Source organism: Ranitomeya variabilis, chromosome 2, assembly GCF_051348905.1.
Source record: "Ranitomeya variabilis isolate aRanVar5 chromosome 2, aRanVar5.hap1, whole genome shotgun sequence".
Classification (NCBI taxonomy): Eukaryota; Metazoa; Chordata; class Amphibia; order Anura; family Dendrobatidae; genus Ranitomeya; species Ranitomeya variabilis.
Window position 1 is genome coordinate 1,013,237,422 of NC_135233.1, and position 144,179 is coordinate 1,013,381,600.

Genomic DNA, 144,179 nt, shown 5'->3' on the forward strand with positions numbered 1-144,179 from the left:
CCCGGTGATTCTGACATTGTTTTGTCATGACATATTGCACTTCATGATAGTGATAAAATTTCTTTGATATTACCTGCGTTTATTTGTGAAAAAAATGGAAATTTGGTGAAAATTTGGAAAATTTCGCAATTTTCCAAATTTGAATCAGCACAATTTTGGAAATTTTTTTTGTTGTTGTTAGGGAGTTATAAGGGTTAAAAGTTGACCAGCAATTTCTCATTTTTACAACACCATTTTTTTTTAGGGACCACATCTCATTTGAAGTCATTTTGAGGGGTCTACATGATAGAAAATAACCAAGTGTGACACCATTCTAAAAACTGCACCCCTCAAGGTGCTCAAAACCACATTCAAGAAGTTTATTAACCCTTCAGGTGTTTCACAGGAATTTTTGGAATGTTTAAATAAAAATGAACATTTAACTTTTTTTCACAAAAAATTTACTTCAGCTCCAATTTGTTTTATTTTACCAAGGGTAACAGGAGAAAATGGACCCCAAAAGTTGTACAATTTGTCCTGAGTACGCCGTTACCCCATATGTGGGAGTAAACCACTGTTTGGGCGCATGGCAGAGCTCGGAAGCGAAGGAGTGCCATTTGACTTTTCAATGCAAAATTGACTGGAATTGAGATGGTACACCATGTTGCATTTGGAGAGCCCCTGATGTGCCTAAACATTGAAACCCCCCACAAGTGACACCATTTTGGAAAGTAGACCCCCTAAGGAACTTATTTAGATGTGTGGTGAGCACTTTGACCCATTAAGTGATTCACAGAAGTTTATAATGCAGAGCCGTAAAAATAAAAAATCATATTTTTTCACAAAAATGATTTTTCACCCCCAATTTTTTATTTTCCCAAGGGTAAGAGAAGAAATTGGACCCCAAAGATTGTTGTCCATTTTGTCCTCAGTACGCTGATACCCCATATGTGGGGGTAAACCACTGTTTGGGTACATGGCAGAGCTCGGAAGCGAAGGAGCGCCATTTGACTTTTCAATGCAAAATTGACTGGTATTGAGATGGGACACCATGTTGAGTTCGGAGAGCCACTAATGTGACTAAACATTGAAACCCCCACAAGTGACACCATTTTGGAAAGTAGACCCCCTATGGAACTTATCTAGATGTGTGGTGAGCACTTTGACCCATTAAGTGATTCACAGAAGTTTATAATGCAGAGCCGTAAAAATAAAAAATCATATTTTTTCACAAAAATGAACTTTTCGCCCCCAATTTGTTATTTTCCCAAGGGTAAGAGAAGAAATTGGACCCCAAAAATTGTTGCCAATTTGTCCTGAGTATGCTGATACCCCATATGTGGGGGGGAACTACCGTTTGAGCGCATGGCAGAGCTCGGAAGGGAAGGAGCGTCATTTGGAATGCAGACTTAGATGGATTTGTCTGCAGGCGTCACATTGCATTTGCAGAGCCCATAATCTACCTAAACAGTAGAAACCCCCCACAAGTGACCCCATATTGGAAACTAGACCCCCCAAAGAACTTATCTAGATGTATTGTGAGAACTTTGAACCCCCAAGTGTTTCACTACAGTTTATAACTCAGAGCCATGAAAATAAAAGTTATTTTTTTTCCACAAAAATTAGATTTTAGCCCCCAGTTTTGTATTTTCCCAAGGGTAACAGGAGAAATTAGACCCGAAATGTTGTTGTCCAATGTGTCCTGAGTACGCTGATACCCCATATGTTGGGGTAAACCCCTGTTTGGCCACACTTGGGAGAGCTCCGAAGGGAAGGAGCACTGTTTTACTTTTTCAACACAGAATTGGCTGGAATTGAGATCGGACACCATGTCACGTCTGGAGAGCCCCTGATGTGCCTAAACAGTGAAAAAAAACCAATTATAACTGAAACCTTAATCCAAACACATCCCTAACCCTAATCTCAAAGGTAACCCTAACCACACCCCTAACCCTGACACACCCCTAACTCTAATCCCAACCCTAATCCCAACCGTAAATGTAATCCAAACCCTAACCCTAACTTTAGCCCCAACCCTAGCTCTAACCCCAGATCTAACTCTAACCCTAACCCAAGCCCTAACCCTAGCCCTAACCCTAACCCTAGCCCTTACCCTAACCCTAGCCCTAACCTTAGCCCTAACCCTAGCCCTAACCCTAGCCCTAACTTTAGCCCTAACCCTAACTCTAGCCCTAGACCTAACCCTAACCCTAGCCCTAACCCTAACCCTAGCCCTAACCCTAGCCCTAACCCTAGCTCTAACCCTAACCCTAATGGGAAAATGGAAATAAATACATTTTTTTAAATTTTTTAATTTTTCGCTAACTAAGGGGGTGATGAAGGGGGGTTTGATTTACTTTTAGAGCGGGTTTTTTAGCAGATTTTTATGATTGGCAGCCGTCACACACTGAAAGACGCTTTTTATTGCAAAAAATATTTTTTGCGTTACCTCATTTTGAGAGCTATAATTTTTCCATATTTTGGTCCACAGAGTCATGTGAGGCCTTGCTTTTTGCGGGACGAGTTGACGTTTTTATTTGTAACATTTTCGGGCACGTGACATTTTTTGATCGCTTTTTATTCCGATTTTTGTGAGGCAGAATTACCAAAAACCAGCTATTCATGATTTTCTTTTGGGGGAGGCGTTTATACCGTTCCGCGTTTGGTAAAATGGATAAAGCAGTTTTATTCTTCGGGTCAGTACGATTACAGCGATACCTCATCTATATCTTTTTTTATGTTTTGGTGCTTTTAAACAATATATTTTACGATATATTTAACGATTCTATTTTATAGAAAAAAAAATATTTTTGCATTGCTTTATTCTGAGGGCTATAACATTTTTATTTTTTCTTTGATGATGCTGTATGGTGGCTCTTTTTTTGCGGGACAAGATGACGTTTTCAGTGGTACCATGGTTATTTATATCCGTCTTTTTGATCACGTGTTATTCCACTTTTTATTTGGCAGTATGATAATAAAGCGTTGTTTTTTGCCTTGTTATTTTTTTTTTTCTACGGTGTTCACTGAAGGGGTTAACTAGTGGGACAGTTTTATAGGTCGGGTCGCTACACCCGCGGCGATTTTAAATATGTGTACTTTTATTGTTTTTTTTATTATTTAGATAATGAAATGTTTTTATAGGAACAATATATATATATATTTTTTTACACTATGACATTGCCCCAGGGGGGGTCATGATGTTATAGTGTAAGATCGCCGATCTGACACTTTGCTGTGCACTGTGTCAGATCGGCGATCTGATGTGCACAGCTCCTGGAGACTTCCCGGCACCTGCTCTGAGCAGGCGCAGTGAAGCCACCTCCCTGCAGGACCCGGATGCCGCGGCCATCTTGGATCCAGACCTGCTGCAGGGAGGAGGAGGTAAGAGACCCTCGGAGCAACGCGATTACATCGCGTTGCTCCGGGGGTCTCAGGGAAGCCCGCAGGGAGCCCTGTTGTGAAATTGGATTGTGGGCTCCCCCGGTGGCCACTTGTGGAATTGAACTTGTGTGCATCATCCCCTCTGTTCACCTGCTCCTATCAGGACGTGGGAGTCGCTATATAACCTTGCTCCTCTGTCAGTTTCTTGCCGGTCAACAATGTAATCAGAAGCCTTCTGTGCTTGTTCCTGCTACTAGACAACTCCCAGCTAAGTTGGACTTTTGTCCTTGTGTGTTTTTGCATTTTGTTCCTGTTCACAGCTGCTGTTTCGTTACTGTGTCTGGAAAGCTCTTGTGATCGGAAATTGCCACTCTGGTGTTATGAGTTAATGCTAGAGTCTTAAAGGAATTTCTGGATGGTGTTTTGATAGGGTTTTCTGCTGACCATGAAAGTGTCCTTTCTGTCTTCCTGCTATCTAGAAAGCGGACCTCGATTTTGCTAAACCTATTTTCATACTACGTTTGTCATTTCATCTAAAATCACCGCCAATATATGTGGGGGCCTCTGTCTGCCTTTTGGGAAAATTTCTCTAGAGGTGAGCCAGGACTGTCTTTTCCTCTGCTAGGATTAGGTAGTTCTCCGGCTGGCGCTGGGCATCTAGGGTTAAAAAACGTAGGCATGCTACCCGGCCACTTCTAGTTGTGCGGCAGGTTTAGTTCATGGTCAGTATAGTTTCCATCTTCCAAGAGCTAGTTCTCATATATGCTGGGCTATGTTCTCTCGCCATTGAGAATCATGACAGTTTGACCGGCCCAAAAAAGGGTTAAATTACTGGCTGAGACAGGAGAGAAAAAAGAAGTCTGCTACAATTTTTTTTTTTTTTTTTTCCTCTAGTTCTGAGTGTGCTCTTAATTGAATCACTTGCTAGTCTGCCTATACTGCAGCCTTCCTCTCTTTCTCTCCTTCTAATCCTTGAATGGCTCTGTGTTCACCTGTTTCAAATGGATCTTCAGAGTGTAGCTACAGGTTTGAATAATCTCGCCACAAAGGTACAAAATTTGCAAGATTTTGTTGTTCATGCACCTATGTCTGAGCCTAGAATTCCTTTGCCTGAATTCTTCTCGGGGAATAGATCTCACTTTCAAAATTTTAAAAATAATTGCAAATTGTTTTTGTCCCTGAAGTCTCGCTCTGCCGGAGACCCTGCACAGCAGGTCAGGATTGTAATTTCCTTGCTCCGGGGCGACCCTCAAGACTGGGCTTTTGCATTGGCACCAGGGGATCCTGCGTTGCTCAATGTGGATGCGTTTTTTCTGGCCTTGGGGTTGCTTTATGAGGAACCTCATTTAGAGCTTCAGGCGGAAAAGGCCTTGATGTCCTTGTCTCAGGGGCAAGATGAAGCTGAAATATACTGCCAAAAATTCCGCAAATGGTCTGTGCTTACTCAGTGGAATGAGTGCGCCCTGGCGGCAATTTTCAGAGAAGGTCTCTCTGATGCCATTAAGGATGTTATGGTGGGGTTCCCTGTGCCTGCGAGTCTGAATGAGTCCATGACGATGGCTATTCAGATCGATAGGCGTCTGCGGGAGCGCAAACCTGTGCACCATTTGGCGGTGTCTACTGAGAAAACGCCAGAAAATATGCAATGTGATAGAATTCTGTCCAGAAGCGAGCGGCAGAATTTTAGACGAAAAAATGGGTTGTGCTTCTATTGTGGTGATTCAACTCATGTTATATCAGCATGCTTTAAGCGTACTAAGAAGCCTGACAAGTCTGTTTCAATTAGCACTTTACAGTCTAAGTTTATTCTATCTGTGACCCTGATTTGTTCTTTGTCATCTATTACCGCGGACGCCTATGTCGACTCTGGCGCTGCTTTGAGTCTTATGGATTGGTCCTTTGCCAAACGCTGTGGGTATGATTTGGAGCCACTGGAGGCTCTGATACCTCTGAAAGGGATTGACTCCACCCCATTGGCTAGTAATAAACCACAATACTGGACACAAGTGACTATGCGTGTTAATCCGGATCACCAGGAGGTTATTCGCTTTCTGGTGCTGTATAATCTACATGATGTTTTGGTGCTGGGATTGCCATGGCTGCAATCTCATAACCCAGTCCTCGACTGGAGAGCTATGTCTGTGTTAAGCTGGGGATGTAAAGGAACTCATGGGGACGTACCTTTGGTTTCCATTTCATCATCTATTCCCTCTGAGATTCCTGAATTCTTGTCTGACTTTCGTGACGTTTTTGAAGAACCCAAGGTTGGTTCACTACCTCCGCACCGGGAGTGCGATTGTGCCATAGACTTGATTCCGGGTAGTAAATACCCTAAGGGTCGTTTATTTAATCTGTCTGTGCCTGAACACGCTGCTATGCGAGAATATATAAAGGAGTCCTTGGAAAAGGGACATATTCGTCCTTCGTCATCTCCCTTAGGAGCCGTTTTTTTCTTTGTGTCTAAGAAAGACGGCTCTTTGAGGCCGTGTATTGATTATCGACTTTTGAATAAAATCACGGTTAAATATCAATATCCGTTACCACTGCTTACTGATTTGTTTGCTCGTATAAAGGGGGCCAAGTGGTTCTCTAAGATTGATCTCCGTGGGGCGTATAATTTGGTGCGAATCAAGCAGGGGGATGAGTGGAAAACCGCATTTAATACGCCCGAGGGCCATTTTGAGTATTTGGTGATGCCTTTTGGTCTTTCAAATGCCCCTTCAGTCTTCCAGTCCTTTATGCATGACATTTTCCGCGATTATTTGGATAAATTTATGATTGTGTATCTGGATGATATTCTGATTTTTTCGGATGACTGGGACTCTCATGTCCAGCAGGTCAGGAGGGTTTTTCAGGTTTTGCGGTCTAATTCCTTGTGTGTGAAGGGTTCTAAGTGTGTTTTTGGGGTTCAAAAGATTTCTTTCTTGGGATACATTTTTTCCCCCTCTTCCATCGAGATGGATCCTGTCAAGGTTCAGGCTATTGGTGATTGGACGCAACCCTCTTCTCTTAAGAGTCTTCAGAAATTTTTGGGCTTTGCTAACTTTTATCGTCGATTTATTGCTGGTTTTTCTGATGTTGTAAAACCATTGACTGATTTGACTAAGAAGGGTGCTGATTAGTGTTGAGCGATACCGTCCGATACTTGAAAGTATCGGTATCGGAAAGTATCGGCCGATACCGTCACAGTATCGGAATCCAATCCGATACCGATACCCGATACCAATACAAGTCAATGGGACTCAAGTATCGGACGGTATCCCTGATGGTTCCCAGGGTCTGAAGGAGAGGAAACTCTCCTTCAGGCCCTGGGAACCATATAAATGTGTAAAAGAAAGAATTAAAATAAAAAATATCGCTATACTCACCTGTCCGACGCAGCCGGGACTTCAGCGAGGGAACCGGCAGCGTTGTTTGTTTAAAAATCGCGCTATTACTTGGTTACGTGAATTCCCGGCTTGTGATTGGTCAGGTCGGCCATGTTGCCGGGACGCGGACCAATCACAGCAAGCCGTGACGAAATTACGTCACGGCTTGCTGTGATTGGTCCGCGTCCCGGCAATATGGCCGCCCTGACCAATCACAAGCCGGGACGTCACGGGAGGCTGGACACGCGCTCATTTTAAAATGGGCGCGTGTCCAGCCTTCCGTGACGTCACGGCTTGTGATTGGTTGCGCCGCGATCAACCAATCACAAGCCGGGAGGCTGGACGCGCTAATTTTGAAATGGGCGCGTGTCCAGCCTCCCGTGACGTCACGGCTTGTGATTGGTTGCGCCGCGATCAACCAATCACAAGCCGGGAGGCTGGACGCGCTAATTTTGAAATGGGCGCGTGTCCAGCCTCCCGTGACGTCACGGCTTGTGATTGGTTGCGCCGCGATCAACCAATCACAAGCCGGGAGGCTGGACGCGCTAATTTTGAAATGGGCGCGTGTCCAGCCTCCCGTGACGTCACGGCTTGTGATTGGTTGCGCCGCGATCAACCAATCACAAGCCGGGAGGCTGGACGCGCTCATTTTGAAATGGGCGCGTGTCCAGCCTCCCGGCTTGTGATTGGTTGACCGCGACGCAACCAATCACAAGCCGTGACGTCACGGGAGGCTGGACACGCGCCCTTTTTAAAATGAGCGCGTTTCCAGCCTCCCGTGACGTCACGGCTTGTGATTGGTTAATGGCGGCCATGTTGCCGGGATGCGGACCAATCACAGCAAGCCGTGACGTATTTTCGTCACGGCTTGCTGTGATTGGTCCGCGGCCCGGCAACATGGCCGCCCTGACCAATCACAAGCCGGGACTTCGCGTAACCATGTAAAAGCGGGAATTTTAAACAAACAACGCTGCCGGTTCCTGCGCTGAGGTCCCGGCTGCGTCGGACAGGTGAGTATAGCGATATTTTTTATTTTAATTCTCTATTTTACACATTTTAACATTAATGTTGTTCCGATACCCGATACCCGATACCACAAGAGTATCGGAATCCCGGTATCGGAATTCCGATACAGCAAGTATCGGCCGATACCCGATACTTGCAGCATCGGAATGCTCAACACTAGTGCTGATGTTGCTGATTGGTCCCCTGATGCTGTGGAGGCCTTTCGGGAGCTCAAGCGCCGCTTTCCTTCCGCCCCAGTGTTGCGTCAGCCTGATGTTGCTCTTCCTTTTCAGGTTGAGGTCGACGCTTCTGAAATCGGAGCTGGGGCGGTGTTGTCGCAGAGAAGTTCCGACTGCTCCGTGATGAGACCTTGTGCTTTTTTTTCCCGTAAATTTTCGCCCGCCGAGCGGAATTATGATATTGGGAATCGGGAGCTTTTGGCCATGAAGTGGGCTTTTGAGGAGTGGCGTCACTGGCTTGAGGGGGCCAGACATCAGGTGGTGGTATTGACTGACCACAAAAATTTAATTTACCTTGAGTCTGCCAGGCGCCTGAATCCTAGACAGGCGCGCTGGTCGTTGTTTTTCTCTCGGTTTAATTTTGTGGTGTCGTACCTACCGGGTTCTAAGAATGTTAAGGCGGATGCCCTTTCTAGGAGTTTTGAGCCTGACTCCCCTGGTAATTCTGAGCCCACAGGTATCCTTAAAGATGGAGTGATATTGTCTGCCGTTTCTCCAGACCTGCGGCGGGCCTTGCAGGAGTTTCAGGCGGATAGACCTGATCGTTGCCCACCTGGTAGACTGTTTGTTCCTGATGATTGGACCAGTAGAGTCATCTCTGAGGTTCATTCTTCTGCGTTGGCAGGTCATCCTGGAATCTTTGGTACCAGGGATTTGGTGGCAAGGTCCTTCTGGTGGCCTTCCCTGTCACGAGATGTGCGAGGCTTTGTGCAGTCTTGTGACGTTTGTGCTCGGGCCAAGCCTTGTTGTTCTCGGGCTAGTGGATTGTTGTTGCCCTTGCCTATCCCGAAGAGGCCTTGGACGCACATCTCGATGGATTTTATTTCGGATCTGCCTGTTTCTCAGAAGATGTCTGTCATCTGGGTGGTGTGTGACCGTTTCTCTAAGATGGTCCATCTGGTTCCCTTGCCTAAGTTGCCTTCTTCTTCCGAGTTGGTTCCTCTGTTTTTTCAAAATGTTGTTCGTTTGCATGGTATTCCTGAGAATATCGTTTCTGACAGAGGGACCCAATTCGTGTCTAGATTTTGGCGGGCATTCTGTGCTAGGATGGGCATAGATTTGTCTTTTTCATCTGCTTTCCATCCTCAGACTAATGGCCAGACCGAGCGGACTAATCAGACCTTGGAGACATATTTGAGGTGTTTTGTGTCTGCGGATCAGGATGATTGGGTTGCTTTTTTGCCTTTGGCGGAGTTCGCCCTCAATAATCGGGCCAGCTCTGCCACCTTGGTGTCCCCGTTTTTCTGTAATTTGGGGTTTCATCCTCGATTTTCCTCCGGTCAAGTGGAATCTTCGGATTGTCCTGGAGTGGATGCTGTGGTGGAGAGGTTGCATCAGATTTGGGGGCAGGTGGTGGACAATTTGAAGTTGTCCCAGGAGAAGACTCAGCTTTTTGCCAACCGCCGTCGTCGTGTTGGTCCTCGGCTTTGTGTTGGGGACTTGGTGTGGTTGTCTTCTCGTTTTGTCCCTATGAGGGTTTCTTCTCCTAAGTTTAAGCCTCGGTTCATCGGCCCGTACAAGATATTGGAGATTCTTAACCCTGTGTCCTTCCGTTTGGACCTCCCTGCATCCTTTTCGATTCATAATGTTTTTCATCGGTCATTGTTGCGCAGGTATGAGGTACCGGTTGTGCCTTCCGTTGAGCCTCCTGCTCCGGTGTTGGTTGAGGGTGAGTTGGAGTACGTTGTGGAAAAGATCTTGGACTCTCGTGTTTCCAGACGGAGACTCCAGTATCTGGTCAAATGGAAGGGATACGGTCAGGAGGATAATTCTTGGGTCACTGCCTCTGATGTTCATGCCTCCGATCTTGTCCGTGCCTTTCATAGGGCTCATCCTGATCGCCCTGGTGGTTCTGGTGAGGGTTCGGTGCCCCCTCCTTGAGGGGGGGTACTGTTGTGAAATTGGATTGTGGGCTCCCCCGGTGGCCACTTGTGGTATTGAACTTGTGTGCATCATCCCCTCTGTTCACCTGCTCCTATCAGGACGTGGGAGTCGCTATATAACCTTGCTCCTCTGTCAGTTTCTTGCCGGTCAACAATGTAATCAGAAGCCTTCTGTGCTTGTTCCTGCTACTAGACAACTCCCAGCTAAGTTGGACTTTTGTCCTTGTGTGTTTTTGCATTTTGTTCCTGTTCACAGCTGCTGTTTCGTTACTGTGTCTGGAAAGCTCTTGTGATCGGAAATTGCCACTCTGGTGTTATGAGTTAATGCTAGAGTCTTAAAGGAATTTCTGGATGGTGTTTTGATAGGGTTTTCTGCTGACCATGAAAGTGTCCTTTCTGTCTTCCTGCTATCTAGAAAGCGGACCTCGATTTTGCTAAACCTATTTTCATACTACGTTTGTCATTTCATCTAAAATCACCGCCAATATATGTGGGGGCCTCTGTCTGCCTTTTGGGAAAATTTCTCTAGAGGTGAGCCAGGACTGTCTTTTCCTCTGCTAGGATTAGGTAGTTCTCCGGCTGGCGCTGGGCATCTAGGGTTAAAAAACGTAGGCATGCTACCCGGCCACTTCTAGTTGTGCGGCAGGTTTAGTTCATGGTCAGTATAGTTTCCATCTTCCAAGAGCTAGTTCTCATATATGCTGGGCTATGTTCTCTCGCCATTGAGAATCATGACAGAGCCCCCTCCCTGCGCGATGCTTCCCTATACCGCCAGAAAACTGTGATCATGTTTGATCGCAGTGTGACGGGGTTAATGTGGCGGGGGCGGTCGGTGATCACTCCTGGCACATAGTGCCGGATGTCAACTGCGATAGTCAACTGACACCCAGCCGCGATCGGCCGCGCTCCCCCGTGAACGCGGCCGATCGTGCTGGACGTACTATCCCATCGGTGGTCATACAGGCCCACCCCACCTCGACGGGATAGTACGTCCGATGTCAGAAAGGGGTTAAGGTAGCAACTAGGAGTTTTAAAAAGTGGTACATGCACCCTGCAGCTCTATTCAAAACTATAGCACTGCTTAAGATATCAAAGTCCAGAGTTCAGCTATGGTCCATATCATTAATATCACAGAATTGCATTGAGCATCAGAGCACATGCACAACCTGCCATTCCATTTATCTCCTTCTGGACATGATCTTACAACCAGAAAAAAACCAAGGCGTTCCCCACTTAATTTCTGCTATAAGAAAATGGAGCGCCCCCACTGCCGCAGGGCCGAGGGGTACCCGGTAACGGGCCTCTCTGTCTCAGTTGTGGGGTTGTCACGGTGGTTAGACCCGGCCCGTGACCCTGCTGAGGGGCGTCCAATGAAGGTGGAGAATGATGCTGTTGTGGTGTGGTGCCGGTCGCAGTAAATAACAAGGACACCAGGTTGCAGTCTCTTTACCTCTTTACTGAAGGTTTGGAGGTACTCAATCCAGAGCACTGTTAACAGGGCTGGCTGAGACCGGCCGGTCCAACGGCACATCCGGAGTTCCCTTTGCATGTGGGAATCAGTGTCTACCTTCTAGCGCCTGTGTGTTGTAGTCCTTCCTTGCTGAGCACCCCAGGATAGTCCTCACAGCTGATTCTGTCTGTCTCTGAAGTTCGTTCTCTCCGTCCCCCAGATGATATGGATAGGACGCACCCGTATGACGGGGTAGGCCTGGAGTTCTTCCGGGTCTCTAGAGTCGCCCCTCTCCCACAGCTGCCTCCGTTGTCTGCTTAGGTGTTTAAGTGAGACAGCCAACCTATAATTGGCTGTCCTGCCGTGGTTTGAAGTAATGCTTAAAGTCTCTTACTTTCTCGGCGTTCCGGCCACCAACTGTTTGTGCCTCAGAAGGATGTTGCCTCGATCTTACAGCATGACTCCTTCTGGTCCTATCGCCTCTTTGCTGTATTCCCGTTTTCTCACTTTTTGTCCTTTCTTAGGAATCTGTCAGGATCCCATCCCTGACAGGTCCTCTCTCTAGCTCTTCCCAGGTACTTCTCCCTGTCTTCCTGTCCAACCCCCAGTTTTACCAGAGTGTGAGGAGTGGCCTACTAGATAGAACCACTCCCCCTGGTGGCCGGAGTGTGAAGTGTAGTGTGAGTGTTACCTGGTCAGGTGAACTCCTTTAGTGCAATCAGAAGTAACATCACTCCACCTGGTGGCAGAGCGACATTACTGCAACGACCAGGACTCTGGGGCGCTGCAAAAACATCAAAATAATTCCTATACAGGCATTATTGATTCTTAAAAGTCCCATGCATACTGTTATGCATAATAATTCTGCGCTGATCACTATCAAAAACACAATGTAAACTTTTACTTTAGAGCTGAGTGTGTGTACCAGAGCCGAGTGAGTGTATAGCAGAACCGAGTGTGTGTATATGTGGCAGATCTGATAGACAGTATGTAGTGAGGAGAGCCAAACTTGCGGTCTCTCTTGCGGGTCTGGGCCGGAACTGTCAGGACTGTCACCACCAGTGTTTCAGGGGGAAGAGATTCAGACCAGAGCAGTTCAGGACACTTGACTGATGGGGGCGGGTCTGACATAAATAGCTGTCTGAGCGGGAAGACGGGACATTCGGCGGGGAACGAGCCTGTGAGTAGTGAGACGGACCCACGCCAGCTAGCTATCCCTGTATCCCTTGGCTGGCTATACTGCCGACACATATTACCCCGAGCTCAGAGAGACATCAGCACCGTGTAGTGACCAGGATAGAGTGCATACCTTTGCTCCGCTCACCACCGCGGAGGCACTGCTTAGTCCCATCCTTGTGGTGCCTGCTAAGGACCGGCCTGTGCCTGTGGCTGTGTCTGCTGGACTGTGTGCTTCAGCTGCGACCTTGTCTATGGAACTTTCCGTTTCTCCCACTGTGCCGCCAACCATAATCTCTACCCCACCATGTGCCCAGATCAGGAGATCACGCGCCGAAGAACCTGGAGGATTTGTCGTTGCCAGAAGACAGTGCATCGCCCTTCTGCGGGACCAGATCGGAGACATCTCACGTCACCTGTGGCTCCGCCAAGGGATCTTCCAGTCACCTTCCTCCAGTGCACAGAGACTGATAAGTTAACCTATTACTTTCTTTTGCATTTGATTTTCTCCCACCCTCAAGTTCACATCCGTTACTCCCCTGCTTGTACCATTACTGTTTATATATATATATATATATATATATATATATATATGAATAACCTGTTAACCCTTGCTCTGCCTCCTGTGTGTCACTGCATCCTAGGTACCTGATAGCATACTACATGTATACAGAGCAGTGTGTGTGTGGATGAGTAACAATGCTGTGAATGTATATCAGAGTGTGTATATAGCGGAGCTGAGTGTTTGTGGGCGAACTGTGTGAATGCGTAGCAGACCTGATGATTGTATAGCAGAGCTAAATATGCGAAATATGTGTGTGTAATAGCTGAGTGATTGTATAGCAGAACTGAGTGAGTGTATACCAGAGATGAGTATGTGTGTAGCAGAGCTGAGTAAGCATATAGAAGAGCTGTTTGTGTATGTCTGTATATGTGTGTTAGAGCTGAGTCAGTGTATAGCAGAGCCTAGTATGTGATATGCAAGTTTGTGTGACAATAGTGTGTGTGGCAGAGCTGAGTGAGTGTATAGCAGAGTGACGTGTGCTGTCACAGCAGGCACAGAACCGTCCCAGGCCTTCTCAGAGCCGTTGCACCCACCTAGCGTGAAAAGGCCTTAGTTTTTAGCAGTGGTGAAAAGATGTAACAAAAACCAGATGGTGGATGGTGAAGGGAGAAGAGAGGCAGTTAGCTGTAAAGTGAGTATAAATACATTTTTGTTTTGTTGGGAAAATCTGCATAAAGTTTAATTTTACCCGATCCTCTTAAGTTCAAAGTTTTATTCTTTTATCGATATCAGGTGCAAATGGTGAGAAAATAAAGGAAATATATGTGGTTTTCATAAATTTAAGTTTTTCTTCACCTTTCCATGGCACAATTATTTAAATATATTTGACACATTTTTTCCCATGGGTGTAGGTATAGTAACAGCTATTTGGATTGGCAGTCGATTTTTTAATGATTTTTTTTTTCTTGCTTTTTTTGTATTTATTTTTCATTCATTTTGCATATTGTCTCCCTAACCTTTAGCCTTTCTGGCGGCATTTCAACATTTAAATAACTTTTTTTTCAATCTGATTTTCCCTTCAACTAGGGTCATAATAAAAGCTCTAGTTACAGAAGAAATTCATCCTTATGGCTGCATAACAGAGCTGCCTGATTCTCAGAGGACTCAGCATCTCCCACTACCGTATATACTCGAGTATAAGCCGAGATTTTCAGCCCAAATTTTTGGGCTGAAAGTGCCCTCTCGGCTTATACTCGAGTCATGATCGGTGGTGGGGTCGGCGGGGGAGCACTGTCATATACTCACCTAGTCCCGGCGTTCCTGTCGCTCCCCCTGCCTGTCACACTGTCTTCGGTGCCGCAGCCTCTTCCCCTGAGCGGTCACGTGGGACCGCTCATTAGAGAAATGAATAGGCTGCTCCACCTCCCATAGGGGCGGAGCCGCCTATTCATTTCTCTAATGAAGCGGTGCCGGTGACCGCTGACAGAGGAAGAGGCTGCGGCACCGAAGACAGGCAGGGGGAAGGAGCGGGACGCCGGGAGCAGGTAAGTATGACATATTCACCTCTCCTCGTTCCACACGCCGGGCGTCGCGCCATCTTCCCGGCGTCTCTCCGCTCTGACTGTTCAGGCAGAGGGCGCGATGACGCATATAGTGTGCGCGCCGCCCTCTGCCTGATCAGTCAGTGCAGAGAGACGCCGGGAAGATGGCGCCGAGGAGCTGCAAGCAAGACAGGTGAGTATGTTTTTTTTTTTTTTATTGCAGCAGCAGCAGCACAGCTATGGGGCAATAATGGACGGTGCAGAGCACTATATGGCACAGCTATGGGGCAACGGTGCAGAGCACTATATGGCACAGCTATGGGGCAATGGTGCAGAGCACTATATGGCACAGCTATGGGGCAATGGTGCAGAGCACTATATGGCACAGCTATGGGGCAATGGTGCAGAGCACTATATGGCACAGCTATGGGGCAACGGTGCAGAGCACTATATGGCACAGCTATGGGGCAACGGTGCAGAGCACTATATGGCACAGCTATGGGGCAACGGTGCAGAGCACTATATGGCACAGCTATGGGGCAATGGTGCAGAGCACTATATGGCACAGCTAAGGGGCAACGGTGCAGAGCACTATATGGCACAGCTATGGGGCAACGGTGCAGAGCATTATATGGCACAGCTATGGGGCAATGGTGCAGAGCACTATATGGCACAGCTATGGGGCAATGGTGCAGAGCACTATATGGCACAGCTATGGGGCAACGGTGCAGAGCACTATATGGCACAGCTATGGGGCAATGGTGCAGAGCACTATATGGCACAGCTATGGGGCAACGGTGCAGAGCATTGTATATATGGCACAGCTTTATGTGGAGTATCTATGGGGCAATGGTGCAGAGCATTGTATATATGGCACAGCTTTATGTGGAGCATCTATGGGGCCATAATGAACGGTATGGAGTATCTATTTTTAATTTTGAAATTCACCGGTACCTGCTGCATTTTCCACCCTAGGCTTATACTCGAGTCAATAAGTTTTCCCAATTTTTTGTGGCAAAATTAGGGGGGTCGGCTTATACTCGGGTCGGCTTATACTCGAGTATATACGGTACTTTCACACCCATTGATCACATGGATCTTGAGGAGCAAGCGCATAAAGGGCTTCCTATTACTGTATATGCAGTACTTGTGCAGTATTGTGTATACAGCAATCGGGAAGGCAAATATGGAAACAAACCATCACTGCCTACTTTATGAGGAGCCACAGTGTCTGACAGCTAGCTCCCCACTTCAGCCACTGCACAATTGCATCCTGCTGCTGTACTATGCAGTAACATTTTAGAAATATAAACAATTAACGTCCGGGCTGTTCCAAAAGTAGTCAAACAGACACATTTTGGTATCATTTTCACTGCTGCGTAAAATAAGCAATATGGTTATGAGTTTACCTTTTTCACATACTTTTTATTCTGTGTGCTCAGGTTTTCTTGTAATTATAAAAGTTTATTGATGGAATAATAGTTTATGATGTAGTTATAAGTGTACAATATTTTAACTGATGGTGGATGTCACAAAAGTCAGCAAAGTAAATGCAAAAAAGCAAGATATCTATATATATAATTGTCTAAGGGTCACTTCCGTCTGTCTTTCTGTCTGTCTGTCACGGATATTCATTGGTCGCGGCCTCTGTCTGTCATGGAAATCCAAGTCGCTGATTGGTCGTGGCAAAACAGCCACGACCAATCAGCGACGGGCACAGTCCGGCGGAAAAATGGCCGCTCCTTCCTCCCCGCAGTCAGTGCCCGGTCCGTACTCCCCTCCAGTCAGCGCTCACACAGGGTTAATGGCAGCGTTGACCGCGGTGTAACGCACGCATGAATAGTAAAAAGATCTAATGTTAAAAATAATAAAAACAATTAAAAATAGTTACATACTCACCCTCAGTTGGCACACCGGATCGAAGCGGCCGGTTACCGATGCTCCTCGCGACGCCCCGGTGACCGCTCCATGCATTGCGGTCTCGCGAGATGATGACGTGCGGTCTCACAAGACCGCTACGTCATCATCTCGCGAGACCGCAATGTACTCTTCAGACCGGAGCGCGCGAGGAGCATCGGTAACCAGCCGCTTCGATCCGGGTCCAACGGAGGGTGAGTATATAACTATTTTTTATTTTAACTCTTTTTTTTAACAGGGATATGGTGCATACTACGTGACTGGCCAATATACTATGTGACTGGGCAATATACTACGTGGCTCTGTGCTGTATACTACGTGTCTGTGCTGTATACTACGTGGCTCTGTGCTGTATACTATGTGGCTGGGCAATATACTATGTGGCTGGGCAATATACTATGTGGCTGAGCAATATACTATGTGGCTGGGCAATATACTATGTGGCTGGGCAATATAATATGTGGCTGGGCAATATACTATGTGGCTGAGAAATATACTATGTGGCTGGGCAATATACTATGTGGCTGGGCAATATACTTTGTGGTTGGGCAATATACTATGTGGCTGTGCAATATACTATTTGGTTGGGCAATATACTGCATGGCTGGGCAATATACTACGTGGGCTGTGCAATATACTACGTGGACATGCATATTCTAGAATTCCCGATGCGTTAGAATCAGGCCACCATCTAGTGTATTTAAATAAAGGGAGTTATCATCTTTTGCCAATCTCTAATCTCGGTAGACGTTTTATTCAAGATCAGCGATAATATAAAAACGCACATAACAAAGATTAGTGTTTACTTTCCTTTACTGATATAAACTTTTTTTAAATTTACTATTCTTTCTTTTATTACTTTAATCTATTATAAAGTACTTTTTATATGGCAGTCTCGCCCTCCCTAGGAGACAGTTTTTTTAAAACTTCTTTATAAGTGGAAGGGCAATATTGCTTGTAGAGATGTTCTACCAAGGTGTTGCTTCCAACCACCATGGATATTCTTTCTTTATTCATATAGTTCCAGAGATGAAGAGCATATGAATCTTTAAAGGATGGCAAATTTTTCCAAACCTCAAAGTACCTTCTCCAAGATGGATAATAAATGGGATAGAAACGTTCTGCATGAAAGTAAGAGACATTTTCACATTTAACATGATCTACAGATGTGAACTTGGGAACACAATGCTTCTTCACAACACGCGTGAAAAGTCCAGGTCCTTGATGTCCCCATGCATTGCCTCTATAATGCTGTACAAAGTTTTCCATAAGCTCCCATGTCAGTTTGTGATGTGGAGAAAGACCAAAAACACTACTGCTGGTAACTTGTGAGTTTTCTGCAGCTAGAAAATTGTCTTCAAGAACGGGCTGAATGGAAATTACATCAGTATCCATGTAAATGCCTCCATATTTCCACATCACAGCCAATCTGCCAGCGTTTGATTTATTATTTGTCCAGTAGATTTCTTTCTTTGGGTCTATCTAAGCATACAAAAATAATAATAACAGAATTATATAAACATTTTTATTTCAAATTAATTATTTAAAAGAACATTTTTTTACTTTAGAGCAAGTTCACAGGTGACCTAGCAATAACTTGCTCTGTGGAAACAGTAATTTTAGTTTACTTTGAGACACTATAGATGTAATTTGTCATCATCACAATATGTTATTTTTTTTGCTAAAAGCATAGAATCCGACATGCACAGTCGCTTTAGGGAGCAATATTTTCAGAAACTGTACCTATTAGGATGATAGTTAAAAAGGACATTTCAAACAATTTTTTGATATATTAGCAATCAAAATATTTGGCACATAATGAGTTACATTTTTTCAGTCAAAGTGGGCGTTATCATATAATTTTGTCTGAGGGCGTTTACTCCTTTTTATTCTATGACATTGACCAATGAAAAGCAAGCAGCAACACAGCAGAAAAATAACAAGTCCCCACCATTGCTTAGAGCAGATTTCTCAGTGTGTGAGATATAGGAATATGTCCATGATCTCCTTGCACTAATATCCTGCATGATTAGAAATTGCTTGAGCACAGAACAGGTGACTAGCACATTTCAGATAAGCTCCCTTTGGGGGGAGGGGCAGCAAAGTTTAGTTTTTAACTGTGTTACATTATAAACACTACTATCAACTCTACTCCGTTCCTAGGATCTTCACCTCTGCTGAAGTGCTCTCGCCCAAATTGTGTCCATCCAATAACTTTCCCTGCACCCTGCACAGTGCGGAGAAATTCAGTTTTTCTCCATTCTAATATATGGGGACATCTATAGTTTCCTGCACAATCAGATTCTTAGAATTACCAATATGCAGGGCAAATCAATGAAACAATTCTGTGAAATGCCTTAATTTTTAGAAGCATTGGAAGTTCTAGAGGTTGAGACAAGAGATGACCCAACCTGCCAAGATTCGAATTGCCAAATCATGATTTTACATTGAAATTTGATCAGGAGTGACGTTATTTGCTACAAATAAAATGTTCATTAATGTGCTCTGAGGTTTCTCCAGACCTTAAAGCTAAACCTAAAATGTAAAATTAAAATAATAGCTCAGCAGTCACCTATACCAGGTCTTCTTTTCCCCATACCCTATCATGTTTATTCTCTTTGAACTATGCACACAGTTTTGGATCTCTCGTGTTTATTAGGTCTCATACATCACTGTGCACAGTGCCATCACTCAGGTGCTGGATGTCGTAACACCGTGACATCATAAAATGTGCTGTAATGGCGCAGTGTCCAGTGATGTCAGCTGCCTTAGTAAAGCCAGAAATCATGGTCTTGATTAATGAGGCTCTAAAAGATGAGCACAACGTTGAAAGAAAAAGAAGAGGCACATGGGTAATGGGACAGTTGAGTGGTGAGGTGAGTATTACTAATTTTTTTAACAGTTTGTCTAGCCTTAGTTTGCATTTTTGTAAACTCGTTCAAATAAATCCATTTTAATTGAGACTCAAATTATCATAAAATGGTGGCATTTTCTATCCTTTAAATGTATTCTCTTATTTATGTAGTGTCTTTGCTTTAACAAAAGTCACAATGCTCTGCTAAATCCATCGAACAAAGGATACCACCACACTACATGGATCCAATCGATTCCTACACAACGGGGTCTGCCATTATCCATTTGTGGCACCCCAGGAGTCTGGTTGCCACAGTGTCATTGCCTCCCTCACAGGTAGTAATGTTATGCCTGGAAGCAAGGAAGGGTCCCCTAACCAGGTGTCAGTAGGAGAGAAGTAGAGTAGAACCTGGGGAGTGGAGCTGTAATTAAACTTGCCCCAGAGCTGAGCGCTAGGAACTGGACAGCAGTGTCCATGGTTGTGTAGGTACTGAAGTCCCGGCAGCTAAATCTGGAAGGCAGGGGACTGCAGGTCTCCTGGCCCGATCTAATACCCGGTGGCACAACAGCATACCAGAGCTCAGAGCCGACACAAAGGAGCGGCACCTGTGATAGGCTCGAGCTGCCTGCCATATGGGCAACGGTTAGTTTTTAATAACAGAGAGAGACAGTTAGCAGCAGGAGGGTGAGCTGTTAGGCAGCAAGGAAAAAGGGAGGACATCACAGAAGGAAGGCCTCCGTACCTACCTGGCCAAGTGTATCCAAAAATTGCTTCCAGGCTGCCTGGCTTTCCATTATGATCTGTTACCAGTACCCCCGTCTGTACCATCAACCATCAAGTAAAGGAAAAGAAAACTACAGCCCTTGTGTCATTCAGTGATTGCTTGCGCCCCGAGTCCTGCACCACAAGGTACACAAAGCCTGACATAAATGGGACCGGTAGCCCTGGGGCCCACTCCACCTGTGGGGAGCAGAACCATCCGAGCTGCGTCACCATCAGCCCCAGCAGTCTCCTTTAGCAGCGTCGGCCATCTGTTGCCAAACACCACAGGTGGTGTCATGTTAAATCCCATATACATATTCCCCATTTTACGCAACAGCCAGGGCCACGGAGTGGGATCACAGCCCAATGACTTCCCCAAAGAACTGTCCAACCCGGTTCCGTGTACCCCATGGCCCTGGTGGGTGTGTCACATTGTCAGCCTTTTAAACTGGAGATACACTCAAAATATTCTTCCTATGAATTCTGTTGACATTTCTGACAGAGAACCTAAAAAGTAACAGTTATATATGAAATCATTTCCTAATGATTTTAAAAATATAGATGTATTTTAAAGATTTATTTTCATTGTCTTATAAAACTGGTGTATAAAAAACTATAAAAATAAAATCAAGTTCTGTGAACTTGAGTATTTTTTTTTATAAATAATGAGCAAGATATAACAAAATGCGTGCAAGTCAAAAGAGGCCTTTTGGAAAATGAAAGTAAGATGTGGCATTGGAAAAAGAAAGCAAATATTTTCCTTTTTCATTGTATGAATTTTGTTAAATCTCCTCCATTATTTAGCATATAAAAGTTCTTACCTTCTTAAACCAATCCTGAAATGGTGTGTCAGCAAACAATTCTTTTAACTTTAAAGGGAAAATGTAGATATTATTACAAAATGAGAGGGATGGGTAATGTTTCTGAGCTTTCTTCTCATCATCTTCAGTGACTATGTCTCCTAGTCCTTTCAGGAAGAAGACCACTGGTCTGTCCGGATACATTCGAGCTGCTGATTCAACAGAACATAAAACCAAGGATGGCTCATCCATTCTGTCGGTCGTTTCCATAAATAAGATATTTTTTCCTTGCTTAAGAACATCCCTTTCAAATACATATTTATAATTGAGTGTTTGGCTAATATTGTAGCTGATTGCATTTTTTCCTCTTGAAGAAAAAAATATCAAACTTTTGTGAATTAAGAAGTCAGGGATAAACATGTCTTTTTGTTTGATGGCTATTTTAGTTAAAAAACTGACAATTGCAATAGAAAGCACAAAAATGAGAATTCTTAGTAGTTTCAACATAGTTGTGATGTCCTGTGATATCTGTATAGGAAGAAAAAGTGACATAATTAGACTTAATTGAAAGGGTCCAACAGTTTATATAAGGATCTGAGATAATATTGGTCCACAAAGTTCCACCAAAGTCAACCTCAAATAGAGATGACTTAGAAGATCATCATTTTCCATTAGGGTTTCTTTCATATAGGTTGATAAAAGAAAACAAAACATTATGTCTCCCATGGATATCCTAAGGATAAAAAATTATTTTAAAATGTTTTTGAAATTGGATGTGTACATTTGCTGATTTTCTTTTTTAGTCCCAAGAAAACTAAGTCTGAAACAGTGAGTTGGTCAAACATTAACTAGTTATAGAACTAGTGATTTAGAAACCTACTGATTAGTGTTGAGCATTCCGATATCGCAAGTATCGGGTATCGGCCGATATTTGCGGTATCGGAATTCCGATACCGAGATCCGATACTTTTGTGATATCGGGAATCGGTATCGGGATCGATATTAATGTGTAAAATAAAGAATAAAAATAAAAAATATTGATATACTCACCTCTCCGACGCAGCCTGGACCTTACCGAAGTAACCGACAGCTTCCGTTCCTAAGAATGAGCGCTTGAAAGACCTTAGATGACGTCGCGGCTTGTGATTGGTCGCGTGGCGGTCACGTGACCGCTCACGCGACCAATCACAAGCCGCGACATCATCTAAGGTCTTTCAAGCGCTCATTCTTAGGAACGGAAGCTGCCGGTTAGATCGGTAAGGTCCAGGCTGCGTCTGAGAGGTGAGTATATCAATATTTTTTATTTTTATTCTTTATTTTACACATTAATATGGATCCCAGGGCCTGAAGGAGAGTTTCCTCTCCTTCAGACCCTGGGAACCATACAGGATACCTTCCGATACTTGGTGTCCCATTGACTTGTATTGGTATCGGTATCGGCGATATCCGATACTTTTCGGGTATCGGCCGATACTATCCGATACCGATACATTCAAGTATCAGACGGTATCGCTCAACACTACTACTGATCACAAGAATGTCAATTCTAAGTAAGGCTGATATTGAAACCTGATGAGAGTGGCACCATTTCTGAGTGCCAAATAACTTTCTAAAAACATAATTGTAATTTTACTTAATCTCTTTTTCTGTCTGTACATGGTTGTAAATGTTTATAATTCTATGTTCAAAATCTGCAGTCAATCAGGTTTAATTCTTATATCTTTGGTTAACTTAAAACTTGATGGATACAGCTATATACAGTATGGATCCAAGCACAGCATCTGTGGTACCAATTGAAGGAGAATTTATCACATTATGGCTTCTTTTATTGCATCAAAATGTCACTATTTATGACATTATATGCTATCATAGCTCAATATCTAGTGACTTTTCTCACTGTTCAAAAGTGTCAAAAGTGGCTCAGGATTAATGTGGACAATAACAGTCCAGAATGCATACTAATCCTCCTAAAGGCATACTGAAATGTACAAAATGTATTAAAATGCATGCACTTTCAAAATAAGTTACAATTTTAGTTCAGGAATGATGTACAGTACAGAACAAAAGTTTGAACACACCTTCTGATTTAAAGATTTTTCTGTATTTTCATGACTATGAAAATTGTACATTCACACTGAAGGCATCAAAACTATGAATTAACACATGTGGAATGATATACTTAAAGGGGTTGTCCACTACTTTCAATTATCCCCCCAATGTATCCCCCCGGGGCCCCTGACGAATTGTGTAAATACCTTGTGTTGCCTTTTTCGCCTGTGAGCGGCGCTATGCTGGTGGCTGAGTCCGGGTCACGTGACCCCCAGGCTGCAGCCACTGCTAATTTCCACCGACGTCACGTCAATTTCCAGACTCTGGAAATTGACGTGACGTCAGTAACAGGCGTGTCCCAGCCGCACAGTCAGCAGTCACTCAAGAGTGACTGGGCTGTGGGCAGGACTGTGCTGTGCTGGGGGCGGGCGGGGCTTTGCTGGGGGGCAGGCGGGGCTGTGCACTGCAGGTGTCTGGTGCTGGGATCTGCTTGCCGAGATGTGCTGCGGCGGCGGCTGATCCCGTGGCTGTGGCCAGTCCGTCGGCGGCCTGTCCCGCGGCGGCGGCTGGTCCCGCGGCGGCTGGTGCGTCGGCGGCCGGTCCCACTGTGGTGGCCGGTGCCGTGGCGGTGGCGGCGGCGGCGACCGGTGCGACGGCGGGGGTCTGCGTGGTGCTGAAGGTGGCTGTGCGGTGGTGGTGGCGGCGGTGTTGTCTCTGTGTGCAGGCATGTCTGATGGGACTACAAGTCCCATCGGGCTCTGCCTGCTACAGTGACAGTAAGTGACACATTAGCCAATGATGGGACAGTAGTAGTCCCATCATCTGGCTAATGTGTTGAATGTAAAAAAAAACAAAGAAAAAAAAACACATATACCATACATACATAGAACACATACAGAACATGCGACATGCGCCATGCGACAACATGCGACATGCGCCATGCGACAACATGCGCCATGCGATGACATGCGGCATGCGACGACATGCGCCATGCGACGACATGTACCATGCAACGACATGTGGCATGCGACGACATGCGCCATGCGACGACATGCTGCATGCGACGACATGCGCCATGCGACGACATGCGCCATGCGACGACATGCTGCATGCGACGACATGCGCCATGTGACGACATGCAGCATGCGACGACATGCGCCATGTGATGACATGCGCATACAGTACGTGTACATACATAGACATACAGTACATACATACATACAGACATACAGTACATATAACATAGAATATATACTCACCATCACTTGTCACTTTGATCCCCGAAACCATTGTCATCTGTAAAAAATATTAAAATAATAAACAAACAATATACTCCCTGATCCGCAGAAATCCAATTAAAACGAGTGTCCCTCGACGATCTCCCGTGGAGAGCAGGAGCATCTGCTGATGCAACCACTCTCCAGGGGCCCCAGGAACACAATGAGGGGAGGAAGGTATCCTTCCACAATGTATTCCCCACAATGTATTCCTACGCCCCTGTGAGAAAATAGTCCCTAGTCTCACTTTATGGCATGCTGTATGAGAAAGTTACCACACAGCCATAAAGTGAGACCAGTGAACTTTAGTAACCTCAGTGATGCACTGCAGGAGCCATTGTCTCCTGTCAGTGTGTCACTGAGGGTCCTATACAGCAGTGACATCACCCGATGTCACTGTTCTATAGGGGAGATCGTCGTGGGACACTTGCTATTAATTGGACTACGGCGGACAGGTAGTATACGGTTTATTAGTTTACGTTTTTTGCAGGCGCTGAAGTATGGTAAGTATGGTTAAATGAAGAATATTAAAATACTTTTTCCTAATGTGTGTGTGTTTTATTAACCCTTTTTTAGTATTGGATTAATAACGGATAGGCGTCTTATTGACGCCTCTCCGTTATTAACCCGGCTTAATGTCACCTTACAATAGCAAGGTGACATTAACCCCTTATTACCCCATATCCCACCGCTACACGGGAGTGGGAAGAGAGGGGCTAAGTGCCGGAATTGGCGCATCTTACAGATGCGCCATTTCTGGGGCGGCTGCGGACTGGTTTTTGTAGCCGGGGGGGACCAATATCCATGGCCCCTCTCTAGTCTATGAATATCAGCCCGCAGCTGTCTGCGTAGCCTTTCTGGCTATAAAATATAGGGGGACCCCACGTCATTTTTTTGGGGGGGATCCCCCTATTTTAATAGCCAGTAAAGGCTACGCAGACAGCTGCGGGCTGATATTCATAGCAGGCTACAAATATTGGCCCCCGGCCGTCGGCTTTCCCCCTCTGGCGCAGAAAATTGCGCGGGAGCCCACGCCATTTTATTCCATTTTTTATTAAATTAAACGCTCATTAAGGTCTGTTTCACACTTGCGTCGGCACGGGTCCATCGCTATGCGTCGGGCCGATGTACCGACGCACGTTGTGAAATTTGTGCACGTCGTGGGCAGCGGATGCAGTTTTTCAATGCATCCGCTGCCCATTCTGAAGTCCGAGGAGGAGGGGGCGGAGTTTTGGCCCCGCATGCGCGGTAGAAAATGTCAGACGCGACGGACGTGCCAACGGTCCGCCAAAACACGACGCATCCGTTGCACGATGGACGCGACGTGTGGCCATCCGTCGCGATCCTTCACTAATACACGTCTATGGGTAAAAAATGCATCCTGCGAGCACATTTGCACGATCCGTTTTTTTCCCAAAAAGACGGATTGCTAAAAACGCAAGTGTGAAAGTAGCCTTAGGCTGCTTTCACACTAGCATCGGTAAGGGTCCGTCGCGCTGCGTCGCTAATAAAAGTCTATGGAGAAAAAACGCATCCTGCAGACAACTTTGCAGGACGAGTTTTTTCTCCACAACGACGCATTGCGATGTGCAGTGCACGGCGCTAGTGTGAAAGAGGCCTTAGAAACATCGGCCTTTCTATTATATATCTATGGATATATCTATCTATAGATATATTTATAGATAGATATATCTATAGATACATAGATGTATCTATCCATATATTTGGGTGCTTTCACACATCAGGTTTTTGCAGTGAGGCACAATCCGGCAAGTTTTGAAAAAAACGGATCCATTTTTTTCTCATAGAGTTTCATCCGTTTTTTGCCGGATCCATCAAAAAAGCTGTTTCCGCCGGATGGAAAACACATACAGAGGAACGTTTTTTCTGTCCTGCGAAAAAACGCACAGCGACGGATCCGGCAAAAAAACGTATGAAACTGAGCTGTGAAATGATGAATCCGGCCTTGGAATCCATTTTTTCATGCATGTTTCCATTCAAATCATGCACATTTTCCGTTTATTTACTTATTTCCAAAAATGGCATTAAAACCGCGCATAAACCACACCAAAAAAAGCATCAAAACTGCACCAAAAACTGCATCAAAACTGCACCAAAAACTGCATCAAAACCTGGTGCAGTTTTGCAGTTTTGGTGCGGTTTTGATGCAGTTTTTGGTGCGGTTTTGATGCAGTTCTTGGTGTGGTTTTGGTGCAGCTTTTTCAGCAGCATGTGCACAACAAGTCTGCGGCTCCCATAGACTTACATTGGTTGTACACTACACTGCGGATTTGATGCAATTCAGTACGGCAAAAAACGCTGCGGATCTGCAATCAGATCCGCAACGTGTGCACACAGCCTTAGCATTTAGTGAACCTAGCCAAAAAGCCAAGCAAAAAACAAGTGTAAGATTGCACTTTTTTTGCACTTTCATCGCACTTTGAATTTTTTTCACATTTTCTGCTACACGACATGGTAAAACCAATGGTGTCGTTCAAAAGTAGAACTTGTCCCACAAAAGATAAGCCCCCACATGGCCATATTGACAGAAAAATTATGGCTCTGGAAAGAAGGGGAGCGATAAACGAAAACAAAAAAGCTCCAGGGGTGAAGGGGTTTAGAAACATGGATATGGACATATCTATGGAAATAGACATAGATATATCTGTATCTATCTATCTATCTATCTATCTATCTATCTATCTATCTATCTATCTATCTATCTGTGTGTAATGTAGTGTGGGTTGGACAAATGTAAAAGAGGAGGTTGGACAGAAATGACATCACAAATCTTTTTGAAGATAGAGGGGGGAGAGGAGGGAGGGATTGGGTTGTGTTTTGGAGTGGGTGTGGTAGGTTCGTGCTTAGTAGCAGTGCAATGGATCATGGAACTTGTAGTATTAGAGCACAATAACTCAGGAGAAAGGAAGTTGTCGATTTACCCCATGAGAGCTGAATCCAGCACTAAAGATGTGCTGCTACGGCATGATAAAAGGTAATATTGCTAAAATAAACACAGTAGATGTTTTCAGTGGCACATAATAGCAAGATTTATGAAAAAAAAAGGTTATAGTAGTGGACAACTTCTTTAACCAAAAAGTGTGAAACAACTGAAAATATGTCTTATATTCTAGGTTCTTCAAAGTAGCCACCTTTTGCTTTGATGACTGCTTTGCACACTCTTGGCATTCTCTTGATAAGCTTCAAGAGGTAGTCACCGGGAATGGTCTTCCAACAATCTTGAAGGAGTTCCCAGAGATGCTTAGTACTTGTTGGCCCTTTTGCCTTCACTCTGCTGTCCAGCTCACCCCAAACCATCTTGATTGGGTTCAGGTCTGGTGACTGTGGAGGCTGTTGTGAATTCTGCTTTTGGGTTCCCTCCGGTGGTAGTAGGTGGTAATGCAGTTGTCCCTGGGTTGCAGTCCTGGTCAGGTGTGTCTGCTGATTGCAGTTCTGACTGGGGTATTTAGGTGTGCAAGATTTATTAGTCCTTGCCAGTTGTCAATTGTTGTTGGGAGGTGTTGGACCTCTGCTTGGTTCCTCCTGCCTTTCTGCCAAATCAGCAAAGATAAGTGTCTGGTTTTTTTTTCTGTGGCACACATGCTGTGTGCTTCATAATTCAGTGCTATTCTTTGTGTTTTCTTGTCCAGCTTAGATTGTGTCAGTATTTTCTCAGTCTTGTTGGATTCTCTGGGGTTGCAGATATTCATTCCACGTCTTTAGTTAGATTGTGGTATTTTTTGTATTATCTGCGGTGGATATTTTTGGAAGGGATTTATTACTGACCGCCTAGCAATCTGTCCTATCCTTTCCTATTTAGCTAGAGTGGCCTCTTTTGCTAAATCCTGTTTTCTACCTACGTGTGTCTTTTCTTCTCCTACTCACAGTCATTATTTGTGGGGGGCTGCCTATCCTTTGGGGGTTTGCTCTGAGGCAAGGTAGTATTCCTATTTCCATCTATAGGGGTATTTAGTCCTCCGGCTGTGTCAAGGTGTCTAGGGTTTGTTAGGCACACCCCACGGCTACTTCTAGTTGCGGTGTTAGTTCAGGAATTGCTGTCAGTACAGGTTCCACCGACTCCAGAGAAAGTTTCATGCGTCTCCAAGGTCACCGGATCATAACAGGAGGCCATGTCATCTGGCGTAGCACCCCATCACTCTACTTCTTGGTCAAATAGCCCTTACACAGCCTGGAGGTGTTTTTGAGGTCATTGTCCTGTTGAAAAATAAACGATGGTCCAACTAAATGCAATCCGGATGGAATAGCATGCCACTGCAAGATGCTGTGGTAGCCATGCTAGTTCAGTATGCCTTAAATTTTGAATAAATCCCCAACAGTGTCACCAGCAAAGTACCCACCCCCACACTATCACACCTCCTCCTCCATGCTTCACAGTGGGAACCAGGCATGTAGAGTCCATCCGTTCACCTTTTCTGCGTTGCACAAAGACACGATGGTTGCAACCAAAGATCTCAAATTTTGACTCATCAGACCAAAGCACAGATTTCCACTGGTCTAATGTCCATTCCTTGCATTCTTTAGCACAAACAAGTCTCTTCTGCTTGTTTCCTGTCCTTAGCAGTGGCTTCCTAGCAGCTATTTTACCATGAAGGCCTGCTGCGCAAAGTCTTCTCTTAACAGTTGTTGTAGAGATGTGTCTGCTGCTAGAACTCTGTGTGGCATTGACCTGGTCTCTAATCTGAGCTGTTGTTAACCTGTGATTTCTGAGGGTGGTGACTCAGATAAACTTATCCTCAGAAGCAGAGGTGACTCTTGGTCTTCCTTTCCTGGGGCAGTCCTCATGTGAGCCAGTTTCTTTGTAGCGCTTGATGGTTTTTGCCACTGCACTTGGGGACACTTTCAAAGTTTACCCAATTTTTCGGACTGACTGACCTTCATTTCTTAAGTAATGATGGCCACTCGTTTTTCTTTACTTAGCTGCTTTTTTCTTGGCATAATACAAATTCTAACAGTCTATTCAGTAGGACTATCGGCTGTGTATCCACCGGACTTCAGCACAACACAATTGATGTCTCAACCCTATTTATAAGACAAGAAATCCCACTTATTAAACCTGACAGGGCACACCTGTGAAATTAAAACCATTCCCGGTGACTACCTCTTGGAGCACATCAAGAGAATGCCAAGAGTGTACAAAGCAGTCATCAAAGCAAAAGGTGGCTACTTTGAAGAATCTAGAATATAAGACATAATTTCAGTTGTTTCACACTTTTTTGTTAAGTATATAATTCCACATGTGTTAATTCATAGTTTTGATGCCTTTAGTGTGAATGTACAATTTTCATAGTCATGAAAATACAGAAAAATCTTTAAATGAGAAGGTGTGTCCAAACTTTTGGTCTGTACTGTATGAAAAGCCAATCTTAAAAATGTCTCCTATTTGAGCTGATATTAGTGATGAGCGATCTCTAAAATGCTCGGGTGCTCGTTGCTCGGGTCGAGCAAATTGGAATACTCGGGTACTCGCCCCGAGCAATGAGATCATTGTAAGTCTATGGGAAACCCAAGTATTTTTACCGCAATCCCACTGGGGTCCTTTCAAGGTCTAAAAACATCTGAAAATGATGGAAACACTGCTCAAATTACATGGGAACATCATGGGGATTGCCCCTGGAAGCATTTCTGACTCCAAGGTCACAGCTGTCAGAGCTGTTGTCAGAGTTTCAGGACATTATTACAGGTGCACCAAAAAACATACAAAAACTAAACCAAAATGGATTTTGCTATTTTGCTGGGAAATATGTTAAGGTACATCCTTTCCAGGGTAATGACTTGTATATAAGGCAAAATAATTAACCCCAGGCCAAAATGTTCCTCCACCACTTGGGCTATGTTCACACGAAGCGTTTTTGATGCATTTTTCAACTTTTACATTGCTTTCAACCAATACAAATGCATTCACTGGGAAATGTCATTGTAACATTTAACAACCTTAGCTGGCCATGTGGTGTGTGACACATAAGGAGACACATCTTGTTTCATTTATGAAGGAGGGACTCTTAAAGTCACAAAGGCTATTTTTAGAGAGGCATCGGGCGACATTAATATTCTTAAAGTGCCATTATTAAACAGTGGGTCTCCTATGCTGTTATTGCCTATGCAGTGAGTGGCTGGACTGCCAACAATTACAACGCACCCCAATACCCCTTTCACAAGAGGTACAGGAGGGCTTCCTGAAAAAATGTTGTATTGAATGCAAGGCCTGCCCTTCTATCAAGTCATATGCACCCCAATAAGCCTTTGAACCCAGGTACTGGATGGCCACAGGAAAACCCACTTCACATTCTTCAGTTGGTCCTGCCATATTGTTTTCTTATGTATTAACTGCAAGGCCTGACCTGCTACCAAGTCAAATGCTCCCCAATAAGCTTTTGAACCCAGGTACTGGATGGCCACCTGAAAACTCACTTCACATTCTTCGGTTGGTCCTGCCATACTGTTTTCTTATGTATTAACTGCAAGGCCTGCCCTGCTACCAAGTCATATGCACCCCAATAAGCCTTTGAACCCAGGTACTGGATGGCCACAGGAAAACCCACTTCACATTCTTTAGTTGGTCCTGCAATACTGTTTCTTTATGCATTAAATGCAAGGGCCACCTTGACCCAAATTTTCACGCACCCCAATCCCCCTTGGAAGAAACATGGAGGAGGGCCTCATGAAAAAAACTGTCCCATTACAAAGGAGCAGGTCTCCTAGACTTGTAATGCTCATACACTAAGTGTATGGGCTGACAAACATTTCCCCATGGGGGATACATTTTTAAAAAATATTTAATTGTGATCACAGACTCCCTTGCCAAAACATTCACTGTCTGTAGCAGCACGGAACACGTGAACCCTGATGATCTAGTGGTGGATAAACTAGCCCCAATTTAAAGGAGCTGGTCTCCTGAACTCCTAGACTTGTAATGCCCATACACTAAGTGCATGGCCTGACAAACATTTCCCCATGGGGGTTACAGCTTCAAAAAAATATTTATGGGTAGTATCATAGACATCCTTGCCCAGAAATTGAATGTCTGTAGCAGCATACAACATGTTCACCACTGTGATCTAGGGGTGGAGAATAAGTAAACATTATTGAAGGTCTCATTAAAAACTAGGCACAATAAACACTAGTGCGTGGTTTGTGTACGAATAGTGTTGAGCATTCTGATACCGCAAGTATTGGGTATCGGCTGATACTTGCGGTATCGGAATTCCGATACTGAGTTCCGATACTTTTGTGGTATCGGGAATCGGTATCGGATCCATATTAATTTGTAAAATAAAGAATTAAAATAAAAAATATTGATATACTCACCTCTCCGGAGGCCCCTGCACCTTACCGCTGTTAACCGGCAGCCTTCTTTGCTTAAAATGAGCGCATTTAGGGCCTTCCATGACGTCACGGCTTCTGATTGGTCGCGTGCCGCTCATGTGACCACCACGCGACCAATCACAAGCCGCGACGTCATTCTCAGGCCCTAAACTCCTCATTCTAGGAATTTAGGACCTGAGAATGACGTTGCGGCTTGTGATTGAGGAAAATGCACACGGCACTCAAGGTTCCTATGTGGTGCTCAAGTCGGGTTTCCAGCCCTTCAATCCAATACTCAAAAATCACTTGGCACTCAGAAGAATATTTTTGCAAGATGATTATTCCATTTATTTGTGCATCCAGTTAAAGAATAAATGTTTTCGGTCCATACATCAGACCTTCATCAGAAATTCCTTTTTATCAAACTGGAAAGTTTGATAAAAAGGAATTTCTGATGAAGGTCTGATGTATGGACCGAAAACGTTTATTCTTTAACTGGATGCACAAATAAATGGAATAATCATCTTGCAAAAATATTCTTCTGAGTGCCAAGTGATTTTTGAGTAGCGGCTTGTGATTGGTCGCGTGGTGGTCACATGAGCGGCACGCGACCAATCAGAAGCCGTGACGTCATGGAAGGCTCTAAACGCGCTCATTTTAAGCAAAGAAGGCTGCCGGTTAACAGCGGTAAGGTGCAGGGGCCTCCGGAGAGGTGAGTATATCCATATTTTTTATTTTATTTCTTTACTTTACACATTAATATGGATCCCAGGGCCTGAAGGAGAGTTTCCTCTCCTTCAGACCCTGGGAACCATCAGGATACCTTCCGATACTTGGTGTCCCATTGACTTGTATTGGTATCGGGTATCGGTATCGTCGATATCCGATACTTTTCAGGTATCGGCCGATACTATCCGATACCGATACTTTCAAGTATCGGACGGTATCACTCAACACTATGTACGAAGTAAAAGATGAGCTGACGAGCAAGATCCCGGGCCCGTGGCCAAGCTCATGTGCAGGAGCAGGCCCCACAAAGACCACCCGGATAGGTGCAGCAGCCCCAAGGACCCTGGCCAGCAGTCAGATCTCAGCAGCCAGCGCCTGAGCCTTTGCTAGTCGGAAGAGGGCACCAGAGAGGTTCGCTGCCAGCGGCAGCAGAGAGACCATCGCCCGAGATTCTGAAGGTGTCAGCTGGACTTGCAGAAGTGTCTATCGGGGAACGGAGCGGCCATAGGAATGACTTCCATGTCATCAGGTTGAACACCCGGCAGACTATCGAACACGTCCAAAAATCGAAAGCTGGCACCTCTGGAACCAAGATTGCTCTTTTGACCAACCACATCAAGCTAGTGTCCTGACCACAGCAGGTCCTGTACCAGTATCACCTTGACTTCAATGCTGCCATGGAGTCCAAGCGTTTGCGGTATGGCCTCCTGTACCAGCATGAAGAAACCATCGGGAAGGCGTGGGCATTTGATGGAACCGTGTTTTTACCAAAAAGTCTGAATAAGGTCACCGAGGTGGTCAGCCAAACTCGAAATGGAGAGAGCAATCACCCTGACCAACGAGCTTCCACCGACCTCACCCACCTGCTTCCATTTCTATAACATAATTTTCCGAAGACTCCTGGAGATAATGGTTATGAAGCAGATAGGGCACAACTATTACAACCCGAGCAATGCCACCGAAGTCAGAGCCCATCGACTCGCCATCTGCCCTGGGTTTTCCACCTCCATCCTCCAGTTTGAGTCCAGTGTCATGTTGAGCATTGATGTCAGCCATAAAGTCCTCGGAACGAGACTGTGCACGACATCATGAGCAGCCTCTACTCCTCATGTGGCCCTCAGAGGTTCCAGGATGCCTGCTGCAAGGAGCTGACCGGACAGATCATTCTCACCAAGTCCAACACTAAAACCATATATACGGATCGCCTGGAACATGACTACAGCATTTATCTTCAAGAAGGCAGACAGAAGCAAGATCAGCTTTGTGGACTACTATAAGAACCAATACAATGAACAAGTGAAAGACATGATCCAGCCATTAATCATCAACATCACCCGGAGACCCAAGCCGAGAGCCACAGACAGAGCCATGATACTGGTGCAGGAGTTATGTAACATAACAGGTCTGACCGACAGAATGAGAACAGACTTCAAGGTCAAGAAAGACCTGTCCATTCACAGTCGCTTACCACCAGAACAGAGGGAGAGGCAAGTTGGGAAGTTCATGAACTACACACATATGGATGACAGAGTTCAGAAAGAGCTACGTGACTGGGGTCTGAATTTTGTTACCGAACTGCTACAGTTCGAAGGGAGAATCGCACCTCAGGAAATAAATCATGGAAAAAGACAAATCTACGGAATATAATTCGCAGTTTGCTGATTGGTTGAGAGAGCAGAGGGGTCCCGTCCTGATCAACCCCTGAGATATGAATAATTGGCTGCTTTTTTACTCCTGGAGATATTACAATGTGGCGAACACTCTTCTGCAGAACCTGTTCAAGATCACGCAGCAAATGTGCATCAAGATGAACTGGGTGGTGTTGGTTGAAGTCGAGGACTTTTTTGGGGGGGTTTTGGTGATTTTCTGAAATGAATAAAAATGAGTAGAACAAGGCTAGCAGACAGAACTATGCAACTTATGCCTGCAAAGCTACGATTTTGCCACCACAGATACACTAGGCCTCAGCCTGACATAACAGACTGTATAAATTTTTTTTTTTTTTTTTAAACAATAAATACTGAGTATATCAAGTCTAGCATACAGAACAATTAAACGTATGCCTGCAAACAGAAGATTTTTACACCACAGATACACCAGGTGTGTGACGGAGATAACGGACTGTATAATTATTATTTTTTTTAATTTTTAAAACAATAAATACTGAGTAGACCAAAGGTAGCAAACAGAAGAATGCAACATATGCCTGCAAAGCACGGATTTTGACACCACTCATACAACAGGTGTCAGCCAGAGATAACAGAATGATCAAAATGTGGTCTTTTTTTTGCACACCAAAATGTTGTCAAAAAGTTGGCTATGACACCCAAAAATAAAATTGGAGTACTAAAATGTTAATATATTTAGCACAATGATATGTGATTCATGAGGCGTACAGCACACAGAGATAAATATAACAACTGTAGCTAATTTTTGGGGGCCAGCTAAAGTTTTTTTGGGTAGCAAAATGATGTCGAAAAATGTTATAAGATACTACAAAATATTAGATAGTACCCCTCCAAAAAAAGGACAGATTGTTAGGCCCACTCACATCTGATGCCTGGGCCCCCCCAAAAATAGGTAAAAAATTATATTTTCATGGTCTTGTTGTATCGCAATGAGCTGGCTGTAGTCTGTAGCGTGACCAAGCAAATAAATGTTGAAAAAAGGGGGCTATGGATTGCTTTATAACAAAATGGTATAATCTTAAAAATAATTTTAAAAAATTGCCACGTATAATAACAGCTAGATATATATAAAATATGCAGCAGCAGACAGTAATGGAGCCTTTTGATGTATGCAGGGAGATCTATACACTCACATACAGTGTCTGCAAGCCTGTAGCGACCATACACGAAGTGCATGGGCTGAGAAACATTTCACCATGGGGGGTACCTTTTTTAAAAATCTTTTATGGACATCATATGCAAGCTTGACAAAAATTGGACTGCCTGTAGCATCACAGAACATGTTAAGCGTCGTGATCTAGTGGTGGAGAATGAGGAGACATTGCTGAAGGCCTCATGAAAAAATAGGCACAATGTAAAGAAGTGTGTCTCCTAGACTTGTAATGCCCATTCACGCAGTGCATGGGCTGACAAACATTTCCCCAAGGGGGATACATTTTTAAAAATATACTATGGCCATCATAGACACCCTTGCCAAATATTGGACAGCCTTTAGTGGCACAGAATATGTTAAGCCTGGTGATGTAGTGGTGGAGAAAGAGGAGACATTGCTGAAGGCCTCATTATAAACTAGGCCCAATGTAAAAGAGTGTGTCTCCTAGACTTGTAATGCCCATACACGCAGTGCATGGGCTGACAAACATTTCCCCAAGGGGGATGCAATTTTTAAAAATATACTTTAGGCATCATAGACACCCTTGCCAAAAATTGGACTGCCTGTAGCATCACAGGACACATTAAGCATGGTGAATGGTGATCTAGTGGTGGAGAATGAGGAGACATAAAGATAAATCATACTGAAATTAAAAAAAAGGATGTAAATCCACCAACAAAAAGTAAATAACAAAAGGGAGGGGCGAGCACAGGTTCATATATATGATGCCAGATTGATTCCAACGAGATATGTTTGTCCATAGCAACAGCTCAGAGACAGGGATATAAAAATATATATACTGTAATAGTATTGCAATATTTTCATATTGTAAAGGTATACACTGGGTCATAAAAGGATGGTGCAAAGATATTAAAACTAGAAAATATACAAGAATAAATGGGAAGAATATACATACATCTCATTTTGATGACAGTTCCCCCTGGGGGAGTTTATTTTGGTTTCTAATTAGTAACGGGCATCTGAAAAACAACCTTGCACAAAAATTGAGTGACTTTTGCCTCACGGAATACATTCACTCTGGCCTTGTACTGGTTGTGGATGATGAGGATGAGGATAAGGAGGAGTGCAGCACCCCAGAGTCTTGGTCGTTGCAGTAACGTCGCTCTGCCGCTAAGGGGAGTGATGGTACATCTGATTGCACTAAAAGAGTTCACCTGACCAGGTATCACAGTCACACATTACACTTCACACTCCGGCCACCAGGAGGAGCAAAAGGTTCTATGTATTAGGCCACTCCTCACATTCTGGTAAAACTGGGGGTTGGATAGGAAGTTAGGGAGAAGCTGACTGGGTTTTGCCCAGGTAACATCTAGTGAGAGGAGAGCGTTACTTGGGAAGATTCAGGGGGTCCCTGTCAGGGGTGGGATCCTGAGAGTGGCCTAGCAAAAGGACAGATTGTTACGGAGCCACGCCTGCACCTCATTGCGGCGGCATCTTAAGAAAGGACACAAGGCAAGGTATATTGTGGAGAAGTGAGAAACGAGATCACAGCACAAAGGAGATAAAACCAGAAGGAGTCGTGCTCTAAGATCAGCAACATCCTTCTGAGGCGCGTAGCCGGCGGCCGGAACGCCGAGGAAGTTATAGGCTCTACGCATTACTTTGAACTACGGCAGGGCAGTTAACTCTAGGTTGGCTGTCTCACCTTTTACACCTAATGAAGTCAACGGATTCAATTGTGGGAGAGGGGCATCTCTAGGGCCCCTATAAAATAACTCCAGGCCTACCCCGTCATACGGGTGTGTCCTATCCAAACCACCTGGGGGACGGAGAGAGAGAACAGAAACATACATGACAGTTGTGAGGACTATCCCGTGGTGCTCAGCATTGTGGTACTACAACACCCAGGCACTAGTAGGAAGGCTACTGATTTCCACCTGCAAAGGGAACTCTGGATGTGCCTTCGGACCGGCCAGTCTCAGCCAGCCCTGTTAGCAGTACTCTGGATTGTGGATGCCGAAGCCTTCAGTAAAGAGGTAAACAGACTGCAACCCTGTGTCCTCATCATTTACTGCAACCTACACCATCACCTACACCTTTTATTGGGCGCCCCTTAGCAGGGCCACACACCGGGTCGGGCCACCGTGACATTCCTAGTACCGAGTACCGAGTACCGAATACCCCGCTGCCCTGCGTCTGGGGGCCGCTCCAGGAGGATAACACCAAACCGACAAAATCAGGAAGCAGAAAGCCATGTGTGGTTGGGGAGAGGTGCATGACAATACACCTCCACAAAAAAGACAATGTATTACAGGTTATGTTTCGTGGTTTTCACTTGGTAGTGTACAGAAATCTTGCCCAATCCAGCCCTTGTTTATTTTTATAAGAATCAGCCTGTCAGAATTTTCAGTTCACAGGCTGATGTGCTTATCTGTTATAATTCCACCAGCGGCACAAAAACCCTCTCTGACAGAACACTAGCAGCAGAGCAGGTCAGGACCTCCAACGTGTAAAGAGTCAGTTCATGCCACGTGTCCAGCTTGGATACCCAATAATTAAAAGGCACAGAGGAATCACGGAGGACGTTTGTATGATCTGCAAGGTACTCCCTCAGCATCTTTCCAAACATTGCACTTCTTGTGACAGCGCCCCTTGCCTCTGTGCCGCCATGATGGGAGGGTCTGAGAAAACCATGCTGTCCTCCTCATCCTCATTGCCTACCAATCCACGTTGGGAAGACATGAGGTGGGCTGAGTGTAATCCCCCTGTATGGTTCCTTGTTCCATGTCCTCATGCTCTGCCTGCATTGCATCCTCTTTACTTGTGAGCAGAGAGGTTTTTCAGAATGCTGAGAAGCGGGAAGATGATGCTAATTATGACGTCATTGCCGCTCACCATCTTGGTGCAGTCGTCAAAGTTTTGTAGGATGGTACATATGTCTGACATCCATGTCCACTCCTGAGGTCTTATGTGTGGACCCTGAACTGAATATCGATGGCCTTGTTGATGTTGGTAGTAGGGTTGAGCGACTTTTATTTTTTTGGGGGGTCGAGTCGGGTTTTGCGAGTGCAATCGGCCAATTATCGCGAAAAGTCGGGGATCGACCGAAACACGAAACCCAATGGAAGTCAATGGCGAAGCATAGTCGGCAGTGAGTGGGGGCCAGGAAAACACCTACAGTGCCCATTTTAATGGCAAAAACATCAATTCTTGTTTCTGAAGCTTGTCAATCTTAACTAACTTTAAAATAATAGTTGTGCATTGGAAATTGGGGGTCATTTGGCTAAAGTTGTGGGGGGTAGGGCTGGTTCAAGTTTTTAGTGGGCCCAGGAAACGTGGACTACGTCACGGCGGTGGAGCAGTGAGAGGTAAGTGTTTCAACTTTGCAAGTGCTGTGATCCAGAGCAAGCAGGGGGGCCCACTCGTTGGCATTGGCACTGGCACAGGGCCCCTCAAAGTACGGCGGTGTGTTTGCACGGCAGGGGCGCATCACATTGGCAGTGACACTTCTGCATACTCTGAGGGGCCCTGTGCCTGTGACGTCACCAATGTGTATGCCCCCCCACCTGATGAAGGAACCTGCACTTTCATCTGCACCTTCCTCTTTGTCCCTGTGTAAGGTGGTATAGTATGCGGGACGGGGAACCTGACTTTCAGCAGGGTCAGATTGTGGCTGTGTAGCGTGAAAGGGGAATGTAGTGGTCTGGGTCAATGTACCACAAGACTCATCTAGCACTGGCTGGGAAATGGGCAGGATGAGGATGAAACACAGATATAGGCCCAAATAATAAAGTGGGCTAAATGCAGTTCAAAATTGGTAAAAGGACTAACCAGGCAGCATTGGTTTGTTCAGTGGAGTAGAAAACCCAGGAGCGGCAGACACCGTTTTAAGGGCTCAACCACAGTAGTAGGCCCAATGCAGTTTAATATTACAAATAAAGGCCGAAAGCCTGAAGATGGAAGCTCGGGAAAACAAATCAGGAGAAAACCCAGGAGCGGCAGACACCGTTTTAAGGGCCCAACCACACTAGTAGGCCCAATGCTGTTTAATATTACAAATCTAGCCCAAAAGCCTGAAGATTAATGCTCAGATTGAAGCTCAGCTCTGTACAGTGGAGAACAGAAAGCAGCGGTAGACACCGTTAGTAGGCCCCAACCAAACTAGTAGGCCAACAGCAGTGTTATATTAACAACAACTACTTAATGAGAGCCTGAAGATTGAAGCTCAGGCAAGTAAACCTGGAGAACACCTTGGGGCGGCAGACACCGTTAGTAGGCCCCAAACAAAATAGTAGGCCAACTGCACTGTCATATTAACAACAACTACTTAATGAGAGCCTGAAGATTGAAGCTCAGCTCTGTACAGTGGAGGACAACACCTTGGAGCGGCAGACACCATTAGTAGGCCCCAACCACACATATTAACAACAACTACTTAATGAGAGCCTGAAGATTGAAGCTCAGGCAAGTAAACCTGGAGAACACCTTTGAGGGCCAGACACCGTTAGTAGGCCCCAACCACACTAGTAGGCCAACTGCAGTGTTATATTAACAACAACTACTTAATGAGAGCCTGAAGATTGAAGCTCAAGAAAACAAAACAGGAGAAAATCCAGGAGCGGCAGATACCGTTAGTAGGGCCCAAACAGACAAGTAGGCCAAATGCAGTTAAATATCTGATACTATAGGCCGAAAGCCTGAAGACTGAAGCTCAGCTTTGTACAGTGAAGGACAACACCAGGGAGCGGCAGACACCATTAGTAGGCCCCAACCACACATATTAACAACAACTACTTAATGAGAGCCTGAAGATTGAAGCTCAGCTTTGTACAGTGGAGGACAACACCAGGGATCGGCAGACACCGTTAGTAGGCCCCAACCACACATATTAACAACAACTACTTAATGAGAGCCTGTAGATTGAAGCTCAGCTTTGTGCAGTGGAGGACAACTGTAATGGGAGACAGACACAATAAGTAGGCCTAAATAAGTAATTAGGCAAAATGCTGTTCAAAATTGGTAATTGCAGTACACTTGCAGGATAGCGTGGTTCAGCGGAGGAGGGCATGTGTAATTAGTGGCTCTGACACAGGAAGTAGGCCTAAAATAAAAATGAAGGCTATATTAAGTTCAAAATTGGTAAAAGGAGTACACATGTGGCATAGCTGGGTTCTGTGGTGGAGGACAACTGTTATGACAGGCTTACACAGTTACTAGGCACAAATAAGTAAGAAGGATAAATGCAGTTCACAATTGGTAACAGGAGTACACAGGCGGCATAGCTTTGTTCAGTGGAGGACAACTGCAAGGAGTGGACTGGCCGAGACAGACACAGGTAGTAGGCCTACAATGGAAAGTAGGCTCTATGCAGTTTAAAATAGGTTACAGGGGTACACAGGCAGCATTGGTGTGCTCAGCGGAGGACAATTTGAAGGAGGGACCGCAGACAGACATAGCAGGCCTAAAATAAGAAAATAGGCTCTATGCAGCTTCCTTGACGTGGCAGGGGTACACAGGCAGGATTGGTGTGCTCAGCGGAGGGCAATTCGAAGGAGGGACCACAGACAGACTTAGTAGGCCTAAAATAAGAAAATAGGCTCTATGCAGCTTCCTTTACGTGGCAGGGGTACACAGGCAGCATTGTTGTGCTCAGCGGAGGACAATTCGAAGGAGGGACCGCAGACAGACTTAGAAGGCCTAAAATAACAAAATAGGCTCTATGCAGCTTCCTTTACGTGGCAGGGGTACACAGGCAGGATTGGTGTGCTCAGCGGAGGACAATTCGAAGGAGGGACCGCAGACAGACTTAGAAGGCCTAAAATAACAAAATAGGCTCTATGCAGCTTCCATTATGTGGCAGGGGTACACAGGCAGCATTGGTGTGCTCAGCGGAGGACAATTTGAAGGAGGGACCGCAGACAGACGTAGAAGGCCTAAAATAACAAAATAGGCTCTATGCAGCTTCCAATATGTGGCAGGTAGTGTTGAGCATTCCGATACCGCAAGTATCGGGTATCGGCCGATACTTAGCGGTATCGGAATTCCGATACCGAGATCCGATACTTGCCGCGTATCGGATACCGGAATCGGAAGTTCCCAGGATTCAAACTGCACAAATTTGCACGAATTCAGCCAATGAGAATGATTCCAAGTGTGGGCACATCCTGTTCAGCATGGAGGGCATGAAACTACTGGCAAGGCTGTGATTGGCTGCTGAAATGATGTCATGCTGCAGTTTAAAAGTCGCTGGCGCCATTTTGCGATCACTCTGCTGTGAATTCAGTTAGTGACAGGACGCTGTTTGCTGACTGAGGGCCAGTTTAGAGATAGCGATTTGCTTCTTTGTGCTTTCCAAAGGCTAATTTAGCAACCGCTGTGTTCACCTACTAATCACCTTGCTTTTGCCTTGCAGCGCTGTTTTCACAGCGATCTGCAAGGTCTGTGTGTGTGTGTGTGTGTGTGTGAGTACAGCCCACTCTCTAGTCTGTGTGCAGACAATAGGCCATAGCTGGTTGTATTCAGTTCAGGGAGGGTGGTTCATTGCCACATACTGTTATATTTATTTTTTTTTTTTCAAGTAGTGTAGTCTGCGGCTCATTTTTTCTAATAATTCCTATTAGTGACTTTCCACCCGTATCCAGCTAACTTGTGGAAAAACAGTACATAGGATAACGTAGAGGAGTGTTTTGGGGCCTTGCAGCACCGTTTATGGCTGTCTGCACGGTCTCCGTGTGACTGCAGCTCGCCCTTTTGTCAGTTCAGCCCCCCAAAAATAAATAAATAATAAAGTTCACCAAACACACCACTTTACATATGTGTAGGCCACATTAGCTCATATTAAAGTCTAGTCCAAACTTTAGAAAATTAGTGTTTCTTATACCTGTTAGGAGCTGGTCAGGAATAAGCACACAAAGCCGTTACCCGTTAGTACTTTTCTGCTTATCTTTATCAGTCAACCAAGATGAAGAAGGCAGGGAGTAAGGCACGTGGGCATGGGCGCGGAGCAGGGAGAGGACGTGGGGATTCTGTGCCTGCTGCGGGCACCGGTGACTCCTCAGCACCCAGTTTCACCAGGGAACAGTCCTTCATGCGCAGCTTTGTCGCAGAGCGCCGTACACCGCTGCTGCGTGAAGAACAAATTGAAGCCGTTGTCGGATGGATGGCAGCTAACGCATCGACTTCAATTAGTGCCACATCCTCTCAGACACAGAGCACTGGAGAGCAGCCATCTGTCTCTTCACCACCTGCCAAATTGCCCAGGCAGACAGAGAGCCCAGGACAGGAGCCATCTCTTCTTCTGTTCTCTGAATCTCTTGGCTTGGAAACAGGGGGCCAGCCAAGCAGCATTGGAGAAATTGAAGAAGAGGCAGGGTGCAGTGATGCCCAACCGCTTTTTCTCTCTTCCTCTGAAGAGGCGGGTGGGCCAGTGTCTCCGGTCACCACATCGCAGGACGCATCTGCTGATGACACTCAGGTGCCACTTTCTGGTGCGTGCTCTGCTGCTGAGACTACCCAGGAGGAGCAGTTGGTGGCAGAGGGTAGTGTAGATGATGAGGTCCTTGACCCATCTTGGCGTGAGGGACAGGAAGGTGGTGGGAGCAGCTCTGAGGAAGAGATTCCCCGAACGGGCCAAAGAGGCAGAGGGAGGGGGAAGACTGCGGATCCTGCAGCCTCCGCTTTGGCACCCGTTCGGAGCATGTCTCTTCCAAAAGCCAAAAAGAGCGCTCCCAAGACTTGCAGTGCCTGGTTCTTTTTTGACACAGTTGCAGATGACATTTGCTATGTCAAATGCAAGGTGTGTCATCACAAAGTCAAAAGAGGTCGAAATATCAGCAACCTCAATACCTCCAACATGTGGAAACATGTGCGGACCAGGCACCTGGCGGAGTTAGAAAAACACACTGAAGAGCTAGGCCAACCAACAGCGGCAGCTACCACCTCTTCAGCTCGTGTTGCCTCTTCCTCCAGCTCACACGCAGCTGGTTCGGCTTCCTCCCAGGATCGCCGTGGAAGAACCTCTGGCCCTGTTGTCCAGAGACCCACTGTAATTCCACCCGCAGCACCATGTTCCCAGTCATCCACACACTCCCAGCCCAGTCTACAGCCATCGGTAGTACAGGCATGGGAGAAAAGGCGGCCTTTCTCGTCAAACCACCCACGAGCACAGGCTCTGACTTCAGGCATTGCCAAACTTCTGTCACTGGAAATGCTGTCATTCAGGCTGGTGGAGACTGATAGCTTCCGTGACTTGATGTCATTGGCAGTCCCACAGTACAATGTGCCCAGCCGCTTTTACTTCAGCAGGCAAGCTGTCCCTGCCCTGCACAAGTATGTGGAGGGACACATAAAACACGCGCTACTGAACGCCGTTCCCCACCTCCCCACCGATGCGTGGACTAGTCAACATGGACAACGGCGGTACCTTTCCCTCACTGCCCATTGGGTTAATGTTGTTGAGCCGGGTACAGATCGTGCGAGTGGCGCAGGACGTGTCCTGCCCACTCCAAGGATTGCAGGAATCCATTCTGTACGCATTGACTCCTCCTCTTACACAAGTTCCTCAGAATCATCGCTGCAGGAGCCGTCACAGTCCACCTCCACATGGACCCGTGATGAACATTTACCTGTTACGACCGACATGAGCACAGCCATGGCCAAACGTCAACAGGCCGTCTTGAAATTAATTTCTTTGGGGAATTGAAGCCACACAGCGCAGGAGCTCTGGAATGCCATCAAGCAGGAGAGTGATGTGTGGTTTGTGCCAGCGAATCTCCAGCCAGGCATGGTAGTGTGTGATAATGGCCGAAATCTGGTGGCAGCTCTGGGCCTCGGCAACCTCACTCACATCCCATGTCTGGCACATGTGCTCAATTTGGTCATGCAGAGTTTTTTGAGGGACTATCCGGATCTTGATGCACTGCTGCACAAGGTCCGCCTAGAGTGTGCTCACTTGCGGTGTTCCAGCACGGCAAAATCGCGCATTGCGGCTCTGCAGCGCCGACACCGCCTGCTGGAACATCGCATCATATGTGACCTACCTACCAGGTGGAATTCCACGTTACATATGTTGGAGCGGTTGTGTGAGCAGCAGCAAGCTGTAATGGAGTACCAGCTGCATCAGGCGCAAAGAAGTCGCACTCCGCGCCGTTCAGACTTCACAACCACAGAGTGGGCCACTATGAAGGACGTCTGCCAGGTTTTGCGTCCCTTCGATTATTCCACGCGGATGGCGAGTGCAGATGATGCACTAGTCAGCATGACTGTCCCCCTTATCTGCCTGCTTGAAAAATCACTGCAAGCGCTAAGGGATGATGTTGTGGAAGAGGTGGAGGATGAGGATTCACCATTTCCATCATCTTCTGGACAGTCAGCCCCACGTGGTTCCTCACAAACGCGTAGGCAGGGGACACTTTGTGAGGAGGATGAGGAGGAGTCAATGGAAGAGGAAGACATCCGTCCAGAGGAGGGAGTTACACAATTGTCCAGTACTCAGTATGTACAGCGAGGGTGGGGTGATGACAAGCGGGCAGAGATCACGCCTCCAGCAGGGGACAGCGTTTCTTGGCCAGTTGGCAGTCTGCAGCACATGGTGGATTATATGCTGCAGTGCCTGAGAAACGACCGCCGCATCGCCCACATTCTCAACATGTCTGATTATTGGGTGTTCACCCTCCTCGATCCTCGCTACCGGGACAACGTAGAAAGCCTCATCACACCGTTGAACCGGGAGCGAAAAAGGCGGGAGTACCAAGACTCACTGGTGAATTCCATCATCTTCTCCATTCCAACTGAGAGAAGTGCTGCTAGTGCATTACAAAGCAGCTCAGTGCGTCCAGGCAGTGGAGGAGGCTCTGCACAAAGAGGGAGCAGAAGCAGTGCCTCTGCCCAAGGCAAGACCAGTATGGCCCAACTGTGGCACAGTTTTCTGTGCCCGCCACAAAAGTCTACACCATCACAGACGGCTCCAGTCAGCAGGAGGCAACGGTTCCATCAGATGATGACAGACTACATGTCTTGCCCTCTTGCTGTACTCCCAGACGGCTCTTCACCTTTCAAGTTTTGGGTCTCAAAGCTGGATACATGGCCAGAGCTAAGCCAGTATGCATTGGAGGTGCTGGCTTGCCCTGCGGCTAGTGTATTATCGGAACGCGTCTTTAGTGCTGCAGGTGGTGTACTAACTGACCGTCGCATGCGACTATCCTCCGATAACGTTGACCGGCTTACTTTCCTGAAAATGAACAAGGCCTGGATCTCGCAGGAATTTGCCACTCCTCTTCCTGATTAAATAATTAGGTGACTGTCTACAGTATCCAGGTCTCCTGTTGTGTTCATCTTTCTACCACCTGAACTTAAATTCCTGGGCTCCAACACCGCCAGTTGAGGCTCAGAAGTGCCGTCTGCAAAGTGCAGTCTGCCGTCTGTCAAAACATACGACCCAGTGTTATTGGGTTTCAGTAACGTCAGCTGATCCCCAGCTGTGTAGCCGGCAATGTGTCCTGCGACCGCCATGCTGACACAACAACTTAAATGTAAGGGAACCTGTCCCCCCCCCAAGGCGTTTGTTACTGAAAGAGCCACCTTGTGCAGCAGTAATGCTGCACAAGGAAAAGGTAGCTATTTTTGTTTTGCTCCGTGCATGCGCAGAACTTAACACTTATAAAATGTGTCCACTGATACCGTAAAACCGTCCCGGAGGTGGGACTTTCCTTCGTAATGTGACGCAGCACAGCCGTCATTCTTACTCCCCCAGCGAAGTGCGCCGGCTCCTCAGCGTTGTTTGATTCTGTCTCGAAGCCTGCGCTGTTATGTTATCCCTTGGCCAGGCACACTTAGCACTGCCCGTCTTCTGACATCATTTGGTGTCAGGCTGGCTGCGCCTGTGCGGCCGCGCTGGCCGAGATCCCGCCTCGCAGTGTCTTCTGATTTAATCCCACTGCAGGCCTGAGATCCATGGACATGCGCAGTGCATATCTGAACCTCCGCCTCTCACTCATCTCCCTACGCCTTCTTCAGACTGTGCGCCATCAGCTGATCCCTAATAGCATGCCACGGCCGTGACGCCGCACAGTCTGAAAAAGCCGTAGGGAGGGGAGTGAGAGGCGAGGATATGCACTGCGCATGGCCACGGATCCCAGGCCCACGGTTGGATTACATTAGATGACAATGCGAGGCGGGCTCTCGGCCAGCGTGTCCGCACGGGCGCAGCCAGCCTGACACCAAATGATGTCAGAAGATGGGCAGCGCAAAATGTGTGCATGGACAAGGGCTAACATAAAAGCGCAGGCTCCGGGACAGATTCAAACAACGCTGAGGAGGCGGCGCACGGCGCCAAGGGGGTAAGAATGACAGCTGTGCTGCGTCACATGACAAAGGAAAGTCCCTCCGACCGGACGGTTTAACGGTGTGAGGGGACACATTTCATAAGTGTCAAGTTCAGCGTTTGCAAGGACCATAATTAAAAGAGCTAAGTTTACCTTTTCCAGCATTAGTGCTGTACAATATGGCTCTTTCAGCTACAAACCCCTGGGGGGGGGTTAAAGGTTCCCTTTCAACTTGCTCCAGTGCAGGCTTCGGCCTACACTATGCTCCTCCTGCTGACCCTGGGCTCTAACACCACCAGTTGGCGCCCAGATGTGCTAGCTGCACAGAGAAAAACACCAGCCAATGTGTCAGTGGGGTTCAGCAATGCCAGCTGTACCCCTGCTGTGTAGCCGGCAACGTGTCCTGCAACTGCCACGCAGACACAACAGACCTAAAGCTGCCGCCAGTGCAGGCTTCGGCCTACACTCTGCTCCCTCTACTCCTCCTGCTGACCCTGGGCTCTAACACCGCCAGTTGGGGCCCAGAAGTGCTGGCTGCACAGAGCCAAACACACGCCACTCTGTCAGTGGGGTTCAGCACCGCCAGCTGTTCCCCTGCTGTGTAGCCGACATCGTGTCCTGCAACAGCCACGCAGACACAAGAACTGAAATTGAAGGGAACCTGTCCCCCCTCCCCCAGGTGTTTGTATGTTTTACAGGCACCTTGTACAGCAGTAATGCTGCATGTGTGCAAGGTGGCTCATAAACTTATTCTCCTTGCACACGTGGAACAGAACACGTCTAAAATGTGTCCCCTGAGGCCATTAAAACGTCCCTGAGGTGTGACTTTCCTTTGTAATGACACGCAACAACCCCCTTGGTAGCGCTGCCCATCTTCTGGCATCATTGTTTGGCTGGCTGCGCCTCTGCGGCCGCCCTGGCCCACACAACGCCCCTCGGTGTCTTATTTATTTTGACTGCGAGGGTGTGATTGATGGGCATGAGCAGTGCATATGTTCGCCTGTCCCCCATCTCCTTCGGCCTTCTTCAGACTGTGCGGCTTCATGGCCGTGGCATGCGACAAGGGATCAGCTGACGCCGCACAGTCTGAAGCAGGTGTAAGGACCCGAGTGTGAGACGCGAACATATGTACTGCGCCAGGCCATGAATCCCAGCCCCGCAGTGTTTTAACAACGTAAAGACACTGCGGTGTTGGGATTCATGGTCATCGCGAACCGCACCGGCCAACATTAAATGATGTCAGAAGATGGGCAGCGCTAACAGCGCAAGGCCAAGGGATAACACGACAGCGCAGACTCCTGTGCAGCAAATAACGATGCTCAGGAGGCTGCGCCCAGCACCAAGGTGGGATTTTTGACAGCTGTGCTGCGTCTCATTACAAAGGGAACTCACGCCTCCAAAACAGTTTGACTGCTTAAGGGCCTAAATGTTATACGTGTTTCTTTCTGCGTGTGCAAGGAGCAAAATTAAAAGAGCAACCTTTGACTTGTGCAGCATTACTGCTGCCCAAGCTGTGGCTCTTGTAGTTTGTAACCCCTGAGGGGGGGTTAAAGGTTACCTTTAAAATTGGTTCAATTAGGCTTCGGCCTACACTCTGCTCCACCTGCAGAGCCCGGGCTCCAACACCGCTAGTTGCTGTCCGGAAGTGCTGGCTGCACAGAGCAAAACACACGCCACTCTGTCAGTGGGGTTCAGCACCGCCAGCTGTTCCCCTGCTGTGTAGCCGGCATCGTGTCCTGCAACAGCCACGCAGACACAAAGCTGCCACCAGTGCAGGCTTCGGCCTACACTCCGCTCCCTCTCCTCCTGCTGACCCTGGGCTCTAACACCGCCACTTGGTGCCCGGTACTGCTAGCTGCACAGAGAAAAACACCTCGCCAATGTGTCAGTGAGTGGGGTTCAGCACCGCCAGCTGTTCCCCTGCTGTGTAGCCGGCATCGTGTCCTGCAAAAGCCACGCAGACACAAGAACTGAAATTGAAGGGATCCTGTCGCCCCACCCCCAGGTGTTTGTATGTTTTACAGGCACCTTGTACAGCAGTAATGCTGCATGTGTGCAAAGTGGCTCATAAACTTATTCTCCTTGCACACGTGGAACTGAACACGTCTACAATGTGTCCCCTGAGACCATTAAAACGTCCCTGAGGTGTGACTTTCCTTTGTAATGAAACGCAACGACCCCCTTGGTAGCACAGCCCTTCTTCTGACATCATTATTTGGCTGGCTGCACCTCTGCGGCCGCCCTGCCCGACACAACGCCCCTCGGTGTCTTATTTATTTTGACTGCGAGGGTGTGATTGACGGGCATGAGCAGTGCATATCTTCGCCAGGCTGTCACTCAGCTCCTTCCGCCTTCTTCAGACTGTGCGGCTTCATGGCCGTGGCATGCGATAAGGGATCAGCTGACGCCGCACAGTCTGTAGCAGGTGTAAGGACACGAGCGAGAGGCAAACATATGTACTGCGCCAGGCCATGAATCCCAGCCCCGCAGTGTGAAACACTGTAAAGACACTGCGGGGCTGGGATTCATGGGCATCGCGAACCGCACCAGCCGACATGAAATGATGTCAGAAGACGGGCAGCGCATGGCCAAGGGATAACGCAACAACGCAGACTCCTGTACATCAAAATGCGATGCTCAGGAGGCCGCACCAAGCACCAAGGTGGTATTTTTGCCAGCTGTGCTGCGTCTCATTATGAAGGGAACTCCCGCCTCTAAAACAGATTGACTGTATAAGGGCCAAAATGTTGTACGTGTTTCATTCAGCTTGTGCAAGGAACAAAATTAAAAGAGCAACCTTTGACTTGTGCAGCACTACTGCTGCATAAGGCGTGGCTCTTCTAGTTTGTAACACCTGAGGGGGGGTTAAAGGTTACCTTTAAAATTGGTTCAATTAGGCTTCGGCCTACACTCTGCTCCCTTTGCAGAGCCTGGGCTCCAACACCGCCAGTTGGTGCCCCGAAGTGCTGGCTGCACAGAGAAAAACACCTCGCCAATGTGTCAGTGGGGTTCAGCACCGCCAGCTGTTCCCCTGCTGTGTAGCCGGCAACGTGTCCTGCAACAGCCACGCAGACACAACAGACCTACAAATGCCTCCAGTGCAGGCTTCGGCCTACACTCTGCTCCCCCTGCTGACCCTTTGCTCCAACACAGCTAGTTGGGGCTCTAGGAAGATAAGCTTGAATAGGTCCCCATCCTGGTTCCAGCACCGTCAGCTGGTTCCAGGCAGAGCCTTTGGCTTAGGTGCCTCCTTCTGGGTATCCAAGTTCCACCAACGTCAGGTGGTCCTTGGTAGTGCTTTCAGGCACGGGTACCTCCTGCTTAGTAACCGGGTTCCAGTAACGTTAGCTGGTCCTCGGTAGTTCCATTGGCTCTTGGACCTTCGGCTACCCATCCGGGTTCCAGTACCGTCAGCTGGTTCTCGGCAGTGTCTTTTGCTCTTGTACCTTCTGCTCCCCATCCTGGTTCCAGTACCGTCAGCTGGTTCCGGGCAGAGCCTTTGGCTTAGGTGCCTCCTTCTGGGTATCCGAGTTCCACCAACGTCAGGTGGTCCTTGGTAGTGCTTTCAGGCACGGGTACCTCCTGATTAGTAACCGGGTTCCAGTAACGTCAGCTGGTCCTCGGTAGTTCCATTGGCTCTTGGACCTTCGGCTACCCATCCGGGTTCCAGTACCGTCAGCTGTTTCTCAGCAGTGTCTTTTGCTCTTGTACCTTCTGCTCCCCATCCTGGTTCCAGTACCGTCAGCTGGTTCCGGGCAGAGCCTTTGGCTTAGGTGCCTCCCTCTGGGTATCCGAGTTCCACCAACGTCAGGTGGTCCTTGGTAGTGCTTTCAGGCACGGGTACCTTCTTCTTAGTAACCAGGTTCCAGTAACGTCAGCTGGTCCTCGGTAGTTCCATTGGCTCTTGGACCTTCGGGTAGCCATCCGAGTTCCAGTTCCATCAGCTGTTTCTCGGCATTTTCTCAGCCTTCTTGTACCTTCTGCTACATTTCCAAGTTCAAGACCCTAAAGACGACAGCCTGGAAGACCACCCCTAAGATGACGACGACACCAGAGACGACATCCACTGAGATGACGACGACCCTGGAGACGATGACCCTGAAGACCACCCCGATGACGACGACCCCGGAGACGACGACCCTGGAGACGACGACCCTGGAGATGACGACGACATGGGAGACCGAGAAGCAGAAGAACAAGAGGCTGCAGAACAAAGAGCAGAAGAACATTAAGCATAACACTAAATATCAGAGCAAAAGATATTATCTAAATTATAAGCAGAAGAAGACTAAGCAGTGTATGGGGGTGAGTCCGTTCCTCCTCGTGGTGCCCCTGTATAAAGCCTGATGCTGCAGGCCAAACTGAATGCGGACAAATGTAACTCTTTTGTGACAGGCAGAACGGAAGGTGTAATCTTCAAACTTTTATAGATAACAACTACGGGAATGCCTGTCACAAATAAGAATATGATGAAGAAGTTGAATATGAAGAAGATAATAGTTAAATAAAAAGAATATGAACAATGTAAAAAAAAAAATTATAGGTAGAAGATGAAGAAGAAGATGAATAAGGTGAAGAAGTTGATGTCAAATAAGCTGATGATGAGGATAATGAAGAAGAAAGTGTGGGAGAAGTAAAAAAGAAGGTGAAGGGCGTGGAAGTAGTGAAACATCAATATCTGACAAAATAAAAAAAAAAATAACATAGTCAAAATCTTTCTAACGCCGAATGTCATAAAAAAATCCCCAAATCCTGCTATTCTATTTGATTGGGCTAAACATCTGTGCCTTTAATGTCTCCGCCACCTCCCCCAATACATCCTACATTATTCTTAGTTGTTTTCCTTCATGTAGAATGAACCTACAAGGTAAGAAAGGGTTTATTTTAATTCCGATATTTTCGTCCCATTGACTTGCATTGGGATCGGGTATCGGTATCGGATTAGATCCGATACTTTGACTGTATCGGCCGATACTTTCCGATACCGATACTTTCCGATATCGGAAGGTATCGCTCAACACTAGTGGCAGGGGTACACAGGCAGCATTGGTGTGCTCAGAGGAGGACAATTTGAAGGAGGGACCGCAGACAGATGTAGAAGGCCTAAAATAACAAAATAGGCTCTATGCAGCTTCCATTATGTGGCAGGGGTACACAGGCAGCATTGGTGTGCTCAGAGGAGGACAATTCGAAGGAGGGACCACAAACAGACGTAGAAGGCCTAAAATAACACAATAGGCTCTATGCAGCTTCCATTATGTGGCAGGGGTACACAGGCAGCATTGGTGTGCTCAGCGGAGGACAATTCGAAGGAGGGACCGCAGACAGATGTAGAAGGCCTAAAATAACAAAATAGGCTCTATGCAGCTTCCATTATGTGGCAGGGGTACACAGGCAGCATTGGTGTGCTCAGAGGAGGACAATTCGAAGGAGGGACCGCAGACAGACTTAGAAGGCCTAAAATGACAAAATAGGCTCTATGCAGCTTCCTTTATGTGGCAGGGGTACACAGGCAGGATTGGTGTGCTCAGCGGAGTACAATTCGAAGGAGGGAGCGCAGACAGACGTAGAAGGCCTAAAATAACAAAATAGGCTCTATGCAGCTTCCATTATGTGGCAGGGGTACACAGGCAGCACTGGTGTACTCAGCGGAGGACAATTCGAAGGAGGGACCGCAGACAGACTTAGAAGGCCTAAAATGACAAAATAGGCTCTATGCAGCTTCCTTTACGTGGCAGGGGTACACAGGCAGCATTGGTGTGCTCAGCGGAGGACAATTCGAAGGAGGGACTGCAGACAGACTTAATAGGCCTAAAATAAGAAAATAGGCACTATGCAGCTTCCTTTACGTGGCAGGGGTACCAAGGCAGTATTGGTGTGCTCAGCGGAGGACAATTCGAAGGAGGGACCGCAGACAGACTTAGAAGGCCTAAAATAAGAAAATAGGCTCTATGCAGCTTCCTTTACGTGGCAGGGGTACACAGGCAGGATTGGTGTGCTCAGCGGAGGACAATTCGAAGGAGGGACCTCAGACAGACTTAGTAGGCCTAAAATAAGAAAATAGGCTCTATGCAGCTTCCATTATGTGGCAGGGGTACACAGGCAGCATTGGTGTGCTCAGAGGAGGACAATTCGAAGGAGGGACCGCAAACAGACGTAGAAGGCCTAAAATAACACAATAGGCTCTATGCAGCTTCCATTATGTGGCAGGGGTACACAGGCAGCATTGGTGTGCTCAGCGGAGGACAATTCGAAGGAGGGACCGCAGACAGATGTGGAAGGCCTAAAATAACAAAATAGGCTCTATGCAGCTTCCATTATGTGGCAGGGGTACACAGGCAGCATTGGTGTGCTCAGAGGAGGACAATTCGAAGGAGGGACCGCAGACAGACTTAGAAGGCCTAAAATGACAAAATAGGCTCTATGCAGCTTCCTTTATGTGGCAGGGGTACACAGGCAGGATTGGTGTGCTCAGCGGAGTACAATTCGAAGGAGGGAGCGCAGACAGACGTAGAAGGCCTAAAATAACAAAATAGGCTCTATGCAGCTTCCATTATGTGGCAGGGGTACACAGGCAGCACTGGTGTACTCAGCGGAGGACAATTCGAAGGAGGGACCGCAGACAGACTTAGAATGCCTAAAATGACAAAATAGGCTCTATGCAGCTTCCTTTACGTGGCAGGGGTACACAGGCAGCATTGGTGTGCTCAGCGGAGGACAATTCGAAGGAGGGACTGCAGACAGACTTAATAGGCCTAAAATAAGAAAATAGGCACTATGCAGCTTCCTTTACGTGGCAGGGGTACCAAGGCAGTATTGGTGTGCTCAGCGGAGGACAATTCGAAGGAGGGACCGCAGACAGACTTAGAAGGCCTAAAATAAGAAAATAGGCTCTATGCAGCTTCCTTTACGTGGCAGGGGTACACAGGCAGGATTGGTGTGCTCAGCGGAGGACAATTCGAAGGAGGGACCGCAGACAGACTTAGTAGGCCTAAAATAAGAAAATATGCTCTATGCAGCTTCCTTTACGTAGCAGGGGTACATAGGCAGGATTGGTGTGCTCAGCGGAGGACAATTCGAAGGAAGGACCGCAGACAGACGTAGAAGGCCTAAAATAACAAAATAGGCTCTATGCAGCTTCCATTATGTGGCAGGGGTACACAGGCAGCACTGGTGTACTCAGCGGAGGACAATTCGAATGAGGGACCACAGACAGACTTAGAAGGCCTAAAATGACAAAATAGGCTCTATGCAGCTTCCTTTACGTGGCAGGGGTACACAGGCAGCATTCGTGTGCTCAGCGGAGGACAATTCGAAGGAGGGACTGCAGACAGACTTAATAGGCCTAAAATAAGAAAATAGGCACTATGCAGCTTCCTTTACGTGGCAGGGGTACCCAGGCAGTATTGGTGTGCTCAGCGGAGGACAATTCGAAGGAGGAACCGTAGACAGACGTAGAAGGCCTAAAATAACAAAATAGGCTCTATGCAGCTTCCTTTACGTGGCAGGGGTACACAGGCAGGGTTGGTGTGCTCAGCGGAGGACAATTCGAAGGAGGGACCGCAGACAGACTTAGTAGGCCTAAAATAAGAAAATAGGCTCTATGCAGCTTCCTTTACGTAGCAGGGGTACACAGGCAGGATTGGTGTGCTCAGCGGAGGACAATTCGAAGGAGGGACCGCAGACAGTAAGTACTCCAAAAAACTTAATAGATGTCAATGTCTCGCCCCCCCAAAAAAAAGGGGGGGCATACTTCAGTACAGGGGTGGGCTCCTATGCTGACTTTCAGACATTGTAATTTGGCGCAAAGTATTTACTGTAGTAAAAGTAGGACAGGGCCCCTGCCTATTTTAAATAGCATCATACATGTCAACAAATTGTTATTGTCAGTGCCAGGCATTGAAGGATTTCAGTGCATAGACTAAACTGTGGTGGAGCAGCGAGAGATAATTTTGCAAGTGGTAGAGCATTGTTTGAGCTGGGGGGGGCACTCTCTCGTGGCCGTCGGTACAGGCTCAGGGCCCCTCATGTTACAACGATGTGTCTGACGTTGGGTGCGCCCCACCACCACCAGAGACACTTCATTGTACTAGGAAGGACCCATTGGCAGTGCCGTCGACCAAAAGTGGGCACACCCACCTCTTCAGACAAACGGCACTCTGACGGGTGCTTGCGCCAAGTGGCGAGACCACGGCCCCGTGGGGGGAGTTAGGCCATTTAGGGAGGTGTAAACATGTCGTATGCTGGACAAACAGCAGTTGCAAATTAAGAGATTGGAACAGTCAGGAACACCAGTCCCAAAGCAAGACCTTTTTGCAGGAAAGCTAGGTGTCAGCCGGGAAAGGTGGGGCAAACTAATTAGAAATCCATGAGTGGTTCATTTTAATGAAGGTTAGATCATCAACATTTTGGGTCACCAGACGAGTCCTTTTTTCGGTCAGTATTGAACCAGCAGCACTGAATACTCTTTCTGATAGCACACTAGCTGCTGGGCAAGCAAGATCCTGCAATGCATATTCGGCCAATTCAGGACAGGTGTCTATTTTGGATGCCCAGTAATCAAAGGGAAATGACGGTTGAGGGAGAACATCGATAATGGAGGAAAAATAGTTAGTAACCATACTGGACAAATGTCTCTTGTCACTTTGAATTGATGCTGCAGTACCTGTCGTGTCTGCGGTCATTGCGAAATCACTCCACAACCTGGTCAGAAAACCCCTCTGTCCAACGCCACTTCTGATTTGTGAACCTCTAACACCTCTGCCCTGTTGCCCCCTGCAGCTCGTGTGCGAACCATCACCGGCGCTGTGTGCTGGGAATGCCTGAATCAAACGGTCTACAAGAGTAGATTGTTTGGTTGCCAATATTTGTTCGAGGTTCTCATGTGGCATGATATTTTGCAATTTGCCTTTATAGCAAGGATCAAGGAGGCAGGCCAACCAGTAATCGTCATCGGTCATCATTTTTATAATGCGTGGGTCCCTTTTGAGGATATGCAAGGCATAATCCGCCATGTGTGCCAATGTTCCAGTTGCCAAATCTGTGCATGTGCTGGGTTGAGGAGCATTTTCGGGCAATTCAACGTCACTTGTCTCCCTCAAAAAACCAGAACCCGGCCATGCAATGCCAGCAGTTTCTGTTGCCCCCTGAGAAGCTTCCTCATCCAAAAAATACTCATCCCCATCATCCTCCTCGTCCTCCTCCTCTTCGCCTGCCACCTCGTCCTGTTGACTTCCCTGAGCAGAAAATGGCTGACTGTCATCTAGGCTTCCCTCGTCCTTGGCTGCAGACGCCTGCTCCTTTATGTGCATCAATCTTTGCATCAGCAGGCGCATTAGGGGGATGCTCAAGCTTATTATGGCATTGTCTGCACTAACCAGCCGTGTGCATTCCTCAAAACACTGAAGGACTTGACACAGGTCTTGTAGCTTCGTCCACTGCACACCTGACAACTCCATGTCTGCCATCCAACTGCCTACCCGTGTATGTGTATCCTCCCACAAATACATAACAGCACGCCTCTGTTCGCACAGTCTCTGAAGCATGTGCAGTGTGGAGTTCCACCTTGTTGCAACGTCGATGATTAGGCGATGCTGGAGAAGTTGCAAAGACCGCTGATGGTTCTGTATACAGCTGGAGTGTACGGGTGAACGGCGGATGTGCCAGCAAAGTCTGCGCACTTTCAGGAGCAGGTCGTGTAACCCCGGAAAACTTTTCAGAAAGCACTAGACCACCAGGTTTAAGGTGTGAGCCAGGCAAGGAATGTGTTTCAGTTGTGAAAGGGCTATGGCAGCCATAAAATTCCTTCCGTTGTCACTCACTACCTTGCCTGCCTCAAGATGTACAGTGCCCAGCCATGACTGAGTTTCTTGCTGCAAGAACTCGGACAGAACTTCCGCGGTGTGTCTGTTGTCACCCAAACACTTCATTGCCAATACAGCCTGCTGACGCTTGCCATTAGCTGTTCCATAATGGGACACCTCGTGTGCAACATTGGCAGCTGCGGATGGAGTGGTCGTGCGACTGCGGTCTGTGGACGAGCTCTCGCTTCTGCTGGAGGATGAGGAGGAGGAGGGGGGACGAACGCCTACAGCTAACTGTTTCCTAGACCGTGGGCTAGGAAGAACTGTCCCAATATTGCTGTCCTCTGTGGACCCTGCATCCACCACATTAACCCAGTGTGCCGTGATGGAGACGTAACGCCCCTGGCCATGCCTACTGGTCCTTGCATCTGTTGTCAGGTGCACCTTTCTACTCACAGATTGCCTGAGTGCATGGACAATGTGGTCTTTTACATGCTGGTAGAGGGCTGGGATGGCTTTTCTCAAAAAGAAGTGTCAACTGGGTAGCTCGTAGCGTGGTACAGCGTAGTCCATCAGGGCTTTGGAAGCTTCGGTTTCAACTAAATGGTAGGGCATCATCTCTAACGAGATTAGTCTAGCAATGTGGGCGTTCAAACCCTGTGTACGCGAATGCGAGGATGAGTACTTCCTTTTCCTAACGAGAGTCTCATGTAGGGTGAGCTGGACTGGAGAGCTGCATAGGGTGGAACTAGCGGGGGTGCCGGTGGACAAGGCAGACTGAGAGAGTGTTGGTGATGGTATTCTTGCTGTTGCCCTACATACAGTGTTTCCTACCACGAACCTGGTGATTCCCTGACGGCTTTGGCCTTGCGACGAAACCACCACATTTACTGCAGGTGGTGTGGTAAACGGTGGGCTTACAGTGAGGGAAAGGATGTAGCGTTGCTGACTAGCTTCATTGTGAGAGGGTGCTACAACGTTAAGGGACGTTTGGTAGTTAGTCCAGGCTTGCAAGTGCATGGTGGTTAAATGTCTACGCATGCAGCTTGTATTTAGATTTTTAACATTCTGACCTCTGCTGAAGGTCCTAGAGCATTTCTTACAGATGACTTTGCACTGATCATTTGGATCTTGGTTAAAAAAATACCAGACTGCACTCTTCCTACTATCGGATACCTTTTCAGGCATTGCACACTGAGCTACTTTAACCGGATGGCCACGCTGTCCTACAACTGGTTTTGGTTTTGCCACACATTTTTGGCCAGATACGGGCCTGCCAGATGGAACCTGTTGCGATGTTGAGGACTGCTGCGGCTCCTCCTCCTCCGCTTCAGAGCTACTGCCGCCTGCACCCTGTTCCCCCAATGGCTGCCAATCGGGGTCAACAACTGTGTCATCTATGACCTCCTCTTCTATGTCCTGGGCACCTTCCTCTGGGTCACCATGTAAGCCTGTGCTATAGCGTTCGTGACATGGCTTAATAGTGTCATCAGGGTCAGATTCTGGATCAGTACACTGCGAGGGCAATGTTCTGATCTGAGTCAAAGGAACAGCATAATAATCTGGCTGTGGCTGTGCATCTGTGCACTCCATGTCCGATTCGTCTTGTAATGGGCATGGCCTGTTAACAATTTCCTCCATGGAGTAACCTGTTGTGTCGCCTGACGCATCCTTCTCTGTTGTTCTGGGTGAAGAACACAAGGAAGTGACTTGTCCCTGACCGGGAACATCCTCTGACGATGCACTGCTCTTACATTTGGCACTTTCCGAGGAGGAGGCGAAAGAGCTAGAGGCAGAGTCAGCAATGAAAGCCAAAACTTGTTCCTGCTGCTCCGGCTTTAAAAGCGGTTTTCCTACTCCCAGAAAAGGGAGCCTTCGAGGCCTTGTGTAGCCAAACGATGACGCTGACTCAACAACTTGAGACTTAGGTGCTTTTCCCACTACCACCAGATGCTCCACCACCACCACCATCATTACCAGCTGGCAATGACTGCCCACGGCCACGATCTCTTCCACCAGACTTCCTCATTCTTGGAAAAATTAAACCAAACTAACAACCATTATGTGGTCCTGTACAAGCAGATAGAAGGTGAACGTAAACTTGTTGTTTATTAAAATCTCCCTTTTTTATGTGTGGGAGAATGCTGGAAAAAATGAGGCCCACTGTATTACACTACACAGTTTGATTGGCATTAAGAGGCTGGCAGATATGCCACAAACAGGACTGACGCACGCAGATGCACACACTGGCAATAGAAATCTCACTCTTTATGTGTGGGAGAATGCAGGGAACAATCAGGCCCACTGGATTACACTACACAGTTTGATTGGCAGAAAGAGGCTGGCAGATATGCCACGAACAGGACTGACGCACGCAGATGCACACACTGGCAATAGAAATCTCACTCTTTATGTGTGGGAGAATGCAGGGAACAATCAGGCCCACTGGATTACACTACACAGTTTGATTGGCAGAAAGAAGCTGGCAGATATGCCACTAACAGGACTGATGCACGCAGATGCACACACTGTCAATAGAAATTTCCCTCTTTATGTGTGGGAGAATGCAGGATTTAATCAGGCCCACTATATCACAGTATATTTTCTGTGGCACAAAATGACTGACAGACACCACAGACAGCACTGGCACAGATGCACAGATTTGGCAAGATTATTCTCCCTTTATTTAATTTTCTTTTTTTTTATATGGGAGACAAGTGAATAAATCAGGCCCACTATATCACAGTATATTTCCTGTGGCAAAAAATGAATGACAGATACCACAGACAGCACTGGCACAGATGCACAGATTTGCCAAGATTATTCTCCCTTTATTTTTATTTTTTTTTGGTATGGGAGACAAGTGAATAAATCAGGCCCACTATATCACAGTATATTTCCTGTGGCACAAAATGAATGACAGATACCACAGACAGCACTGGCACAGATGCACAGATTTGGCAAGATTATTCTCCCTTTATTTTAATTTTTTTTTATATGGGAGACAAGTGAATAAATCAGGCCCACTATATCACAGTATATTTTCTGTGGCAAAAAAAATGAATGACAGATACCACAGACAGCACTGGCACAGATTTGCCAAGATTATTCTCCCTTTATTTAATTTTTTTTTTTTATATGGGAGACAATTAAATAAATCAGGCCCACTATATCACGGTATATTTCCTGTGGCACAAAATGAATGACAGATACCACAGTGTTGAGAATTCTGCTCTTGGGCTCCCTCCGGTGGTTGTAAGTGGTAGTGCTGCTGTCTCTGAATCACAGCATTTATCAGGTGTGTTCACTTTTTGCAATTTTGACTGGGCTAATTAGTCTTGCTTCACCCTTTAGTCAGTGCCAGTTGTCCATTGTTCCTGGAGGATTCACATCCCTGCCTGGTCTCTTCTGCTTTGCAGTTCATTTCAACAAAGAAAAGTTCTGGCCTTGATTTTGCTGTCCACATGCTGTGGCCTTATTGTTCAGTTCTTTTCTATGTTTTGTCTTGTCCAGCTTGGTCTGTATAAGGATTTGTTTAGCTAAGCTGGTATCTCTGGAGATGCAGATATACCCTCCATATCTTTAGTTAGCTGTGGAGATTTTTGTATTTTCTGTGGTGGATATTTTCTAGTGTTTTAATACTGACCGCATAGTACTCTGTCCTATCCTTTCTATTTAGCTAGAAGTGGCCTCCTTTGCTAAATTCTGATTTCAGTCTGCGTATGTTGTTTCCCTCTCTTCTCACAGTCAGTATTTGTGGGGGCCTGTCTATCCTTTGGGGATTTTCTCTGAGGCAAGATAGTTTTCCCTTTTCTATCTCTAGGGGTAATTAGTCCTCCGGCTGTGTCGAGATGTCCAGGGAGCGCTAGGTACATTCCACGGCTACTTCTAGTTGCGGTGTTAAGTTCAGGGTCTGCAGTCAGTACAGGTACCACCTTCTCCAGAGTACGTCTCATGCTGCTCTTAGGCCACCAGATCATAACAGTTAAGGCGGATGCCCTCTCTAGGAGCTTTTTGCCTGATTCTCCTGGGGTCCTTGAGCCGGTCGGCATTCTGAAGGAAGGGGTGATTCTTTCTGCCATCTCCCCTGATTTACGACGGGCTCTTCAGGAGTTTCAGGCCGATAAACCTGATCGCTGTCCAGTGGGGAAACTGTTTGTTCCTGACAGATGGACTAGTAAAGTGATTTCTGAGGTTCATTGTTCTGTGTTGGCTGGCCATCCTGGGATTTTTGGTACCAGAGATTTGGTTGGTAGGTCCTTTTGGTGGCCTTCTTTGTCACGGGATGTGCGTTCTTTTGTGCAGTCCTGTGGGACTTGTGCACGGGCCAAGCCTTGCTCTTCCCGCGCTAGTGGGTTGCTTTTGCCTTTGCCGGTCCCTGAGAGGCCTTGGACGCATATTTCTATGGATTTTATTTCAGATCTTCCAGTTTCCCAGAGGATGTCGGTTATCTGGGTGGTTTGTGACAGGTTTTCTAAGATGGTTCATTTGGTACCTTTGCCTAAATTGCCTTCCTCTTCTGATTTGGTTCCATTGTGGTTCATTTGCATGGCATTCCGGAGAATATTGTGTCCGACAGAGGTTCTCAGTTTGTTTCTAGGTTTTGGCGAGCCTTTTGTGCTAGGCTCGGCATTGATTTGTCTTTTTCTTCCGCGTTTCATCCTCAGACAAATGGCCAAACCGAGCGAACTAATCAGACTTTGGAAACCTATTTGAGATGCTTTGTGTCTGCTGATCAGGACGATTGGGTGGCTTTCTTGCCATTGGCCGAGTTTGCCCTTAATAATCGGGCTAGTTCTGCTACCTTGGTTTCACCCTTCTTTTGTAATTCTGGGTTTCATCCTCGTTTTTCTTCAGGGCAGGTAGAGCCTTCTGATTGTCCTGGGGTGGACTCTGTGGTTGACAGGTTGCAGCAGATTTGGGCTCATGTTGTGGACAATTTGGTGTTGTCTCAGGAGGAGGCTCGGCATTTTGCTAACCTGTTATGACCCCAATGGCAGAGGGTCTCAGATATAATTACTAAGTCTGCACACACAAAAAACCAGCTCATAGGGCAGTGGTAACTGAGCTGACCATATATCTAATCCTAGCACCACAAATAGCAGCAGCCGGGGAACGTGCCTACGTTGGTTCTAGACGTCTCGCGCCAGCCGGAGAACTAACTAACCCTAGAAGGGAAAAGAAAGACCTTTCTTGCCTCCAGAGAAAAGACCCCAAAAGTTGGATACCAGCCCCCAACAAATAATAACGGTGAGGTAAGAGGAAAAGACAAACGTAAGAATGAGCTAGGTATTTAGCAAAGAGAGGCCCACTAGCTAATAGCAGAATAAGTAAGATGACTTATATGGTCAGCAAAAACCCTATCAAAATATCCACGCTGGATATTCAAGAACCCCCGAACCGTCTAACGGCCCGGGGGGAGAACACCAGCCCCCTAGAGCTTCCAGCAAAGACAGGAATCACATTTAGTACAAGCTGGACAAAAATAAGAGCAAAGCAAATAACCAAAAAACAAAGAAGCAGGACTTAGCTTAATTTAGCACGAACCAAGACCAGCAGACAGGAGCAAACAGAAAGGATCTGATTACAATGATGCCAGGCACTGGACTAAGGATCCAGGAAGCTTATATAGCAACACCCCTGGACTAACGACCCAGGTGGGTGCCAAACTGAGGAAAGACAATCCCAGAGTCATATCACAAGTAACCACAAGAGGGAGCCAAAAAGTCTAATTCACAACAGTACCCCCCCCTTAAGGAGGGGTCACCGAACCCTCACCAAGACCACCAGGGCGATCAGGATGAGCAGCGTGAAAGGCACGAACTAAATCGGCCGCATGCACATCAGAAGCAACCACCCAGGAATTATCCTCCTGACCATAGCCCTTCCACTTGACCAGATACTGAAGCCTCCGTCTGGAGAGACGAGAATCCAAGATCTTTCCACCACGTACTCCAACTCGCCCTCAACCAACACCGGAGCAGGACGCTCAACAGAAGGAACCACAGGTACAACGTACCGCCGCAACAAAGACCTATGGAACACGTTGTGAATGGCAAACGACACCGGAAGATCCAAGTGAAAGGACACAGGATTAAGGATTTCCAATATCTTGTAAGGACCAATGAAGCGAGGCTTAAATTTAGGAGAGGAGACCTTCATAGGAACAAATCGAGAAGACAGCCATACCAAATCCCCAACACGAAGTCGGGTACCCACACCGCGGCGGCGGTTGGCAAAACGCTGAGCCTTCTCCTGTGACAACTTTAAGTTGTCCACCACATGATTCCAGATCTGCTGCAACCTATCCACCACAGAATCTACCCCAGGACAGTCAGAAGGCTCCACATGTCCCGAGGAAAAACGAGGATGGAAACCAGAGTTGCAGAAAAATGGCGAAACCAAAGTAGTGGAACTAGCCCGATTATTAAGGGCAAACTCAGCCAACGGCAAGAAGGTCACCCAATCATCCTGATCTGCCGAAACAAAACACCTCAAATAAGCCTCCAGAGTCTGATTAGTTTGCTCCGTTTGTCCATTAGTCTGAGGATGAAAGGCAGACGAAAACGACAAATCAATGCCCATCCTAGCACAAAAGGATCGCCAGAACCTGGAAACAAACTGGGATCCTCTGTCAGACACAATATTCTCAGGAATGCCGTGTAAACGAACCACATTCTGAAAGAACACAGGAACCAGATCGGAAGAGGAAGGCAGCTTAGGCAAAGGCACCAAATGGACCATTTTAGAAAAGCGATCACATACCACCCAGATGACAGACATGCCCTGAGACACCGGGAGATCTGAAATGAAATCCATGGAAATGTGTGTCCAAGGCCTCTTCGGGACAGGCAAGGGCAAGAGCAACCCGCTGGCACGAGAAAAGCAAGGCTTAGCTCGAGCACAAGTCCCACAGGACTGCACAAATGACCGCACATCCCGTGACAAGGAAGGCCACCAAAAGGACCTAGCCACCAGATCTCTGGTGCCAAAAATTCCCGGATGCCCTGCCAACACCGAGGAATGAACCTCGGAAATGACTCTGCTGGTCCACTTATCAGGAACAAACAGTCTGTTAGGTGGACAAGAGTCAGGTCTACCAGCCTGAAATCTCTGCAAAACACGTCGCAAATCAGGAGAAATGGCCGACAAGATAACTCCCTCTTTAAGAATACCAACTGGTTCTGCAACTCCAGGAGAGTCAGGCACAAAGCTCCTTGAAAGAGCATCAGCCTTCACATTCTTTTAACCTGGTAAATACGAGACCACAAAGTCAAAATGGGAGAAAAACAATGACCAGCGGGCCTGTCTAGGATTCAGGCGTTTAGCAGACTCGAGATACATCAAATTTTTGTGATCAGTCAAGACCACCACACGATGCTTAGCACCCTCAAGCCAATGACGCCACTCCTCAAATGCCCACTTCATGGCCAGCAACTCCCGATTGCCAACATCATAATTCCGCTCAGCAGGCGAAAACTTCCTAGAGAAGAAAGCACATGGTCTCATTACCGAGCAACCAGGGCCTCTCTGCGACAAAACGGCCCCTGCCCCAATCTCAGAAGCATCCACTTCTACCTGAAAGGGAAGTGAGACATCAGGCTGGCACAAAACAGGCGCCGAAGTAAACCGGCGCTTCAACTCTTGGAACGCCTCCACGGCTGCAGGAGCCCAGTTAGCAACATCAGAACCTTTCTTGGTCATATCCGTCAAAGGTTTAACAACGCTAGAAAAATTAGCGATAAAACGACGGTAGAAGTTAGCAAAACCCAAGAACTTCTGAAGACTCTTAACTGACGTGGGTTGAGTCCAATCATGAATAGCTCGGACCTTGACTGGGTCCATCTCCACAGCAGAAGGGGAAAACATAAACCCCAAAAAGGGAACCTTCTGTACTCCAAAGAGACACTTTGAGCCCTTAACAAACAAAGCATTCTCACGCAAAACCTGAAACACCATCCTGACCTGCTCCACATGTGAGTCCCAATCTTCAGAGAAAACCAGAATATCATCCAGATAAACAATCATAAATTTATCCAGATACTTCCGGAAAATATCATGCATAAAGGACTGAAACACTGAGGGAGCATTAGAGAGCCCAAAAGGCATCACCAAGTACTCAAAATGACCTTCAGGCGTATTAAATGCTGTCTTCCATTCATCTCCTTGCTTAATGCGCACAAGGTTGTACGCACCACGAAGATCTATCTTGGTGAACCACTTGGCACCTTTAATCCGGGCAAACAAGTCCGACAACAGAGGCAAAGGATACTGAAATTTAACAGTGATTTTATTCAGAAGCCGATAGTCAATACAAGGTCTCAAAGATCCGTCCTTCTTGGCCACAAAAAAGAATCCCGCACCAAGAGGGGAAGAGGATGGACGGATATGCCCCTTCTCCAGAGACTCCTTGATATACGAACGCATTGCGGCATGCTCAGGTACAGACAGATTAATCAGTCTTCCCTTAGGAAATTTACTACCTGGAATCAAATCTATGGCGCAGTCACAGTCCCTATGAGGAGGCAGAGCACTGGACCTGGACTCGCTGAATACATCCTGATAATCAGACAAATACTCAGGAACTTCCGAAGGAGTAGAGGAAGCAATAGACACCGGCGGGGAATCAGCATGAATTCCCTGACAGCCCCAACTTGACACAGACATTGCCTTCCAATCCAAGACTGGATTGTGGGTCTGTAACCATGGCAGACCCAAAACGACCAAATCATGCATTTTATGCAGAACAAGAAAACGAATCACCTCCCGATGTTCAGGAGTCATGCACATGGTTACCTGCGTCCAAAACTGCGGTTTATTTTCCGCCAATGGCGTAGCATCAATACCTCTAAGAGGAATAGGATTTACCAACGGTTCAAGAACAAAACCACAGCGCTTGGCAAATGACAGATCCATAAGACTCAGGGCAGCACCTGAATCCACAAACGCCATAACAGGGTAAGAAGACAATGAGCAAATTAAAGTCACAGACAAAATAAATTTAGGTTGCAAATTACCAATGGCGACAGGACTAACAACCCTTGTTAGGCGTTTAGAGCATGCTGATATAACATGTGTATAATCACCACAGTAAAAACACAACCCATTCTGACGTCTATGATTTTTCCGCTCATTTCTAGTCTGAATTCTATCACATTGCATTAAATCAGGTGTTTGTTCAGACAACACCACCAGAGGATTAGCGGTTTTGCGCTCCCGCAAACGCCGGTCAATTTGAATAGCCAGCGCCATGGAATCATTCAGACTTGTAGGAATGGGGAAACCCACCATCACATTCTTAATGGCTTCCAAAAGGCCATTTCTGAAATTTGCGGCCAGAGCACACTCATTCCACTGAGTAAGCACGGACCATTTCCGAAATTTTTGGCAATACACTTCAGCTTCATCCTGGCCCTGAGAAATAGCCAGCAAGGCTTTTTCTGCCTGAACTTCAAGATTGGGTTCCTCGTAAAGCAATCCGAGCGCCAGAAAAAACGCATCAATATTTGCCAATGCCGGATCTCCTGGCGCTAGCGAGAAAGCCCAATCCTGAGGGTCGCCCCGTAAAAAAGAGATAACAATTTTAACTTGCTGAGCTGAATCTCCAGATGAATGGGGTCTCAGAGATAGAAACAATTTACAATTATTCCTAAAATTCCTAAACTTAAATCGGTCTCCAGAAAACAGGAATAGGTATTTTAGGTTCAGACATTGGACTACTGATAACAAAATCTTGTATGCCCTGCACACGAGCAGCAAGCTGGTCTACACTTGTAATCAAGGTCTGGACATTCATGTCTGCAACAAGCACAAGCCACTCAGAGGTAAAGGGGAGGAAGAGAGGGAAAAAAAAAAAACTCAGAATTTCCTTTCTTATTATCCCACTTCTGCAATGCATTAAACATTCAATGTTGGGCCTGGCATACTGTTATGACCCCAATGGCAGAGGGTCTCAGAAATAATTACTAAGTCTGCACACACAAAAAACCAGCTCATAGGGCAGTGGTAACTGAGCTGACCATATATCTAATCCTAGCACCACAAATAGCAGCAGCCGGGGAACGTGCCTACGTTGGTTCTAGACGTCTCGCGCCAGCCGGAGAACTAACTAACCCTAGAAGGGAAAAGAAAGACCTTTCTTGCCTCCAGAGAAAAGACCCCAAAAGTTGGATACCAGCCCCCAACAAATAATAACGGTGAGGTAAGAGGAAAAGACAAACGTAAGAATGAGCTAGGTATTTAGCAAAGAGAGGCCCACTAGCTAATAGCAGAATAAGTAAGATGACTTATATGGTCAGCAAAAACCCTATCAAAATATCCACGCTGGATATTCAAGAACCCCCGAACCGTCTAACGGCCCGGGGGAGAACACCAGCCCCCTAGAGCTTCCAGCAAAGACAGGAATCACATTTAGTACAAGCTGGACAAAAATAAGAGCAAAGCAAATAACCAAAAAACAAAGAAGCAGGACTTAGCTTAATTTAGCACGAACCAAGACCAGCAGACAGGAGCAAACAGAAAGGATCTGATTACAACGATGCCAGGCACTGGACTAAGGATCCAGGAAGCTTATATAGCAACACCCCTGGACTAACGACCCAGGTGGGTGCCAAACTGAGGAAAGACAATCCCAGAGTCATATCACAAGTAACCACAAGAGGGAGCCAAAAAGTCTAATTCACAACACTAACCGTCGTCGGTGTGCTGGTTCCCGGCTTCGGGTTGGGGATTTGGTTTGGTTGTCTTCCCGTCATGTTCCTATGAAGGTTTCTTCCCCTAAGTTTAAGCCTCGGTTTATTGGTCCTTATAGGATTTCTGAGATTTTCAATCTGGTGTCTTTTCGTTTGGCCCTTCCAGCCTCTTTTTCCATCCATAATGTTTTTCATAGATCTTTGTTGTGGAAATATGTGGTGCCTGTTGTTCCCTCTGTTGATCCTCCTGCCCCGGTGTTGGTTGATGGGGAGTTGGAGTATGTGGTTGAGAAGATTTTGGATTCTCGTTTTTCGAGGCGGAGGCTTCAGTATCTTGTCAAATGAAAGGGTTATGGCCAGGAGGATAATTCTTGGGTTGTTGCGTCCGAGGTTCATGCTGACGATTTGGTTCGTGCCTTTCATTTGGCTCGTCCTGATCGGCCTGGGGGCTCTGGTGAGGGTTCGGTGACCCCTCCTCAAGGGGGGGTACTGTTGTGAATTCTGCTCTTGGGCTCCCTCCGGTGGTTATAAGTGGTAGTGCTGCTGTCTTTGGATCGCATCATTCATCAGGTGTGTCCACTTATTGCAATTCTGACTGGGCTATTTAGTCTTGCTTGACCCTTTAGTTAGTGCCAGTTGTCCATTGTTTCCTGGAGGATTCACTTCCCTGCCTGGTCTCTCTTGCTTGCTGTTCATTTCAACAAAGATAAGTGCTGGCTTTGTTTTCTGCAGTCCACATGCTGTGGGCCTGATCGTTCTAGTTATTTTCCATGTTTTGTCTTGTCCAGCTTGGTCTGTATAAGGATTTGTTTAGCCAAGCTGGTATCTCTGGAGATGCAGATATACCCTCCATGCCTTTAGATAGATGTGGAGATTTTGTATTTTCTGTGGTGGATATTTTCTAGTGTTTTAATACTGACCGCATAGTACTCTGTCCTATCCTTTCTATTTAGCTAGAAGTGGCCTCCTTTGCTAAATTCTGATTTCAGTCTGCGTATGTTGTTTCCCACTTCTCACAGTCAGTATTTGTGGGGGGCTGTCTATCCTTTGGGGATTTTCTCTGAGGCAAGATGGTTTTCCCTTTTCTATCTCTAGGGGTAATTAGTCCTCCGGCTGTGTCGAGATGTCTAGAGAGTGATAGGTACATTCCACGGCTACTTCTAGTTGCGGTGTTAAGTTCAGGGTCTGCGGTCAGTACAGGTACCACCTTCTCCAGAGTACGTCTCATGCTGCTCCTAGGCCACCAGTTCATAACACACCTCCGTCTCTCCGGTCAGCAAGGTCCCCGTGTGCGTTTCGTCCATGCCTCACAGTTGGGTGCCATGAGACCGGCGGCTGCATCAAACCCAAAGTCTTGGGGCATGGACGAAACACAAGACACTACGCTCCTGACATGTAAAACTTCATCTGCAAGACCAATACCTCAAATTACCCTTAAAGTGGATGGCGTTGTCAGATCTTTCCTTCTGCACACCAGTGCAAGTGTGATGAGACCTGTGGAACTCGCTGATCCCACCTGCCTATCAAAATCCTCTGTGCCTTGCATGGGCATTGATGGTCAAGTCAGACATTCTCAGCTTACAAAGTCACTGAGCATGTGCACTCAGCCAGGACACTCTATCCTGTCCCAGTTTGTTGTGTCAGGGACTTTCCACTCAACCTGCTGGGAGCGAACCTGCTGCAGAAGCTGAAGGCAACCACAGTGTTCCAGGAAGATTGGACAGTGACACTTTCTTCATCCCTGACCCAAGAAGAGTCATGCTGGCGGCCCTACAAGAACATTAAACAACCGATGAGGCCTACTCAAGGAGGTGTTGGAAGTAGTACCAGAAAGTCTATGGTCTAAGGGACCCCAGGACATGAGAAAAACCTCAAGTTGCCCCAGTACGGGTGTCACTCAAGCCAGGTACCCCGTACCCTCGTAAGGCCCAGGCCAGGCCTAGAGTCAAGCTGCCTCTGACCAACTGAAGGTCTACCTGGAAATAGGAATCATTGTTCCTTGCACATTGCCTTGCAATACCCCGCTTTTCCTGGTCAAGAAAAAGATTGTAAAAGGAGAGCCAGCCAAGTTCAGAATGGTACATGACCTGAGAGCTGTGAATGACGTCACGGTGTTTGAAACTCCAATTGTGCCGAATCCGCACACTCTGCTCTCAAATGTGTCTGCCACAGCAAAAGTGTTCACAGTGACCGACCTGGCTAATGTTTTCTCCTGTGTTCCCCTTCATCTGGAAGACCAGTTCCTGTTTGCCTTAACGCACCAGGGGGAACAACACACATGGACAGTGATGTCACAGTGGGCCCAGAACAGCCCTTCACAGTTCACCAGAGCAATGTCCACAGTCCTCACCAACTGGGTCACAGAACATGCAGAAGTAACCCTGCTACAATACGTGGACAATCTACTCCTTTGTGCAGTTGGCTTAGACACGTGTAAAGCCTATTTCTTGTATCTCCTACTCTACCTGGCAGAGCAGCATTGCAAAGTCTCAAAGAACAAAGTCCAGTGGTGTCTGAAGCGAGTTACGTTCCAGAGACACTGTATTGCTCACCAGGCGAAACGCCTGACAGATGACCGGAAGACCACAGTGGAGAAGATGGTTCCCCCAACAACTCCAAAGGTGTTACAGGCCTTCCTTGGTCTAGTTTCGTATTGCAGAGCCTGGATCCCTGATGCTTCAGTCTGAATGCAGCCTCGGTGTGATTACGTCAGTGTGACCCCGTTCCTCCTGACAGATGAAGCTTTCAGCTTGTTCAAGAAGTTAAAAGGCTCTGTAGTCTCAGCGTCAGCACTAGGCCTACCTGACTACGAGAAGCCATTCCGTCTCTACTTGATGAGAATAGAAGGCCCTGCTACTGGAGTCCTGACGCAGATGCAAGGGGAGCCTCTTCTTCTTCCGCATGAGAGCAGCAATTGCAGCACATGCCCTCCTGGACAGGACTGCTGACATCATTGGAAAAACCATTGGAAATCCTGGCTCCGCATGACATCCCAGCAATCCTCAACCAAACCCAGCCAAAACATCTCTCCACCGCCAGACATCTTCGCCTCCAGTGCTCTCTACTCCTGCCTGACAATGTCACCAACAGATGCACAGTCCTCAATCCATCCACTCTACTCCCACTCCCAAGGGGGGATACAGATATGGTCCCTCAGATAAGAAGTCTCATGGGATCTGGATTTGCTCCAGACGGATTACCATGATTGCTTCAGCATCATGCAACAGGAAACAGCAGGACTACCCAAGGTGGCAGAAGACCCACTGACCAACCCAGAGTTTATCCTCTATGTGGATGGCTCCAGATTTGCAGATGATGAAGGAAGATTCCACATGTGCAGTGACCAGCAATCAAGAGATCCTGTGGTCCAGAAGTCTGCCGCCTAGTCTGTCAGCCCAGGAAGCAGAACTGATAGCGCTGATGAAGGCCTACGAGATGGCAGAAGAAAAGACTGAGAAAATGTATACCGATTCGGGGTACTCGCATGGCATAGCACATGACTTTGGACCCATCTGGGCTGCAAGGGACTTCATCACAACAAGCGGAACAACAGTGAAGCATCATGGAGCCATTAAGGACCTGCTGAACGCACTTCAACTTCCAAAAGTGGTGACAGTGCTAAAAGTCAAAGCGCATGGAAAACTAAACACAGTAGAGGCACGAGGCAACAATATGGTGGATATGGCAGCCAAAGAAGCAGTCAAAGGAAGACAATATGGAAAAGTGGGAGAGGTCGTAGAGCCGGACGGCTACTACAGGATGGCTGAAGTCAGGAAACCTGACAAGATGACATCCTGGGATCTGCTCAAAAAAGCTGCATGAGCAAGCCCCAAAGGACAAGAAGGAATGCTGGATGCAGAAGTGAGCAACACATGAAGAAGGAAGGGTATACTCAATGGACTACAAACCCTGTTTACCCCGAAACATGTACCCTATCGTGGTCAAGTGGGCACATGGGCCCACACACAGATTAAAGACACAGATGAATGATCTGATTGGTGCTTACTGGTTCGCTCCAGGGATCCCCACCCTAACAGCCAAGTTCACTAGCAGCTGTCTGACCTGCGGCAAATGCAACCCTGGAAGAATGGAGAAAGTTCCCACACATCGTCTTGCCAGACCACTGTACCCCTTCCAGAGGATCCAGATAGACCACATCCAAATGCCGCCGAGTGGAAGATTTGAATATGCCCTTGTTGTCATGGATGTGTTCTCAGGATGGCCAGAAGCTTTCCCATTGAGAAACCAGTCAGCAAAGACTACTGCAAAGAAGCTACTCTCAGAGACGAGATATGCAGCTATGGGGTCCCAGAAGTGATAGAGAGTGACCAGGGACCAGCATTCACAGCAAATCTCACACGGAGAGATCTAGTCAGCAGTAGGGTCAGACTTAGGCCTACACACTCCCAATCACACTACTTAGTGTAAGGCATACTTCCAGAGGCCCAGAAAAGCTGTCACCATATGAAATTTTGTTTGGGTCTAGTCCCAGATTAGTGGTATCCTTTCCCTCAGCAGCTGATTATGTAATATGATACTTTGTCTGCTTATGTAATTGCACTCACCCAAAAAATTGCTAATATCCATTCTCGAGTTTTTTCTTTATTGCCAGATCCAGATACAGTGTCCGGTACGCACTCCTTGAAGCCAGGAGACTGGGTGTTGGTGAAAAAGTTTGTAAGGAGAGCACCACTCGATCCCAGACTTGATGGTCCTGTTCAAGTGCTGCTGATGACACCAACCTCTGTGAAACTGGAGGGAAGACCCACTCGGATCCACTCATCGCATTGCAAGAAAGCTCCCCTACCAGAAGATGACACCCAAGCCAGAATGATGTTGTGGATGCCCTGCCTGACCGAATAGATGACCTACCTGATAAAGAATACACTACACATGCTATTGACTAAGAGACTGATTGCAACAAACCCCCGTTAGGGACAGATCTCCTGACCTCCCATTTGTGAAAAGTCTGTACGGAGTGTGGCGCAGGCTTGCGTCAGTTCACCGACAGCACAAAAGAGTTGCAGCACTTTGGGACAGGAGGCTAGGATTAGGGCAAGTGATATCTAAGGGGGGCTTGTGATAGAAATATATATATCATGTAGATCTCACTTGCATGTATACTGCTCTATAATCATATATACTCATATACTCACAGCTAATATATACATTACAATCAATGGCTTAAAATGGCTGACATAAACTGATATAAGCCAGACAGATTGTATGGGGTTTTCCATCTCAAAAGCGGAACAATGCCAGATGTATTAAGTGCTGATCAGATGTCTCAAATTTGTCCTAGATGCAGAGCTACATTTTAGTTGCTTAATCAGCATCCATATGTGCATTAATCACAATATTCCATATATGTTTAGATAACTAATGACAGAGGAGCTAGACAATATGGTAATTAACTAACCACCCTTAACAACCCCTAACCACTCCTTTCTATATGCAATTATAAAACTATGTATGTACAATAAAGTATCAGTATTGATGGAATGTTATGGACACAACAATGGTGTCTCATTCCTTAAGCGCTCAAAATACTCAGTCTTATTGGGAACGGCAGCAGCACACACACCGGGATAGATTTATCCAACCCAAATTTCCCTATCACTACCTATGCCTGTGAGGCTACAATTTTTCCACCACAGATATACCAGGCTTCAGCCTGACATAACAGACTGTATGAAATATTTTTTTTGTTTTTTGGTGACTTTTTGAAACAAAAAAAAGTAGAACAAGGCTAGCACGCAGAACTATGGTATGTATGCCTGTGAGACTACGATTTTTCCACCACAGATACACCAGGTCTCAGCCTGACATAACAGACTGTATGACATATTTTTTTGGTTTTTGGTGAATTTTGGAACAAAATAAAAAAAGAGTAGAAGAAAGCTTGCACAAAGAACTATGGTACGTATGCCTGCGAGACTACAATTTTTGCACCACAGATACAACAGGTCTCAGCCTGACATAACAGACTGTATGAAATATTTTTTTGTTTTTAGGTGAATTTTTGAAACAAAACAAAAGTAGAACAAGGCTAGCACACAGAACTATGGTATATATGCCTGCGAGACCACGATTTTTCCACCACAGATAACACAGGCCTCAGCCTGACATAACAGACTGTATGAAATATTTGTTTGGTTTTTGGTGAATTTTTGAAAAATAAAATTAGAACAAGGCTAGCACACAGAACTATTTAACGTATGCCTGCAAAGCTACAATTTTCCCACCACAGATACACAAGGCCTGAGCCTGACATTACAGACTGAGCAAAATGTGGCCTTGATTTTTTTGGGCCCAACTGAATTGTGTCAACAAGTTGGCTAATGCAGAAAAAAACATTTTGGCGCACTCACATATGATGCCTGGTGCAAAAAAAAAATATTATATTTGCATGCTCTTCAATTAGAATGACCTGGCTCTATTCTGAAGTGTGACCAAGCAAATAAATGTAGAAATAAGGGGGCTATGGATTGCTTTAGAATAAAAGGAGCAGGTATAAAGTAAAGAAAAAAAAATTGCCACAGATAACTGCAGCTAGGTATATACAGTATTAAATAAGCAGCAGCAGACAGTAATGGAGCTTTTGATGTATGCAGTGAGAGCTATGTACTCACATGCAGTGCCTGCAGGCCTTGGACTGATGTGGATATGCGCACATAGACTCTCCTGCCTACCTAGCTCTACAATTACTGGACCCCGAATTAGCCTTAAAACGGACTGTTGGTTTCTCAGGAGTAGTGTTGAGCATTCCGATACCGGGTATCGGCCGATACTTGCGGGTATCGGAATTCCGATACCGAGATCCGATACTTTTGTGGTATCGGGAATCGGTATCGGGATTAATATCAATGTGTAAAATAAAGAATTAAAATAAAAAATAGGGATATACTCACCTCTCCGGCGGCTCCTGGACTTTACCGCCGTAACCGGGAGCCGCTGTACCTAAGAATGCGCGCTTGAAGGGCCTTAGATGAGGTCACTGCGCTCTGATTGGTCCGTAGCAGTCGCGTGACCGCTACACGACCAATCACAAAGCAGTGACGTCACCTAAGGTCTTTCAAGCGCTTGAAATACCTTAGAAGACGTCACTGCTTTGTGATTGGTCGCGTAGCGGTCACGCGACCGCTACGCGACCAATCAGAAGCTGCGGACGTCTTCTAAGGAATTTCAAGCGCTTGAAAGACCTTAGGTGACGTCACTGCTTTGTGATTGGTCGCGTAGCGGTCACGCGACCGCTACACAACCAATAAGAAGCTGCAGACGTCTTCTAAGGTATTTCAAGCGCTTGAAAGACCTTAGGTGACGTCACTGCTTTGTGATTGGTCGCGTAGCGGTCACGCGACCGCTACGGACCAATCAGGGCGCAGTGACCTCATCTAAGGCCCTTCAAGCGTGCATTCTTAGGTACAACGGCTCCCGGTTATGGCGGTAAAGTCCAGGCTGCGTCGGAGGGTGAGTATATCCCTATTTTTTATTTTAATTCTTTCTTTTACACATTGATATGGATCCCAGGGCCTGAAGGAGAGTTTCCTCTCCTTCAGACCCTGGAAACCATACAGGATACCGTCCGATACTTGGTGTCCCATTGACTTGTATTGGTATCGGGTATCGGTATCAGATTAGATCCGATACTTTGCCGGTATCGGCCGATACTTTCCGATACCGATACTTTCAAGTATCGGACGGTATCGCTCAACACTACTCAGGAGTTGTGGACTGAACAGTTGCAGACCTACACTAACTATTACAAGGACGATTCTGACCCTATCTCAGCAGCAGCTCTCCCTACACTCACTAATCCGGAGCAGAATGCGGAGAGCAGGGCAGCGCCAGGTCTCTTATAGACCTGATGACAGTATGCGGCCAGCTAATCACTGTAATACCACAAAAAAGATGGCTGCGGCATTACAGCGCATGGCTGACAATCCTTGCATTGTCATTGATGCTCTGAAGAGTGCCAGAATTGCAGGGCAGAGACCAGAGCTCCCTCTGAATAATCACAGAAATACTCGGTGCTCATCGAGTACACAGAGCACAGTGATACTCGGGCGAGTACCGAGTAGTAGCTGATATTGTAGCTTTATGAATCCAAACCTTATAAAGTACAGACCAAAAGTTTGGACACACCTTCTCATTTAAAGATTTTTCTGTATTTTCATGACTATGAAAATTGTACATTCACACTGAGGGCATCAAAACTATGATTTAACACATGTGGAATTATATACTTAACAAAAAGTGTGAAACAACTGAAAATATGTCTTATATTCTAGGTTCTTCAAAGTAGCCACCTTTTGCTTTGATGACTGCTTTGCATACTCTTGGCATTCTCTTGATGAGCTTCAAGAGGTAGTCACCGGGAATGGTGTTCTGTTGTGAACTCTATTTTTGGGCTCCCTCTAGTGGTCACAAGCGGTACTGTGTAGTGTTGTCTTTCTGCAGGTTGCAGCATCAGCTGGTTCGTTATCCTTGGTTGGTTTTCTATTTAGCTCACCTGGATACTCAGTTCCTTGCCTGCTATCAATGTATTCAGTGCTCTTCAGATTCCTTGTGGCTACCTTGCTCCCAGTCTCTCCAAGACAAGCTAAGTTTTTGTTTGATCATTTTTTGATTATCAGTGTTCATTATGTTTTTAGTCCAAAATACATAGATAAGGACACCGCGCTTCGTCAGGGCTGAGGGTGCCGGCAGTCTCTTGCTCCTTTTAAAGCCCCAGATGCCCACAAAAAAGCGCCGAAATAGGGAACACTGTAATATAATTGGGCCACTAGCTAAATAAAGAGAAAATAGTAGGATATTACTAGATACAATGTGCATAATAAAAACAGAATATGCCCCTAACTAAAGTGGCCTTTATTTAATTAAATGGAAAACAAAAAAGAACTTTATTTAATTAATTAATTATAAAAGCGTAAAACATGCACAAACAGCAATAAAAACCAATAAAAACCAATAAAAACAGGGACAGGAAACACCCTATATATCAGGGAAATCGGGCACTGATGTGAAATATAAAATGTAATAATATATGGTGAATAATATACCCTAAAATCTATATTGAAAAAAATGTTAAAAATATATATATGTGAATATATATGAAAAAATATACATACATATGTATATAAAAAATTGCCAGATAAACAGTTTCATATAAAAAAAGTGCAACCTGATAGACTTAGGGTGGTGAACTAATGCACACTGGAAACCAAGGATTAACTAAAAGCATATAGCTCAATTTCGTGATTCAAGCCTTTAGGGGCTAAACTATCTAGCAAGAGACTGCCGGCACCCTCAGCCCTGACGAAGAAGGTCCGGAGACCTTCGAAACGCGTAGGCTATTGTGTACCTGTGCGGCATCCGTCCTTAGCTCCTTGCCTTTTTTGCTTTTTGGTGACGTCACCGCAACCACGCCCCCTCTTCTCACCGCTCTTTGTAGCGGTTTGCTTCCTGCCCACGTGTGCCGGTCTTCTGTGTTCCAGGCGCGCGCGGCGTACATTCACCAGGGAGGACGCTCCCCACACTTTCAGGTGTTTGTGCCGCCCGGCGCTGCTGTTTTGGACACTTCACCGTCAGACACCTGAACCGCTGGTGGCTCTGCTCTAATATCTAAGAGAACGCTGACAGCCCTTGCTGAATAACCGCCAGCATTTTACACAGCAACAACACCATCATCCAGTAAGTGTGCATTCCTCTATTATACACACACTTTCATGGTTTATTGTGCCCTCACCAGGCACTTACATTGGTTTTTTCTGTGGTATTATTGCTTTGATTATTGTCCTCTGCAGTGTGGACATAAGTTTCATTTTCATTTTCATTTCCAGTGTGCCGCACGTCTTTTTTAGTTTGGTACACATTTTGTCTAGCCAGACGTTCATTTTATACAGATGTACTGTCTCATTTAGTTAGCGCGGTGTCCTTATCTATGTATTTTGTTCCCTTTTTCATGACAGAGCCAGCACAGTAGCTGTCTAGGCACCTGCAGCTTTTTAGTTTATCTTTTTGGGAGCGCCGGTGTGTTTATCCTTTTATGTTTTTAGTCCAGCTCGCTAAAATGTGATTTCCTCGCTTGCTGGTTGCTCTAGGGGACTGAGTTTCTCCCCCCTACACCGTTAGTTGGTGTGGGGGTTCTTGAAATCTCAGAGTGGATATTTTGTAAGGGTTTTTTACTGACCGCATAGATTCCCTTTTCTATTTTCTGCTATCTAGTATTAGTGGGCCTCATTTGCTGAATCTGCTTTCACCACTGTGTATGTGCCTTCCTCTTACCTCACCGTTATTAATTGTGGGGGGCGTCTATATCTTTGGGGATTATTTCTCTGGAGGCAAGAGAGGTCTTTCTTTCTCTCTAGGGGTAGATAGTTCCTCAGGCTGGCTCGAGACATCTAGGATTTTTAGGCACGTTCACCGGCTACTTCTAGTGTGTTTGGATAGGTTCAGATTTGCGATCAGTCCAGTTTGCCACCTCCCTAGAGCTTGTCCTATGTTTGTTACTTAGCTGGAGTAATTTGTGATCCTCAACCACTAAGGATCATAACAGTCTTCCAACAATCTTGAAGGAGTTCCCAGAGATGCTTAGCACTTGTTGGCCCTTTTGCCTTCACTCTGCGGTCCAGCTCACACCAAACCATCTCGATTGGGTTCAGGTCTGGTGACTGTGCAGTCCAGGTCACCTGGCGTAGCACCCCATCACTCTCCTTCTTAGTCAAATAGCCCTTACTCATCCTGGAGGTGTGTTTGGGGTCATTGTTCTGTTGAAAAATAAATGATGGTCCAACTAAACGCAAACCGGATGGAATAGCAAGGCGCTGCAAGATGCTGTGGTAGCCATGCTGGTTCAGTATTCCTTCAATTTTGACTAAATCCCCAACAGTGTAACCAGCAAAGCACCCCCACACCATCACACCTCCTCCTCCATGTTTCACGATGGGAACCAGGCATGTAGAGTCCATCCGTTCACCTTTTCTGCGTCGCCCAAAGACACGGTGGTTGGAACCAAAGATCTCAAATTTGGACTCATCAGACCAAAGCACAGATTTCCACTGGTCTAATGACTATTCCTTGTGTTCTTTAGTCCAAACAGGTCTCTACTGCTTGTTGCCTGTCCTTAGCAGTGGTTTCCTAGCAGCTATTTTACCATGAAGGCCTGCTGCACAAAGTCTTCTCTTAACAGTTGATTTAGAGATGTGTCTGCTGCTAGAACTCTGTGTGGCATTGACCTGGTCTCTAATCTGAGCTGCTGTTAACATGCGATTTCTGAGGCTGGTCACTCGGTAAACTTATCCTCGGAAACACAGGTGACTCTTGGTCTTCCTTTCCTGGGGCGGTCCTCATGTGAGCCAGTTTCTTTGTAAGCGCTTGATGGTTTTTGCCACTGCACTTGGGGACACTTTCAAAGTTTTCCCAATTTTTTGCACTGACTGACCTTCATTTCTTAAAGTAATGATGGCCACTCATTTTTCTTTACTTAGCTGCTTTAATCTTGCCATAATACAAATTCTAACAGTCTATTCAGTAGGACTATCAGCTGTGTATCCACTAGACTTCTGCACAACACAACTGATGGTCCCAACCCCATTTATAAGGCAAGAAATCCCACTTATTAAACCTGACAGGGCACACCTGTGAAGTGAAAACCATTCCAGGTGACTACCTCTTGAAGCTCATCAAGAGAATGCCAAGAGTGTGCAAAGCAGTCATCAAATCAAAAGGTGGCTACTTTGAAGAACCAAGAATATAAGACATATTTTCAGTTGTTTGACACTTTTTTGCTAAGTATATTATTCCACATGTGTTAATTCAAAGTTTTGATGCCTTCAGTGTGAATGTACTATTTTCATTGTCATGAAAATACACAAAAACCTTTAAATGAGAAGGTGTGTCCAAACTTTTCGTCTGTACTGTATATGGTCTCACAAATATGAATTTCTCATGATTAACTTAAAATCCTTGTGATATTTTTTTAGCATGCTTTATTGCATCCGATATATAATATATAAGTTCAAACGAAAACTAGAGATCAGATTTTATTTAACACCAGAGATGCTTCTCCCGGAAATACTAACAGTGCACCCGTCATGTTTTCCACATCTTATAGCCTACAGTATAACCAAATCATTAAAATCATACAAAAAAATCTTCCTGTTATTAACCAGGATTACATGATTTTACGAACTATTTCTCAGGGTTGTAGATTTGTGGCAAAGATGGGCCGTACTCTAGGTAACATGCTTTCATCTAGTCTGTTCCACAACAGCCCTAAAGGGACAAGTTGGTTGAAACCAAAAGGTTTTTTAAATTTTGAGGAAACGGCTGCAACATGGCAGTCTTTGCTGCAGACAAAACAAAACTTTTTTTTTTTTTTTAACTCTAGGAGACACACATCATATTGATAATCTTATTAACTGTGGTGTAATGTACTCTATATCTTTTGCAATTTATGCACGGTGCAGTATATAGGATGCACTGTAAGAGAATTAAAACAAATAATTTTGGAACATTTAAACAATATTGTCAAGAGAAATGGGTCCTATTCTGGTGAAGCCAAGCATTTTGTTGCCGAACATGATGGTGATCTGTCAATTTAATTTTTTTTTAATAGAAAAAGTCCATTATTACCTGAGATGAAGCAGTTTGCGAAAGTCACTTATGTTACTGGAGGCACACTGGATATTAAATTTAGATAGCAAATACGCTAGAGGTATGAATTACAAAAGTGACCTTTTTATATGTATTGAAGTTTTGTTATTTGTATTGTTACCTCTGTCAATTGATTCATATGTCGTTCTTCTTACACACTTATTATGCATCTTTCATTAATCATAGATTTCTGTGATCCTGTCTAGCTTAAAAATAGACTATTTTTATTCTTGCTAAACTATGATTAAGAGCATCCTGGAATCAAGAAATGCATAATTTTTTAACCCTGTTTGTCCTTTTTATGGCTTGCTATATAAAGTCCTTTTTTATTGAGCTGTAGGAAGTGCTGCTCTCACTCTTTTTTCCTTCTATTGTTCCTGTGCTGCACCAGCTAAATATATGTCACCAACCGGCTTTTGCCTCCCATGGACTCTAATCTTACAAGCTCGGTAAGCTCTAACCGCCACCTTTTTTCTACCTATACAGCCACTTCAATGGAGAATCCCATCTAGAAGCAAATTATGACTTGTTTGGTCTCAGAACTGCAGCAATTCTTCATGAGATAGAGTTCACTCTGTGAGGGAGTGATTCTACAAAAGTATTGACGAATGTGGACAGAAAGGCTTCCGTCATATGCCAAAAAATTAGATGGAGGTCTGACATGGTCTTAACAGCATGTTCCATCTGGCGCCAGAGATGCTCTATAGGATTAAATTGTAGGGACTGAAGACCAGGGAAGCAAGGAAAGCTCAGTGCCATGTACCTGAGAACAAACAATCCATGTCATGACTATATAACTTTTGTGACATTGTACAATCAAATGCCAAGTGTCTCCTAGTGTTGGGCAAGGCACTCTGCCACTGGACTCTGGCACAATGGAACATTGTTCTGTGTAGTAAGAAATCATGCTTGTCTTTCTGACAATCTGATGGATGGGTCTGTGTTTGACAAATGCCAGATTAATGTTTGCCAGAAGAACATTACCTGACTGACTGCATTGTGCCAACTGTAAAGTTTGATGTAGGAACTATAATGTTCTGGGATTGTTTTTGAGGGTTTTGCCTAGGCCTCTTTATTCCAGTGACATTTTCAGGGAAATTGTAACGCTTCAGTATATATGCTATTTTAGACGGTTGTATGCTTCCATCTTTGTGAAGACAGTTTGAGGAAGGCTTTTTTCTATTCTATCATGGCTGTCCTCTGCTGCACAAACATGATGCATAAAGGCATTGTTCACATGCTTATACCAGGCTATTGCTAGAGCAGAATTCAGCTGATTTGTAAAGGTACCAGGTGTCAGATTCACGCCAGTCTAATATTGTTCACTTATCCCATGGATAAGTTATCAATTTAATTAGTTCTGAGGAATCCTTTGAATGGCTCACCAAAGGTGCTGCATATCCCTATAAAATTTCACCATTGTGATATTTTTTTGGGTAATGTAGGATGATTGAGTACAACACGGATGTTTTACTAAACTACTTCAAGGTTCACCCTAGATGAACCTGGGAATCTTTAATATTACTAAAACCTTCACAAAAGTGTACCATTAATCGTTATCTCTGAAATAGGGTTGAGCGAAACGGGTCGATCATTTTCAAAAGTCGCCGACTTTTGGCTAAGTCGGCGTCTCATGAAACCCGATCCGACCCCTGTGCTTGTCGGCCATGCGGTACGCGACTTTCGCGCCAAAGTCGCGTTTCAATGACGCGAAAAGCGCCATTTCTCAGCCAATGAAGGTGAACGCAGAGTGTGGGCAGCGTGATGACATAGATCCTGGTCCCCACCATCTTAGAGAAGGGCATTGCAGTGATTGGCTTGCTGTCTGCGGCGTCACAGGGGCTATAAAGGGGCGTTCCCGCCGACCGCCATCTTACTGCTGCTGATCTGAGCTTAGGGACAGGTTGCTGCCGCTTCATCAGAAGCAGGGAGAGCGTTAGGCAGGGTCCACTAACCACCAAACCGCTTGTGCTGCAGCGATTTCCACTGTCCAACACCACCTTCGGTGTGCAGGGACTGTGGAAGCTATTTTTTTTTTTTTTTCCCCTCAGCGCTGTAGCTCATTGGGCTGCCCTAGAAGGCTCCGTGATAGCTGTATTGCTGTGTGTACGCCACTGTGGAAACCAACTGCTTTTTTCAAAGCACATATCCTCTTGTTCCTTCCTTTCTGCACAGCTATCTTTTCTGTTTGTCCACACTTTTTATTTAATTTGTGCATCAGTCCACTCCTATTGCTGCCTGCCATACCTGGCTTACATTACTGCAGGGAGATAGTAATTGTAGGACAGTTTTTTTTTTTTTTTTGTTTGTTTTTTGTGGGAGATTAAGATTGGCATTTCTGCTACAGTGCCATCCCTGTGTGTGCCATCTCTCACTGAGTGGGCCATAGAAAGCCTATTTATTTTTTCCGTGATTTGTGTTCTAAAATCTACCTCAACACAAAAACACTACATCAATCAGTGGGAGAAAAATATTGGCCTCAGTCAGGGCTTGTGTGCCACTGCTGTGTGTGCTATCTCTCATTCAGTGGGCTATAGCAAGCCTATTTTTTTTTTTTTTTTAATATTATTTGGTTTCTAATTCTCCCTGAAAAAAAAAAAAAAAACCTAAAAAAACAGTGGGAGAATAATATTGCCCTTTCAGCTTGTGTGCCAGTCTTGACTCCTGGGTGTGCCACCTCTCTCCCTCTCATTCAGTGGGCCATAGAAAGCCTATTTTTTTTTTTTTTTTAATATTATTGGGTTTCTAAAGTCTCCCTGAAAAAACAAAAAATACATAAAAAAACAGTGGGAGAGTAATATTGCCCTTTCAGCTTGTGTGCCAGTCTTGACTCCTGGGTGTGCCTCCTCTCTCCCTTTCATTCAGTGGGCCATAGAAAGCCTATTTATTTTTTCCGTGATTTGTGTTCTAAAATCTACCTCAACACAAAAACACTACATCAATCAGTGGGAGAAAAATATTGGCCTCAGTCAGGGCTTGTGTGCCACTGCTGTGTGTGCTATCTCTCATTCAGTGGGCTATAGCAAGCCTATTTTTTTTTTTTTTTTTTTTTTTTAATATTATTTGGTTTCTAATTCTCCCTGAAAAAAAAAAAAAAAACCTAAAAAAACAGTGGGAGAATAATATTGCCCTTTCAGCTTGTGTGCCAGTCTTGACTCCTGGGTGTGCCACCTCTCTCCCTCTCATTCAGTGGGCCATAGAAAGCCTATTTATTTTTTTTTTTTAATATTATTGGGTTTCTAAAGTCTCCCTGAAAAAACAAAAAATACATAAAAAAACAGTGGGAGAGTAATATTGCCCTTTCAGCTTGTGTGCCAGTCTTGACTCCTGGGTGTGCCTCCTCTCTCCCTTTCATTCAGTGGGCCATAGAAAGCCTATTTATTTTTTCCGTGATTTGTGTTCTAAAATCTACCTCAACACAAAAACACTACATCAATCAGTGGGAGAAAAATATTGGCCTCAGTCAGGGCTTGTGTGCCACTGCTGTGTGTGCTATCTCTCATTCAGTGGGCTATAGCAAGCCTATTTTTTTTTTTTTTTTTTTTTATATTATTTGGTTTCTAAAGTCTCCCTGAAAAAAAAAAAAACCTAAAAAAACAGTGGGAGAGTAATATTGCCCTTTCAGCTTGTGTGCCAGTCTTGACTCCTGGGTGTGCCACCTCTCTCCCTCTCATTCAGTGGGCCATAGAAAGCCTATTTATTTTTTTTTTTAAATATTATTGGGTTTCTAAAGTCTCCCTGAAAAAACAAAAAATACATAAAAAAACAGTGGGAGAGTAATATTGCCCTTTCAGCTTGTGTGCCAGTCTTGACTCCTGGGTGTGCCACCTCTCTCCCTTTCATTCAGTGGGCCATAGAAAGCCTATTTATTTTTTTTTTTTAATATTATTTGGTTTCTAATTCTCCCTGAAAAAAAAAAAAAAACCTAAAAAAACAGTGGGAGAATAATATTGCCCTTTCAGCTTGTGTGCCAGTCTTGACTCCTGGGTGTGCCACCTCTCTCCCTCTCATTCAGTGAGCCATAGAAAGCCTATTTATTTTTTTTTTTTAAATATTATTGGGTTTCTAAAGTCTCCCTGAAAAAACAAAAAATACATAAAAAAACAGTGGGAGAGTAATATTGCCCTTTCAGCTTGTGTGCCAGTCTTGACTCCTGGGTGTGCCACCTCTCTCCCTTTCATTCAGTGGGCCATAGAAAGCCTATTTATTTTTTCCGTGATTTGTGTTCTAAAATCTACCTCAACACAAAAACACTACATCAATCAGTGGGAGAAAAATATTGGCCTCAGTCAGGGCTTGTGTGCCACTGCTGTGTGTGCTATCTCTCATTCAGTGGGCTATAGCAAGCCTATTTTTTTTTTTTTTTTTTTTTTTAATATTATTTGGTTTCTAAAGTCTCCCTGAAAAAAAAAAAAAACCTAAAAAAACAGTGGGAGAGTAATATTGCCCTTTCAGCTTGTGTGCCAGTCTTGACTCCTGGGTGTGCCACCTCTCTCCCTCTCATTCAGTGGGCCATAGAAAGCCTATTTATTTTTTTTTTTAAATATTATTGGGTTTCTAAAGTCTCCCTGAAAAAACAAAAAATACATAAAAAAACAGTGGGAGAGTAATATTGCCCTTTCAGCTTGTGTGCCAGTCTTGACTCCTGGGTGTGCCTCCTCTCTCCCTCTCATTCAGTGGGCCATAGAAAGCCTATTTATTTTTTTTTTTTAATATTATTGGGTTTCTAAAGTCTCCCTGAAAAAACAAAAAATACATAAAAAAACAGTGGGAGAGTAATATTGCCCTTTCAGCTTGTGTGCCAGTCTTGACTCCTGGGTGTGCCTCCTCTCTCCCTTTCATTCAGTGGGCCATAGAAAGCCTATTTATTTTTTCCGTGATTTGTGTTCTAAAATCTACCTCAACACAAAAACACTACATCAATCAGTGGGAGAAAAATATTGGCCTCAGTCAGGGCTTGTGTGCCACTGCTGTGTGTGCTATCTCTCATTCAGTGGGCTATAGCAAGCCTATTTTTTTTTTTTTTTTTTTTTTTTTTAATATTATTTGGTTTCTAATTCTCCCTGAAAAAAAAAAAAAAAACCTAAAAAAACAGTGGGAGAATAATATTGCCCTTTCAGCTTGTGTGCCAGTCTTGACTCCTGGGTGTGCCACCTCTCTCCCTCTCATTCAGTGGGCCATAGAAAGCCTATTTATTTTTTTTTTTTAATATTATTGGGTTTCTAAAGTCTCCCTGAAAAAACAAAAAATACATAAAAAAACAGTGGGAGAGTAATATTGCCCTTTCAGCTTGTGTGCCAGTCTTGACTCCTGGGTGTGCCACCTCTGTCCCTCTCATTCAGTGGGCCATAGAAAGCCTTGTTTTTTTTTTTTTTTTAATATTATTTGGTTTCTAAAGTCTCCCTGAAAATAAAAAAAAAATACATAAAAAAACAGTGGGAGAGTAATATTGCCATTTCAGCTTGTGTGCCAGTCTTGACTCCTGGGTGTGCCACCTCTGTCCCTCTCATTCAGTGGGCCATAGAAAGCCTTGTTTTTTTGTTTTTTTTTTAATATTATTTGGTTTCTAAAGTCTCCCTGAAAATAAAAAAAAAAAAAACATAAAAAAACAGTGGGAGAGTAATATTGCCCTTTCAGCTTGTGTGCCAGTCTTGACTCCTGGGTGTGCCACCTCTGTCCCTCTCATTCAGTGGGCCATAGAAAGCCTTGTTTTTTTTTTTTTTTTAATATTATTTGGTTTCTAAAGTCTCCCTGAAAATAAAAAAAAAATACATAAAAAAACAGTGGGAGAGTAATATTGCCATTTCAGCTTGTGTGCCAGTCTTGACTCCTGGGTGTGCCACCTCTGTCCCTCTCATTCAGTGGGCCATAGAAAGCCTTGTTTTTTTGTTTTTTTTTTAATATTATTTGGTTTCTAAAGTCTCCCTGAAAATAAAAAAAAAATACATAAAAAAACAGTGGGAGAGTAATATTGCCATTTCAGCTTGTGTGCCAGTCTTGACTCCTGGGTGTGCCACCTCTCTCTCTAATTGTGGGCCATAGAAAGCCTTTTTATTTTTTTCCTTCATTTGTGTTTTAAAATCAACCTCAACACAAAAACACTACATCAATCAGTGGGAGAAAAATATTGGCCTCAGTCAGGGCTTGTGTGCCACTCCTGTGCGTGCCATCTCTCATTCAGTGGGCCATAGAAAGCCTTGTTTTTTTGTTTTTTTTTAAATATTATTTGGTTTCTAAAGTCTCACAGAGAAAAAAAAAAAAAAAAATTAGGTGGGAGATTAATATTGACATTAGTGCTTGAGTGACAGTCCTGCGTGTGTGTCATCTCTGTGATTTGGTGTCACAGAAAACAGAGTGTGTAACATTGTGCCTGATTTTCCTTGTGGTCTCACCAACCTGTTAAGGGATATTGAAATCATACTGAAGTTATAGCTCACCGTGTAAGTTGTTTGACAGCAACAAATAAAGTTACTTTGGTTAAGATTTTAAAACAATGAGGAAGTCTGGTGCAAGAGGTCGTCGTGGGCGTTCATTGTCAGCTGGTAATGATGGTAGTGGTAGTGGAGCATCAGGTGGTCGTGGGGATAAAAATATTCCACCTAAGTCTGGAGCTGTGGAGCCAGTTTCGTCGTCAGGCTACACAAGGCCTCGAACGCTCTCTTTTCTGGGAGTAGGAAAACCGCTTTTAAAGGCGGAGCAGCAACAGCAAGTTTTGGCTTACATTGCAGACTCAGCCTCTAGCTCTTTTGCCTCCTCTTCCGAAACTGGTAAATGTAAAAGCAGCGCGTCGCTTGTGGATGTTCACGGTCAGGGACAAGTCGCTTCCTTGTCCTCCTCAGCAAAAACTACAACAAGAGAGAAGGATGCAGCAGGCGACACAACGGGTCACTCCATGGAGCTCTTTACACATACCGTCCCTGGCTTAGAAAGTGAAACATTTAACAGGCCATGCCCATTACAAGTAGATTCTGACATGGAGTGCACTGATGCACAGCCACAGCCAGAGTACTATGCTGCTCCTTTGACTCAGACCACCACATTGCCCTCTCAGGGTACAGATCCACAATCAGACCCTGATGAGACTATGTTGCCCCGCCACGAACGCTATACCACCGACCGACACAGTGACACAGACGAAGTTGCACACGAGCTCGAAGAGGAGGTAATAGATGACCCAGTTATTGACCCCGATTGGCAGCCATTGGGGGAACAGGGTGCAGGCGGCAGTAGTTCAGAAGCGGAGGTGGAGGAGGGGCCGCAGCAGGCATCAACATCGCAACAGGTTCCATCTGCCGGGCCCGTATCTGGCCCAAAACGCGTGTCAAAGCCAAAACCTGTTGGAGGACAGCGTGGCCATCCGGTTAAAGCTCAGTCTGCAATCCCTGAAAAGGGATCCGAGTCTAGGAAGAGTGCAGTCTGGCATTTTTTTAAACAACATCCAACTGATCAGCGCAAAGTCATCTGTCAAAAATGTTCAACTAGCTTAAGCAGAGGTCAGAATCTGAAAAGTCTAAATACTAGTTGCATGCATAGACACTTAACCACCATGCATTTTCAAGCCTGGACTAACTACCAAACGTCCCTTAAGGTTGTAGCACCCTCGGCCAATGAAGCTAGTCAGCAACGCAACATCCCTTCCGTCACTGTAAGGCCACCATTTTCCGCACCACCGGCAGTATCTGTGCAGGTTTCTTTGCCAGCCAAAAGCAGTCAGGGTCAGGGAATCACCAGTTTAGTAGGAGGAAATATTGCATCTAGGGCACCGGCGGAAACAATACCGTCTCCAACCGTCTCTCAGTCTGCCATGTACACCGGCACACCCGAAAGTTCCACGATCTCCTGCTCTCCAGTCCAGCTCACCCTACATGAGACTCTGGTTAGAAAAAGGAAGTACTTATCCTCGCATCCGCGTACACAGGGTTTTAACGCCCACATAGCTAGACTAATCTCGTTAGAGATGATGCCCTACCGTTTAGTTGAAAGCGAAGCTTTTAAAGCCCTGATGGAGTACGCTGAACCACGATACGAGCTACCTAGTCGACACTTTTTTTCCAGAAAAGCCATCCCAGCCCTGCACCAGCATGTTAAACAGCGCATCGTCCATGCACTTAGGCAATCTGTGAGTACAAAGGTGCACCTGACTACAGATGCATGGACCAGTAGGCATGGCCAGGGACGTTATGTGTCCATCACGGCACACTGGGTGAATGTGGTGGATGCAGGGTCCACAGGCGACATCAATTTAGGGACAGTTGTGCCTAGCCCACGGTCTAGGAAACAGTTGGCTGTAGGCGTTCGCACCCCCTCCTCCTCCTCCTCGTCCTCCTGCAGAAGCTACAGCTCTTCCACAGAACGCAGTCGGCCAACCACTCCATCGGCAGATGACACTGTTGCACACCAGTTGTCCCATTATGGGCCAGCTACTGCCAAGCGTCAGCAGGCTGTATTGGCTATGAAGTGTTTGGGCGACAACAGACACACCGCGGAAGTTCTGTCCGAGTTCTTGCAACAAGAAACGCAGTCGTGGCTGGGCACAGTAGATCTTGAGGCAGGCAAGGTAGTGAGTGATAACGGAAGGAATTTCATGGCTGCCATCTCCCTTTCCCAACTGAAACACATTCCTTGCCTGGCTCACACCTTAAACCTGGTGGTGCAGTGCTTATTGAAAACTTATCCTGGGTTCTCCGACCTGCTCCTCAAAGTGCGTGCACTTTGCTCACATATCCGACGTTCGCCTGTACACGCCAGCCGTATGCAGACCTATCAGCGGTCTTTGAACCTTCCCCAGCATCGCCTAATCATAGACGTTGCAACAAGGTGGAACTCAACACTGCACATGCTTCAGAGACTGTGCGAACAGAGGCGTGCTGTTATTTATTTGTGGGAGGATACACGGGCAGGCAGTAGGATGGCAGACATGGAGTTGTCAGGTGTGCAGTGGTCGAAGATACAAGACATGTGTCAAGTCCTTCAGTGTTTTGAGGAATGCACACGGCTGGTTAGTGCAGACAACGCCGTAATAAGCATGAGCATCCCCCTAATGCGTCTGCTGATGCAAAGTTTGACGCACATAAAGGAGCAGGCGTCTGCACCAGAGGAAGAGGGAAGCCTTGATGACAGTCAGCCATTGTCTGGTCAGGGCAGTGTACAGGACGAGGTAGCGGGCGAAGAGGAGGTGGAGGACGAGGAGGATGATGGGGATGAGTATATTTTTAATGCGGAAACTTTCACGGGGGCACAGGAAATTGGTTGCGTGTCACGGCCGGGTTCTGGTTTTTTGAGGGACACAAGTGACGTAGATTTGCCTGCAACTGCCCCTCAACCAATCACAACCGGAGATTTGACAACTGGAACTTTGGCCCACATGGCGGATTATGCCTTACGTATCCTAAAAAGGGACACACGCATTACGAAAATGATGAACGATGACGATTACTGGTTGGCCTGCCTCCTTGATCCACGCTATAAAGGCAAATTGCAAAATATTATGCCACATGAGAACTTGGAACTAATATTAGCAACCAAACAATCAACTCTTGTTGACCGTTTGCTTCAGGCATTCCCAGCACACAGCGCACGTGATCGTTCTCACACAAGCTCCAGGGGGCAGCAGACTAGGAGTGTTAGGGGTGCACACATCAGAAGTGGCGTTGGACAGAGGGGTTTTCTGACCAGGTTGTGGAGTGATTTTGCTATGACCGCAGACAGGACAGGTACTGCTGCATCAATTGAAAGTGACAGGAGACAACATTTGTCCAGTATGGTTACTAACTATTTTTCATCCCTTATCGATGTTCTCCCTCAACCGTCATTCCCATTTGATTACTGGGCCTCCAAATTAGACACCTGGCCAGAATTGGCAGAATATGCATTGCAGGAGCTTGCTTGCCCGGCAGCAAGTGTCCTATCAGAAAGAGTATTCAGTGCTGCAGGTTCAATATTAACCGAAAAAAGGACTCGTCTGGCTACCCAAAATGTTGACGATCTAACATTCATTAAAATGAACCACAACTGGATTTCGAAATCTTTTGCCCCACCTTGCCCGGCCGACACCTAGCTTTCCTATGAAAAGCTCTTGCCTGTGAATTACTTTTCTAATGTCTAATTTGCTGCAGCTGATTGTACAGCATACGACATGTTTACACCTCCCTAAATGGCAAAACTCCCCACACGGGGCCGTGGTATCGCGACTTGGCGCAAGCACCCGTGAGACTGCTGTTTGTCTGAAGAGGTGGGTGTGCTCGCTTTTGGTTGACGGCATTGCTACTGGGTCCCTCATAGTACAATGTAGTGTCTCTGGCGGTGGTGGTGCGCACCCAACGTCAGACACACCGTTGTAACATGAGGGGCCCTGGGGCGGTCCCGCCGGCCTCAAGAGAGTTCCCCCCTACCCCAGCTCAAAATGTGCTCTACCACGTGCAAAATTATGTCGCACAGCTCCACCAATCTTTAGTCTATTCGCTGACATCATTCAATGTCTGGCACTGACAATACAAATTTGTAGACATCTATGATGCAACTTAAAGTAGTCTGTGTCTGTGTCCTATATTGGCACCATTAAATAGTTACTGCCAAATTACTATGTCAGAAACTCAGTAGATGAGCCCACCCCTGTACCTAAGTATGCCACCTTTTTTTTTTGTTTTGGTTGTTTTGCGAGACATTAACATCTATTTATATTTTGGGAGTACTGGGACAGACACTCCTTGCACTACTCCTCCACTCACCACCAAGCTGCCTGTGTATCCATGTAACCGCTGTAAAACTGCCATGAGCCTATTGTTTGTTATTTTAGGCCTTTGATAGCCTGTCTGCGGTCCCTACTTTAAATACTCCTCCACTGACCACCAAGCTGCCTGCCCGTGTATCCATGTAACCGCTGTGAAACTGCCATGAGCCTATTGTTTGTTATGTTAGGCCTTTGATAGCCTGTCTGCGGTCCCTACTTTAAATACTCCTCCACTGACCAGACCACTGCTGCCCGTGTACCCCTGGAACCAATTATAAAGTGCCTACAGCCAGCCCATTTTCTTATGTTAGGCCTTTGAAGCCTGTCTGCGGTCCCTACTTTAAATACTCCTCCACTGACCAGACCACTGCTGCCCGTGTACCCCTGGAACCAATTATAAAGTGCCTACAGCCAGCCCATTTTCTTATGTTAGGCCTTTGAAGCCTGTCTGCGGTCCCTACTTTAAATACTCCTCCACTCACCACCACCAAGCTGCCTGCCCGTGTATCCATGTAACCGCTGTGAAACTGCCATGAGCCTATTGTTTGTTATTTTAGGCCTTTGATAGCCTGTCTGCGGTCCCTACTTTAAATACTCCTCCACTCACCACCAAGCTGCCTGCCCGTGTATCCATGTAACCGCTGTGAAACTGCCATGAGCCTATTGTTTGTTATTTTAGGCCTTTGATAGCCTGTCTGCGGTCCCTACTTTAAATACTCCTCCACTCACCACCAAGCTGCCTGCCCGTGTATCCATGTAACCGCTGTGAAACTGCCATGAGCCTATTGTTTGTTATGTTAGGCCTTTGATAGCCTGTCTGCGGTCCCTACTTTAAATACTCCTCCACTGACCAGACCACTGCTGCCCGTGTACCCCTGGAACCAATTATAAAGTGCCTACAGCCAGCCCATTTTCTTATGTTAGGCCTTTGAAGCCTGTCTGCGGTCCCTACTTTAAATACTCCTCCACTGACCAGACCACTGCTGCCCGTGTACCCCTGGAACCAATTATAAAGTGCCTACAGCCAGCCCATTTTCTTATGTTAGGCCTTTGAAGCCTGTCTGCGGTCCCTACTTTAAATACTCCTCCACTCACCACCACCAAGCTGCCTGCCCGTGTATCCATGTAACCGCTGTGAAACTGCCATGAGCCTATTGTTTGTTATTTTAGGCCTTTGATAGCCTGTCTGCGGTCCCTACTTTAAATACTCCTCCACTCACCACCAAGCTGCCTGTGTATCCATGTAACCGCTGTAAAACTGCCATGAGCCTATTGTTTGTTATTTTAGGCCTTTGATAGCCTGTCTGCGGTCCCTACTTTAAATACTCCTCCACTGACCAGACCACTGCTGCCCGTGTACCCCTGGAACCAATTATAAAGTGCCTACAGCCAGCCCATTTTCTTATGTTAGGCCTTTGAAGCCTGTCTGCGGTCCCTACTTTAAATACTCCTCCACTGACCAGACCACTGCTGCCCGTGTACCCCTGGAACCAATTATAAAGTGCCTACAGCCAGCCCATTTTCTTATGTTAGGCCTTTGAAGCCTGTCTGCGGTCCCTACTTTAAATACTCCTCCACTCACCACCACCAAGCTGCCTGCCCGTGTATCCATGTAACCGCTGTGAAACTGCCATGAGCCTATTGTTTGTTATTTTAGGCCTTTGATAGCCTGTCTGCGGTCCCTACTTTAAATACTCCTCCACTCACCACCAAGCTGCCTGTGTATCCATGTAACCGCTGTAAAACTGCCATGAGCCTATTGTTTGTTATTTTAGGCCTTTGATAGCCTGTCTGCGGTCCCTACTTTAAATACTCCTCCACTGACCACCAAGCTGCCTGCCCGTGTATCCATGTAACCGCTGTGAAACTGCCATGAGCCTATTGTTTGTTATGTTAGGCCTTTGATAGCCTGTCTGCGGTCCCTACTTTAAATACTCCTCCACTGACCAGACCACTGCTGCCCGTGTACCCCTGGAACCAATTATAAAGTGCCTACAGCCAGCCCATTTTCTTATGTTAGGCCTTTGAAGCCTGTCTGCGGTCCCTACTTTAAATACTCCTCCACTGACCAGACCACTGCTGCCCGTGTACCCCTGGAACCAATTATAAAGTGCCTACAGCCAGCCCATTTTCTTATGTTAGGCCTTTGAAGCCTGTCTGCGGTCCCTACTTTAAATACTCCTCCACTGACCAGACCACTGCTGCCCGTGTACCCCTGGAACCAATTATAAAGTGCCTACAGCCAGCCCATTTTCTTATGTTAGGCCTTTGAAGCCTGTCTGCGGTCCCTACTTTAAATACTCCTCCACTCACCACCACCAAGCTGCCTGCCCGTGTATCCATGTAACCGCTGTGAAACTGCCATGAGCCTATTGTTTGTTATTTTAGGCCTTTGATAGCCTGTCTGCGGCCCCTACTTGCAATACTCCTCCACTGACCACAATGCTGCCTGGAGTGCCTGCCTGTGTATCCATGTAACCGATGTAAAACTGCCATGACTGCCTACTGTTTGTTATTTTAGGCCTTTGATAGCCTGTCTGCAGCCCCTACTTGCAATACTCCTCCACTGACCACACCAATGCTGCCCGTGTACCCCTGGAACCTATTTAAAAGTTCATAGAGCCTAGTTATATATTTTATTTACTATTAATAAGGCCATGATGGACTACGCTGTACCACGCTACAAGCTAACCAGTCGACACTTCTTTTGCGAGAAAAGCCATCCCAACCCTCCACCAGCATGTAGAAGACCGCATTGTCCATGCACTCTGGCAATCTGTGAGTACAAAGGTGCACCTGACAACAGACGCATGGACCTGTAGGCATGGCCACGGAAGATTACGTGTCCATTACGGCGCAATGGGTTAATGTGGTGGATGCATGGTCCACAGGGGACAGCCTACTAAGTCTGTCTGCAGTCCCTAATTCAAATTGTCCTCCACTGTCTAAATCGGAACTTCCACCTTGTGGCTTTCGGCCTATAGTATCAGAAATTAAACTGCATTTGGCCTTCAACTTTGGTTAGGGCCTACTAACGGCTTCTGCCCCTCCCTGGTGTTGTCCTCAACTAAATAAAGCTGAGCTTCAACCTTCCGGCTCTCATTATGTGGTTTTAAAAAAAAAAATGGTGGTTAGGGCCTACTAACGGCTTCTGCCCCTCCCTGGTGTTGTCCTCAACTAAATAAAGCTGAGCTTCAACCTTCCGGCTCTCATTATGTGGTTTTAAAAAAAAAAATGGTGGTTAGGGCCTACTAACGGCTTCTGCCCCTCCCTGGTGTTGTCCTCAACTAAATAAAGCTGAGCTTCAACCTTCCGGCTCTCATTATGTGGTTTTAAAAAAAAAAATGGTGGTTAGGGCCTACTAACGGCTTCTGCCCCTCCCTGGTGTTGTCCTCAACTAAATAAAGCTGAGCTTCAACCTTCCGGCTCTCATTATGTGGTTTTAAAAAAAAAAATGGTGGTTAGGGCCTACTAACGGCTTCTGCCCCTCCCTGGTGTTGTCCTCAACTAAATAAAGCTGAGCTTCAACCTTCCGGCTCTCATTAAGTGGTTTTAAAACAAAAATGGTGGTTAGGGCCTACTAACGGCTTCTGCCCCTCCCTGGTGTTGTCCTCAACTAAATAAAGCTGAGCTTCAACCTTCCGGCTCTCATTAAGTGGTTTTAAAAAAAAAATGGTGGTTAGGGCCTACTAACGGCTTCTGCCCCTCCCTGGTGTTGTCCTCAACTAAATAAAGCTGAGCTTCAACCTTCCGGCTCTCATTATGTGGTTTTAAAAAAAAAAATGGTGGTTAGGGCCTACTAACGGCTTCTGCCCCTCCCTGGTGTTGTCCTCAACTAAATAAAGCTGAGCTTCAACCTTCCGGCTCTCATTAAGTGGTTTTAAAACAAAAATGGTGGTTAGGGCCTACTAACGGCTTCTGCCCCTCCCTGGTGTTGTCCTCAACTAAATAAAGCTGAGCTTCAACCTTCCGGCTCTCATTATGTGGTTTTAAAAAAAAAAATGGTGGTTAGGGCCTACTAACGGCTTCTGCCCCTCCCTGGTGTTGTCCTCAACTAAATAAAGCTGAGCTTCAACCTTCCGGCTCTCATTAAGTGGTTTTAAAACAAAAATGGTGGTTAGGGCCTACTAACGGCTTCTGCCCCTCCCTGGTGTTGTCCTCAACTAAATAAAGCTGAGCTTCAACCTTCCGGCTCTCATTATGTGGTTTTAAAAAAAAAAATGGTGGTTAGGGCCTACTAACGGCTTCTGCCCCTCCCTGGTGTTGTCCTCAACTAAATAAAGCTGAGCTTCAACCTTCCGGCTCTCATTAAGTGGTTTTAAAACAAAAATGGTGGTTAGGGCCTACTAACGGCTTCTGCCCCTCCCTGGTGTTGTCCTCAACTAAATAAAGCTGAGCTTCAACCTTCCGGCTCTCATTATGTGGTTTTAAAAAAAAAAATGGTGGTTAGGGCCTACTAACGGCTTCTGCCCCTCCCTGGTGTTGTCCTCAACTAAATAAAGCTGAGCTTCAACCTTCCGGCTCTCATTAAGTGGTTTTAAAACAAAAATGGTGGTTAGGGCCTACTAACGGCTTCTGCCCCTCCCTGGTGTTGTCCTCAACTAAATAAAGCTGAGCTTCAACCTTCCGGCTCTCATTAAGTGGTTTTAAAACAAAAATGGTGGTTAGGGCCTACTAACGGCTTCTGCCCCTCCCTGGTGTTGTCCTCAACTAAATAAAGCTGAGCTTCAACCTTCCGGCTCTCATTATGTGGTTTTAAAAAAAAAAATGGTGGTTAGGGCCTACTAACGGCTTCTGCCCCTCCCTGGTGTTGTCCTCAACTAAATAAAGCTGAGCTTCAACCTTCCGGCTCTCATTATGTGGTTTTAAAAAAAAAAATGGTGGTTAGGGCCTACTAACGGCTTCTGCCCCTCCCTGGTGTTGTCCTCAACTAAATAAAGCTGAGCTTCAACCTTCCGGCTCTCATTATGTGGTTTTAAAAAAAAAAATGGTGGTTAGGGCCTACTAACGGCTTCTGCCCCTCCCTGGTGTTGTCCTCAACTAAATAAAGCTGAGCTTCAACCTTCCGGCTCTCATTAAGTGGTTTTAAAAAAAAAATGGTGGTTAGGGCCTACTAACGGCTTCTGCCCCTCCCTGGTGTTGCCCTCAACTAAATAAAGCTGAGCTTCAACCTTCTGCTCCAAATTACCATTTTAAAAAATGCAATAGGCTTTTCCGGCCTACTAAAGGTGTCTGCCACTCCCTGGTGTTGTCCTCAACTGAACAAAGCTGAGCTTCCACATTCTGGCTTTCGCCCTATACTATCAGATATTAAACTGCATTTGGCCTACTAGTGTGGTTAGGCCCTTGAAACAGTGTCTGCTGCTCTTGGGTTTGCTACTCCACTGAACAAAGCAATGCCGCCTGTTTAGTCCTGTTACCAATTTTGAACTGCATGTAGCCTACTTTATTCTTTGGCCCTATATCTGTTTCCTCCTCATCCTGCCCATTGCCCAGCCACTGCTAAATGAGTCTGCTGGTACATTGACCTAGACCACTACATTCCCCTTGTACTCTACACAGCCAGAATCTGTCCCTGCTGAAAGTAAGGTTCCCCTTCCCGCATGTTATACCACCTTACACAGGGACAAAGAGGAAGGTGCAGATGAAAGTGCAGGTTCCTTCATCAGGTGGGGGGGCATACTCGTTGGCGACGTCACTGGCACAGGGCCCCTCAGAGTACGCAAAAGTGTCGCTGCTGGTGGGAGGCGCCCCCGCCATGCAAACACACCGCCGTACTTTGAGGGGCCCTGTGCCAGTGGCAATGCGAACGAGTGGGCCCCCCCCTGCTTGCTCAGGATCACAGCACTTGCAACTTTTAAATACTTACCTTTCCCTGCAACACCGCCGTGACGTAGTCCGCATTTCCTGGGCCCACGAAAAACTTGAGCCGGCCCTACTCCCCCCACAACTTTTGCCAAATGACCCCCAATTCCCTATGCCCAACTATTATTATAAAGTTAATTAAGATTGACAAGCTTCAGAAACAAGAATGGATGTTTTTGGCATTAAAATGGGCACTGTAGGTGTTTTCCTGGCCTCCACTCACTGCCGACTATGCTTCCCCATTGACTTGCATTGGGTTTCGTGTTTCGGTCGATCCCCGACTTTTAGCGATAATCGGCCGACTGCACTCGACTCGACTCTGGACAAAATCGGGTTTCCCAAAACCCTACTCGATCTTAAAAAAATGAAAGTCGCTCAACCCTACTCTGAAATAAACTTTCTGTTAAAGGGCACCTGTCACCCCGTTTTTTTTCCGTATGAGATAAAAATACTGTTAAATAGGGCCTGAGCTGTGCATTACAACAGTGTATTTTGTGGACCCCGATTCCCCACCTATGCTGCCAAAATACGTTACCAAAGTAGCCGTTTTCGCCTGTCAATCAGGCTGGTCTGGTCAAAAGGGCGTGGTGTCTTCCCCCAGATCTTGCTTAGTTTTCCGTTGGTGGCGTAGTGGTTTGCGCATGCCCAAGGTCCCGAATCCACTGCACAGGGGAGTGAAAAGAGCGTGATGTGCGTTATTTCCCTGTTGATCGGTGGGGGCGGCCATCTTCCTGTGGCCGCACGTGCGCAGATGGAGCGCTCTGCTGCCCGCAGCTTCAGAAAAATGGCCGCCGCGATCTCCATCTGCGCACGCGCGGCATCCCGCGGCCATTTTCCTGAAGCCGCGGGCAGCAGAGCGCTCCATCTGCGCTCGCGCGGCCAAAGGAAGATGGCCGCCCCCACAATCACCAGGGAAATAGAACACATCGCGCTGTTTTCCCTCCCCTGTGCAGTGGATTCGGGACCTTGGGCATGCGCAAACCACTACGCCACCAACGGAAAACTAAGCAAGATCTGGGGGAAGACACTACGCCCTTTTGACCAGACCAGCCTGATTGACAGGCGAAAACGGCTACTTTGGTAACGTATTTCGGCAGCATAGGTGGGGAATCGGGGTCCACAAAATACACTATTGTCCAGCACAGCTCAGGCCCTATTTAACAGTATTTTTATCTCATACGGAAAAAACGGGGTGACAGGTGCCCTTTAACAGTATTTTTTTTATGTGATCTGTATATGTACAGTTGTGGCCAAAAGTATAGACACTCCTGCAATTCTGTCAGATAATACTCAGTTTCTTCCTAAAAATGATTGCAATCACAAATACTTTGGTATTATTATCTTCATTTAATTTGTCTTAAATGAAAAAACACAAAAGAGAATGAAGCAGAGCAAAAGCTCTGCTGGAATTTTAGACCATTCTTCTTTGGCAAACTGAGGTTTGCTCCAGGTCCCTGATATTTGAAGGGTGCCTTCTCCATACTGCAATTTTTAGATCTCTCCACAGGTGTTCTATGGGATTGAGGTCTGGACTCATTGCTGGCCACCTTAGAAGTCTCCAGTTCTTTCTCTCAAACCATTTTCTAGTGCTTTTTGAAGTGTGTTTTGGGTCATTGTCCTGCTGGAAGACCCATGGCCGCTGAGGAAGACCCAGCTTTCTCACACTGGGCCCTACATTATGCTGCAAAATTTGTTGGTAGTCTTCAGACTTCATAATGCCATGCACATGATCAAGCAGTCCAGTGCCAGAGGCAGCAAAGCAAACCCAAAACATCAGGGAGCCTCCGCCATGTTTGACTGTAGGGACTGTGTTATTTTCTTTGAATGCCTCTTTTATTCTCCTGTAAACTCTATGTTGATGCCTTTGCCCAAAAAGCTCTACTTTTGTCTCATCTAACCAGAGAACATTCTTCCAAAACGTTTTAGGCTTTTTCAGCTAAGTTTTGGAAAAACTCCAGCCTGGCCTTTTTATGTCTCGGGGTAAGAAGTGGGGTCTTCCTGGGTCTCCTACCATACAGTCCCTATTCATTTAGATGCCAACGGATAGTACGGGTTGACACTGTTGTACCCTCGGACTGCAGGGCAGCTTGAACTTGTTTGGATGTTAGTCGAGGTTCTTTATCCAACATCCGCACAATCTTGCGTTGAAATCTCTTGTCAATTTTTCTTTTCCATCCACATCTAGGGAGGTTAGCCACAGTGCCATGGGCTTTAAACTTCTTGATGACACTGCGCACGGTAGACACAGGAACATTCAGGTCTTTGGAGATGGACTTGTAGCCTTGAGATTGCTCATGCTTCCTCACAATTTGGTTTCTCAAGTCCTCAGACAGTTCTTTGGTCTTCTTTCTTTTCTCCATGCTCAATGTGGTACACACAAGAACACAGGATAGAGATTAAGTCAACTTTAATCCATGTCAACTGGCTGCAAGTGTGATTTAGTTATTGCCAACACCTGTTAGGTGCCACAGGTAAGTTACAGGTGCTGTTAATTACACAAATTAGAGAAGCATCACATGATTTTTCGAACAGTGCCAATACTTTTGTCCACCCCCTTTTTTTATGTTTGGTGTGGAATTATATCCAATTTGGCTTTAGCACAATTCTTTTTGTGTTTTTTTCATTTAAGACAAATTAAATGAAGATAATAATAACAAAGAATTTGTGTTTGCAATCATTTTCAGAAAGAAACTGAGTATTATCTGACAGAATTGCAGGGGTGTCAATACTTTTGGCCACAACTGTAAATTGTAAGCTCTAAGGGACTGTTCGCACTGTGTTTCTGCAGTAGTTTTGGTGGTCCCGCATAAATCCACCCTAAAAATTTTATTCAGATGATCCCCTGAAGTGACCATAAGCTTCAATGACACCATCGGAGTTTAAATGAGCTCTTATTGAGTTGTTCTTCCAGCTTCTAAATTTAAGAAAGACAATCACCCTGCTTTTATTGGATTGGCAACAACAGCTGACTATTTACACTCCTGGATAGATGTTGTGTTCTGAACACAACACCCAAAGGTGAGATTGCTTAAACACAAGGGAGGAATTCATCCCTACTACCATCGTCATTTTTCACACATTATCCTAATACCACTTTTCTCAAGCTGCAAAGATCTCAAGCTTAAAGAATGGACACTTTCTGAAAATGGGACAAATGTAGTACATTTGAACTTAGTTCATCTCAGGGCAGTGTCAGAGGTTCATCAGAATTTTAATTTTAGGGGGATTCAGGTATAATTCCAAAACTCACTGTGTGAACAGGGCTTAATATGCAACTCATTAGTAACCATTAAAGTTGACATTCAAGGTCAAACTAGTTCAATCATACAAAATATTTTATGGAGCTGATAGAATAGGTGACAAAATACATGGATTTATAAACAAGATAAGATTTTAAGCTGTTTTACTTTGGCTTTGGATGAAGAAAATCATCTTTGTCCCTTAACCCTTCCTCCATACACACCTACACTCTTCCACACTACTTCACTTTGTTTTCCACAGCTAGCTATTCATTATGGCATCTCAACAAGTTAATCTTATTGAATGTTAATGTGAATGGCCTCTACTGAATATTATTTGGTGTTAGGATTCCTCATATTTTGTCAAATATTTTTTTTAATATTGAGGTGAGGTAATTCTCACAAAATTAGAATATCATCAAAAAGTTAATTTATTTCAGTTCTTCAATACAAAAAGTGAAACTCATATATTATATAGAGTCATTACAGAGTGATCTATTTCAAGTGTTTATTTCTGTTAATGTTGATGATTATGGCTTATCATCAACATTAACAGAAATAAACACTTGAAATACATCACTCTGTAATGACTATACAATATATGATTTTCACTTTTTGTATTGAAAAACTGAAATAAATAACTTTTTGATGATATTCTAATTTTGCAGGAAGCACCTGCATGTTTATGGCAAGTAGAGCTCAGTGTTTATGATACAATGCTCCAAATAGAAATCTCTGCTGGCAGGTACCATTGAGAATGGCATTGGGAATTTCTGTATTTTAAGTCAAATTTACAGAACAGTTATTTTTTTCACCCATAAAAAATGACAGTCTTAATCAGCATGCTGGATTCGATTATGTCAGTTTATGATCAATATGTCAATATTTAATATCATTGTGTCATCTGCATGCAAAAAAAAAGTAATAATGGAGGTTTCTGAAGCTTGTAAAATGAACAACACAAAATATGACTAAAATGGCATCCTTTTTGTTCACTGACTCATTAAATGACACAGTGGGCATATTTATTATGCAAATCAGTAAGAAGAAATATGAATGGCACTGAGAAAAAATGCTCTTAGTACTCACTGTTAAAGGATGAATGAGCTCTGAATCACGGACACATTCCAGAAACCTGGATTGGTATCTGGACCCGTGGAAGCGCTTATTGCGTGAAACGGCCGTCGTCCTATTGCCTGCATAATCTGCACTTGTTTTACCCGCAATAACTTGTCCATGATCTTTATTATGTAATAAAGGACTAAGGTTGTTTTTTTCACCAACAATTGGAGTGCTGCTGCTTTTTTCTTGTTTTCTTGGCATATTTATTATAGTCATGAAACAAAATGTTTCTATGATTTATGATGATTGTGCAAAGCATAGGTGATGAGGGGCCAGTTGCTCTCATTATAATATTTTGTGTGCCACCATCGATGGGCAGGGAGCTTTCCTAAAGCTCTAGAGCCTGCAATAGAGAATGGCATCGAAGCTGCATGGGTGCACGTCTTTTTTGTGACGTGACTGCACTGAAGCGATGATGTCATTGTGCTAGAATGTATGCATCGGCCAAAGGAGTAAGTGGAGCCCCATAAGATTGTGTGGAGAGGCAAATAGTAAAAACTCTATTTTTAAATAAAGTGAATGAAATGGGGGTGGAGAGAGGAAAATATATTGAAATGAATTGAGGGTGGGAAGTGGGAGAGAGGAAATTATAATTAATTGAGGGTAGGAGAAGGAGAGAGTACATAACATTGGGGGGAGAGAGGCATGTAAATATATTAAAATGAAGAGGCATGTAATTATAATGAATCAGGGATATGTAATTATAATAAATTGGGGGCAGGAGGAACACAGCAGTGGGGTGCCGAGAATGCAGGTAATTGACTGGTAATAAATTAGAGTACAGTGGCTAATCAATTTGTTAACGGATGTAAATATTTATTTACTTTATAAGGTAACATGTACATGAACCAATTGGCCGGAGTAAACGACCACCAATCGGTAAAGCATTACCAATCGGCAGTTATTTACTGCAGTCAGTCTTTTTAAAAGGTTTATTAAACGATGCACACTGAGGAATTCTTCCCGCATTATAAAGCATCCTGTTATTATATATAGCACTGTCCATTATTACATAGCATTCCCTTTTGATATATATAGCACCATTCTGTATTGTATAGCATCCTCTCTTATTGTATAGAATCCTCTATTGCACAAGATTCATAGCTAACACTGTCATTTTGCATTTGCAGATAGGCACTAGAGCACCTGTGTGTTAATCACTTGACCTATCACATGATTTCTCAAAGGAATCATGTGACATGTCATGCGATACATCGGGTGCTAAGGGGTCCCATGCCCTCTAAACTGCACTTGGCTCTGGATACACTTAATCCGCTCCTGATCTCCAGAGTTGTTCAAGATATTGTTAAAATATGAGGTATATGCAAACCAACAGAAATTCGATTTATAGTGATGCAAAGCAAGCGATTTTTTAAGAAGAGTGTTTGCTTTGCAAAAGTATTAAAACAAACAAGAATAAATTGGATGTGGTTTCAATTATACTTGACCCTCTGAATAAACATAGCAGGTTATATAAAGTATAAATAAAATGTTAAGTCACAATCAAAGACACAAACACCCCAAAATTGCAGAATTGCTATCATTCTTGCACTCCTAAGAGTTTCATAAAATGTAGTCAATAAAATGTACATTCCACAAGTTAAGATTATTATCCTCTTCACAACAAAACCTGTTTTCACACTCATGACCAAGCCAAATTTTTCAATTCTGACTAGTGTCATTTTATGTGGTAATAGATCTGGAATGATTCAACATATCCTGGTGATTTCAATAATGATTTTTCATGATGCATCGTACTTCATGATAGAGGTAAATTTAGGCCGATATGACTTTCTTTTATTTATGAAAATATCGAAAATGTGAAAAAAAAAATGAAAATGTTGTAATCTTGAAATTTATAATCAGAGAGTAATATTACATAAAATTGTTAATAAGCACATTTATTACACTCCTACTTTACATCACCATCATTTTTGAAAAATAATATTTTTCAATTAGTAAGTGAAAAGTGTTAATAGTCTATTAGCATTTTTTTTTATTTTTCCAACAAAATTTACAAAATCAATTTTTTTTGGACCACATCACATTTGAAGTGACTTTAAGAAGTGACTTATGTGACAGAAAATACTCAAAAGTGATACTATTTTAATAACTGCACCCATCAATGGGCTAAAAAAAGGTTAAATGCTTTATTAACTGTTCAAGAGCTTCTCAGGATTTAATGCAATGTGTAAGGAAACATTGAAAATTTTAATTTTGCTGTAAAAGTTATCCATGTAGAGGTGATAACCCTGATCCAGAAGTAGGTGCCTCAATTCCCACACAATTGTCTTACTCATGGCCATGACAGGGGAGCATTCAGGAGGGTCCCTCAATTTGCACACGGTAAATCTGTTGGTATATCCTGAGATGCTGTCGTACAGGTTGTACAGTTTAGTTCTGTATTGTATACATTTTAACCTCCCTTTGAAATTAATAAGAGATGGTGATGAGCGAATATACTGGTTACTCGAAATTTCCCGAGCATGCTCATGTGTCCTCCGAGTATTTTTTACTGCTCAGAGTTTCAGTTTTTAGCACCGCAGCTGAATGATTTACATCTGTTAGCCAGCATAACTTCAGGTGGGGGTTGCCTGGTTGCTAGGCAATCCCCAGATGCGCTAAAAACTAAAACGCCAAGCACTAAAAAATACTCGGAGGACACACGAGCGTGCTCGGGAAATCTCCAGTAACGAGTATATTCGCTCATCACTAATAAGAAACTCATCTAAACAGATGTCTATTTGGGGGTTGTATATCTCTGCAAATTTTCTGCTGAAGTGGTTAATAACTGGCCAACTTTTAAATAGATAATTAAAGTTGGGATTGTCTTGGGGATTACACTGCGCATTACCTTTATAATACAGACGTTTTGGATTGCTTCAAATAATGTCCCTGTCTTGGCCATATGGCAAACTGCTGTGCTATGGAAAAAATATCAGTACTCCAAAATTGACAGATCTCTGTTTTTTTCACCATGCCCATGTGCAGCACAATGCCAAAATGTCATAATTTCTGCTGCATTTACAGGGTTCCATCTGGCAAATGATGACATAGGATTTGGGGTGAAAAATTGATTAGCATTAGTGTTGAGCATTCCGATACCGCAAGTATCAGGTATCGGCCGATACTTGCGGTATCGGAATTCCGATACCGAGATCCGATACTTTTGTGGTATCGGGAATTGGAATCGGAAGTTCCCAGTGTATGGTTCCCAGGGTCTGAAGGAGAGGAAACTCTCCTTCAGGCCCTGGGATCCATATCCATGTAAAAAATAAAGAATTAAAATAAAAAATATTGATATACTCACCTCTCCGGAGGCCCCTGCACATCACCGCTGGTAACCGGCAGCCTGCTTTGCTTAAAATGAGCGCGTTCAGTGCCTTCCATGACATCACGGCTTCTGATTGGTCGCGTGCCGCTCATGTGACCGCCATGCGACCAATCACAAGCCGTGACGTAATTCTCAGGTCCTAAATTCCTAGAATTCGGAATTTAGGACCTGAGAATGACGTCACGGCTTGTGATTGGTCGCGTGGCGGTCACATGAGCGGCACGCAACCAATCAGAAGCAGTGACGTCATGGAAGGCGCTAAACGCGCTCATTGTAAGCAAAGAAGGCTGCCGGTTACCAGCGGTGATGTCCAGGGGCCTCCGGAGAGGTGAGTATATCAATATTTTTTATTTTAATTCTTTATTTTACACAGTAATATGGATCCCAGGGCCTGAAGGAGAGTTTCCTCTCCTTCAGACCCTGGGAACCATCAGGATACCTTCCGATACTTGGTGTCCCATTGACTTGTATTGGTATCGGGTATCGCTATCGGCGATATCTGATACTTTTCGGGTATCGGCCGATACTATCCGATACCGATACTTTCAAGTATCGGACGGTATCGCTCAACACTAATTAGCATATAAATTTGTCTGGGCCACCATAAGATTTATTATCTCCTCAGTGAAGAATGCTTTGACAATGTCAATTTTAGTGAGGCCTGCAGTATCAAATTGGATTCCTGAGCTGCACATGTAACCCAGAATGAGATGATCATAAAGAGCTGTCTTAGCGTTAGGGCGACTTGCTGAGGGACCATCAATACTAGATAAGGAGGAGGAAGAAAAAAAGAGCAACGTAGCATTTTCCTCACTGCCTTAATCCGTGTTTGAGGCCAGAAAAGCCTATGTGTCTTCTTGATTACAAAGTAATTTTTATTTTATTCTTCTAAAATTAGAAATGTGTGTGTAAGTACAGTGGCTTGCAAAATTATTCAACCCCCTTGGCATATTTCATGCTTTGCTACCTCACAACCTAAAATTTCACAGGTTTTTTTGAGGGTTTGCATCAGTTCATGTATTGAACTTGCCTACAATTGTGAAAATTTGGTTTTCTTTTTACTATGTAGCAAACAACGAATAGGACCAAAAAAACGAAACTTTAGTGGGCGTAACTATTCACCCATCTAGTCTTACCTGTATGCCTTATACTTGCTGTCTAAATGTGGAGAAATAGAATTTTATTTCATTATGTTAATGATTTCTTACAGGCTTTGGGATGTGTGGTGCCTCGAAGAACTCCATACTTCCGCTCTTCATTATACTATCACCCCGCTGTCATGCACATCACACTGACCTGTGTCAGCTATAAATAGTTGACCTGTGTGGTACAGTTGTGGTCCAGTTGATGAATCCGGCATCGGGAATCACGTGCATGCAGCCTGCCCTGCCCTTCCACTACAGGCTATACTTCTTCCTTCTTTCTAAGTTCCGGTCCTTGTGCGCAGGCACCGGTCCACAAGAATGCTGAATACACTTACCAAAGAGAGAAGGAAGAGGCATAGATTGTCACGCGAGTACAGGGTGCATTGTGGGATTCCGGAGCCACGACTGCATGTCACAGGTCAGTGTGACATGCATGTCAGTGAAGTGATAGTATAAAGAAGAATGGAGGCAGGGATTTATTCCTGACACCTCACACCCGGAAGCCTGGAAGAAAGCATTAGCATAATGAATAATAATAATAATAATGAAATAAAAGTCTATTTCTCCACATCTAGACAGCAACTATGAGGCATACAGTTAAGAATAGATTAACATTTCTTTTACCTATATGCTCATAGTGATAGCTGAAATGCATCCCGGGGTGACAGATTTCCTTTAAACATTGGGAAGTGGGGGATTTAGACTCCTATCACAGTATTGCGGCCACAGGATGCTCTCACGTAAAACACGCAAAAAGGAAAAGTGGGTTAAAAGTGCTATTGGGGAGTAGGGTATTTGAGGGGAAGATGCTGGACCAGGGATTAGAAACTTAACTACTGCTGCTGTGATCACACATGAGTCTCACAGAGCAGACATAAAACCGCTCAGCACAGCACAATAGAACATTAAATAATCTGAATCTCTTCATGAAGGAGGATCAAAGCTACTGGCCACCAATGATTTCATGATAATGAATGAGAATGAAAACATGAAAAAGAGCTACACTCACCACTGGTATGTGAAATGTCTGCAACCTTATTGAGGTCATAGAATGAGGAGAGGAGACATGAAGAGACGTATGAGCGACAGCTGTTCACGTAAATTATGCTTCTTTTGTCTCTTTTGTCATCACATACACACCCCCTTATGTACTTTAACTCTACCTCATTAGCATATTAACCAAAATAAAAAAAAGCAAATAAAGGGGAGAACAAAAAAGAGGAGGGGAACAAAAACCACTGATTAGTGATGGCCAAAGTAGTGACCACCACTGTACAAAGTATGATAATCCGTAAGATGTCATAGCTGCAGGGAATTATGGGGAATCCTGCATGGCAATGCAAAATTACACTTGCCCATGTCTTTATACATTAGCAATGCGGGAAATGCTACAAAGTTTTTTTTGCAAACCACAGATAAAATCTCAAAGTGCACAAACTCACGTGAAACCGAAGGAACTTCGACTTGAACTTGATCCTCTGCATATCCATTTATAGATCTCTACTTAGGAACTATTATAATTGGCACGAGACCCTGTGCTCAGCGTTTAACTGCAGCAGTGATTTGAGTTATCAATGTGATATCTCTGCTGAAGTCAAAATACAGAGATTGGCCAATGGTTAGGAGCTAGCACTGGAGCAGGGGATGGTGAGTACTCTGGTTTCCACTTTTCTAAAAAAATAAAAAACCCTTTAAAGTTCAATATATCTGAGTCAGGTTATCCAAGACTTTAGTATTTTTTTCTTATGAGGCTATGAACTTGCTAAGTATCTGCCTGTCCTTCCTGGTGCCGATTTCTGCTGACTCAAAAGTGGTCAGAGACAGCTCCTGCAATTGATTCTGGTGCTTCATTTGACCTTACATCAACAGAGCGGCTCTTCCCTTTCCATTCTGTCATTGAGCGTCACTACCAACACCACGCTGATTGACAGCTGACATTCGGAGAGGTGCGCCTTTGACAAAGCAGAGCAGAAAATAAAAAGCCGTTCTGTCAATGCGATGTCAACAGAAACAATAGAAATCCTGTCAGAAGCTGTCTCTGACCACTCTAAGGTAGTAGAGATCAGTTTCAGGCAGAACAGTCTGGTAGTTAGCAATTACCTGCCTATTAATTCTTAGCCCCATAAAAAAAAATAAAAAACTCAAAAACTACCCCTTTAAGGTGTAAAAGACATTTATGACATTTCCAGATTAAAGTGATATTAATATGTGGGACATTGATCTTTGTTGAGAACAAGTATCCCCCAAGCTAGTGTGCCTCCATGTATGGCGGGTACTCGTCATCTAAATAGAGAGTTAATTTAGGTGTGGGTGCACAAGTGTGTGTCTTTATCGATTTACTACTATAGGAGTACAGAACTAGCTAAACAAGCTTAAAGAGGCTGTCCACTAGTTTAACACTGATGACCTTGGGGATACCGCAGACATTAATTACCTATCATAAGGATAGGCCATCAATATTAAAGTAGTGGACAACCTCTTTAACCATGAACGTTGCGGATGGCAAAACTCCATAGTTGCACACAATAAATACTGTAAATCTAAATTTCCATCTCCTGCTTCATTTGCTAAATGCACAGATTAAGGATAAATTATATTAGGTAGAAAGAGTAGCGCAAAATAGGGTTTTATCTACATAAGCATCAAGGACAGTGTGTCAGAATATGCTCACATGATGCAGGTTTTTATATCACTTGTAGTTTATACCCATCAGCGGCTGCAGATACACGGGTGATGCTGTGACCATTATATATCTGTATCAGTTGGAGTTTTTGTTGAGATCCTACATGCTGATTGCTTTCTCACACTTTTCTGTTACCTGAGCTGCTGTCCTGGTCACTTGAAGACAGAGGTCAAGCATTGATATGGAAATGCACAAATTAAACATGGGCTATAAATCGACTCACAGGTAGCATTATAAGAAATGGAAAAAAAATACATCCTTTACCTGTCACAGCTTCCAGGTCTCTGACCTTCAATGCCCAGTATATGGCAGATAATAGCTAGCAATGCATTTTTAGATCTTGCTCCTCCCAGTATACTGTCAATCTTCCTCATATACTAATCTCTGATGTAAGTGAGCTGCTATATGACGACTGCTCCCTTTAACTGCATCCATACCTACCTCTGCTAGCTGTTCGTGTTGCTTCCAGTAACACCTAATTGATATATAGCTCTATACAATCTTTTTATGTAACTTATTGGACAAATATCCTACACTTTCTGAAATGTCTTTGAATGAGATTGAAATAACTGGTTACATACAGAATAATATAATTCATGGCTGGCAGATCTTTATTTCTGTTCATCGTCTAATAAGAAATTATTTATATTACAACTATACATCATCTATTACATGCCTGTGTTTTCACATCCTGGAAGTGGTAAGATCATTATTTTTCTTAACTTCCTAGTTTTTCTGGAGGTTTTTTGAAGATGAAAGTTTGGATAATAATTAGATGTGAGGGGATCAATTTGCAGAAGATCCAGTTTGAGTCAAATTTCCTGAAATTTGTGGTTTCATGTAAATTTGAACAGTTTAAAACTCTCAAAAAAAATAAACCACTTGCTCAGCTTTGTTTTCCACACTGCTGAAGAATCAAAGAGTGGGCTAATGTCATTTAGGTTTGCCAAGTTGGACTTCTTATAATGCCCTGCAGCTATGACATTTAGCGGATTATCACACCTTGTACAGTGGTGGTCAGTACCTAGATCATCACAGATTAGCGGTTCCCAGCAGAGTACAATATGTATGGCAGTTATTTTGTGTGTTTAAAGTCACTGGGTAATCATCTATCTTGTGTAGTATTTAAATTCTAATAGCCACCTGTGTTCTCTCTTTTTCTCTCCTATCCACCATATGTATTTTCTGAGCAATTACAAACTTTTTAGTATTAAAATTTGCACAAATTTACTTGCCCCAATTTTAATTTTTGGTGGAAAAATTGGCAAAGTCAGTGTTAGGTGTAGAGTTCCAACTGCTGCACGGGGGAAATCTCAAGCCATGTCCTCTGCAGTCTCCCATCTTCCCCAGCCGCAGAGGAGTCTGCTCAGCAGAGACGTTGGTCTCAGCATCTTGCTCAAGCTGTTGCTGAGCGTCTGGTTACCACTGCCGTTCCAGGTTCAGCTATTATAACCAGCATTAATCAGTGGCGAGCAGATGCTCCAGGGACTCAGTCATGCTTTTTGTCAACTGAGCATGCCCATGGGATGACCTCTCATTGGAGGTCAGGGGTCACATGCTCAGGTACTGAAGCGGGCCTGTGTAATAATTATAGGGGATAATTCAGGAGACTCTTTGCGTGGAACAAGACAACAGGACACAGTTTTATAAGTGGTAAAGTTTATATTATCACGCGGTGATTCAAGCAGGTGCAGAGACAAACTCAAGTCCATAATACTTGGTGCAAATAATAAACGCAGCTTAGCAGTCAATAGGAAACTTTAGAGGTAGATGCAAACAAACAGAAAGTCTATGAAGCACAGTTATTCTTGAGAAAACTTGACACGAATAGATCCTTGACCTAGTCCAGACACAGACAGATATGCTATTAGGCAGTTCAAATCATATCTTAGCTCAACCAGGGAGGCCTGGTTAATAGTCTCAGGTTTTTGCAGAGCAGAAACAGCTTACATGTCCAGCAAATGCAGATGGAAGTAACACGAGCAGCAGATGAAGGAGGATTACTGAACACTGGTGTATGCAGCAGGAACTCAGAGCAGAGTGGCAGGATCTCCAACACAGGTTCACAGGAGCAGGTGCAGGTGCAAGGCCAGGGAGTAATCAGGAGCTGGATGCAAAGCAGAATAATCTAGCACAGACTGAAGGCTGGGGTGGAGTTTTATAGCAGGAAGACAAGTGCACATGAGACCAAAGACGCCATCTTGGAAAAGGGCAGTAATGTACAAAAGGTAAAACATATTCAGAGTCCTGACATTATTCCCTCCTTAGAAGCGGCCTCAGGACGATCCTGGACCTGGTTTCTCAGGGAATCTCTGATGAATACGAGAAATCTTCTGTTGGGCATTGATGTTTTCCACAGGTTCCCAAGAGTCTTCCTCAGGGGGATATCCCTGCCATCTTATCAGATATTGGAGCTGATTCCTGGGAATCCTGGAATCAATAATTTCCTCCACCACAAATTGTTCTTGCCCATCAATCACCACAGGCTGCGGAGGTGGCACAACACGTCCCTGGAAGGTATTAGGAGATAAAGGCTTTAGTAAAGATACATGAAAAACTGGGTGTACCTTCTTTGTCCTAGGTAGCTTCAGCCGGCAGGCCACAGAGCCCACAATACCGTTGATCTTGAAAGGGCCAATGAATTTCTGTCCAAGTTTTTGTGAAGGAACTTAACTTTAAGGATATAACTTCAGATTCTTAGTTGCTAACCACACAGAATCTCCTACCTTGAACATGGGTGCAGGTTTACGGAATCTATCAGCCGATCTCTTATAACGTTCTTGAGCCGTGGTCAGGGATTCCTTCAGAACCTCTAGATTTTGTCTCATCGCAGTCAGCCTTTCCTCCACTGCTGGAACCGGAGAATTAATTGGAGACCTAGGTAAAATACACGGATGATAACCCAAATTGGAAAAGAAAGGTGTAAATTTAGTGGAGGCGCTCTGAGAATTATTATATGAAAATTCGGCTAACGGCAACAACTCCAACCAATCATCCTGGAGATGGCTGACATAGCATCTTAGATATTGTTCCAGCGTCTGGTTGGTATGCTCAGTCTGACCATTTGTCTGGGGATGGTAAGCAGAAGAGAGACAGACATTAATATTGAGTGCAGAGCAAATCCCATTCCAGAATCTTGAAGTGAACTGTACTCCACGGTAAGAGATGATCTCATCCGGCACCCCATGCAACCGAAAGACATTCTGTATAACCAAGTTCACTGTATCTTTAGCAGAGGGGAGGCTGGTGCATGGAACAAAATGAGCAGCTTTAGTCAGGCGATCAACTACCACCATGATTGTATTCATGCCCCCTGATGTAGGCAGCTCCACAATAAAGTCCATTGATATAGACCCCCAAGGGCGGGATGGAACAGGTAATGGTTGTAGAAGACCCATAGGTGCCACATGAGGAGTCTTGTAATGGGCACATACCTCGCAAGAGAGAACATAGTCCTTGGTATCCTTCAGGCAAGTTGGCCACCAGAAGAATCGGCTCAGGAACTCTTGTGTCTTCTGTACCCCCCTGTGACCAGCCAACTTGGAGTCATGTACCAACTTGAGGATCTGCAGACGGACGACCTCCGGGACGTAGATATGTCGATCTCTGAACCACATGCCACCCTTAAAGACAAGATTAATATCCACAGGTGGGTTGGCCAGAAATATATCACCTTCATAGGCCTCCCTGCACTCCTTCCACAAGTCCTGATCGTGGATAACTCCAATGAAATTGGCATCAGATAGAATGGTCTTGGACGGGGCTCCAGGTACGGAATCCGCAGCATGGATTTGGGATAAAGCATCAGCCTTCCCATTACGAGAACCTGGACGGTACGAGATAACAAAGTTAAATTGATTTAAGAATAAGTTCCAATGAGCCTGACGAGGAGAAAGACATCTAGCGGATCTAAGGAACTCTAGATTGCGATGGTCAGTTAGCACTATGATCTGTTGTGCAGCTCCTTGCAGATGATGCCTCCATTCTTTGAAAGCCGCAATAATAGCCAGCAATTCCTTGTCTCCCACATCGTAATTCTTCTCTGCTGAGGTTAGTCTACGGGAAAAGAAAGCACAAGGATGTAGCAGACCCTTCTCTCCAGTTCTTTGGGAGAGAATAGCCCCCAAAGCATTATCAGAAGCGTCCACCTCCACAATGAAAGGATGTGTTGGATCTGGGTGTATCAACAGCGGTGCTGATGTGAAACAGATCAAAAGCTCCTTGAGCCTGTGATGCCCACTTAAAGGGCTTTTCCTTCTTTGTCAAGGAAGCAATGGGACGGGTAATATCAGAAAAATTTCAAATGAAGCGTCTGTAGAAATTTGCAAAACCAATAAAACGTTGGACCGCCTTAACGTTCTTGGGTGCCGGCCAGTCAAGGATAGCCTGAGCCTTACCAGATTCCATGTTCAGCCCCTGGAGAGAGATGATATAACCCAAGAACTGTATCTGAGAACGATGGAACTCGCATTTCTCTGGCTTGATATACAGTTGGTTCTCTTTCAGACTTCTTAAACAGTTTTGACATGTTCTTCATGTTCCTGTAGAGAGTCAGAAAAGATTAGTATATCATCCAAATAGATCACCACAAACTGTTCCAACAAATCTCTGAAGATGTCATTAACAACGTGTTGAAATGCTGCAGGGGCGTTACAAAGCCCGAAGGGCATCACAAGAGATTCAAAGTGTCCATACCGGCATCTGAATGCTGTCTTCCACTCATCCCCTGGACGAATATGCACCAAATTATAAGCCCCACGAAGATCTAGCTTAGAGAACACCTTAGCATGGAGGACTCTTTCCAGTAATTCGGGAATCAGAGGCAAAGGGTAACGGTTTCGTACGGTTACCTTATTGAGTTCCCAATAGTCAACACAGGGTCTCAGGGTCCCATACTTCTTCTTTACAAAAAATTGGGTGCCCCTGCTGGTGAGGAAGAAGGACGTATGAAGCCTTTGGCCAGATTTTCATCAATATACTCCTTTAAGGCTTGAAGCTCAGGTGCCGCCAGAGGGTATACGTGACCAAAAGGAATATCTGCCCCAGGAAGCAACTCAATGGAACAGTCATAATGCCTATGTGGAGGAAGTTGATCTGCATTCTTCTTGTCACAGAGGTCAGAGAACTCTTTATGTGCTGGAGGTAAAGAAGATACCTGTACATGTGGTTCCGTAGCCGTGGACTCAGGGACTGCCTCTGTAAACGCTGAGTTGCTCCTTGTTGGAAAGATAATCTCCTTTTTCTCCTAGTTGATAAATGGGTTCTGAGAACGCAACCAAGGAATGCCTAAAATCACAGGAAAATGAGGAGAAGAAATTAGCAAGAAAGAATGTTGTTCCTGATGATTAGGCTCCAACAAAATTTCAAGGGGTACGGTCTCCTGATCCACAGGCCCAGAGATTAAAGGTGACCCATCCACTGTTTCCATGGTAATTGGAGAGGCTCTTTGCTGAATTTTAATACCATGTTCCTTGGCAAATGCGATATCCATGAAATTGCCACCTGCACCAGAGTCAATCATAGCTGAACTGGAAATCCACTTTCCTGAACACAGGATCTTAATAGGGAGAGAACAGTGAGAGATCTTTTCCTTCAGCTCCTTGGGGGGTGAATTCATAGAAAGTGAATGGAATACAGCGTTTAAAGGCAGGCTACATTCAGAGATGTCAGATTCATCATCACAGTTTCAAAGTGAAGGACAGCATCCAATCCAGGTGAAGACAGAAAACACTTATTGTGCCATAAGTGCACTTATGGCACAATAAAGCGTTTTCTGTCTTCACCTGGATTGGATGCTGTCCTTCACTTTGAATCTTTGGTATGTACTTTTCCACTTGGGTCCTGTGGAATTAGGACTAGCAACCACTCTTTGCAGTAGTGCTGTCAGCTGCCATTGCATTATTTGGTCATCATCACAGTTGTCATACTCCCCTATTGCTGCTAGCACCTTGTTAGGCCGTCTAGGACACTTAGGACAATTGATCAAGAAGTGGCCAGACTGGCCGCAGTAGAAACATAGACTTTCACGAAGGCAATGCTCCCGGCGCTCATTGATCTCGCGTCTCTGAATGGAATCAATTTGCATGGGCACCTCCTCCACTTCCCGAGATGTTTTACCTGCAGGCTCTTTGGAAGGAAGGGAAAAGTTAGAAATACGGTTATATGCAGCAAATTTCTCCTGCCTACGCTCAGTAAGGCGAATGCCTATGCGCACACAATGCTGTATAAATGTCTCTAGTTCTTGTGGTGACTCTGAGCGAGCTAGTTCATCTTTTATAATACTAGACAGACCCTTTTAAAAATAGGCAATTGTGCATAACTGTCCCAATTGGTATCTACCGCCGATATCCTAAATTCAGTGGCATTCTTAATAACAGAACGTTTAGCCTGGTGTAAAGACAACAAAGCAGATTCAGCGGTTGCACGGCGATTAGGGTCATCAAACATTAATGCCATAGCGGCCAAGAAATCATCCAAGTCATTTAACCGTGGGTCACGAGACTCAATCATCGGATTCGCCCAGGCGAGCGCTCGTGAGGTCAGTAGCATTATTACACACAATACTTTGGATCTATCAGTAGGAAAACAGTAAGCATGCACATCAAAAGATAGCATACATTGATTCACAAAGCCACGAAATTTGTCGCGATCACCATTAAATCTGAATGGGGGCAACTTAGATGGGCTAGCTGGTGGCCCAGAGGGTAAAGTCACTTGTGCAGCTATTTGCGTGCTTATGTCCTGAAAAGCCCATCCATACTGGGACTCTATGCCAGCAAGTTTGTTTTCCTGGGCTGCCATGTGATTGCTTAAGTCCTGCAAAGTTTGTCCAAACACTTGTTGATTGTGTTCAAAGCTTACAAACTTCTTTTGCAGACCTTCCACATCTTTCTGCAGTGATCTAATTATGGAAAACACCTGCTCTAATCTGCTCTCTGCATTCATTGTTCCAGCAGTCTCCTTTTTTTATGGCTAGATTATCCTGTAATAATTATAGGGGGTTATTCAGGAGACTCTTTGCGTGGAACAAGACAACAGGACACAGTTTTATAAGTGGTAAAGTATATATTATCACGCGGTGATTCAAGCAGGTGCAGAGACAAACTCAAGTCCATAACACTTGGTGCAAATAATAAACGCAGCTTAGCAGTCAATAGGAAACTTCGGAGGTAGATGCAAACAAACAGAAAGTCTATGAAGCACAGTTATTCTGGAGAAAACTTGACACGAATAGATCCTTGACTTACTCCAGACACAGATAGATATGCTATTAGGCAGTTCAAATCATATCTTAGCTCAACCAGGGAGGCCTGGTTAATAGTCTCAGGTTTTTGCAGAGCAGAAACAGCTTACATGTCCAGCAAATGCAGATAGAAGTAACACGAGCAGCAGATAAAGGAGGATTACTGAACATGTTGTATGCAGCAGGAACTCAGAGCAGAGTGGCAGGATCTCCAACACAGGTTCACAGGAGCAGGTGCAGGTGCAAGGCCAGGGAGTAGTCAGGAGCTGGATGCAAAGCAGAATAATCTAGCACAGACTGAAGGCTGGGGTGGAGTTTTATAGCAGGAAGACAAGTGCACATGAGACCAAAGACGCCATGTTGGAAAAGGGCAGTAATGCACAAAAGGTAAAAAATGTTCAGAGTCCTGACATCCTGATTGGACCACCAGGAAAGTCCCTGGAAGGACACAGCTATAAAAGGTTTGCATGGCCGCTCGGCCATGCGCTAGTATAAATCCAAAATTGTGTATGTGTGGATGTGTGTATGCAATCTGATGAAAGCTCCTAATTGATCTCTTTCCCGAGCACTGTTGACTGAGTGTGGGTGATTGGAGAAAACTAGCGCCAGATTGTGCCATACAGCACAAGGCACGACAGTACTGCGTCTTCAGCAGCGTCCATCAGAACGGCATTGTATGCAAATAGTGCAGATTCCTGACCCAAGCTTAGTGTGGTTAGTGGCATCCGCCAGAGCTGTGCTGTATGCACATAGTGCGGTAAATCTTTAAATCTTTAGTTAGTATTTCCCTGGCACTGCAGTTGTGGCGCCGAATACTAGTGGATCCAGAGGGACTCTAACCCAGTATCCTTGGGGCAGAGTCCTGTGACCAAAACACTAGAGTTCACTCTGCGGTATCGCGGCCTTGTGACGCAACTGGGTCCACCTCCTACATTCTGTGTAAAGTTAACTGAATGCACCCTATATCCTTTTATGAGACTTTCCTGGGCTATATCATCTCCGCCCATGGATTGGTTATGGATCCTGCCAAGTTACAGGCTGTGATGGACTGGCAGGAATTCCATTCTCTCAAAGCGGTGCAGCGCTTTATGGGGTTCATTAGTTATTATCAACAGTTCATTCCCCACTTCTAAACTCTGGTAGCTCCCTTAGTAGCCCTCACCAAGGAGGGCGCAAATACCAAATTGTGGTCAGAGGAGGTCTCCAAGGCCTTCTCTCTATCATGTCCCACTTTGCTAGCACTCCCATTGTACATTGCCCCGATGTAGATAAACCTTTTATAATGGAGGTGGATGCCTCATCCGTCATTGCTGGAGCTGTCCTCTTCCAAAAGGATGCTCAAGGTCGGAAGCATCCTTGCTTGTTTTTTCCAAGACCTTCACACTGTCGGAGAGAAATTATTCCATCGGCGACAGGGAGTTGCTAGCTATGTAGTTGGCCTTCTAAGAGTGGAGACACCTCCTGGAGGGGGCTTGTTTTCCCTTTCAAGTCTACACCGACCACAAGAATTTGGTGTTCCTACAAACTGCTCAGTGGCTAAATTCTCGCCAGGCTAGATGGTCCCTGTTCTTCTCCCAGTTCCATTTCACCCTCCATTTTCTCTACAGGTAGAAGAACATTCATGCCTACTCTCTCTCTCGCTCTGTAGTGTCATTTGAGGAGGTGGAGGAGTAGCCTCGATTAATTGTCCCTTCTGATAGCCTGAGGACCTTTGCCCCAGTTTCTCTAGTCTGTGCCCCCGGGCAAGACATTTTTGCCATCTAATTTGTGACCAGAAGTTCTCTCTTGGGCTCTCTCATCCAGGGTGGGTGGACATTTTGGGACCAAGAGGACATCCGAGCTTCTGGCGAGGATGTACTAGTGGCCGAATATGGCCAGTGATGTCATAGACTATATTCGGACCTGTGTCTCCTGCGCCAAGAATAGGTCTTCTCGACAACAGCCTGCTGGGCTACTTCATCCTCTTCTGGTGGCGGACAGGCCCTGGGAAATGGTTGGGATGGACTTTTTGGTGGGCTTACCCAAGTCCCATAGCTGCACAGTCATCTGAGTAGTCACCGACCATTTTTCCAAAATGGTGCACCTGCTGCCCCTTCCGCGGGTACCTTCTGCACGGGTCTTGGCGGCGTTGTCCATTAGGCACATTGTTCGCTGATATGGTATGCCTGGAAAAATTGCCAGTGACTGGGGTACCCAGTTTGCGTCTAGGTTCTGGAGAGAGCTTTGTCGGCTACTCAGCATTGAGTTGAATATCTCTTCAGCTTACCATCCTGAGACGAATGGGTTGGTAGAGAGGGCAAAACAGATCCCAGTCACGTATCTGTGACATTTTGTTTTGGCCAGGCAGGATGACATCCTTGCTACCATGGGCAGAGTTTGCGCTGAACAATGCTGTAGCCGATTCCACTGGGCAAACCCCATTCCTCCTTTACTACAGCCAGCATCCATGTGTTCCTTTTCCCATGCCCATTTCTTCCACCAAATCTAGAGTGGCAGACTGGGCGGTATAGGCACGTGACATTTGGGACCGCACACAGGATGCCCCATCCGGGCCTCCAAGGAGAGAATGAGGGTTTCCGCCGATGCACACCGATGCCCCACTGCGAGTTGAGTCCACTAAGTTTGCGCCATGCTACATAGGTTCCTTCAAGGTCCTGGAACAAGTTAACCCTGTGTCTCTCGTCTGTCCCTTCCTCCATGCCAAGGTATCACCGACACCTTTCATGTGTCCCTCGAGAAACCTATTCACATGTCCCAGTTTTCAAAGTCATCTGCTGGGACATCAGGCTCATCTACGGACGATTAGGAGGTGAACACTATTTTTGGGTGCAAGGTGGTACGTGGCAAAAAATGCTATCTGTTGGACTGGAAGGGTCATAGCTCAGAGAGCAGGACCTGGGAACCTGTTCAGCACATTTAGGCTCCTCAGCTCATCACAGCGAGGCCCAATGAGTGGGAGGCCCTAGGAGGAGGGGGTAATGTGAGGTGACAAGTTACCACTGGTGCAGAGGGGGAATCTCAAACCATGACCTCTGCAGTCTCCCATTATTCCCAGGCCACAGAGGATCCTGCTCAGCAGAGATGTCAGTCCCAGCGTCTTGCTTAAGCTGATGCTGAGTGTCTGCCAACTGCTGCCATCCAGATTCAGCTATTATAACCAGTATTAATTAGCCATGAGTAGACACTCCAAGGACTAAGTCCTGTTTTTTGTCTACAGAGCATGCCCGTGGGATGTCCTCTCATTGAAGGTTGGGGGACATATGCTCAGGTCCTGAAGTGGTCCTGATTGGACCATGGGGAAGGTCCCGGAAGGACGCAGCTATAAAAGGTTTGCATGGCCGCTTGGCCATGCGCTAGTATAACTCCAAAATCGTGTATAAGTGGTGTGTGTATGCAATGTAATGAAAGCTCCTAATTGATCCCCTTCTCTAACGTTTTTGACTGAGTGTGGGTGATTGGAGTTAACTAGCTCCAGATTGTGCCAGGCAGCACAAGGCAAGACAGTACTGCATCTTCAGCAGCGTCCGTCAGAGCAGCACCGTGCGCAAATAGTGCGCTTTCCTGACCCAAGCTTAGGATGGTTAGTGGCATCCGCCAGAGCTGTGCTGTATGCACATAGTGTGGTAAATCTTTTAATCTTTAGTTAGTTTTTCCTTGGCACCGCAGTTGCGGCGCCAAACGCTAGTGGGTCTAGATAGACTCTAACCCCGTGTCCTTGGGGTAGGGTCCTGTGACCAAAACAGTAGCGTTCACTCTGCAGCCCTGTGACGCAACAGGGTTCGCCTCCTACATACCGGGTGATGTTAACCTGCGTGTGTTAATCTTATACCGCCATATACTGTCCGTCCTTACTAAGCAGCAGGTGTCATCTCTGCACGGTGGACCCCGGGCTGTGAACACACCTTATATCCACTTTACTATTATTTGGTGCATTCCACCAGCCATATCAGTCGGCAAATTTGAATTTCAAAAGATACACTAATCTCTAATATTAATTTAATGATACAATGACATCTTTACTTGATACTGAGCATTGTCCATATTCATATTTATTAACCTTAGTTTCCAGTGGCTCAGAAGTTCCTTGGAATTTTCTCATTCTACAAATTAAAGACAATCGGCTATATACAAGTCCATGGGTGAGGAAAAAAAAGAAGAAAAAGCCGACCATGATGTCCAGAATATAATGCGATGAAAAGTAATTAGCGATGAGCGAACGTGCTCGCCACAAGTCGGTGCTCGCCCGAGTATCACGATGTTTGGTATACTCGGCGAGAACTGAGTATTTCCTGGATAATTTGGTGGGAGCTCGGGTCTCCGCCCTGCAATTCTGGCACTCTTTAGAGCGCCAATGACAGTGCAGGGATTGTCAGCCATGCACTGTAATGCCATAGCCATCCATGTTGTGGTATTACAGTGATTGGCTGGCCCCACAGCGTCATCAGGTATATAAGATACCTGGTGCCTCCCTGCTCGCTGCATTCTGCTCTGAACTTAGCGAGTGTAGGGAGAGCTGCTGTTGAGGTAGGGTCAGAATCATCCTTTTAATAGTCAGTGTAGGTCTGCCACTGTTCAGTCCCCAACTCCTGAGAAACCAAGAGTCCTTTTTTGGGCTAATTCGGGGGTCCAGAGATTGCAGTGCTAGGTAGGCAGGGGAGTCTATGTGCACATATCCACACCAGTGCAAGGCCTGCAGGCACTGTATGTGAGTACATAGCTCTCACTGCATACATATAAAGGCTCTATTACTGTCTGCTGCTTGCTGCTTATGTAAGATATACCTAGCTGCAGTTTTCTGTGGCATTTTTTCTTCACCTTATACCAGCTCCTTTTATTCTAAAGCAATCCTTAGCCCCCTTATTTCAACATTTATTTGCTTGGTCACGCTGCAGACTACAGCCAGGTTATTGTAATCAAAGAACGTGCAAATCTACCATTTTTTTTGTTCCAAGCACCAGATGTGAGTGCGCCAAAAAATCTTTTTTTGTGTGTCATAGCCAACTTGTTAACACAATTTAGCTGTGACCAAAAAAATCAAGGCCACATTTAGATCAGCCTGTTATCTGAGGCTGATGGCTGGTGTATCTGTGGTGGAAAGATCATAGCTTCGCAGGCATAAGATTCATAGTTCTGTCTGCTATCCCTGTTGTACCTATTTTTAATTTTTTGCCAAATTTTATATACAAGAGAAAAAAAAATTATACAGTCTGTTATCTGAGGCTGCGGCCTGGTATGTCTGTGTTGGAAAAATCGCAGTTTCGCAGGCATACATATCATAGTTCTGTGTGCTAGCCTTGTTCTACTTTTTGTTTTTTCTAAAATTCACAAAAAAAATGTTTTATGCAGTCTGCTATGTCAGGCTGAGGCCTGGTGTATCTGTGTTGGAAAAATTGTAGCTTTGTAGGCATAAGTTGCATAGTTCTTTCTGCTAGCCTTGCTCCTCTTTTTTTAAAAAAAAATGTATACAATCTGTTATCTGTGGCTGCGGCCTGGTGTATCTGTGGTGGAAAAATCATAGTTTTGCAGGCATACGTATCATAGTTCTGTCTGCCAGCCTTGTTCAACTTTTTCTTAATTGATTTCAAAAATTCAACAAAACTCCCCCAAAATTTATAGTCTGTTATGTCAGGCTGAGGCCTGTTGTATCTGTGTTGGAAAAATCGTAGCTTCGCAGGCATTTGTTGCATAGTTCTGTCTGCTAGCCTTGTTCCACTCATTTTTTATAAAAAAATCACCAAAAACAAAAAATTATTTTACACAGTCTGTTATCTGTGGCTGCGGCCTGGTATATCTGTGGTGGAAAAATTGTAGTTTTGCAGGCATATGTAGCATAGTTCTGGGTGCTCTCCTTGTTGTGCTCTTTTTTTAATTGACCAAAAACCCCAAAAAATATTTATACAGTCTGCTATGTCAGGCTGAGGCCTGGTGTATCTGTGGTGGAAAAATCATAGTCTCGCAGGCATATGTAGCATAGTGCTTTGTGCTAGCCTTGTTCTACTCTTTTTTTTCCAAATTTCGGATACAACAGAAAAAATAATTATACAGTCTGTTATCTGTGGCTGTGGCCTGTTGTATCTGTGGTGGATAAATCGTAGCTTTGAAGGTATACTGATCAGCTATAATTTTGCTCCAAATAAATACATTTGTGTTGACCTTTTGAAATAGTTCAGTAGTCCATTTAAAATGGGCAAGGCAGGGGAAATGGATGGGGAAGTGAACGTGATGCTGATGGAGCATGCAGAGGACGAGGCTGAGCTGAAAGTGGGCCACAACAAAGACACACATCTTCTCCCTTGACCTTCCTGTCCCAGTTTCTAGGGGATCGCAGCACACCACTATTGATGCCAGAGCAGTGTGAAACGGTTGTTGGTTGGATAGCGGATAATGCTTCCAGTCACTTAGCCACCACCACCACCATGTCTTCCACAAGGTCAAGTCTGAGTAGCCGTGAGTGTGGACCAGATATTCCTCCCTCTGATCCTCCTTCCTCCCACCATGCCAAGTGCCCTGAGACAATTCATCCTACACTTGGACACTCCAAAGAGCTGTTCAGTTTCCCCTTTCAAGATTCCGGATTCAACTTGAAGTGGGGCCAGATGAGATCGCATGTAGCAATGCCGAAAGCTTTGACCAGCCATGGTCACATGAAGGTGAAGGTGGGAAAGTGTCACAAGAGGTGGACAATGATGACACACAATTGCCAGAAAGTCAGGAGGAGGGGCAGGGTGGAAGATGAGGTGATGGATGACATAGTGACTGACCCAACCAGGCAGGAGGACATGCAGAGCGAGGACAGCAGCACACATTGGGAAGGAGACACATCACCCCAACAGGCAAGAAGAAGCAGTGTGGTGGCCACAGAGAGAAGGCGTGCATCCGTTCCCCTGTAACACCAACATGAGGGAAGTTGTCATTCCAACTGTTAGATCTTCCTGAGTCTGGTTATTTTTTAAATTCTCTGCAGATAACCCCAAACAGGCCATTTGCAGCACCTGCCATGCCCACATCAGCAGGGGTAGCAAAACTACCAGCCTGACAACCAGTATGATCAGGCACATGGCAGTAAAGCACCCGACTTTGTGGGCCGTACGCCAGGCTCCAGGAACACTGTCTGCAGGTGACACCACTGCTACTTTCACTGGTTTTCATAGAAGCCAATCCCCAGTCCACCGTGCATGTGAAGATGCCTGTAGCCCTGCACCTGTTTTTGCCCACAGCCAAGCAGCACCATCATCAAGCCATCCACGTCCAATTCCCAGCACATCCTTCAGTTGTCTATACCCCAGTCATTGGAACGCAAGCGGAAATACCCAGCCAGCGGCCCACTGGCCACAGTACTAAATTCTAACATTTCTCTTCTGCATGTGCTTTAAATGTTCCTTTTTAGGTTCATTGAGAAGGAAGCTTTCCGTAAACTGATGGCGGCAGCGGTCGTAAGGTACTCAGTCAGCAGTCGCCAGTATTTGTCCCGGTGTGCCGTACTGTTATGACCCCAATGGCGAGGGTCTCAGAGATATCAGCAAGTCTGCGAAGTACAAAAATCCAGCTCATAGGGCAGTGGTAACTGGGTTGACCATATATCTACTCCTAACGCCAACACTAGAAGTAGCCGGGGAACATGCCTACGTTGGTCGCTAGATGTCTCGCGCCAGCCGGAGGACTAACTACCCCTAGAAGAGGAAAACAAAGACCTCTCTTGCCTCCAGAGAATAGACCCCAAAACCAGGATACAAGCCCCCCCACAAATAATAACGGTGAGGTAAGAGGAAATGACAAACACAGAGATGAACTAGGTTTAGCAAAGAGAGGCCCACTTACTAATAGCAGAATGTAGTAAGATAACTTACATGGTCAACGAAAACCCTAACAAAAATCCACACTGGAGATTCAAGAACCCCCGAACCGTCTAACGGCCCAGGGGGAGAACTCCAGCCTCCCTAGAGCTTCCAGCAAGGATAGGATACAGATTATGTACAAGCTGGACAAAAATGCAAACAAAAACAAATAGCAAAAAAGCAAGAAAGCAGACTTAGCTTAATCAAGCAGGAACCAGGATCAGTAGACAAGAGCACTACAGATTAGCTCTGATATCAATGTTGCCAGGCATTGAACTGAAGGTCCAGGGAGCTTATATAGCAACACCCCTGACCTAACGACCCAGGTGAGCATACAAGGGATGATAGACATACCCAGAGTAAAATCACTAGTAGCCACTAGAGGGAGCCAAAAGGTAAATTCACAACAGTACCCCCCCCTTAGTGAGGGGTCACCGAACCCTCACCAAGACCACCAGGGCGATCAGGATGAGCGGCGTGAAAGGCACGAACTAAATCGGCCGCATGCACATCAGAGGCGACCACCCAGGAATTATCTTCCTGACCATAGCCCTTCCACTTGACCAGGTACTGAAGCCTCCGCCTGGAGAGAGGAGAATCTAAGATCTTCTCCACCACGTACTCCAACTCGCCCTCAACCAACACCGGAGCAGGAGGCTCAGCAGAAGGAACCACAGGCACAACGTACCGCTGCAACAAGGACCTATGAAATACGTTGTGAATGGCCAACGACACCGGAAGATCCAGGCGAAAGGATACAGGATTAAGGATCTCCAATATCTTGTAAGGACCAATGAATCGAGGCTTAAATTTGGGAGAGGAGACCTTCATAGGAACAAATCGAGAAGACAGCCATACCAAATCCCCAACACGAAGTCGGGGACCCACACCGCGGCGGCGGTTGGCAAAACGCTGAGCCTTCTCCTGTGACAACTTCAAGTTGTCCACCACATGATTCCAGATCCGCTGCAACCTATCCACCACAGAATCCACTCCAGGACAGTCAGAAGGCTCCACATGTCCCGAGGAAAAACGAGGATGGAAACCGGAGTTGCAGAAAAATGGCGAAACCAAGGTGGCAGAACTAGCCCGATTATTAAGGGCAAATTCAGCCAACGGCAAGAAGGTCACCCAATCATCCTGATCAGAAGAGACAAAACACCTCAAATACGCCTCCAGAGTCTGATTAGTTCGTTCCGTTTGTCCGTTAGTCTGTGGATGAAAAGCGGACGAAAACGACAAATCAATGCCCATCCTACCACAAAAGGATCGCCAGAACCTGGAAACAAACTGGGATCCTCTGTCCGACACAATATTCTCAGGAATGCCGTGCAAACGAACCACGTTCTGGAAGAACACAGGAACCAGATCAGAAGAGGAAGGCAGCTTAGGCAAAGGAACCAGATGGACCATCTTGGAGAAACGATCACATATCACCCAGATGACAGACATGCCCTTAGACACCGGAAGATCCGAAATGAAATCCATAGAGATGTGTGTCCAAGGTCTCTTCGGGACAGGCAAGGGCAAGAGCAACCCGCTGGCACGAGAACAGCAAGGCTTAGCTCGAGCACAAGAACCACAGGACTGCACAAATGACCGCACATCCCTTGACAAGGAAGGCCACCAAAAGGACCTGGCCACCAGATCTCTGGTGCCAAAAATTCCCGGGTGCCCTGCCAACACTCAGGAATGAACCTCGGAAATGACTCTGCTGGTCCATTTAGCAGGCACAAACAATCTGTCAGGTGGACAAGAGTCAGGCCTACCAGCCTGAAATCTCTGCAACACACGTCGCAGATCTGGAGAAATAGCTGACAAGATAAGTCCTTCCTTAAGAATACCCTCAGGTTCAGCGACTCCAGGAGCATCAGGCACAAAGCTCCTAGACAGAGCATCGGCCTTCACATTCTTAGAACCTGGTAAATACGAGACCACAAAGTCAAAACGGGAGAAAAACAATGACCAGCGGGCCTGTCTAGGATTCAGGCGTTTAGCAGACTCGAGATACATCAGATTTTTGTGATCAGTCAAGACCACCACACGATGCTTAGCACCCTCGAGCCAATGACGCCACTCCTCAAATGCCCACTTCATGGCCAACAACTCCCGATTGCCCACATCATAATTTCGCTCTGCCGGCGAAAACTTCCTAGAGAAAAAGGCACAAGGTCTCATAGTAGAGCAACCAGGGCCTCTCTGCGACAAAACGGCCCCTGCCCCAATCTCCGAAGCATCCACCTCAACCTGAAAGGGAAGTGAGACGTCAGGCTGGCACAAAACAGGCGCCGAAGTAAACCGGCGTTTCAACTCCTGGAAAGCCTCCACGGCAGCAGGAGCCCAGTTAGCTACATCAGATCCTTTCTTGGTCATATCCGTCAGCGGTTTAACAACGCTAGAGAAATTTGCGATAAAACGACGGTAGAAGTTAGCAAAACCCAAGAACTTCTGAAGACTCTTAACTGACGAGGGTTGAGTCCAATCATGAATAGCTCGGACCTTGACTGGATCCATCTCCACAGCAGAAGGGGAAAAAATGAACCCCAAAAAGGGAACCTTCTGTACACCAAAGAGACACTTTGAGCCTTTTACAAACAAAGAATTTTCACGCAGAATCTCAAAAACCATCCTGACCTGCTCCACATGCGAGTCCCAATCATCAGAAAAAACCAGAATATCATCCAGATAAACAATCAAAAATTTATCCAGATACTTCCGGAAAATGTCATGCATGAAGGACTGAAAAACTGAAAGTGCATTAGAGAGCCCAAATGGCATCACCAAGTACTCAAAATGACCTTCGGGCGTATTGAATGTGGTTTTCCATTCATCGCCCTGCCTAATGCGCACAAGGTTGTACGCACCACGAAGGTCTATCTTGGTGAACCACTTGGCACCTTTAATCCGGGCAAACAAATCTGACAACAGCGGCAAAGGATACTGAATTTGACAGTGATCTTATTTAAAAGCCGATAGCCAATACAAGGCCTCAAAGATCCGTCCTTTTTGGCCACAAAAAAGAATCCCGCACCAAGAGGGGAAGAAGAAGGACGGATATGCCCCTTCTCAAGAGACTCCTTGATATATGAACGCATCGCGGTATGTTCAGGTACCGACAGATTAAACAGTCTCCCCTTAGGAAACTTACTGCCAGGAATCAAATCTATTGCACAGTCACATTCCCTATGAGGAGGCAGTGCACTGGACTTAGACTCGCTGAAGACATCCTGATAATCAGACAAATACGCCGGAACTTCCGAAGGCGTAGAAGAAGCAATAGACAAGGGCAGGGAATCTCCATGAATTCCATGGCAGCCCCAACTTGACACTGACATAGCCTTCCAGTCCAAGACTGAATTATGGGTCTGTAACCATGGCAAACCCAAAACAACCAAATCATGCATTTTATGCAGAACAAGAAAACGTATTACCTCCCGATGTTCGGGAGTCATGCACATGGTAACCTGTGTCCAAAACTGCGGTTTATTTTTTGCCAATGGTGTAGAATCAATACCCCTAAGAGGGATAGGATTTTCCAATGGCTCAAGAACAAATACGCAGCGCTTGGCAAATGACAGATCCATAAGGCTCAGGGCCGCACCTGAGTCCACAAACGCCATAACAGGATACGATGACAGTGAGCAAATCAAAGTTACAGATAGAATAAATTTAGGTTGCAAATTACCAATGGCGACCGGGCTAACAACCTTAGTAAGACGTTTAGAGCATGCTGAGATAACATGTGTAGAATCACCACAGTAGTAACACAAGCCATTCTGGCGTCTATGAATTTTCCGCTCATTTCTAGTCAGGATTCTATCACATTGCATTAAATCAGGTGCCTGTTCAGACAACACCATGAGGGAATTTGCGGTTTTGCGCTCCCGCAACCGCCGGTCGATTTGAATAGCCAGGGCCATAGAATCATTCAGACCTGTGGGAATGGGAAAACCCACCATCACATTCTTAATGGCTTCAGAAAGGCCATTTCTAAAATTTGCAGCCAATGCACACTCGTTCCATTGGGTCAGCACGGACCATTTCCGAAATTTTTGGCAATACACTTCAGCCTCGTCCTGGCCCTGAGACATCGCCAGCAAGGCTTTTTCTGCCTGAATCTCAAGATTGGGTTCCTCATAAAGCAAACCGAGCGCCAGAAAAAACGCATCAATGTCAGCCAATGCCGGATCTCCTGGCGCCAGCGAGAAAGCCCAATCCTGAGGGTCGCCCCGTAAAAAAGAAATAACAATTTTTACTTGCTGAGCGGAGTCTCCAGATGAACAGGGTCTCAGGGACAAAAACAATTTACAATTATTCCTGAAATTTCTAAATTTAAATCGGTCTCCGGAAAACGGTTCAGGAATCGGTATCTTAGGTTCTGACATAGGAGTTCTGATAACATAATCTTGTATGCCCTGCACACGAGCAGCAAGCTGGTCCACACTTGTAATCAAGGTCTGGACATTCATGTCTGCAGCAAACACAAGCCACTCAGAGGTAAAGGGGAAAAGAAAAAAAAATGGGAGAGAGAAAAAAAAAAACTCAAAACTTTCTTTCTTATAATCCCGCTTCTGCAATGCATTTAACATTTAATACTGGCCTGGCAAACTGTTATGACCCCAATGGCGAGGGTCTCAGAGATATCAGCAAGTCTGCGAAGTACAAAAATCCAGCTCATAGGGCAGTGGTAACTGGGTTGACCATATATCTACTCCTAACGCCAACACTAGAAGTAGCCGGGGAACATGCCTACGTTGGTCGCTAGATGTCTCGCGCCAGCCGGAGGACTAACTACCCCTAGAAGAGGAAAACAAAGACCTCTCTCGCCTCCAGAGAATAGACCCCAAAAGCAGGATACAAGCCCCCCCACAAATAATAACGGTGAGGTAAGAGGAAATGACAAACACAGAGATGAACTAGGTTTAGCAAAGAGAGGCCCACTTACTAATAGCAGAATGTAGTAAGATAACTTATATGGTCAACGAAAACCCTAACAAAAATCCACACTGGAGATTCAAGAACCCCTGAACCGTCTAACGGCCCGGGGGGAGAACTCCAGCCTCCCTAGAGCTTCCAGCAAGGATAGGATACAGATTATGTACAAGCTGGACAAAAATGCAAACAAAAACAAATAGCAAAAAAGCAAGAAAGCAGACTTAGCTTAATCAAGCAGGAACCAGGATCAGTAGACAAGAGCACTACAGATTAGCTCTGATATCAACGTTGCCAGGCATTGAACTGAAGGTCCAGGGAGCTTATATAGCAACACCCCTGACCTAACGACCCAGGTGAGCATACAAGGGATGATAGACATACCCAGAGTAAAATCACTAGTAGCCACTAGAGGGAGCCAAAAGGTAAATTCACAACACCGTACCGGCATTACATAATAATGTGCCCCACAGCACTACCCGTGCCCTCAACAATGCTGTTACTGGGAAAGTCCACCTAACCACGGACACGTGGACAGGTGCATGTGGGCAGGGATGGTACATCTCCCTGACGGCAAACTGGGTTAACATAATGGAAGCCGGGACCCAGTCGGATGTTGAAATGGAAAATATCCTCCCCACGCTGAGGATTGCGTCATCAGGGTTGCACCCATAGTCTACAGCTCCTGCACCTCCTCCTCCTTCTCCTCCTCCTGTTCAACCTCCATCTCTGAAATCAACACATCAGTCAGAAGCTGGAAGCACTGCAGTACTGCCTCAGCCAAGCGGCAACAGGCTGTGCTGAAGCTAATCTGCCTAGGTGATAAACCACACAATGCAAAAGAGTTGTGAACAGTGCTGAAAGAGCAGTCAGATATTTGGATTACACCGCTGAACCTACAGCCAGGCATGGTCGTGTGTGACAATGGCCGGAACCTGGTGGTGGCTCTGAGGCAAGGTGAGCTCAAGCATGTACATTGCCTGGCCCATGTGCTTAACCTCGTGGTTCAACGTTTTCTGAAAAGCTACCCAGAGCTGCAGGATCTGCTAGTGAAAGTACTCTGTTTGCCTGCCCATTTTAGAAAGTCAGCTACAGCTTCAGCCTCCCTTGCCATGCTTCAGCAGCGTTTGCAGCTTCTGGCTCACTGACTGGTGTGTGATGTCCCCACGAGTTGGAACTCTACGCTGCATATGTTGGAAAGGGTTTGTGAGCAGAAGAGGGCAGTTGTTGACTACCAACTTCAACAAGGCCATCGAAGTTGATTCAGTTCAGACTCCACACATAATACCTCAGACCTACAAAACTTTGAGGACTGCACCAACATGGTAAGCGGCGATGACGCTATAATTAGCAACACCATCCCGCTTCTCAGCATTCTGAAAACCACTCTGCTCAAAATTAAAGAGGATGCATTGCAGGCAGAGCACGAGGACATGGAACAATGAACCGTACAGGGGGATTACAATCAGCTCAGCCTCATGTCTTCCCAACATGTATTGGTAGGCAATGAGGAGGAGGAAGAACAGGAGCTACTATCATGTGCCATAGATGGTACTACAAGCACAGCTGTCATACCGACTGCTCAGCGGGGATGGCCTGAGGACAGGGAGGAGGAGCAGGATGAGGATGAGGAGGGCAGCATGCTCAGTCATCCTGTTGCTGAGGATACAGAAGTCTTGCCTGTTAGCAGTCTGGCACGCATGGCTGATATTATGTTGCGCTGAGTTTCACGTGACCCTCGCATTATAAAATTTTTGGGTGACACTCATTACTGGTTGGTGACACTTCTAGACCCACGTTACAAGGAGAACTTTCAATCTCTTCTGCCAGAGGCAGAGAGGTGTACTAAAATGTTGCAGTACCAGAGGGCCCGTGTAGCGAAATTACTTTGCAAATTCCCATGTGAAAACACTGGAAGCATACATCAAAGTTTGTTGCACAACCAAGGAGTCCAAGCGAGAGAGACAGAAATACAATCCAGCTCAGGCAGGGGAACAATGGCAAAGTTCTGGGACAGTTTTCTCAGACCCTCCCATCATGCTGGCACCGAGGCAAGGGGAGCTGTCACAAGAAGTGCAATTTTTGCGAAGATGCTGAGGGAGTACCTTGCAGATCATACAAACGTCCTCCGTGATTCCTCTGTGCCTTTTAATTATTGAGTGTCCAAGCTGGACACATGGCATGGACTGGCTGTCTACGACTTGGAGGTCCTGGCCTGTCCTGCTGCTAGTGTTCAGTCAGGGCGGGTTTTTAGTGCCGCTGGTGAAATTATAACAGATAAGTGCATCCGCCTGTCAACTGAAAATGCTGACAGGCTGACTCTTATAAAAATGAACAAGGGCTGGATTGGGCAAGATTTCTGTACACCACCAAGTGAAAACAGCGAAACATAACCTCTAATACAATGTCTTTTTGTGGAGGTGTATTGATGAACATATTCTTTGATCCAAAAGTCACTCAATTTTTGTGCAAGGGTGTTTTTTCTGATGCCCATCACTAACTAGAAACAAAAATAAACTTGCCGCAGGGGGAACTGTCATCAAAATGAGATGTACGCATATTTTTCCCATTTATTCTTATATATTCCAGTTTTAATATCTCTGCACCGTCCTTTTATGACCCAGTGTATACCTCTACAATATGAAAACATTGAACTATTATTATATATACAGTATATATATATATATTATATCCCTGTCTCTGAGCTATTGCTATCTCGTTGGAGACAATCTGCATCATATATATGAACCTGCGTTCGCCCCTCCGTTTTGTTATTTACAGTCTTTGGTGGATTCACATTTTTGTATTTTTTTAATTTCAGTTTGATTTATCTTTATGCCTCCTCATTCTCCACCACTGCGAGTATGGGCATTACAAGTCTAGGAGACACACTCCTTTACATTGTGCCTAATTTATAATGAGGTCTTCAGCAATGTCTCCTCATTCTCCACCATTAGATCACCAGGCTTAATGACTTCTGTGCCGCTACAGGGAGTCCAATTTTTCCAAGCCTGTCTATGATGTCCATAAAAGATTTTTAAAAAAGGTACCCCCATGGTGAAATGTTTGTCAGCACATGCACTTCATGTATGGGCGTTACATGCCTAGTAGACCCGCTCCTCATTCTCCACCACTAGATCACCATTAACCATGCTTAACGTGTTCTGTGCTGCTATAGGCAGTCCAATTTTTGGCAAGGGTGTCTATGATGGCCACAGTATATTTATAAAAAATATATCCTCCTTGGGGAAATGTTTGTCAGCCCATGCACTGCATGTATGGGCATTACAAGTCTAGGAGACACACTCCTTTACATTGGGCCTAGTTTTTAATGAGGCCTTCAGCAATGTCTCCTCATTCTCCACCACTAGATCACCACGTTTAATGTGTTCTGTGCTGCTACAGTCAGTCCAGTGTTACCAAGCCTGTATATGATATCCATAAAAGATTTTTTAAAACAGGTACCCCCCGTGGTGAAATGTTTCCCAGCCCATGCACTTCGTGTATGGGCGTTACAAGCCTAGTAGACTTACTCCTTTTCATTGGGCCTAGTTTTTAATTGTGCTAGTTGGGCAGAGGGGTCTATGTTCACATATCTACAACTGTAAGGCTTGCAGGCACTGTATGTGAGTGTATAGATCTCCCTGCATACATCAAAAGGCTCCATTACTGTCTGCTGTTGAGTATTTTATATATAACTATCAGCAGTTATCCATGGCAATTTTTTTTTTTAAGATTATACTTGCTCATTTTTTCTAAAGCAATACATAGCCCTCTTTTTTGACATTTATTTTGTGGTCACGCTGCATACTACAGCCAGGTAATTGCAACACAACAGCGTGAAAATATATATTTTTTCCTATTTTTCGGGGAGCCCAGGCATCAAATGTGAGTGGGCCTAACAATCTGTCCTTTTATGGGGGGTGCTATCTAATATTTTGTAGTGTCTTATAACATTTTTGAACACCATTTTGTTGCCCCAAAAAACTTTGGCTGGCCCCCAAAAAGTTAGCTACAGTTATTACATTTATCACTGTGTGTTGCATGCCACACGCATCGCATATCATTGCGCTAAATATCTTAAAATTTTTGTACTCTAATTTTGTTTTTGGGTGTCATAGCCCACTTTTTGACAAAATTTTGGTGTGCCAAAAATAAAAGGCCACATTTTGATCAGTCTGTTATCTCTGGGTGACGCCTGTTGTATCAGTGCTGTCAAAATTTGTGCTTTGCAGGCATACGTTGCATTCTTCTGTCTGCTACCTTTGGTCTACTCAGTATTTATTGTTTTAAAAAGTAGAAAAAAAATTATACAGTCTGTTATTTCTGTCACACGCCTGGTGGTGAAAAAATCTTCTGTTTGAAACCCCCCAAAAAAAACATCCTGCTTGTGACAACTTACAATCTACAATGAGGTGGGGGAGATACAAACTACAGGGAAATGTATTTACAAGGATATATTTACAATGATATTTCTGAAGTTTGTCGAAAGTTGTGGAGATATGAGGACAAAGAGGAGGAGGAGAGCATGGTCAGTTGTCCTCTTGGTGATGACACGGAAGTATCGACTGTTAGCAGTCTTGCACTCATGGCTTAGTTTATGTTCCGCTGCCTTTCCCGTTACCCTCGTGTTCTCAAAATTTTGGGTGACAGGGAACACTGATTGGTGACACTTCCAGACCCACGCTACAAGGAGAACTTTATTTCTCTTATTCCAGAGGCAGACAGGTGTACTACAATGTTGGAGGACCATAGGGCCCTTCTTGCTGAATTATTTAAAAAATTCCCATCTGAAAACGCTGGCAGAAGAGGTCACAGTTCGTTGGTAAAGCAAGGAGTACAGGTGAGAGAGACACAAATCCAGTCCAGCAAGGGCAGTGGAACACTGACAAAGTTTGAGGAGAGTTTTCTCACACCCTCCTATCGCACTGCACCTGAGGCGTGGTGAACTCTCACAAGGAGTGCTTTGTTTTGGATAATTCTGAGATCTTGCTGACTGTATCAACATCCTCTGTCATTCCTCTGTGCCCTTTCATAATTGTTTTGCAAAGCTGAACACGGAGCATGAACTGTGTGTCTCTACTGCGAACGTGCGCTGGACTCATGGTCATGGAGAGCATGGTGCCTTGCTCTCTGGCAGTCACAGAGAGCATGGATCCTCATTTTCTGGCAGTACCGCTTTTATTGGTGAGAGCACACGCCTTCATAATACAGAGACTGAGTACAACACCGCAAAAGTGTTCACACTCTGGTCCTCAGACTTTCAATGACTTTCAGTGACTGCCTCTAGGCAGAAGATGATGATGGTGGTAGTAGTAGTTGGAGGATTTAGCACAGTCATGAAGCAGCCATAACAACTTGAAAGAGAAGTATTTTTAACGAGATACCACACTGCTCGATATATGACCTGTATTTGTTAATTTTTGTAAACTAAAATAGTGTACCGAACTAGGGTAACAGACATCAAATAAAGCTGAATGTAGGCCTAAATTTCCACATTTTGTAGGCCAAAAATACATCTGATGTCTGACAGCAATAACACACAGGCAAATATGTGGCCTTTTTATATTTTTTAAGCTAAAGAGTGCTGTATAAAATTACAAACTGGCAAATATGTGGCATTTTGGCAATTTTGGAAGCTAAATAGTGCTGTATAGAATTAGAGTATCAGACAGCAAAAAAAAAAGTGGTCCACTGACCTACAATGACCAAACTTGGAGCACGCAGATATATGAGGGCTGTCACGGAAATACCACACTGGCAAATGTGTGGCCTTTTTATAATTTTGGAAGCTAATTAGTGCTTTATAGAACTAGAGTATCAGACAGCAAAAAAAGTGGTACACCGGCCTACAATGAACAAACTTGGAGCACGCAGATATATGAGGGCTGTCACGGAAATACCACTCTGGCAAAAAAGTGGCCTGTTTTTTTTTTTAAATGCAAAATAGTGCTGTATAGAATTATTGAAAAGGCTAGTGAAAAGGCTATAAACATAAGGATGAATGACCTCGGGGAGATCAAAACATCCAACACCACAGAGACACCATCACGTGTTTCTCAACGCAGTGATCCAGAACACTGCCCCCATTCCTTATGGGAAATATGCAAATGCATATAGCCTTTTCACGAGGCACTGCTCCTAATAGCCAGTTTCCTACTCCACACTGATGAGGGGCAAATACTCCGAAACAGCTGTCAGTAGGTGATTGCTTCTCGGCCTTTTGTCTGCGATCTTGTGTCGCAGTCAGAGGGTGCGAGTATTTCATGTCAGCGTGCTGCTAATTTTCTTCTACGGTATTCATATCGGCAGTGAAGACTGAAGATGTTTATTAAGAATATGATTTGTATGGTCGTGGAAGGTGGTGCCAAAAACAACGTGGTGTACGTGGTTCGTGACCTGCTGGAGGAAAAGGCTGGAGCTCATCAGACTGATATTTTCAGTGTGAATGAATTTCACAATCAAGGTATATATGATGTTACCTTTGTGAGTGAGCCTTGCTGTCTAACTGTCTTTGAGTGGTTCAGAAGCCATGATGGTGACCCATGCCTGGAGGGAGTGCGGGTGGAGCCTCTGTTTGGGCTCATGGAGAAAGTAGTGACTGTTACCGTGTATAATCCTTACACAGAAGTAAGGCTGCTGGAGCAGTTCCTGCCTCGGTACTGCGAATATGTGAAGGGTGGAGAGAAACAGAAAAATGTTTTGGGCATTTTTAACTGTAAATATGTGTTTTGTGTGAAACTGAGGAAAGACCCAAGTTGTTTGGGAGGTTTCACCCATCCCCCGGCGAACTTTTCAGTGGCGGGTCTTAGGGGTTTTCTGTCATATGCAGGGCAGCCTCTATACTTCAGTAAGTGTTTCCTAGTTGGGCACTTACAGAACACGGGTGAGAAGAGCATGGTTTGTCGTAACTGGAAGCAAGAAGGCCATGTGGAGGCTCAGTGTCTGATGCCACGTGAATGTGACCAGTGTGGTAATACTGGGCACCTGTTTAAGGACTGTCCATATTGTGGGCCAAGAAGGCCAACTAGAGAGGAGGAGAGGTGGGAGGAGGAAGAAAAGAAACATGAGGAGGAGCGGAGGCAGGAGGAGGAAATAAAGAGGGAGGAGGAGTTCAAGAAACGAGAGGGGAAGAGGAAGCGGGAGGAAAGCAAGGCAATTCCACCCTCTATGATTGAGAGACAGCGGGATAGACGGCAGGAGGACAAGGAGGCTGAGAGGAGGAGGGAGCAGCGGGAGGGCGAGGAATTCTGGAGAGCTGCGAAGCAGGAAGAGCGTGCTATAATTAAAAATTAAAAAAAGGAGGCCCCAGTTACCAAAGCAGAGGAGTTGGGAGTTTTGATGGATTTTGATACTTCTGGGGCAAAGGAAATGGCTGAGTCTTTGGTTCCTGAGTCGGACCCAAGAAACATTGGTGTTTTTTCCTCAGAAGAGGAGCCTGGAGGTCGAAAGTGTCCCAGGGAGGGTGGTGGGGAAAGTTGTGACTTTGAGGCTCTTGAAGGAGGAGTGCCCCAGAGGAAGGTTGGGCAGAAAAAGACGCATCTGGAGGAGTGTATGGAGGTCAACAGCTCTGAAAGCTGTTCGGCGCAGATGGTGGAGGAGGACAGTGGCGATACTGTCTAGTTATGTGCTATTATTTCAGTAGTTAGGTGTTTTCATATATAGCATTTGCCTTTAAAAATGTCTGTAGGTTGTTTTTTTAGTTTCTGTGTATGTTATGGGTTTTGGAATAATATCACAAAATGTGAGGGTTTTTAAAAACAGGTAGCGGCGGGTGGCCATTTTGGATTTTTTTTGCAACCCAAAATGCAGGAATTTTTTGTTTGCAGGAGTGTGGGATTGTGGATGATGTGAAGGGGAGTGAATGGCCTCATGGCGCGTCTGTGTGGTCAGGGAGTGCCTGTAATAAAAATGATGGTGTGGGTTTTTTGGTAAAGGGAAATGATGTAAGTTTGTGTGACTACATGGTGATTGAGGTTGGAAGGTGTGTGTTGGCAAATTTTGAGTTTAGAAATGTTCGTTTTTGCGTTATTAATGTGTATGCGCCTGTGGAAAAACAGGAGCGTAAAGTTTTATTTGAAAAAATTTAGTTTTTTATTCCAGGAAGAGTGCCTGTTCTGATAGTGCGGGATATGAACTGTGATTTGGGAAGTGTGAATGTGGATGCGTCAGGGAAAGTGTTAATGGATATGGTGAGTGATTTTGGTTTAAAGGATATGCAGCGTGCATACAAGATAACTCCGTTATTAAGTACGTTTTTTTCTGACAGTAGGAGGGTGGCGTCTAGATTGGACTATTGTTTTGTTTCAAAAAATCTGATTCCTGTTAGTTATGCACAGGAGAGTGTGGTTTTTTCGGATCATGTGTGTATGAAGTGTGAATTGGATCTGCATGTTAATGAGGTGGCTGGGAAAGGGGTGTGGAAGTTGAATGTGAGTTTGCTGAAAGGAGGGGGGTGAAAGAGGAGTATGAAAGACATTATGCAGAGTGGTGTGGGTGCAGGAGTGATTTTAGAAATGTGTGTGAATGGTGGCATTGGGTTAAATGGAAAACCAAGAGTTTTTTTAAAAAACTTGGGTACAAGTGTACGGCTGCAAAGAGAGAAAGGTTTGTTTTTTTAAATGCAAGACTGAGTGTGTTGTATAAGTTGAGGGCGGGAGGGATGGATGTGAGTGAAGATTTAGTGAAAGTGAAAAAAGAAGTGAATGATTTTTGTTAGAAAGAGGGAGGAGTATTGTGTATATTGCCAAATTAGAGAATTTGGAGAAGAATGAGAAGTATTCGCGTTTTTTCTTTAAAAAAGTTTTTGGGAAGGGACAGAGTATGAGTGTTTTGAATGGGATGGATGGAAATGAAGTGAGTGGCACGGACTTGTGTGAGGAAGTGGCAAAGTTTTATGATGATTTGTATGCTGTGAAATGGAGGGATGAAGGTTTGGAGGGTGAGGTGTTGAATGTTTTGGAAAATAGTTTGAATAGGATAGAAAGGGAAAGTTTAATGGGTGATGTGACGTGTGAGGAAGTATGGAAGGTGGTGTGTAGCATGGCGTTGAATAAAATGCTAGGGGAGGATGGTCTACCGGTGGAATTTTATCGTGTGATGTGGGATGTGATTGGGAAAGATTTTGTGGACGTATGTAAGTATATGTGGGTGAATGCAGAGGTGGAAAATGGCATGCGTGCAGGGGTGGTTGTGTTATTGCCAAAAAAAAGGTGATTTGAAAAATCTAAAAAATTGGAGGCCGATCACATTGCTAAATTGTGATTATAAGATTTATGCGAAACTTTTGGCTAACACGATGCGTGGCGTGGTTGGGAGTGTGGTGGGTGAGGAGCAATGTTGTGCGGTACCTGGAAGATGAATACATGGAAGTTTGTGCATGTCTAATATTCCTATTAGGTATATACTCACCCTCGGACGCGTCCTGCTTCTTTCCGGCAGCCTTCCTTCCTAAGAATGAGCGCGTGAAGGACCTTAGATAACGTCGCGGCTTGTCCATGTGACCGCTCGTGACCAATCAAAAGCCGCGACGCCACTGCAGGTCATTCACGCGCTCATTCTTAGGAAGGAAGCCTGCCGGTTAGTACCAGGGCGTGTCCGAGGGTGAGTATATCAATATTTTTTATTTTGATTCTTTATTTAACACTTAAATATGGATTCCGATACCGATTCCCGATATCGCAAACATATCAGAACTCGGTATCGGAATTCCGATACCAGATTCAGAAGATCGCCGACCTCATGGCCGACCCCACACAGGGGTCGGGTCGGGTTTCATGAAACCCGACTTTTCCAAAAGTCGGCGACTTCTGAAAATGGCCGACCCGTTTCGCTCTACCCTATGTTGGAGTGAATGTAGTGAGTGGATCGATAAAGGTTTTGGGTGTGAAATTTTCAGAGAAATTGGATGGAGAGGAAAGTTTCGTGGATGTGAAAGAGAGAGTGGAGCGTAAGTGAAATTTTTGGAGTTTGAGGGATCTTACGTTTTTTGGTAAAATTTTAGTTATTAAGAATGTTGTGTTACCTATTTTTTTGTATGTTGCGATGGTTTTTCCACCAAGCTACATGTATATTAGAAGATTAAATATGGTTTTGTTTGTCTTTTCTTGGGGTTCATGTATGGAGCGTGCGAGGAGAGAGATTGTTATGAAGAGTTTGGATAAGGGGGGACTGGGTTTCCCAAATTTGAATGTTTTTTTTCAGCGTGAATATTATGGTGTTTGTACTAGGTGTGATTAGGATGGATGGGAAGTATGCATGTATGTGCAGGTTTTTGTTTGGAAATTTCTTGTTTCGTTTGAAATGGCGTGAAAGAGATCTTAGGAGCCCAGTGGCTTTTGAGGTTCCTGTGTGGTATGTGTGGCTTTACAAATTTTTAGTGAAGTATGAACTGTGTGATGTGGATGTGAGATTGTTAGAAAAGAAGAAAGCTGTATATAAGATGATTGAGTGTAGAGAGGTGGAATGTGACATTAATAGTGTTGAGTGATACCTTCCGATATTTAAAAGTATCGGTATCAGATTGGATCGGCCGATACCGGCAAAATATCGGATCTCGCCGATACCGATACCCGATACCAATACAAGTCAATGGGACACAAATATCGGAAGGTATCCTGGATGGTTTCCAGGGTCTGAAGGAGAGGAAACTCTCCTTCAGGCCCTGGGATCCATATTCATGTAAAAAATAAAGAATACAAATAAAAAATATGGATATACTCACCCTCGGACGGCCCCTGGACCTCAGCGATGTAACCGGCAGCCTCCGTTCCTAAGAATGCAGAGTGAAAGACCTTCGATGACGTCGTGGCTTGTGATTGGTCGCGTGACCGCTCATGTGACCGCTCACGCGACCAATCACAAGCCGCGACGTCATCGCAGCTCCTATACTCACTGCATTCTTAGGAACGGAGGCTGCCGGTTACATCGCTAAGGTCCAGGGTCCGCCGGAGGGGTGTGTATATCCATATTTTTTATTTTAATTCTTTATTTTTTACATAAATATGGATCCCAGGGCCTGAAGGAGAGTCTCCTCTCCTCCAGACCCTGGGAACCATACACTGGGAACTTCCGGTTCCGATTTTCGATATCACAAAAATATCAGAACTCGGTTTCGGAATTCCGATACAGCAAATATCGGCCGATACCCGATACTTGCGGCATCGGAATGCTCAACACTAGACATTAATGATGGACAAGCCCACAGGCTGTCCATGCCAGATCTTAAAATGGTAGGAGGGAATGATGTGCAGAAAGTATGGAAGAAGGTATGTGTGAATGGTATGACAAATAGAGTGGGATTGTATGGCAGTCATTGCATGAGATGTTGCCGGTGAGGGAGTTTCTGAAAAATCGGGGTTTAGTGAGGAGTGAGAAGTGTCCGAGGAGTGGATGTGGTTGGAGTGAGAGTGTGGTGCATTTGTTTTGGAATTGTCAGTATGCTAGAAGTGTGATTGCAGGTCTGGGTCGTTTGTGTAAGGAGTTGTGTGAGGTGAATCTGTTGTCTTTTGAGCTTTTTATGTTTGGATTGGGTATGTGTGGGGAAAAGGAAAGAGTATTGTGGTTGATGATGACATGTATAAAAGAGGTTTTTTGGGATGTGAGGAATATATATGTGTTTAAAAGGAAGGATATTGAGGTTAAAAACTGTATAAAAATTATTTTAGGAAAATTGTATTGTTGTTTTGTGTGTTTTGTGTGTGATCAGAGGAGGAGAGGGGAGGTGGATGCAGAGGGAATTTGGAAGAATAAAAAGTGGAAACATTTTGTTAATGTATCTTGAGGTTTTTTTTTGTTGTTAATAAATTTTCTTGTGTTTTCCAATGATGATGGGAATAGCGGTGGCACTGATTGTGTGGCAGGCTGTTTTGGGAGTTGAGTTCCTTATAGTTTTAGTTACCTTGACTGTGGAACTTCCCATCCTTTTTTACATGCATTTGCATGTTTCCCATTAGGGATTGGGGCAGTGTTCTGGATCACTGCGTTGAGAAACATATGATGGTGTCTTCGCGGTGTTGGATGTTTTGATCTCCCCGAGGTCATTCATCCTTATGTTTATAGCCTTTTCACTAGGCACTGCTCCTAACAGCCAGTTTCCTATTCCACACTGATGAGGGGCAAATACCCCAAAACAGCTGTCTGTGGATGGATACCATGTTTTGGCATAGGTGGATTTCCTTTATTGGATGCTGCCTTTCCCGTGGTTGCTCCTTCCTGGTGAAAGATCTGGCTATTCATTGCTTGCATTGAGAAACACGTGATGGTGTCTCCGCGGTGTTGGATGTTTTGATCTCCCCAAGGTCATTCATCCTTATGTTTATAGCCTTTTCACTAGGCACTGCTCCTAATAGCCAGTTTCCTACTCCACACTGATGAGGGGCAAATACCCCAAAACTGCTGTCTGTGGATGGATACCATGTTTTGGCATAGGTGCTTTACCTTTATTGGATGCTGCCCTTTCCATGGTTGTTCCTTCCAGGTGAAAGACCTGGCTATTCATTGCTTGCGTTGAGAAAAACTTGATGGTGTCTCCGCGGTGTTGCATGTTTTGATCTCCCCGAGGTCATTCATCCTTATGTTTTTAGCCTTTTCTCTAGGCACTGCTCCTAATAGCCAGTTTCCTACTCCACACTGATGAGGGGCAAAAACCCCGAATCAGCTGTCTGTGGGTGGGAGTGCCTCTCGGCCTTTTGGCTGCGATCTTGTGTCGCAGTCAGAGGGTGCGAGTATTTCTTTGCAGCTTGCTGCTAATTTTCGTCTGCGGTATTTGTATCGGCAGTGAAGACTGAAGATGTTTATCAAGAATACAATTCGTGTGGTCATGGAGGATGGTGCCAAAAACAACGTGGTGTATGTGGTTCGTGACCTGCTGGAGGGAAAGGCCGGAGCTCATCGGACTGATATTTTCAGTGTGAATGAATTTCACAACCAACGTATATATGACGTTACCTTTGTGAGTGAGCCTTGCTGTCTAACTCTCTTCGAGTGGTTAAGAAGCCATGATGGTGACCCCTGCCTGGGGGGAGTGTGGGTGGAGCCTCTGTTTGGGCTCATGGAGAAAGTAGTGACTGTTAGGCCGGCCTCACACTAGCGAGTTTTACGGACATATGAGCGCATAAACTACGTCCGTAAAATACGCATAACACACAGCCCAATGATTCCCTATGTCCCAGCTCCTATCAGCCACATTTAACTGATCCGTATTATACGGTCTTGTGCAGCCGTACAAAATCGCAGCATGCTGCGTTTGTCACCGTATTGCACAAAAAAATCGCCAATGAAAGTCTATGGGGGCGAGAAAATTACGGATTACACACGGACCAGCAGTGTGACCTGCGAGAAATACGCACCGGTGTTAGAGAGAAAAGCCGGTAATTCAATTGCTGGCTTTTCATTTCTCTTTCCCAAACCCGACAGGATATGAGACATGGTTTACATACAGTAAACCATCTCATATCCCTTTTTTTTGCATATTCCACACTACTAATGTTAGTAGTGTGTATGTGCAAAATTTGGACGCTGTAGCTGCTAAAATAAAGGGTTAAATGGCGGAAAAAATTGGCGTGGGCTCCCACGCAATTTTCTCCGCCAGAGTGGTAAAGCCAGTGACTGAGGGCAGATATTAATAGCCTAGAGAGGGTCCATGGTTATTGCCCCCCCCCCGGTTACAAACATCTGCCCCCAGCCACCCCAGAAAAGGCACATCTGGAAGATGCGCCTATTCTGGCACTTGGCCACTCTCTTCCCATTCCCGTGTAGCGGTGGGATATGGGGTAATGAAGGGTTAATGTCACCTTGCTATTGTAAGGTGACATTAAGCCAGATTAATAATGGAGAGGCGTCAGTTATGACACCTATCCATTATTAATCCAATTGTATGAAAGGGTTAAAAAAACACACACACATTATTAAAAAGTATTTTAATGAAATAAACACACAGGTTGTTTTAATATTTTATTGCTCACTCAATCCACCTGAAGACCCTCGCTCTGAAAAATAATAAACCAACAATATACATACCTTCCGATGATCTGTCACGTCCCACGAAGTAAATCCAGCTGAAGGGGTTAAATCATTTTACAGCCAGGAGCTGTGCTAATGCACTCACTCGTGCCTGTAAACCCCGGGTACTGAAAGGAAAGCTGGGTGATCTGTAGTTACCTTGAGTTGCGGTGATGCGCCCTCTGCTGGATGTCCTCATGAACTGGAGCCTTGGAAAAGTTCCCACGCTCGAGTTCATATGAGGACATCCAGCAGGGGGCGCATCACCGCAACTCAAGGTAACTACAGATCACCCAGCTTTCCTTTCAGTACCCGGGGGTTTACAGGCACGAGCGAGTGCATTAGCACAGCTCCTGGCTGTAAAATGATTTAACCCCTTCAGATGGATTTACTTCGTGGGACATAACAACGGAAGGTATGGAATATTGTTGTTTGTTTTTTTAACTTTGTTTCAGGACGATGGTCTTCAGATGGATTAAGGGTACCGTCACACATTGAAATTTTCATCGCTGCGACGGCACGATTCGTGACGTCGCAGCGTCGTATAATCATCGCTCCAGCGTCGTAGACTGCGGTCACACGTTGCAATCACGGCGCTGGAGCGATGCCGAAGTCCCCGGGTAACCAGGGTAAACATCGGGTAACTAAGCGCAGGGCCGCGCTTAGTAACCCGATGTTTACCCTGGTTACCAGCGTAAACGTAAAAAAACAAACAGTACATACTCACCCGTCGGTGTCCTTCAGGTCCCTTGCCGTCTGCTTCCTGCTCTGAGTGCAGCCGTACAATGAGAGCAGAGCGCAGCACCGCTGTGATCTGCTCTCACTTTCCGGCCGGCACTCAGAGCAGGAAGCAGATGGCAAGGGACCTGAAGGACACCGACGGGTGAGTATGTACGGTTTGTTTTTTTACGTTTACGCTTGTAACCAGGGTAAACATCGGGTTACTAAGCGCGGCCCTGCGCTTAGTTACCCGATGTTTACCCTGGTTACAAGCGAAGACATCGCTGGATCGCTGTCACACACAACGATCCAGCGATGTCAGCGGGTGATCAAGCGACGAAAGAAAGTTCCAAACGATCTGCTACGACGTACGATTCTCAGCAGGGTGTCTGATCGCAGTAGCGTGTCAGACACAGCGATATCGTAACGATATCGCTAGAACGTCACGAATCGTAACGTCGTAGCGATGGAAATTTCAATGTGTGACGGTACCCTAAGAGTCTAATATAATATTACAACAACATTTGTCTTTATTTCATTAAAATACTTTGTAATCATGTGTGTGTGTTTTATTAACCATTTAGTACTATTGGATTAATAATGGATAGGTGTCATAATTGACACCTCTCCATTATTAATCTGGCTTAATGTCACCTTACAATAGCAAGGTGACATTAACCCTTCATTACCCCATATCCCACCGCTACACGGGAGTGGGAAGAGAGTGGCCAAGTGCCAGAATAGGCGCATCTTCCAGATGTGCCTTTTCTGGGGTGGCTGGGGGCAGATGTTTGTAGCCAGGAGGGCCAATAACCATGGACCCTCTCTAGGCTAATAATATCTGCCTTGAATTGAATTAGCGGCTTTACACATATATCGCGCTGAATTTAATATAAATACAGAATTTATATGTATGTGTCTCAATGACATATATATATATATATATATATATATATATATATATATACTGTATATATGTTTTAACGAACATTTGAGCACATAAATCCATTAGATGTCGGTTTTGCAAGCCTGCGAGAAAATATCGCAGCACGGATGCCATACGGATTACATACGGAGGATGCCATGCGCAAAATACGCTGACACACCCTGCCTACGGATGACATACGGATCACTATATTGGGGACTTTTCTGCGTATTACGGCCGTAAAAAAACGGACCGTATTTACATACGCTGAGTGTGAGGCCGGCCTTACCGTGTATAATCCTTACACAGAAGTAAGGCTGCTGGAGCAGTTCCTGGCTCGGTACTGCGAATATGTGAAAAGTGGAGAGAAACAGAGAAATTGTTTGGGCATATTTAATTGTAAATATGTGTTTTGTGTGAAACTGAGGAAAGACCCAAGGTGTTTGGGAGGTTTTACCCATCCCCCGGCGAACTTTTCAGTGGCGGGTCATAGGGGCTTTCTGTCATATGCAGGGCAGCCTCTATACTGCAGGAAGTGTTTCCAATTTGGGCACTTACAGAACACGTGTGAGAAAGGCATGGTTTGTCGTAACTGCAAGCAAGAAGGCCATGCGGCGGCTCAGTGTCCGATGCCACGTGAATGTGACCAGTGTGGTAATACAGGGCACCTGTATAAGGACTGTCCATATGGTGTACCAAGGAGGCCAACTAGAGAGGAGGAGAGGCGGGAGGAGGAAGAAAAGAGAGAGGAGGAGGTTAAGAAACGGGAGGAGGAGAGGAAGCGGGAGGAAAGCGAGGCATCTGCGCAGCAAAGCGCTGAGGTAATTCCGCCCTCCATGGTTGAGAGACGGCGGGATAGACGGCAGGAGGACAAGGAGGCTGAAAGGAGGA

General features: G+C 45.4%; 1 protein-coding gene and 1 pseudogene across 1 annotated transcript; one reads left to right on the forward strand and one right to left on the reverse strand.

Moving 5' to 3' along the window:
- Nucleotides 1-17,174: 17,174 nt before the first annotated feature.
- LOC143810130 (alpha-1,4-N-acetylglucosaminyltransferase-like) lies at nucleotides 17,175-107,918 on the reverse strand. Its single transcript, XM_077293018.1, has 3 exons — nucleotides 107,897-107,918; nucleotides 20,885-21,391; nucleotides 17,175-17,929 (listed from the first exon to the last, which is right to left on the reverse strand). Exons 2-3 carry the CDS (start codon nucleotides 21,368-21,370, stop codon nucleotides 17,330-17,332), a joined length of 1,086 nt encoding a protein of 361 aa, XP_077149133.1. The 5' UTR covers nucleotides 21,371-21,391; nucleotides 107,897-107,918; the 3' UTR covers nucleotides 17,175-17,329.
- On the forward strand, nucleotides 32,471-34,459 carry LOC143804032 (piwi-like protein 1 pseudogene; annotated as a pseudogene).
- Nucleotides 107,919-144,179: the final 36,261 nt, after the last annotated feature.

Bases quoted from the DNA above. Each gene is read 5' to 3' on its own strand.
- LOC143810130 (XM_077293018.1), bottom strand. From the start codon at position 21,370: ATGTTGAAACTACTAAGAATTCTCATTTTTGTGCTTTCTATTGCAATT. The intron at 17,930-20,884 runs GTAAGAACTTTT...TTGTATGCTTAG, and splicing joins TTCAGGATTGGTTTAAGAAG to ATAGACCCAAAGAAAGAAAT.